The following is a 144179-nucleotide window of genomic DNA, read 5'->3' as shown; positions in this document are numbered from 1 at the left end:
CGAAACTCAGATTAGACCCTCTTAACCAGTGGAGGGGGTGGATGTAATATGGGGGAATAATATGGCAGAGACAGGTGTGGGGTGATCAAGCACCCCACAAGTAGTCTGTATGGAACCATCTGCAGCTGCTTTTGGTTGTTGTTATTCATTTTTTCCAAAGGTATTCTCATCTTGTGTTGCGATGTGGGCTTTGAGCCCGTCTTTAAACAACCAGAGCCAGCGGTTTGGCAAGTAAAAAAAATCAGATAAACCTGTTAATTTGTCATCACTCCCAGTTCCATTTGTGCATGGAGAGCTTGCAGCAGGCCAGCAGGCAGATAGAGGCCTTGCAGGTTTATTCGATCATGTCCAATTTCCAGGGCACGTCGAGGCAGTTTCAGATTATTTTCCGGAAAATCATATTCTGATGCGTAAATGGCTACCTTACAGTGATTAAGATACTGCTGGCCCTGTCTTTCAGGTTTTTGCTGCCCTAAGGGTTTAGACATTCTGTTTTGAAGACCGCACAGGCATACTGGAGTAAAGAAAACCTATGGCCAAATAATGAGGCATTTTTCTAATGATGACTTAAGAGGGATGTTGCTCTCTTTGTTAAAACAGGCCATACTTGTCAGCTAACTGGAAATCAAGTGATACCCGCAGCTCTTCTTTCTCCTTTTCAACCGGTGTGTAGGCCATTCCAACATCTGGTTGTGGACTGTGTGGGCCCTTTGTGCCCATCTAAATCAGGGACACTTTTAGCTACAGTAATAGGTCAGCATATTTGATAACTAGCTGTTTCCCCTGTAAGATCTATATATACAAAGTCTGTGATTATGGCATTGTCATAAATTCTTTCTGTGTTTTGTATTCCTATGACCATTCAGACAGACAAGGGATCTAATTTCACTTCATATGTTTGCAGAGGTGTTGAATCAGTTGAGGGCTGCTCATCCACTGATCACCCTCAAAGTCAGGGATTCTTGGAGAGGTTCCATCAATCTTTGAAGGCATTGCTCAGATTGTACTGTACAGAGCTTGAGAGACATTGGAAGGGGGGGCTCTCTTGGCTCCTCCTGGCTGAATGGGAAGACTTTTTCAGTCAGAAAAATTTTCAGTCATCAGCATACCATTTCAAGTTGAAAGTTATAATATTGGATCTGAATAAGTGAGTAAAGACTGACCGTGAACGGGATCTTGAACGTGTTCTAGAACGTGCACGAACTGTCTTCTTCTCCTCTGCCTCGAAGCTCTCCTCCTCCATTCCATCAGGGCCTTCATCAAGATCCATGTCCTAAAGAAATTGAAAAACACACAAAACCTTTAGACACAGCCCAAATTACACCCTCTTATGTTGGAAGTTATAAAAGCACATAAATACAATACAGACTGATGGCTTGGCATACTTGCTGCTGGTTGTCTATTGAATCATCCAACTTGTTCTCTGGCTCAGGCAGCTGTGGCTGAATGCTATTCTGAGCAGTTGCAACTGAGTTTTCTTGTCCAAAGATCGGGTCCTGTCCTTCAATGTTCATTGCCTAGAAAAAAGTTAAGGCGCATTTGTCGGAATTGCTTTGAATGATTATTCTGATAATTGGTTAACATTTTCTTAACTTAATTCTTGTCAAAATCTTTTTCTCGTGGCAACTGGACTTTAATTTCTTCTCCTAAAGACGTTGGACCGCTTATCTGAGAGGCTTCTTCAGTTCTCAGATGAGCAATGTAACGTCTTCAAATGAAGAAATTCAAGTCCAGTTGCCACGACAAGAAGATTTTGACACGAATTCACCACTGACTGGATGACTGAGAACCTTCACAGGTATTTTCTTAACTGGTATAGTATGCCTCCCCCCATGGTGACATTTTTCAGTTGACTCATTCTGGTAAAAACATTGGTAAAAACAAACCCAGTTAAGGGTGAAGTCCTGTCATGTAAGTGTGGATAGGCATTTGAAGCTAATTACGTCTACACATAATCACTAATAATGCATTTTTTCTTCGCTATATATGGCTGACACCACCCCACATAAACATAAAAAGCCAAAAGTACACTGCCACTTGTACAGAATTTCCAAAATTGTTGATTTTGAATTTTGAATTGACACTGAAATAATGTTTCTAATGCTAACTGTTAAATTGTTTAATGAAGAGACATTCATGGAACTTTCTATTCAGAGTATTTCACTAGTTTCTCACAACAAAATTCTAAAAATGTAAAATTCTAAAACATTAAGGTAAAGTGAACTATAGAGAATAATTACATAAAACTTAAATCCCCAGAATCTAGAAACTACTTATATACTGTAGTATTTGTATCCTCTAAGTTACAGATGAAATTGAGTCCTTAAGGACAACTTTGAGCCTAATTGATGCCAATATCCAGGTTAATTTAACTTGTCTGTAGATAGGACCGTAGAAAGGTCTATACTTCTTTGGTAATATAAGAACAGAACAAGAGAAAGTTACAGGAAATTACAGGAGGAAGATTATGTCACAATTATAAACCATCAATACCGGAAACTGTACAGTTGTGAACACACAACTGCTGTATGTGTGTTCACTAATTCTTATTTATACTACCCTGAGGTACTGACACTGTACCGACTTATACTCTGGAGCGACTTATGTGTGAAATAATTGAGCTCTCTTGCTCTGATGTGTGTGTGTGTGTGTGTGTGTGTGTGTGTGTGTGTGTCTGTGTCTGCGTGTGTGTCTTTAATATAACAGCTATAGTCATACACACACGCCAACCAAACAAAGTTCAGCGGGGGCAGGTCATGGCAGAAGTGCGTTGTGAAAAAAGATGCTACCTGCTACTTCTGTACCTATGAAAATTGATCATTTCAACAACTTATAAAACAACTGAGAAGGGCTGAACAAAAATGGCACCGAAAAGAAAATCATATTCTGTAGGTTACAAGCTGGAAGTAGTGAAATATGCAGCCGAAAATGGCGATCGAGCAGCAGAGAGAAAGTTTGAAGTTAATGAGAAACTTGTAAGGGACTGGCGAAAAGCGGAAGTTACTCTTACTGAAATGAAGAAAACTAAAAAAGCTAATCGCAGGCTAAAAGCTAGCTGGCCACGGCTAGAGGAACGAGTTCACACATGGGTGCATGAACAACGTACTGCCGGGAGAGGCTTGTCAACAGGACAGTTGTCTGCCAAGGAGATGAATATAAATGACTTTGCGGGAGGACCTTCCTCGTGTTACCACATCATGCAACGCAAGCGCCTCTCTATCAGAGCAAGGACGCCATCCTTTCGGGATCAGAAAGGCTGGAATAATTGGAACTGCAAGTGACGATGACTCTGACGTAAGCGATGTACCGGTAGATGAGGAAGCGGCACATTGTCTACCATCGGAGTTGGCTGAGTTGTTCAGAAGTGACACCGAAGATGAAGATTTCATTGGATTTAGTGATTAAGAGTGACACAGATTGTTTGGTTGTAGCATGTGCTATATGCTATCGTTACTTGAATGACTCTTACTGTAATATGTTACGTTAACATAGCCTACCAGGCAGATTCTCAGTTCGTTGTTTATGCGTCATATAGGCTATACTTGTTCAGCCTGTTGTTCTCTATTCTATTTTCATTTTAAATTGCCTTTCAAGATGAAATGTCTATTCTTGGTGTTGGATTTTGTTAAATAACCCCCCCCCCAAAAAATGCTACATATACTGAAATGTGACTTATATATGTTTTTTTTGTTCTTTATTATGCATTTTTGGCTGGTGCGACTTGTACTCCGGAGCGACGTATAGTCTGGCAAATACGGTACTAAAATATATAAGCTTCAACTCCTTAACAATCCACTGCCTCAGTCACCATCAACAAAGTCCACAGAGAAGCAAAACAAAGCAGAATTTAAGACACACACACACAACTCATGCTTCATGGGGTGCTCAAACGGTCCCTTGCAACCATGTCAATATGGAACAATAAATGCCCACATCATCTGCCTTTGGAAAGTGTGAGATCTGTGTTGAGCTTTACCTTCTGCTGGTGCTCCAACAGTTGTTTTTGAAACTGCTCCAGATTCTGCTGTTGTAACTGCTCAGCTAGTTGGTGGAACAGTGAGCTGTTTATGGGTTCTGTTACTACTGATCTGGAAAAGGTAAATAATTTCATTATATTGATTTTGCTGTCACTCTTCATTTTGATTAATAAGGATTTATAAGAAAATGTGATCTTACAACTGTGATGAATTATCCTTTTTACATTCCTCACTGCGGTCAGAATCATTCCCAAAGTCAAAAGGACCCAAAAGTTTCTGTAAAAAGACACAAAATTGTCATATTTTGAGACAATGAATAGAAAGAAAAGAGAAATTTAGCCCTGAGAGGTCCTTGTTACCTTATTAAAAGAAGTGACCCTCTGCTCCAGTGGGTTGAGGCTGTTAGCAGTAGCTGCGGCAGTGAGTTGAGCAGTCAGAGCTTGTAACTGCACAACTAGACCAGCATCTAAGGCCTGTAGCAAGGATGGCTGGGGCTTCTGCTGTTGCATTTGCAGACTTTGTACTAGTTGTTGAAGCTGTGACCAGTAACAGTTCGAAACACTTAACATTTGTCACACTTTTATGAGAGAGAGGCTAGACGATGTATGTATTTCAATTTAAATTCACCCACGTTAATTTAACGGGAGTAATACATCTTTAGTTGTATGTTAGTTGTAGCTAACCTGTTGTCCCTGAGGACTTTGTAGGATTTGTGCCACAGCAGCCACAGTGTCTGTGTTGGTAATTTGTGAAGTCCAGTCAGGCAGACCCTGAACTATATTGGCTGGGGTTGCCGGGGTAGCAGGAGTGCCTGGAAACAGAAAGACAAGCTTATTAAAACTTGTGGCCACCAGGAAACCTGGTGTTGGAATATCATTACAATGTAAGTGCATTCCGACTGACTAGTGTGTTGACCAACTGACCAGGTGTAGTGTTATTGACTGGTGCAGCACTGCTTGGCATGATGGGTGTGATGGTTGGAGGAGGAATCCCTGCTGCCATATCGAGTAGGGGCTGTATGATGTCACTCTTGAAGACAGCATTCTTTTGCCACAGATTCAAGACCCGAACTATCTTACTCTGGAAATTCAATTACAAATGATAAAAGCAAAAGTGATGTACCACTAAATAGTTTCTTAATACAAGGTGCAAAAAAATACTTTCAGGATAGGTGATGGCTAAAAAAAAATAAGAGAAATAAATCAGTAAGACTGGAGCACAAAATAATGACAGCAGCAGAAGTTACATAACATTAAAATGAAAAAATAGTGGGTGCTAAAGACACATTTCAGGTCAGGCTGAAAAGGATGATAATAAACCCACTGAGTTTTAAAACAGAACAATAGAAAAATGCAGACAACCAGTAACTCAGCAACTCCAGCCTGATTTATTAATGCATTTGTTTTTTTTTCTAAAACTGATCAAATAATGTCAAAACAAAAAAATTGAGAAAAACACCAAATCAGACCTTATCATCTGAAGGGCAGCGGTACAGGTGCTGGAATGTTGCAACGATATTTTTGCTGAAGCGTGGGGCAAAAACATCCTTCTCTGTGCCAAACTGATGACGGGATTGTCTGACAATTGAGTCGATGACATATAGCCCTGGGACCTTGTATTCTGGTTTGCACTGTGAATAAATCAACAGATTACTTGCGTAAGTGCCAAAAGGAAGTGTGTTAATTTAGGTCAACTAAAATTAACTTGCAAATGAAAAGTGCATTGAATGTTTGAATTCAACCACTAAATACAGATTACAATATGATGCTGTGTAGCTCTTTAATTCTTTGTGACCCGAACAATCATTTTGAAAAACAATTCACCTTTTGTATGAACTTCTCCACACTCTGGACAACATGCTTGTAGAACTGAAAGAGAGGAAAAGACAGCATTTTCCTATGTTTTGCTATAACATTACCAAATCAGACCCACACTGAGAAAATGGTGTAAGTGCAAGATGAAATTAAATCAAGAGTAGCTATTGTAAAATATCACAACAGAAATAAAATTGAATTTGATCCTTTAGGAAATTCCATTTATGAAGATAGTCCAGGGTTTCCATGCCACTAGAAACATTTGGGCATGCATGAAAGTTGCTGCTCTGAGCAATTCACCTCTTGAAAAGCATTGCATTACGTAATATGTCGAACATTATGCTTTATCAAGATATGCAGCAATGGGTGTCAGCAAAGTTCGAGCTTTTTGGTAGTTTTATACTGCATTTTTCAATTTGTGAAAAATGAAAAAATCTTTTGATTTTGCAGCTGCTTCAATTCTTGCAGATCATAATGGGTTTGCTTCTGTCTTAGACTTGGGTTTACCGCCAAATTAGTAGCGGCATTTACTAAATATGGAGCAATCAAACAAATGTTGATCAGGAACTTTCGTTTTATATGTTGTTTTAGGGTTAGCCATACATCTATCGATCTATTATATAATAATAATAAAAATAATAATATGATAACAATAATCTACTGCTTATCCTGCACTAAGGTTCATGGGGATGCTGTCATTGGGCGAAAGGCAAGGTACACCCTGGTGTCTATTACAGGCCTACATAGTTCCAATTAACCTTATGCATGTTTTTGGACGCTTGGAGGAAAACCCACACAGACAAGGGGAGAATATGCAAATATACAGAAACGCCCCCTGTGGGTATCGAACCAGAATCCTTCGAGCTGTGAGGCAGAAGCACAACCAAAGTTCCACCAGCCATACAGCTTGCTATGCTCTGTTATAAATATTTTTTGCCACTACATTGATTTTCTTGTGGGATAGTCTGCCTTCTGTCTGTCATACAGGAATAACAATGGTGAAAAGCAAGATACTCTGCTGAACCTGTTCCTCAATGAATGACAGAAAGGTGAAATTCTTTAGAGGGCACATTTAGGACAGAGGTTTTTGTTGTTGTTTTTGTTTCCAAACAGATTCAACAGGTCTATTGCAGCTCTAAAAAGCAACTATTTTTCCCCATTTGGTCGATTCTTATCCTTGCTGTTGTTCACTCTACTGTCTATTTGTGGATGTCTTTTGCTATTGTTTAATTGTCTCTTTTACCGGTATTTATATTTATACTCATTGATTCTGTCATTGTTGCACTACTGTGACAAAATAATTTCACCTATGGGGATCAATAAAGTATATCTAATCTTAACTTCCTGCAGTTTAATGATCACTGTCAGTAGCTGCATTGTTTTTAGTCTATTGCTTGTTTACAAACAGAATGACATATAACTATTGAGTCTAGTGATCTATAATGAAGACAGTGTTATACTATTATTGCAAAGTGTCTGTTTTTGTTTCTTCATAGTTCTACTAATATTTGCAGAAAAATACCTTAAGTATATTAGTGTGTGTGTGTGTGTGTGTGTGTGTGTGTGTGTGTGTGTGTGTGTGTGTGTGTGTTTGTAAAAAATTCATTTTCCTAAACATTTGTTAAGATGGATATGCACCCTTCAAGTTTCTTTTTAGCAAAACAAATGCACTACACACACACTAAACAAGAAAAACTTCTTAGATTTTATTAGGGTTTTCTGGAATAGAGGTAAGAAAAAAAAAACCTATAAAATAGTTTCTGCAAGATTCTGTAGTCCTTCGTGAAGCTTGCTTAATAAGGTTCAGTGTCAATTTGAAGAGTTTAGAGAAAAGCCTTCCTAAATCTAAAAATGTTTCCCATTATTTTCATTACATAATTTTAGAATATTTATTTAACACACTAACAAGAAAGTCTGTCACAAATATAAAAACACAAAATACAAAAACAGTATATTTTATATATTTTATATATTTCATATTTTTACTGCGTATTATGCCAGCAATTTGCTACCTTGTCATGGCTTGCTGGCTGCCGGATCTGGTTTTTAAAACAAAAAAAAACAAAAACTAAATTTTATATTTTTATGAATGAGCACGCCCTTTAATATCCTTAAGGTGGTGGATCAAAGGAGAGAAATATCTGTTTTTAAGTGAGGCTTAAGAAAGCCTCTTCTTCTCTTGAACAGGCATAAGGAACCTGATAAATGAAATACTCGCCATTTGTTAGAAAAAAAATGGAGACACCTATTTCTATAGGATCAATCTCTTTAGTGTTCCCCAAACACTGCACCGTGGCACATTACTGTGCCATGAAAGATCATCATGTGTGCCATGGAAAAATGCCCACTTTCACCTGATTGGTCTAAAAATTATTTATTCAACACAAATAATGTGTCTTTGTACATCCATCTATGCAGATAGCATACAGTGACTGGCAGAACAATTAAATGCTCTTCCACTAGATGGCAACAGGTAATAAATTAACCTGTGTACTTGCCTGCTGCTGTTCAAACAGTTGCAGGTAGATACACATGTCGGACTGTTGCTAAGGAGTTCGCCCTTCTGGTAAGCAGAGATATTTCGGCTTTGCTCCCTTTCTCCACAACATACCTATGTGAGCTGGGTTTTTCGAGCATGACTGTAACAAAGACTAAAAATAGAGAGACTGCAAGCTGGGTTGATGACATCTACAGGCTGCTCATGTTAACTTCGTCTTTCCACTAGTGCTAACTTTTTGCCCAATATTGGTTGAGTATATACAGTAATAATGCCGCATTGTGCTGCTTTGGGGTGTGGTTTTAAGTCCAGGGGAAACAAAGGGACTTATGTTAGTCTGCACAGCTTTCCAAGGGACAAGAAGAGAACAAAGGAGTGGGAAGTCGCTCATAGACCTACACAACTTCCCAAGGATCCACAATTAGATGAGCTAGCCTGCTGAAAGAGCTCACAGGCGCTCCTAGTTTTAAACAGACACTAAGCCCAAACGCTGTGCCTACTGTTTTCTTTCACAAGCATACAAAAGGTTCTTGGGAAATGAGTTAAGCTCACTCAAAAAAAGGCCACAGGCAGGAGATGCTAAATGTTCTCCTGTGAGGATGTCAAGAACCTGCGACTGTTGAAGTAGCATTTGATGACAAACGACCAGGCACAGCACAACCACAGAGGAAGTTGATGAGATTCATCCGGCCAGTCAACACAGCACTCTGTGTGTCTGCAGACTTTGGCCGACTCATACTTCTTTGTTGGTCTTCACTTTGAAGCTTATTTTGACTTCTGTCTTTCACTTCATCCAAAATTTTCCTCTTTTGGTCTTCCTAAAAGCCTGAACAGTTTGTCTTTTTATGATTTTTAGTACTGCTATTCATTAAAAATGGATAAATACATTGTCAGCTATTTAATCATAATATTTCAAATTAAGACACGCATTCGGATTCTTCAATATTAAAACAATTATAATCATATTTAAGATTTCAACACACCTAAAAAGGACAAACGTACATTTTAATGTATATACATACATACATAAGTATGTATTGTAACTGCTTATTCTTTGTAGAGCCCAGAGACCCAACAGAGAAAGCTCACTTCAGCTCATTCAAGCTCATTCCCTTGGATCATCGATCTTGCTCTTTCAGTCCCACAGCTCATGCCCATAGGTGAGGGTAGGGACATGTATCGACCAGTAAATTGAGAGCTTTGCTTTTTGGCTCAGCTCCTTCTTCACCAGGACAGACTGGTGCAAAGTTTGCATCATTGCTGATGCTACACTGACCTGCCTGTTGAATTCCTGTTCCATCCTTTCGTCACTCGTGAAAGACCTGAGATACCTGAACTTCTCTACTTTGGGCAGGACCACCTCCTTGACGGAGGAGCACCCAACCCGACTCTGCCCGAGAATCATGGTCTCAGATTTGGAGGTGCTGACCCTCATCCGACTGCTTCACATTCGGCTGTGAACCACTCCAAGCGAGAGCCAGAGATCATGGTCCTATGAAGCTAACAGAACTACATCATTCACATAACCAATCCTGGGGTCACCAAAAGGATCCCCTCAACACCCTGGCAACACCCTGGTTCATAGAAGTTATGAACAGAATCAGTGACAAAGAACAGCCTTGGCATAGTCCAACACGCAAGGGAAATGAGCCCGACTTACAACTAGCAATGTGGACCATGCTCTGGCATCGATCATACAATTATACACCGTTCATACAAGGGCCAAATACCATGTATCCAGATTGAATTTCTTTGTAGGAACTACCTTCCCCCTGGGTAACCGCTTAGCTTTGCATTTGCTCAGGGAGTGAGGGACAACAGAGAACAGTGTGACAGAAGTGTTGGTGATGTGTACATTACGCACCACACTCAAAACAAACCACCACGAAGAACAAGATGACAAAATGAACAATGTGGAGAACAAAGATGGCATGGGATTTATGTTCTGCATGGTAGGACTAATAATCATGGACTATCAAATGGGTTTAAGTGCTTTAATTTTCTGCCTGCACTGCTTTGCATTGTGAAAAAACTCCACCATTAGCCTACTCCAAGCTTATTTATAAATGAAACTCAGCAGTCTGCAAGAGATATTTGGTAATGGCAGTGACTTAGTAGTTTCACACTCGCCAAATACCTAAAACATATGAGTTCCTATGTAACCTTAAGACCCTGCCTCAGAATAGGAGCTTAAATTGTTCGAGGAACTTGGCCATGGCTCCTTGTTCCTGTGCTGTCCAAACATACAAAAAGTGGCCTTGTTCCTGAAAAAGTTCTAGGAAGTGCCAAAAGTTCCTTGTGAGGCTATGAGGTAGTCAATCAGAAGACATGGGCAAAAGTTCAGTGTGTAGCCTCAGTCATGCAATGTCTAATGTCTTCACACTGCTCCTCAGTAGGTGCAAAGATGACCAAGACAAAGAAAAGCACAGTCTGGTGCCATTTGTCACCCAATGCCAAAGGCGATAAAATAAAGTGGTGCCACAGAGCAGCGACAACACTCCCTTAAACTTTAAGAGGCTACACATTGCCATGAGGACACAGATACAGGTGAGCTAGTATTATAAGTGACTAAAAACTAAATTAACCATTGTTTTAATAAAGTAACCCAAATACTCAACTGAGCTATGTGAATCTTAGATGAAGCCATGTTCCCCACTCTTCCATTTAGCTGAGAAGTGTAAAGGTTCATATGTTTGAAATGTATCAGAGAATAGTGACAAATTTTGTATAAATCAGGTTATAAATTATCATTTTAGGTGAAATGAAGAGATGTGTATTAACTGCTTAAATTGTAATTCTTGTTATAATGTAAAAACATACATTTTCATCTTTTATTCAATAAACTTACTGATCTCTAGTTTTGTCATTTTATAAGCATTTCTCAGAAGTATTTATGTTCATAACTTTGATTCTTACTATCCTTGCAATACAATTACTATTGGATAGTGTGCAACCATGTGTTCCTTTATGGGTCAAACGGTACTGGAATAAGTATCGATGAAAAAGTACCATAAACTAATTGTACTCTAACAAAAGGAAAAATATTGGAATTACCCGTACAAGGTGACCAGGTATTCCCAATGCATAGCTCCTCTAATTGAAAATAAAAAGGGAAAGCGGGATTGTCAAAATTAGAACTGTCTCTATTACACTTGTAAAAGCCTGAAATACAGAACAGAAAGTATGTGTGCTTGAGTCTGTGTTCCAGTAAGACACATCATAATGAATTTACAATGAAAGATCAGGAAATGTCACAGTTCTGTCTGCTCAGCTCACAGCTGGTGCTCATCACCGGACTCACAGCTGCAGCTCATTGCAAGCAATTATTGCGGGCTTAAAGACCTGGGCGTGAGTTACACTGGTTGCCAGGTCCTTTTACCCTTTTGCTCTCTCCCTCCCGTTCTGGTGACAGGTTTCATCGAGTCTCCTGATGGAGATTCTGAATGACAGCGTCCGTCTTCCAGGTGCCGACCAAACCCGCCCTGTACTCTTCTGCTGGACCTGTCTAACTCCAGCGTTGTCTGCCTTTCCTCTCAGCTTCGCCCATGCTTGCCTTCCACTTCCCCGCTTCATCTGCTTTCTGCTGCCACTAACCGTTTACCTGCAACTGGAACCACTGTAACCTTGTTCTTTAATGACCCCATCGGTACAGAGTCTTGGCGTTGCATTTAGGTCCATACCCCCTAAATTCGCAGGACCATTGTATTAAAGAAAAACATTTCTCATGACTAATCTAAAGAATCATATTTTAATCAGGTATGTCACCTTAACATACAAAGTGTTTGCAGAAGCAAAAGACACGGGTGCCTAACACACTGACCGTGCTCTACTAATCCAACATAAAGGCAACAGGGGTTGATTGAGGAGCCCTGCTTCTGAAAATAAACTCTACACTCAGGACACTGCGCACTGTAAAAACAAGCGAACCGCGAGCTACAGAAAATAGTGTGGATTGATCACGTCATAAAGAAAAGTTAACCTGTATTTCATCCCCATTTGATTCACATACAATATAGCCAGTATGAGATCTCAATCTTAATATCAAATATATGACAGATGGTGATTTGGAAGTCTGTCTGAGGCGGGCTACCAGCAACTACTGTACAGACTATGTAAAACCTGGCTGACTCCATTTTGTGTAAGACGTGAGGAAGGTCATGGCCACAAATGCACAGAATTGAATTGTTCCATATATATTCATACTGTTATGCAAGGTAAACAATATATATTTTAAAATACAATGTATACTCGGCATATACATATGCATCCTTTTGACGTGGTCATTTGAAAAGTAGCCAAAAAGGTTTGGCAATCCTCTGTAATAGTGTTATCTTAAAGTGCGCAGAGAGGACAACAATTAATCTATCAGGGAATAACCAGTGACAGCTGTCTTTAGTATGGTTGCCATCTATTCCTCTGTTAAGCTTGAAAAAGACTATGGATAAACTGCTGTTTGTTGCTGTGTACTGGCATCTAGTTTAGAAATGCTGGTTTTCATTATGGTATTTATTATTATTGTGGACTTGAATGGTAAGAATAAATGGCCAAGGAACACTTAAAAAAATCTGAGGTTGAATCAAAAAATATGCAGAGATGATAAATGTAGTAAATATGATGGCAATAAATGTTCTTACTCATACAAAGAAAGACAAAAGAATATCAATTATATGTGCAGGATTCGTTTTACTGGATTAAATCATTGGTTCAACAAAAAAAATGATGTAATAATGTATTCAATTCAATTACTGTATTTAAAGTTGCCCCAAAAGGCCAGGCAAAATAAATTTACAGTAGTTTGCTTGTAAAAATGCCAAGCCAAAAAAGTCTTCTCTCTTATCAGTTGAAATCTGATTTAAAAATCAATTTATATAACATTTTGTCCCTTCAAATTTCCCTCTACCTAGTTAAATATACATGCGCGTATTAATTCTGATGGACAGAGCAACATGTAAGAGGGGAGCTTATGCAATGCAAGTAACCATTTGAGTGCTTGAAATTAATTTTATTATAAGTATTGCGGTGTGCGACAGATAAAGAAAGCACGAGTTGGTACACAAACCTTGAGAGCTTTGCAGTCGGTTCACAGGACTTAAATTTTGTATCGGACTATTCGGTTGTGAAATAAAAACTAAATTTTACGAATCACTTGACAGCCAAACACTTCCGCTAATAACAAGATGGTAGATAATTATTAAAAATCTAGACGACATGATGAAATGAAAAATGTAACATCTACATTCTGACTTTTCTTGTATTGACTGATAACTCTCGTTGACAACAGACTTCTCCAGTTTCCAAGAAGTTTTTTTTACAGAGGCAAAACATTTTCAAGAAATTATGCAAGAATTTTTGTAATCTTGAAGCAGTGTTATTGACTACTTGCACCTTAAAGTCTTTACCATCCTTTGCAAAGCATTCCTTGAAATGCCAAAGCACAATAGCTAGACGTTTTACAAGAATCATAACAAAGTACACGCTGTCCCCAGCACAAATTTTGAAAAAAATGTTTCAAAATTCCAGTATTTCATCAACACTTTGCTGATAATTGAACATACTGCAAAAGACGTGGACTGATCTTACTTCTTTCATTTTTGTTTTTTTATGTCTGTGTTTTTTTTTTTTTTAATAGCTTTTCCAGAAAACCTTGGGATGGTTTCAAATGCTGAGAGGTTGCTGCCTGAGTTCCTGTGTGTATGGTTCAGCTTTGTTTTAAAGTATGTCTTTTCATTGCATTTTATTTATTTTTCATGTCCATATTGCTTCTGAAATATTTGAATTCTGTCCTCGGCTTGATACAAAGCAAAAAGTAACCTATGCATAAAATCATATTATTACATTGCAAACCTTTACTTCATAAAGATAATTAAATTTGTTTGATCATGTACCCAGTAATTCTTGTGAAATTAAATGTACTTTCTATTTTAAAGCTATCATAACATTAATAATCTTGCCATTTCCACTGTAAAGCAAGAATGAAAACAGCTGAGTAAAACTAACCAAACCACAACCAGGAGCATTATTTACAAACACAAAGCTTTGAGCCAATCTCAAGTATTCAACTTATGGTCTCTACTGTGATTAATTCATCTTAAAGGTGTATTTCAAAATCTTTGTATACGGGATCTGTACTTTTATAAAAATCTGAATTATAGGACTGTCTCAGAAAATTAGAATATTATGATAAAGTGCTTTATCTTCTGTAATGCAATTACAAAAACAAAAATGTCATACATTATGGATTCATTACAAATCAAATTAAATATTGCAAAACCTTTTATTATTTTAATATTGCTGATTATGGCTTACATCTTCAGAAAACTCTAAAATCCTATCTCAAAATATTAGAATATCATAAAAAAGTATTTTTTGTTATTTTAATTGCATAACAGAAGATAAAAAAAACTTAATCAAAATATTCTAATTTTCTGAAACAGTCCTGTATATCCAAGACATTATACACAATCATTGTAACATGTCTCTTCTGTTCCCTTTGGCTGCACCCTTCAGGGGTCGCCAATGCCAGTCAACCTCCTCAATCCTATTCCCTTCATCCGCTTCTCTAACACCGACTAACTTCATGTTCTCCTTCACTACAACCATAAGTCTTCTCTTTGGTCTCCCTCTAGGCCTCCTGGCTGGCAGTTCCAACCTCAGCATCCTTCTACCAATACATTCACTATTATCGTAGTAAGCCTGAATCCTGAAAATTCAAACAGGTCCATGCAGTATCAGAAGATTTCGAGGAAATCAAAGAAACTTACCAAGTGCTCTAAGAATATTAGTAAGGCTGAAAATCCAGCCCAATTAAAAATACTTGACTGCATCGTATGAAACCAGACTAGTAGTAAATGGAAAAAAAAGTGTTCACTTCTTAAGGTCATCTAAAATTCCAATTCCTGCCCCACTGGCATGAAAATTTCCTACTTTCCTGGAAAATAAAAAGTTCAGTTGATTTTAGTCGTATTCAAACAAACATAATTCAAATGTTAGGGTGACAGCCATCACCATGAACAAGCCACAACTATATCTGTAAACATTTCCTAACCTCTTAAATCTTAGAGATCTGAATACTACTTAGCACACTGAGATATTTGCATTTTGGAGATCTGTGTACTACTCAGTACACTGAGACATTTGCATGCAAATATTATTTATAATAGTGTTTTTAAGTGACAATGAATGGTTGACTTGAGGTTTCTGAATTATGTTACTGATGTGCACCTTGTATTTACACTTACAGATGCCTGGGCTGGCTAACTACGGGTAATATCCAAATTGAACACTGTCTCAGTGTACTACTCAGTACACTGAGACATTTGCATGCAAATATTATTTATAATAGTGTTTTTAAGTGACAATGAATGGTTGACTTGAGGTTTCTGAATTATGTTACTGATGTGCACCTTGTATTTACACTTACAGATGCCTGGGCTGGCTAACTACGGGTAATATCCAAATTGAACACCTACAATCACCTGAAATTGCCTCATTAAATCGGAGAGTGAAAATAACTTAATAAATTATACTTTTCTGGTACAGAGGACCCCTGGAGCCCCGCTGCTCACAGCCACACCACTTACTATGACTTCATGCACCGAGCGCACCTTTCAGTTCTTTAAAACATACCCTTAAAAAACTGAACTGTTTGAAAAGTGCCTTTTAAGGTTCCATAAAAAGTCTCTTCAGACAGTAACACTAACACTCAAGGGAGCATTCTTATTAAGACACTGACTAAGCCAAAATCTTCAAGGACTAACGATCAAGATCATTAAGGCGTGTCATTTCAAAAACATTCAACTAAGATCAGTGCACTCTCTAGGTGTATACAGTACACCCTTGATTAAATAGTGAAACCTTGACTTATGAGTGCACCAACTTACGAGTTTTCGAGATACAAGCCGTCACTGTTAAATTTTTTGCTATGTGAAAAGAACTAAGATCTGAGTTGTGAGGGATACGGGTTTTACATCAACATGGTCACAGCTGCCTGTGAAGTACCATTTAAAAATAGATGAGTGCCGCCTGCCACTAGGTAGCCCAGTGATAACCATGAAAAAGCATGAGTAAGTTGTGCATTTTGGGGACTTGACCATTAAGATATGGAGAAGTCGGTGGGATACCGTGAAGCCACAACACGCCAGCATCAGATGAGTCGTTCAAAGACAGTCAGGGATGGTCTAATCGTTTTAAAGGAGGACCGGCATTCACTCCATTACTAAATGACTTTAGCGATAAAGTGTAGCATAGTGTGCAAGTTAAATTTAACAATCCATTGTCACAAAATGGAAAACTCCCTCCACCTTCTCACCAAAGGCATTGTTGTCCAACCTTCAAGGTAATTACAATCAATAGAATGAGTTTATTTCTTCATATTCTCTTCTGTATTGTTCTTTGATACATTTTTAAAAAGTATAAACTACTTTTTTCTTAAACGAACAGCATAAATTGTGTGGTTTTTGGGGGCAAATTGAGCAAATTGAGTTACGAGCTTGGTTATGGAACAACTCTAACTCTTATGTCAAGGTTCCACGGTAAGTATAATTTTCAGTAAACAATGTGGCTACCCCAAAATGATTAAACAACTCTGCTATGTGCACAGTGCAGGAACTCTGAAATTACAAACTAACAATCAAGGGAAGTCAACTGCATTATGTGGTCAAAAATAGTCTGGTAAGAAAGGAAGAAAACTTCACAAGATAGCCAACAATTAACAATATCACACTTAATTCCAACATAAGTGAGAGTTCAAATCATGACTGACCACAATGACTGACTATTGCTTTAAAATCAAATGCATGACCCACAGTGGCAAAAGCAAAAAAAAAGCTGCTTTTCTTAGTGTGTGGGAACAAATGAAATGTTAACGATTTTCTCTTCTTCCAGCTTCCTTGTGAAACAACCCATACTCCTACCTAAGCTGGTTAGGGATTCTCTTATCTCTTTGTAACTCTCTCCACCCCATCCTCCTGCTTCACTTTCAGTGCTTTGGGGGAGCTGGGAGAGCTGCTGAGGGAAGGGGAAAGAGGTATTATTCACAAGCAACATAAGGCAAAGCAAAACCATCAGAATAATTACTCTTAGAACAAGAGGTAAAAAACTGATAAAATATTCACAATTAGAGGCTGGTGTCCTGGACATGAGGGGTATGAGCCATCAGCTCTTCTTTCCCCCATTTGTAAAACAATACTATTATACTGCTACTAACAAGTGGTAAAACGATATTGAATATTTATTCCTCAAGGATCGCAGGAAACCAGCCATTAGTGTAAAGTGACAGTGACAACACACAACTTCAAGGTCTTGCTGTCAAAATAGATATGCAAACTTGCAAAACACTATGGCCTAGAAAAAAAATGTATGCACTTAACTGAGAAGTAGTTTAATATGTACAAGACAACTGAATGGTGATAAACTTAGAAGTCTTTAGGTTTGCCTTTAAGACAGATTTAAAAAAAACAACACTTCTTTTAGTTGAATAAATATTATTATTATTATTACTATTATTATTATTATTACTGTTAATACAGAAAGTAAATCCCAATTGACTTAAACAAATAGCATGACATGAAAAATCTTGCCAAACGACCTGGTATTAGCAATAAGGTAGGAATTAATTTCTCCTCCCTTATCCTTTTTTGTTCTGTAACTAACTGATCAGGAACCAAAACATTCCCTGTGAATATACCTGTGAAATTATTGGCAATTTGCCTATAAATACTAGTTCCTTCATTACCAAGGGGTATTAGTAGAGTCCAATGTACTATGGTGCCCATCACCATAAAGGGGTTTTCAGGAGCGGCACCCTCCGTGCTAAGCAACATGTGCCAATTGTTTGTCTTGTGTGAACAACCATCAAACGATTATATCTTGCATTTCAGTAAAAAGTCAGCATCTCTAGATTTGTAGGCAGTTGTGTGCAGGAGTCACACACTTGCCATTAAGTCTGCAAGATCACAGGCCACTTGGGAAAATTACACAACCTGTCATTTACATCCAGTCTGATCCACATATCACATGTACAAGCAAAAGAGGTGGGGTGGTCAGTAAAGTAACTATTAGCAGTGCTTCATTGCATCCATACTGAATACAATAAGCTATTCACAAGCCGAGACAGGAGCATCCTTGGACCCGGTTTGCGCAAGTCAAATACCGGTATTTTTTTGACAAGTTTCGTAGCACATTAATTCATTTTGAAATACCTACTGCACCAGTTTTTCGCCCTGCCCGTGTACGATGATTTATCAGAATACACATACTTAAATATACTTCAAAGCAGTTGTTTTTAATGTAAGAGACAACCCCCCACCCAAAAAAATTGATACTGAAGCACGTGTGTATCGATTACTCTCTCTCTAACCAGCGTTACATCACCACTGTTTGATAAACCAGTGATTTTCATACACAATAACTTGAAACACTTGTGTGCAGCATCATGAATAAAGGTCTGCACACCATTCATACTGAAGGATGGCATCCACCCTGAATGTCAGATGAATGAATTCCTGCACATGCTTGTTCATGTACACCTTTCCTTGATATATCCCACTGGACTAGGAATTACATGCAGCTGCTTTATTTACCACTTGGGCTGTCTTGAGCCCTTCCTTTAAAAAAATATAAAAATGAGTATAAATATGTGGCATGCTTTCACCTTTTTTTAAAATGACAAAAGCACACACCACAGAAACAACAAAAGAAAAAAAGAATGTCACACAATGATAGGTTGATGTACTTGTTTTGGAGGTGGCAGAAAGACAACATATTTAATTTGTTGTTTTTTTCCCTTTGGTATAACTAGCACAAGAAAATGTATTGAGTGGGAGTGTGTGACTGACGCTGTAAATGCAGCAGGACTGGAACATCACACTGCAGCAAAAATAAAGATAAAATGGCTCAACATTCTAGTTTGTGTAAAAAGAAGTTACTTCACATTGGTATATATTGAGGGGGTGACCAATAGATGCCTGACCTATCAGCAAGCTGCAGCTGTCAGACTCTTGTTGCTGTGAACCTGATCATGATGAGGACAAGTGCTGGCACTGGCAAGGAACAATTTCTCTCAGTCGCCCTTTTGTATTGCTGGGGCCAGTTCAGCACAGAGATCAAGAGGCATCGCTATTCGTAACCTAAATTGTCAGATAAGTTAGTCGTCCTCCTGGCCAGGGGATCAGCGTTGTCCCTGAAGACAAACTCGTCAATTCGCTATGTCTTCTAGTAGTGCCAAAGCTGCCCTATTACATGTAACTTCAGACCATCATTTATAGAGAAGGTATGTAAAAGTCTAAACATAGTCAATTTCAGAATTTATCTCAACTGAGTTCTTCTTGATCAATTCGATCACCCTACACTGTTTTTTTTTCTCAACAACAAGAGTGCATTTCACTTCGTGTGTGGGATGGTTGTCTCTGTGTCTCACAACTGAGCAGCAGCCACTGATGCGTATTAACATCTTTATGTGACATGAACAGAGAAAACCCGTAGGTTTACCTTAGATTTAGCTTGAAGGCATCATTTTGAGGCAAAATATATGTGGGGGAAATTAGGTTGCATGTGCTCTTGTTTCATCATTTAGGTGTAAATTACAAGTGCCCAAACACCTGAAGAAATATTGTTTTCAAATCCCTCTTGACTTCATAAATTAGGCGGAATATATTTTGGCATATAAAGGTTTGTTTCACTACTTTGTAGTTTGCACTGTCAAATTACGGAGCTTATGTGGTGGTAGGCACATTCACATAGCAAGTCAAAAATTTGCATCACAAATATCCACGCAAAGTTAATTTTTGCGCATCCAAACATGTCCTGAGAGCATTACACACACAACATTTCTATGTATATGTGCTGTTCGTACTAGGGGCCCAATGTGTGCCACGGGATGTTGTCCGATTTCACTTCACTGGTCCATAAAATGATTACTCAGTGAATGCAAATAATTTGTTCATTGTTATGTCTGTACCTACATTCGGCAACAGGCAGGAAAATAAAACAGTCTGCAACTCTACTAGGTGGCGGATGCATGAAGTTACAGTGTAAATTTGAAACAGTTTTGTTCAGGGGCGTCCCGCAGGATTTTTTTTTTCTACAAAAAATGTGCCATACCTCAAAAAAGGTTGAAAAAAAAAAACTGTGGTAGACCATAAAACAAACAAACAGCTGTCGGTAGTGAGTGGGCAGATCTGCCAATTGAAATGTAATCGACAAATTTGTCAGGCAGGCAGAATGTATGCCTAATTTCCTGAGGTTGGTTTTTAACTAATGTGCCCATATAATGTGCTTGTATGATACTACAGAACTTGTCGTGTTCATTGTCAATATGTTTGGAAGAGAGTGTAGAAGTTACTGATCAATTCACTATCTTTGATCTGATAATGGAATGGAAGCCAAAACTGATGTTGAATCAGGCCACAATAAATCCTCACACAAGTTTCTGTTCAAATGCAGACTAAAGGATACACAGAACTTTCAGTATGATCAGTTAAAAACTAAATTTAATTATATTTTTGTGTCTTTTATTTGGGGATTTTAAATATCTACCTAAGAGTGTAGCCAGTTCACATGAATATTCACTAATAAATACCGTACACCAGTGTGTCCAAAACCTTTCACACAAAGTACACCCTTTTTCTCTCCATGTAGAAATATTACGACCAAATAATATTAAAGTCAAAATTAAGTTCAAATAAGCATTCACTGCAAAGCAATGAACCGTAACAGCAAAACTGTATCCCAAATAAGTTAATGTACCAACTTTTGTCTGACAGAGCTATGCTGTACTTAAAGGAAAAAAATCATCCACCCACTTCTGCTGCCATCAGAGTGTTGCAGGGCAGCCAGTCCCTGTTGAAAGTTATTTGCCACAAACCTTAACAATGTGTTGGAGGAAAAACCTTCCTGGAGTGGTTGACGGAACGACAAGCTGGTTGGTACCACTATATTTCTGAGGTGAACAATTAGCCTAAACACCAGGTGCTCCATCACACTACATGGAATACTAAAGTCAATGTTATTCTCCACTGGATTCTATTGCCTATATTTAATTGTTCAGTAATATTCGCTTTAGAGGATTTGAATTTTTCCATTTAAAATAAATGGATACATTGACAACATTGCACCAATTTTTCCTTGTCCGTCACTTAATCAGCGGGCCTGGAGTCCAGTGAATCACTGGTCTGAAGTGTCTTTTTTTTCAGACCATGTATTTGTACAAGTGGAGTGTAATTGACAGTAATGCAATTCCATTGCTTCACTGTCTATTCACAGCCTGACTGTTTCACTTGCTCTAGTGGCTCGTCCCCTTGATTATGACGACCACAATAGCATACAATTTCAGCTAATGTGATGTAATTGCGAGTACTATCGCCACTGGCAACAGGAAGTCAACATAATTTGCAAAGAATTGTTTTTCAGTCAACATCTTCACTTTCCAAAGCCAAGAAATATGATAATAATAATGCTGCTCAGCTTTAAAACTAAACTGAATTTTTTGACACGATGTAGTGTAGTGTAGAAAAATTATGTTCACATACGGGGAGACTCAGTCTAAATTTAAATTCACAACCAAAAATGTTATGTCCACAAATGTTGATGCTAGTTTTTAAGAGGTTAAGCTACATTTCTTTTAGTATCTATCCCTCAGGAAAAACTCTATAAGTCCGCCATGTCACTATTTAGAACAGTAATAAGTGCATCTGTCATGCATCCAACAATAACAAATTTTGTTCTAAAGGAAATTAAGACTTGCCTACTTGATGACTCAATGTACTACACACAAGAATCCACAGCAGTAATGTACATGTTTAAAGGCAGTTTCTAATAGCAGTGTTGCACTGAAAATACACCTGGAATATCTGTGATACAATAGGACTGTAACTGGGTAATGCTATTGTTTTGTCATGACCTGTTTAACAGGCAACTAATAGAAAGAACTAGTTGTTCTCGCATTTTACCAATGGGGGTCAATAAAGTCTTATTTTCAGTCCAATAAATCATTTAAAGCTACATACAGATTTGAGTACATATGCATCACTGTTGGCCTCAAAATCAAGAGACAATGTACTACATTAGCCCACTGAGAGAATTCCTGCAATATCTTAAGAATCACTGGTCGACTCTACATAGTACTTTTAAAAAATAATGGTGACTATGAGTGTCAGTTCAAGATGTGCATCACAACCTACTTACAGAGCAAATTAAAGGATGATAAAACAGTCACCACCCCTAATTCTCAAGTCAGTATAGCATCAAAACTGTATTTCAACTGTGATATTAAGCTCACAATTTTGTACTATTTCTTCAACATTTCCCAATTTTTGTTAATCTCATTTTCATAAAAAGTCTCTAAAGCATAAATTTGGGAATGTTGGACAAAAGCATCAAATGAAAGTACACAAGGTCTGGTCAAGCTGCAAAAGTTGAATCAATATGCTGATTAGACTGACATTGCTTCTGTCACTATCGGTTGCTTTGACTGAAGCATCCATGAACGTCAGAATAAACTGCTTCATAGCTCTTAAATTGTCAAAGATGGACATACTTAAAGATAGTGGAAGTCTTAACAACAGTTTTGGTATCATGCGGATAGTACGACTAATACAGGACAGAGTATAATTTGCACATTTTTTCAAGTAAAACTTAAGTGCTCTAGCCAGCTATCATAGAATACCACAGAATATGCCTTCAAAGATCCCGCAGTGGGGAAATTTCAACAATCTATATAAGAATAAGAACAACTTTATTTATCCCGAAGGAAATTGTTGTGCCAGAGTAAAACATAACAATAATAGATAGTAGTAGGAAGGAGGGAGATTAAGAAATAGGGGAAATAAATATATATATATATATATATATATATATATACATATTGCTTTTAAAGCAATACAATTTGTTATTTCATATAGAATATTCCTTCAATGATCCCACAGTGGGGAAATTTCAATCATCTATATTGCTTTTAAAGCAATACAATTTGTTATTTCATATAAATAAATCAATGCATCACTTATCAAAGTCCCACAAAATTCCAATCCAGTGTTCTAGCTCAAGCCTTTAGCACATCTTGAAAAAATTGATTAAACTTTCTGCAACATCCCTATTCTATCGAACATCACTTGGTTTGAATAAGCACAACAGAACTAAAAATGACAACAAAGCTTGTCATTCCTTTGAGTGAGGAAAATGAGAAATTACTGCTTTCTCAATGTTCATGGTCTCTATGACTAACAGGTGGTACGAAAGGGTATTTGAAAAGCAACAAATGCTTTGACTGTAATCTGGGAACTAGATGGTTAGTTATCTGACTTTTACTTTGGATAATGCAGGAATTGGACATTCAATTATTATTAAGTTAAATGAGAATGTTCTTTCGTCAAAAATGTTTTAGAAAAGGGTATATTCATATTCTTCAGTGTCCATTTATAGAACAGACTCCCAAAGTGTACTCCTAAAATTGCTATTTAGACAAAACTATTTGTTGATGTGCCTGTCTGCTGTCTAATGTTACAATCTTAAAAGAGCCTAACCTCATATCCCTCTGTACTGGTTATAGGCACCTTATCTCACTTGCTGCTTATCTTGATTTATCTATTCCCACATATCACATGCAATGCAATGGCAATAAATAGACCACAAGAGTTGATAAAACACAGCAACTTTATCCATTGAAATGTATGTTTAGCAGATCCAAATAGCTCTAAATAAGTTGATTGCTATAGAACTTTAAGATTTGCCCCTGAATTTTATATTAAACCCATACTATGTGGATGATAACAAGAGTTATTATCTGGACTGGAACAAAAGCAGATATAGACATATTTTTTGGTTTAGATCCAGAGGTAAAAACACATAGGAAAAAAAATCTATACCAGATTGTCTGTGTAAAAATCATATCGTAGACATTATTATGTCTACTTTGAAAAATTATATGCTTATTTGTTCTCATGTGGTGTGTATCATATTAATACAAGTAGTTTTTTTTTTAAGTTTCTTTTTAATGTTACCTGCATTATGATTTACCACTTGGTACTTACTTTAATAGCCTTGATTCCAGATTTGGTGATCTGGGTCATCTTTGCCTTGGAGATGGGCGGCTTGTAATCATTCAATGAGTACAGCTAGAGAATTGAACAAGAAAATGGAAAATATCCTGTGTCATACAATGTGGCAACTGCAACACTATTATCGGTAATATGTTTATATGGATCAACTGCCCTCCTTCTTGCAAGCTTTGTTTACCGTTTACAACCTCTTGAGACCTATTGTAAATAAAAAATGGCCCACAACTTCATGGGGTGATGTAACTGTAACCGTTAGTTGTGGGGTTCCTCAAATCTAAAGGGACTTATATAGATATAACATGATGCTTAGTACCTGGAATGTAAGCAGCTTTAGGATCTGCTTGGAGGTTGCTACTGACTGTGGGTGGCGTTCGGGATTCGCATAAACATTGAGGAGCGGACATTGTAATATCTCAAGTGTATTAGGGCGACGCAGCTACCGTTAGCTTTGAGCTCTGCGATGCTTAAATCGCTTGTTTTTCAAAACGGGTCCATAGGACAACTAAACCTGAAAGGAATTCAATATAAAGTTAATAACACAGATGATAGCGAGAATAATGAAGATATCGCTTTTACAGTGACTCAATGTTAGAAGTGCTAGCAGGTAGCTCCTCAAGTTATAGCGCAACTGAGGTCGGTCGTGCTAGCTTGTGGCTACTTAACCAGGTATCGCTCGCACCAGACTGGAAAATATTTACTGTCGGACTGGTAGCTAATGGTGGCTCTCAATATCGCCTGCATCCAAATCGTAGCCATAATTGGGTGACTATGTTGTATGAAATAGACACGCAAAACATAACCCTTCTCAGAACAGAAAAGCGGCCTTGCGTGAGACGGCCCTGGTTTTCCGCTAGTTTATGCTAGCGTCAGCTAATAAGCGAAGGCTACCGCGAGCATGAAAGAAACCCACGTTTTAATACCACTATGCTCAAACTTTGCAAGTTTCAGACAAACCTCATTGTTGAAGACTTTTACGGCCTCCATCATGATATGATTCAGCTCACGAATGACTAGCTCCTCAATAACAGATTAGAGACATGCATGCTCGACGTTTGGTGCGATGGAGGAGACTGCCAATATGGCGTATAACCTTAACGTGAGATTGGAAGAGGCCTGCGCCCCCAAGTGTTTGCTTTGGGACATTGCGACCTCGGCTGCTGTTACACAAAAGCCCTATTCACTCTTCCCCTTTACCTTACTGCTGCTGCCCCCCTTCAGAGGTTGCCACAGCGGATCATTTGCCCAGTTCAATCTCGTTGACGGGGTGAAAAAATATTCTGACAAATATCCAGTATTATAGCAGTTTATTAACCTGTAAAAAAAGAAAAACAATGTCTTTCAAGCCAAGTATAAAAGAACAAAATAACTCTGAAGGAGATAAATGCCAGTGGCTGTTTTCTGTCAACATGCATGGTGAATAAAACAATCAAAGAGCAAAAGAAAAATCTAATTACATGCGTATTTGTGGTTGGAAATTAGTTGGAGCTCAGAGGTGTCTGATTCACCCTAAGCTATGGAAGTCTATATTTCTCTGAGGCAGTGTACAGTCATATACATCTTGTTTCTGTACATTTCTGGAAAATCTGAAGTACAACTAGAGTCACGTCTGCCAGATGTTACTGATATACTCAGCTGTTACAGCTTGATGAAGAGGGATTTGTTTGTTTTTACCTACCTAAAAATTTTGTCAATATCTTGTCTTTGTGCCAGGGAACTTTACATACCATCATCAACTGTTTGATTAAAATAGACTAAAAGTAGGTATGACTAAAATTTAATACATCTTCAAGTTTTTGATTTTTATATGCTGTTATGAGTTGGTTTAAGAGAATATCTATAGCCATGAAAAGCATTGTGTGCTATTCAGTTACTCTATAAATGTGGACTATAGAGATCGGTCTTGAGCTTGAAACTAATTTTCAGAGCAAAAAAGCATTGTCAGCAGTTTATGTTAAACAAGTAACAAGCAATTACGGTGCACAGCACCAATAAGACAGCAGACACCATTAACAAATTCATATTTGCTACAGAATATATTAAAAAAAAAAACATACTATAAACGGTTTCTATCCAGAGAACAATTGATCTGTTATTTCAATATACCGTCATTGTGAGATAGGCATGGGTTCACAGAGTTACATCATAGAAAAAAAAAAATCACAATAAAAAGTAATTACAAGATACATTTCACATTGTAGCCTGACCTGTGAACTGTTGAGATAATATGGATCCCATTTCGAATTAGAAAATAATGCTCTTCATTGATGAATTTCCATGTTTACCAGCATTTACTGTCTATTAACATGGCTGTTATAGCAGTGTCCCCAAAGTATGATAATGTGATGCGGTCTTGGTCTAGACACAGGAACAACACTCAAGAGGGCATTTATAGGCTGGTCTCAACCACTGAAGCAACAGGAACTGATGCTGCTGCTTGGATAGCCTCTGCTGTCAACTGCTGTTCATTTTTGACACAGATCTCCTGCACTAAGGGTGCATTGGCCTCCTTCCATTCTCTGAATTTGACTGAGGTAAGTGTCTGATCAGACAGCACCTGCTCTATTGCCTGGAGGTCTGTCTCTTTTGACTGAGAAAATCAAGAGAGCAGAGAAAACATGACAAGTTAAATCACAAGAGGAAAACATGTTGCCTAAAATAAGTGTTTTGTTAAAAACAACACATACCTTTAATGTGCTATTCAGTGTTCTAACAAGATGAAGTTTATCATTGACTGTCTGGTTTTTGCAGCGTTTTACAAAGGAGGCCCTAAACTCCCTTTTTGTGGATGGTTTGCGGTCACCTATTGGTGAGAGGCTGGCCTCTTTAAGATGAATATATAGCTTCTCCATTTCATCTGAGACATTGTTCTCTGTTAAAAGAGAAGATACTGAGTCATCACACAAACAGGTTTCTGAAATGTTTTCTCAAAACTGTACATTGTAAACCACACTTGTAAATTTGAACAACTCTGTACTGATAAAATCATGTTGATAAAGCATCTCCTTAGAGTCTAACATTGCATATTTTTATCTACTATCAACAGAATTAAACTTCCTTCACAATCATTTGTCTTTCTCTAAATCCTAAAATGTGACATTACAGCAAAATCATTCCGGATTACAATACCTATTTTCAAGCCCCCTATTTGGGGAGCCAACAATTCAATAATTTGCCAATTTCAGCCCAATAATTCTGGATTTGGGTTTTTTGCTTCTTCCACTGAGTTTTTTTTTCATACCAACAGCTGGTTTGTCTGCTTATTGCCAAGATTATGCAAAACATATCCTCAGAAATTTGTTGATGGACAGCAGCATGAGCCTGCTTCGCTGGGTGGCTCAGCTAATCAGTCACACATGTTTGGAATTTTTTCAACCATGCAAATTGCTTAAAATCAAGTCTTACCTTCATCTTCAACACCAAAGGAAGCCCTCTGTCCTTCTCCACCCAAAGTAGAGCCTCCCTCATTCATCCCCGACTTGAGAGGTTTCATGGGAGCTGATCTCTCCAACACAGGGGAGTCATTCTTTCCTTCAGCCTCCTCTGGTGGCGGATGATGTGCGTGTACTTGGACTGAGCACACTACTGCAGTTTCCCTAGTGGAAGGAAACGCATGGGAGACCAGATCCAACCAGGACTGGCGGTTCTTGGTGAGTGAAGAGGAAGAATCCTGTGATGTTGTCGTGCCAACAAGTGAAGAAAGAGAACCATTGGCTTCACTGGGGACTGTGGAAGAATAAGGTGGAGGAAGGGTGCCCTAAAATGCATATAAACCACAATCAAAATGTAATAGAGGTTACATATTTCATCAAAATATCAGTGATTATGAACAGTCAGAGTTCCAACTTCCAAGAGAGTTGTGAGTGACAGTAATCATCTACTTGCAGGGACACAACTAACCTGATGGGTGCTACCTGGTGGCCCTGATACATCTTTGGAGTCCCTCAGGGTCTGTTCGTAGTATGGTGGCGGTGGAACCTCTGTGTTTTCTTCTTCATGGTCACTAGCTTCACTATAACATTCTGAGCACATATTAAATTTCAGATGTAATAGTCAGTCAGGAGGAATTCATGCTTTTGTAAACTACGTTAAAAAAAAAACTGCTCTTGAGCCATATCTTGTATATGGAATTCATTCTTTGAAAAGTTAAGGTGTAGTGAAAAGAAAAAGAAATGTCTTATGGGCTTACCAACTGCAGTATTCTGCTCTGTTTGTTCATACCGTATGGAGGCAAGCCCAAGTTTATTCAACCACCTGAGGAAAAACGTAAATATTCAACTCACTAGCATTTTAACCATATAATTCAAAGCAATTAAATGTTCTATGTACATCATTATATCACTTTTACTTACAAGTTCATTTCTTCGTGGTTCTCGGCAGCAAAGTAAAACATCATGACATGCGGATGACAGGCTTTGAATGCACTGGAAAAAATAACAAACGGAGTGTAATTAAGGCAATCAAGGAAAAAGACATTAAAGCAATATATTGTCTATATTGTCTTAAAAGATCTAGAGTTGCCATCTAGTAATTGTGGGGGTGACCGGTTTGATCCTCACTGGCTGAAGTGTCTGAGCAAAAAACATGAACCCATTATTGCTCATGATGCTGCACTTTCAAATGTGTGCCAATGGTTCTTCGGTGGGAGCATTGTATAGCCCCTTTTCCCAAAAATGTAGGACTGCGTGTGAATGAATGAATGCCTTGTGAAAGCATGCTGTAGAGAAAAATGCAAAAACTCAAAATTTAGCATTTTCATTCCTTTCAGACCATTTGTATGTTTCTTCCAGTGTCTTCCTTCTTATAACCTGTAACATATGATCAAGTATAAAAATGTAAAGTTAAATAACTTAGTTCTAAATCTTTTAATGGAGACGAGTAAACTTTTGAGCCAACTGGTCTCTAAAAAAGGGGGAACCTGATGAACCCTCTAAACGTCAGTGATAAATTGACTTCCTTAGAGACTCCTTGTTATATCTAAATAAAGAGCAAAAAAAAATGCCTGGGATTTATCACCTCAAGTTAAACTTCTTCTTTAAGCTTTTCCCTTCAGGGGTCTCCACAGCAAATCAACCTTCTCTATCTAACCCTATTCTCTGTATCCTCCTATCACACCAACTAACTTCATATCCTCTCTCGCTATATCTGTAAGTCTATCACCTCGAGTTAAAAATGCATTGCTATTTTGTTTGCTTGTTTGTTTAGAATTGCTGCCAAAATCTGGGAGTGTAGGTGCTTTTTATACTGAGGTGCTACAAGAGATAGTGGTTTGGTAGTTTTTCTTAATTTGAAATGGTGGTGTCAAGCAACAGATGCTGTAAAGACTGAAATACAGCAGAAAAACAGTAAATTATCACATTATGCTTACTGTTTCTTCTTGCACTCTATTGCTCGGTCAATCATGAAATTGGTGAGGTCGATGTAGCCATCCGCTTTTTCTGCCTGGAATAAAAAAATGATCATCAGCTGAGGATCAATAGACAAGTCCTGACAATGACCTCTGGTGTAACAGTGCAGTTTGTTGATTCACGAATTTTGTCCAGATGGTGACAAAAAGGAATTCTGGAGAAATTCCCTGATGGGGATCAATAAAATTTTATCTTATCTTAAACATGAGATATGGTTGAGCCATACAATGAAGCTATGGGAACGAGTACTGGAACAGAGCAGAAGTGAACATTTGTGAGCAGTACTATGGTTTCATGTTGAGAAAGAGTTCAATTGCTGTATTTGCTTTGAAAATGTTGATAGAGAACTAAAGAGGGAGCAGCACTATGCCTTTCAAGATCTGGAAAAAGTATATTGGAGGGCACCAAAAGAGGAATTATGGTACTGTATGAGGAAGTCTGGAGCGGCAGAGAATTATGGTAGACTGGTGCAGGAAATTATAACTGTAAGACAGTGGTGAGGTCTGCAATAGGTGTGACAAAAGAGTTCAAGGTCAAAGTGAGACTTCATCAGGGATCAGCTCTGAGCCCCTTCTTGTTTGCGATGGTGATGGAAAGGCTGACAGATTAGAGGTAGAACAGTGAGGCTATAATAGGGAGCAGAGTAAAACAAGGTGGGAACTCTAAACACTTATTGTCAACAGTCCAGATAAATGGAGAATTTGGGGTACAAAAAAGATGAGGAAATGTGTGCAAGCAAGTTTGAACGAGTTGAGAAAAGCGTCACGAATATTGTGCGGGTTATCCAGAATGAAAGGAAAGGTGTACGAAAAACAGTGAAGAGACCAGAGATGCTGTAAGAGAGACAGACGCATTGAAGAAAAGACAGGAAGCTGAGCTGGAGTTACCAGAGATGAAGATGTTGAGATTCTCTTTTAGAGTGACAAGGATGGATAGGATCAGATTTGAGTACATCAGAAGGCCGGAACATTGGAGATAAAGGTCAGAGGCCAGATTAAGATAATTAGAAATGTACACAGAGAGGAAATCATGAATGTATTGGTAGAAGGATGCTGAGGTTGTAACTGCCATGCAGGGGGCCTAGAGGAAGACTGAAGAGGAGCGATATAGCCATTGTGAAATAGGATATGAAGTGAGAGGTGGTATGAAAGCTGCACCAGACATTAGTCAAAGCTCCACATTTAGAGATATAAAACAATTCACTTTCTCTTTCACACAAAAGGAAATGGTCAGCCAGTTGAAGGGAATCAGAAACATTCTTGCAGTGAGGCAAGAGTGCTGAACACTGCACTGCCATGGTAGCATCCTAAAGGGACAAAACCTTCTTTTTCAGGCAGTGGCACATTTGACATCAAGAGAGTCGGTAAATACTGTAACATCAGGCTGAAATGATAATGAAACAGCTGTGGTAGATAGTAGCATGAGTCATCAGTGGGTCTTCAGCTCTGACACCTAACACTGCATGCGAGACACAGACTGCGCTGTTTTAAATGTTATAGTACTTGTGAATTTGTACGGCAACATGCCATATGCAGACAAAATTTTAAAATAAATGAAAGTTGATAATACTTAGTACTCACCAGTTGGTTTGTATACCAGTAGAGAGAAGTCTTCTTCAGAACAAACCAGTATTTCCTCCATTTGATACCAAGAAAACCTTTGCTCTCTTTCTTCCTGTACAGCCAACCCTGGTGGTCTGGTTGACCTAACTCCTTAACTGAGATTCGTCTTCTGCTCATGGTGCCATTGTCTATGCCGGAAAAAAAAAAAAAAAAAAATTTAATGTGTCTATGAAGGTTCTCTGTCATCCAGGTCATGGTTAACTGTCATCCAAGCTTGCAATGGTAATAGGATTGCGACAGAAAGCTAAACATTGAGAAGAAGAGAAAGTGCAATGGTGCACTTTGCACAAATTGATAGTCTCCGTGTTTGTGGGTGTGTTAGAGCACTAAACAAAGTGGTGCCAACTTACCTCCCTGGCTCTTCTTTTTCGACTTGTGCCGTAGGGAGACCTGCGTAGAAGAACACAGGAGGAAAAACAAAGGGTAAGCAAGTCAGAAGATAAGGCATTGGCAACCTCAAACAAGAGACTGAGAAAAAAAAGACTCTCCGGAACGTCCGGTTTCGCACAGAAATGTCACATGCATGCTCTCTCTCTCTCTCTCTCTCTCTCTCTCTCTCTCCATCTCTCTCTCTCTCTCTTACACACACACTCACAGACACACTCTCTCTCTCTCTCTCTCTCACACACACACACACACACACACACACACACACACACACACACACACACACACACACACACACACACACACCTCTTGCAACAATATTTTGCATTTTTTGTTTCATTGTGTTTTTTTAACAAAGCTAGACAACAACCATTTGTCCACCTCTTTATAAAACCAAATGCTGACCTGAAATTACTCTACTGTAACTGTACTTAATTTACATTACAAACTGCTGCTCTTCTCAACATGATTAACTGCAGTGCCTCCACCAAAATTATAATTTAAATATATTGCAAAGAAAAATGTAAACTTTGTAAGAGATGAGGGGCCAGCTCTGCCTTAGTAAATATCAGACATCAACATTTTCTTACAACTTACAGGGTTGTAGTCATCAGCAGCCATAGAGGGAGAAACAGATATTGGGAAGGCAGCCTGTTGGGGAAAGAAATTAAAATATCTTAAAGACACTCTATGTATGTGGGTTTACACTTTGAGACCCACCTCCCCGATTGTGTTATTTCTCTTCTGCTTCAGTAAGAGGAAGTGATGTCATGGACAGAAAGTAAAGACAGCCTCTTCACTCGTGCTGTCTTTCTCGTAATTGGGGGAAAACGCAAAGGAGGGTTAAATAGAGTGAAAATCCAAAAGTTTTCCCTAGAATAGAATTATTAGGCTGATATACAGACTGATCTTAGATAGAATTCTAAGATCAGTCTGAAATAATAAACAAATGAATGACTGTTATGGTTTCAGACGTCACTGGGAGCAGCTACATTAAGGAGCCGGAGGCGCAGAGCAGGTGCAGGTTGAGGTCTCCCCACGCTAATGCTGTATGGCATTAAAAAGGGGGTTTCTGGCGATGTCAGACTCAGACATTTTGGGAGAAGCGCTTTCAGAGATTTGTAACCAACCTAAATTAACACAGACATCTATTAAGTAATCCCAGTTACTGTCATTGCCCAACTTCCTCGGCGTATCTGAGTTCCCCAATTTTAAATAACAGACCCGCCTGGGATTAATACAAGACAAAAACACCATACTGAACCGTCTCACTTTTAAACTTGACAATCTATCGAGTTGTGATCACACGCAAACACCCGCTTGGATATTCCAAGCGAGACCTGAGAGTCTAAAATATTAGGGCACCTGTTCCGCAAAGTGGAACCGCAAACAGCCTTGGGGCAGAAACCAGATGTACGGTGTCCTTCAGTGTCAAGAAAGGCGCCTTCAGATGAAGGACAGTATTGTTATTATCATTATCATTATTATTACTATTATTAAGAGAGATTGAGGCTCATACCTGGAACCTCAGCCTCGGAAAACTCAGTAGTCCAAAGGGCGAATGTTTCCGACAGTGTCAGTGACGGTAGACTTTTGCGGTAACTCGTGGCGAGTTTAAATTTTACGGAACTAGTATCACAATCACCTCGTTTTCCGGGTGTCAGTTTTTTTTTTTTTTTTTTTGGGGGGGTGCGCTCAGTATCATCATTTCTAACAAGAGGTGCAGTCAAATTAAAGAAACCTTTAAACGCGTTCAAAATGATACTATGTAAACTGACAGCAACCTTTGTAGAAAAAAATAAAAATAAAAACGCGCTGCTTACATTTATGAAACGAAAAAAAGCATCTAACCAAACAACAGCAGACTGTCCCAAGGAGTCATGAGTCAATTGCCTAATATCTACCGAGGTAGCAATAAAGACGATTCTAATTAGAAACCAACAAGAGAAAATAATAACCTGACGGCAAAGAAAATAAGTTACTATACCTGCCACCATAATTTCACAGCCAACAGTTTGGCTCGGAGGCTCTGCTCAAAGTCGGACCAAACCTTAGCAAGCGTGCCGAACGCGAACATCGCTAGAAATTCAAGGCCCTGCTTTCGGGGGAGCTGGGAGTCCGTATGAGGTAAGAGGGGTTCTGGCTTCTTGCCTTGGTAAATGATAACAGGAAAGGAGAAATTTACAACTAAAGTTACAACGTTTGAATCTACTTTTTTTTACGTTTAAACCGTGTTTTCTGTCGCTGGGTGTCAGTGCAAAGATTTGTCCACTCGATGGCGCTAAATCACTTCTCCATCGTGAGCTACTGATGAAAACGTTCTATTTGGCTAAGAGATTATTGCGTGTTCGTGGCCATAACATGCCAATGGTGCTACAGGTTATTCAGAAGTTTTACAATTTAGTTACGAGTGAGGTTCTAAAGTGAGTTATTCAACTTATATAGAGGGAGATAGTGGATGTAACGTTCAGGGCAAGACCGTGATGGATATATGGTACAAATCTTTCTAGTTTTGTTTTGAGTTCAAGGAACACAGCCAAATACAAGTGTCTTTTTACACATGCCACTCATTGCTCTAGGAGGCTTTCATTGCCCTCCACAGCCTCTGTGGAATCTGGCTTCTTAGCCTAAAACCCTGCTGATTCAAGCTGTATTTGGACGGGTGCATGGATGTTCTGGCCTGGGTTTTGTCTGCTGGGACAGTGGTAAACCGGCGACTATAATAATGTAGGACACAGGAATGTGTCCTACATTATTATAGTCTCAATTTACTTTCCGTTTAAGTCAGTGCTTCTCACTTATTTTCTGTTACGCCCCACATAGGAAGAAGAAAACACCCCCCCCACACACACACTCTTCACTGCAACTATAAATGTTATCATTTGTCTATAAAATTGTTACATGTACACCTCTGCACAACACTGTATCCTTATTAACATAAAATAAAAGAAAAAAAAAGAATAAATTAACTTGCGACAACGAATGACCTTATCAACATAACCGTGCTCGCTGGTTTACTGAAGTAGCTTTTACAAAGCGGGATGATTGTTGGATATATTCAATAAGTTTTTGCTGAAATAACTAATGCGGCTTAGTAGCATAATAGGGGTGTAATGCCTCGAAGTGATGCATTCATTTCTTTGGCTTCATGCTGTCCGCTGCCAACATTTTTGGACACAGTGAAGACGCCAGTCTTTCCTCGTCTCCCACCGTAGTTACAGTGAAGCCAAGCGCCACATACTCTTCGTTACATTTCCTCGTCTTAGCTTTCGGGTGACTTTCGTTTGTCTCATTATCTCCGTCTCTCACTTTCTTTATTATCATTCTTACTAAACACTTTTCCATGGTGTCTCTTGAGGGTTTTGTTCACTGCAGATCATATCTCTTGCTTTGTGCTGTGTGTGTGGATGCTCTGTGCAAAAAACCCTACACCATAGAGCTGATACTACGCCATAAGCATGTTCCTGGGGTCACACGCACCAGCCCCACTATTTGAGAAGCAATGGTTTAAATAGACAGGGGCCTCTTTCACTCCCCCCACCCAATTATTCTTCGTGTAAATTTGAGTGACAATGAAATGACCCCTACCTTTAGGTCACTCATTCTCACTTTGTAGCTTCCAGTCGGTCTCTAACCCAGGCTCCTCTCCCATTGACCCATGTTTTACATCTATATCAAATATCATCTTTTATTTCTGATCCCACTAAAGAACATTGAAACAAATAAAACATTTCTTAATAATTTGCTTAATTATTAAAACTGAGCAATAAAGGAGATGGCCAGCACTTTACGGTGATTGAACCAAGCATCTTGCTGAAAATGAAGTGAGGTAATCTCGCCGACTCAAGTCAAAGGCCTAAAGGATTCATGGGAGTGCTGATTGGTCACACCATTGTAGCACTCTATCTTCCATCAATAGCCATGCTGAGAATTGTCACGACATTTATCTAATGTTCCCCCACATCCTCCCAAATGGAAACTGCAAATGTGTGTTTTTGTGAGGGAGACTCACAAGAGAGGGGACAAACAGAATGGCTATAATTCAACAGTGAATCGCTCACTTGATAAGTGGGGGAGGAGTGCCGGGCTGGACACGATATGAGCTATTTGCCTGACACCCACGCCAGTGGAAATGTTATTGTACACTATCCTTTAATTGCTGTGTTGAATAAAACCAAGTGATAATTTGGTTGAAAATTAAAAAGTTCTATTTGCTCAGCAAAGGTTTTAATTTGATGGAGCAACTCATGTTAACAACAATAAAATCTTCCATTCATCTTTCTTTTCCTGCATGTCTCCCATATAAATCCCATCTTTGGTGCAAATCTGAATAAAGGACAATAATAAATTTGTAAAAATGTGACATGTTTAGGTGACTGCTTGCCTAATACATGTTGCCCTTGAACTGTTGAGATGTGTAAGTGTTTTGTGGCAAAGAAACATTCTTCAGTAAGTCATGGAATGCGCTGGACGAATCTCCACAAGTGGGACTTAAAGACAGACAAATGAGTTGGTACAACTGTGTTGTCCATTCGCCAGCCTGTTGGCTCTGTGGTGGTTTGGTGTCATTTTGTCAGGTACTTAACTGCAGTAACAACAGTTACCTTCTTTATTGGGCTTTACAGTGAGGCGGGATCAGCTGGTCGCATGACACACAGAAATAACAAGATAAATTAAAAAATGTATAAATAGGCTACCTTCATAATGGTAATATGTGCCATTACCTATTTAAATCACAGCAGAAAATGTTTCAGTAAATGATCAGTGTTACACAGTCATTCTGGTTCATCTTTCAAGAGACAGGAATATCTAAATTCATTTTTTGAAAAACCTAACTAAGGTGAAAATCTTTCCACTGTAGGGCTAATGCAGTTTTAGAACAGTGTAACAAAGTAAGTAAACCTAGGGAACATAAATTCCTGCATTTGAGGCTGTTCATTCATTGGTTATTTCAATGGTTCATTTGGACTGCAGAACAGGGTGAACCTGATAACAGTAATGTTGCTTGTCTTGAAGTGAAACAGCACATTTGCGATAGCTTTTGTTTTCCACACTGGCCTGTTTGCGTATCCCTGACTGTTCAAGTGATCAGTGGTTTGTAAGTGGCGTGTCCATATAGCTGTTTTTTGTATACGATATGTAAAGTGTGTATGTGTAGTGTCTTATCTGTGTGCCCTATAATGGATCCGTGACTGAGAGTCTGTTATGCTTCTCCAGTGAAGTCACAGGCATTCTTTACATTTCACCATGTACTGTAATTTGCAAACTCATTCACTTGCACAGATGTACATTCAATATGCAGCTGCCTTCAAATGCAGCATGACTAAATACACATTTTTTCAGTCATGGGGACCAATGGTGGTCATATAAACTGTCCTCATACATGATATACTTACTGCTTGAGAGAAGGACCAGGATCTTATTTGCGGCTGATTATATCTATAAAAACAAAGAAAAGATGGGGGAGTTTACAGACCTTTTCTTCTGAGTTGATGATCAAGCAAAAGATCAGACTTAAATGCCTCACTGGAAATTTCCAATACTAATTTAGTCTAACCGATCTAATTTACATCCACTGATCATATTTATTTATATATATCGTGTGAACAGAACATATTCCATACAGTGTTTAATGTGTTGGTGTATCGGCAATCCTGATTACACATTTGGCAACCAACCACAGCAACATGGTTTAAAAAAATGTGTAATCCCCAATTCTTTTTGGTGGCCTGTCATCTATACATTTGTAGGCGTTTGTTTTCTGAATTACTAGTTTGGGTAGGAGGTACTATTTTGTGTGTATTGCCAATCCAAGAGCATCATCTCTCCTCTCCAACAAGAAGAAATTGATAGCTTTGAAAAGTGACATACAAACAAAACTGATGCATCATCACATTTTATGCTGTAAGCAGAAAAGCTTGTTTTAAGCCACAATTAAGTTAGCACTTGATTAAATATACCACCAACCACATTTTATATCCTGCTGTAATGTCAGATTTTCATAAAACTCAACCAACAGTGAATGAGTCAGCTGCTTATCTGTAAGATTTATGGTAACATGCATCTATATATACTAAGTGAGTAATGTGTTTTGATCGAGGTTTTAACAAAACCAGTAGCCATGTTCCATTTTCAGAATAGAACTGCAATGTGGGGAAGGTGTGGGCACTGTGCATGGATTTTAGTCACCAATCACAATGTTTATGTGGGCTGTAGCACTTCCTCGGGCCCCACGTACAAAACTCAGAGTGGCAGGAGGGCAAGATGTGACAAGTGGGAGAACCAGCCATGTTTTGATGTTGTTATATTTAGCAGTGATGACTTTATTTGTAGTTGGAAGTGTAGTTACGGTAACATCTCTAAGGATTCTCTGGCATATGAAGATGTCTTAGAGATAGTGCTGAAACTTGGACACGTTGGTGTGTGGAACATTTTGGAACATCTCAGATGATCAGGGTCCCACCAGCCAACAATGCTTCAATACAAAAAGATATCTTGACATCTCAACCCAACTACAAATCAAATTTAGCTTTTTTAACAGCAAAGATTCACTGAAAACTACGTTTGAATCTTTGTTTCTTGTATAAAGACATAAATGGTCTTTCTGAACAGTCTTTGTTCTGATTATTAAGCACACTCCTTTTGTGAAATTGGAACGTAATCTCTGTGATGTGATGGAAGACTGAAACATTTCTGTGGGGTCAGACGACTTTGCACCGCTCATTTCTTTTTGTCTTCTGGTGCATATTAATAAGAGTCATGAGTTTCTTGATAGGCTTCTTCATAGCTACTAAGCTTATATTCTGTCAATGCTGTATGAGTCCCCACCTTGACTGTCAATATCATAATTTCCAATGAAATCCAATATAATCCCATAAAGGCATACCTTAGACCTGCCACCCAGTGGGCTGCTTTAAAGATGCCATGGACTTCCTATAGGAAATTGACACCCACCCACCTCACATTTCCTATCAATGTAACAAATCAAATTTTGTGACTGGCCTATGAGTAGAGGACGGGCACTCACCGGTTGAGGAAGTCACTGCTAGAGTGCCAGTCAGGTCCCTGTGATACATAAAGATGTGTGTTAATATGTGTTTGAGATTATATCAATCACAAGATACCTGAGCTCCAAATCTCAGAGCACGGCTCTTGATGAGTTGTTATGTACTTTGATAAGAATTAGTCAGTAAGAACCCGACATATGGCTTTAAACAGAAATCAATAGGAATATTTACTGCACTTGAATAAATATACTTGTACGGTGACAACTTTACAGCTACTTATATGTAGTAGATGTGTTGTAAATGTGTTTGATAACAAGTAGTGTCAGATGAATTATATAATAATAGTACCCAGATGTATAAACAAATGTTGAAAACCTTCTGACATATACTTTTTGTTTGTGTTAAGAGACATTGTGATAAACCAACGAACAAATTCTATCAACAGACAAGCATATCATTCGCAAAACGATTTATGATGTGTGTGAGTAGAACATTTTAACATTTTCAAATGTGACGGAGTAAAACAGAGCACAGGTAGTATTCAGACTAACCTCAACTTTTAAGAAAGGACAAATTAGTAGGAGTCATGGGCAGCTATTACTTGGCAAGCGCTGGGCAGAGGAACGGAGTGAATGAGAGATAGAAGAAAAAAACAGCAGATTCATGCATAAGAAGAACAGCATTAGTGTAGGGAAAAGAGGTGGCATGCAGGTTCTATCTCACAGCAGCCACATCTTTGTGTGTAACTATATTCAGTTGATCCTTCCCCAACAAATACCTACGTAAACAAATATAGGGCAATGTGGCAAAAACAGTTGTAAAACTGCGTTCAAATTATTAAGATAACATGTGTTTCAAGACATGCTTTAAAAAGCAAAAAAAAAAAAAAAAAGAAGTGGGGCTCAGCGAGGCAGGTTAGAAAGCATGTTACCTTGATATCTTGTTATGGCTTTTGGCCAAAAGGTGAAAGATAAATATTCAAATTATATCCGTAAGTGTGAGAGATTTCTGAGCATGTGAATTTGGGATTGAAAAGCATACTTGAGCAAACACAAATATAGGTAACAAAGACATTTAAACTAGATTTTTGAGCAGCACTTATATACCAAACGGCAAAATGAGGACAATACAAAAGATCACTGAAATGAACGCCAAATCTTTAATAAAATGCTAGTCAAACTTACAAAATTCAAAAGGGGCAACACTTCTTGTTTTTTTAATTTCTTTTTGATAAACAATACTTTCTTTCTGTCTCTTCTTGTGAACTGTTTTCTTTCCATAGCATGAGCTGGTTGGAAGAACAAGAAATTGTGTGTGTGTGTGTGTGTGTGTGTGTGTGTGTGTGTGTGTGTGTGTGTGTGTGTGTGTGCGTGTTTGTATAGGCCCTTTCAGTGGGAAATAGTAGTGGAAACTTTAACACAGGATACAAAACACTGTATTGAAGGGAGTGCATAGCTTTAAAACCAGCACAAGATTTGCTGACAAGGTAAAAATGATCCTTTCATCAACCAATGCAGCAATGTAAAGTGATCATTTGAGTAGGTATATATAAATGCATAGCTTACAAGAGGCAACATTTGGCAGAGAATATTACATCTAACTGATCAAAAACATGTTATTTGAAAGAGAGAAAAACATTTATAAGAACTGTGACATTGACAAAGTATGCTAATTGTTTCGACATTTTTGTCTGCAATTTATTAAGCATGTAAAATCAAAATAAGCACATAACCAAGAAAATACCAGGCAATTTTTCTGAGAATGTCAAAGTTTCGACTATTAAATAATGGTAACAGTGAGCATCAAAACTGATTCGTGACATAACTCATTATGTACAGAGGAGTCCACAGGCATCACACAAGGTTTAAAATGTCCTAAACCAGTACACACCCTGACTGGACTTGTATTCAGAGATGAGGAAGGTCATGGGCAGTGTTAAAGGGATGATGATATAATGCAGTAAGTACCACAGAAGCAGGTTTTGGTGGTAGAGGAGTAGTTGGTAGTAGTGGTAACACCAGGGAAATATGGAGGTTGGCGAGAGATAGTGTGAGAAAGCCAGAGGCTGCCAAAATAACAGCTGGACGTCAAAATAAACCAAAGGCACTGAAGAGGGACACAAGACAGGAACAGGAAGCCCCTAACAGGTTGCGCATCATCAGTGAGTCAATAGCTTAAGCCGCATGATCCAACTGACCAGAAGCGATCTTTCAGCCGATGTGCGCTTGGGGATGGGGGCTATAGGGGCCTTTTTCAAGTCCTCCTGGTATGGGATGGTGTTGCTGTTGTGGAGATCTGAATTTGAGTAGTAGTAGCTGCCCCTGAAACGATCCACTCTGACCAGATGTCGTTCCCCTGTGGGCCTGTACGGTGGATACGCTGAGGGGACCTCCTCAGCTATTGTTGGAATTCGCTCATTGCTTAGATATCTGTACAGGAGGTCCTCACCTGAGCAATAGAAAACATAGGGTCAGTCTATCTAACAAAAAGAAACCCTATGCAGCTTATACTCGACGCATTTTTCACTTAAAGAAATCAATAATTATTGATATTACACAAACACATTAAATCCCTCATAAAAACCAAATGAGTCACCAGAAAGAAAATGTATATGTATGTACAGTATATTAATGCAGTAAAATTAGTTACTGATAATCATGAAATTTTAAACTCTTAAAGAGGGTTCTGCTATACCTAAAATGACTAAAAATGTTTATCTTTCAATGTGATTGATATGTACACCAATGTTGATGTTGATTTTAGATCTCAAGAGCTGGAAAGCATACCTTTTCTGCCCTGCTTGGCGTAGGGGTCTACTAATCCAACGCAGGTATCCGCTGGCATTGAGAGTGGTCGTGGCTTTCCTAGAATTTAGGTTTTCAATCATGGTTACTCTTATTATTTCATGAACAGTACAGATTTAATACAGACCATGGGGACATTTAGAACATTCCTCAAAAGGTACTGACCACATGAAGGCTTGTGCTCCCTCATTTTGGGCTGTATCACATTGGCTTCAATGGGAAAGCCAGTGCTTGGATGGTCATAATATGTGCTGGTGCAGCGTCTCCTTCTCTCCTGGTCCAAAAATGAGTTGGGGGACTCTGAGCCCTTTGGTTTTTTACTAAAGCTAGATAAAGAGTCAGTTCTCACCTCTCTGTAAGGACAAACACAATTGTTAATTTATGTTTAACACATACAGATAAAGCATGATTGGGATTAAGCAAAGGTGCAAACTTTCTTTCAAAATTCAGTCCCATGACCATTTAAAGGAATACAGGCATATTGTTCCATCCCTTCAGCGTTAGATGATGAGTAGGCATTGCATCAGGATGGAGGTGGGAGTTGTGTGAGTCGGTTGGATTGGAAATAAGCAGTGTAGTAGGAGGGGATAGAGAGTAATATGCCAGGCAAACAGCAAGTCATCAGATGGCCAGAATCAAAAGCCAGCATGACAATGCGTTAGGGAAGAGATGGAGGTATCCACACATTTGGTGTAGACATGTAGTTAGTATAGAGCATTTTTGCCAGTTTTCCATCTCTTTTTATGGATTTTTTCAATAACCTCAAACTCCAGTAACCTTCAACTCAGCAGATGGAATGAGATCCCTCACCGTGGTGTGTATGGCACTGGAGGAGGAGGGGGGATATAAAAATCCAGGATTGCTGGTTTTTCCTTTTTGGTTGATCCATTAGCTGAGCTGCAAGGGGACTGTGCTCTGATCAAAGAGGAATTGTTCTGGGAAATAAAGCAGAATACATTTATACCTCCAACATCACATTCATGAATGATTCTATAATTATCACTTTTATCATCACATAAATTATCAAATTTAAGGATTTTTATTGTCATTCCACTCTGGCAGAATACAGCAAAATTAGTTTCCTGAGGCCCAGTAGACAGCTAGTAGCAGTGATACAGATATAATGCGATTAGATGAGTGTGAGAGAGGCCCAATAGACAGATAATGAAATAAAAAACAATAAAATAATCAAAATAAAATAAGAATGAAACAAAAAGCTCTATGAACAATATACAGGAAATAATGTAAAACTAGTCAAATTGAGTAAATGTTGTAGATACTACCCACCAATTTTTACTAAATATTGTTGGTCGATAGGAGAAGTTAACCATAGGTGGGGTGAGACATTTTAAGTACAGTACGTGCTTGTGTGTCTCCCCAAGTACAAACCTTCAACTTTGAGGTATGGAAAAATTCTAAGTTCATTCCAAAATAGCATGTGAGACATGTACTTAAAACTCTACTCATTTACCACAGTTATGTTTCTCAATGCTCATCAGGCCCTGAACTAAATGTAGAACTTGCATTCACTGCATTTCTCATCAGACCTAATTGATATGTTTGATAACAAAGTGATGCATTCATGTAATTGTGAGATATAGAATCTCATGGATGTTTTCTTCTTTCCTTTATAAAATCACTACCATGTGAAAAAATTATATCATATTACAGAGCCAGCGTTAATAACTCCTGGATCCAGATGGAACATTTAACTCTCTTTTGCCTCCAGGAGTCTTATTATCGCACATAAACTGAGATAGTTAACTGTGATATCTCTGACTTCTTGTTAAAACAGGATCCTGAGGGGCATGTTGATGTTGGTCACCTTTGAGTAGTGAGCTCCTTTGTTGTTTTGAGAAACACACTCTTATCTGATACCATCTCACCTTGCCCTTTTTGACTTTTAAACAGACTCTGCATGATCAGACAGGGTCAGAGCTTGATTTTTTTTGTATACTCTAAAACCAGCTCATTGTCTCAATGTCTGCACTTTCTGCTAATGATGACCAGAGCGACATATGATAATAGACATTACCTAATTATGACGATATTATTTAATAACCTCTCTAACATGTGAACTGAACTGAATTTTACATTTCATTTTCCTCTTTGAAGGGCCATATTTGGGCTGTGCCAGAATTGTCTCATATTGCTGGAGGCCTAGACTGAAAAGGACATTTTCTAATAGGGACAACGAGTGAATGAACAAAGGATGAGCATGAACGAAAACTTAAACTCTATTCAAAGTTACATGCTGTACTTTCGCACAAGCCATGTGACGCTTGTCTGAACTTGCTGTTTTGGAAACAGCTCCCTAAAAAGCTGATAATTGGTTGTCTGACTAGACATACAGGCTTTTGTGGAGGAAAGAAGATGCGTATGTGTGTGGGGCTTTTATTCGTACCTGAGGTACTGGGGGCTTCCACCGCATGTTCTTGAGGGGGGCCGGGGTAAAACCTGCTGTGCCGGTGGGTCTCTTCTTAAGGAGTAGTACCACTCCTTTAGGGTCCTCTCTTAGCTTGATTACCAAGTTTTTCAGCTGCCAGCCCACCTGGTTTTCAGGATGTAAACACACACAAATACTTTCAATCCCATTAATATCAATTTATCATTTACATCATTAACAATATTTACCATTCTTGCAACACAAAGAAACAAGAGGCTTTTTACCACTGTCTGTTGATTAACCTGGATCACTTCATCGCCAGCATGGATCTTTCGGGTCAGGTCTGCAGGAGACTGAAGAGCAAGCATAAATATTTTACTCAGAAGTCAATCACATCCCATCCATCAGTGCTGACAAGACCAACCTGGAATTGAAAAGATATTCTTACTCTATTACAAATGTTCCTACACTTAATCACCTATTACCAAACTGAATATTTAATAATAAACTAAATACTCTTCGATCATTTTACAAAACAAAGGTTACCAGTTCTGTTGAGGCTCAGGTTCAATGACGCTTTTTTTTTCTAATATGGAATTATTCATTTTGCTATACTTACATGTTCTGTGGTTCCAGTGATGACATGTAACCCATCATACGTAGACTTGATGTACATCCCCTGGGGCACAAAAAAACAAGCAAAAAACTTGAAATAGGAACCTGCACTTTGGGGTTAGCTGCAAGTACAATGATCCCAGAAGGAGAATGTTTGACAAAACTAACAAGGACAATTTGGCACAAATTGTAAACCCAAGAGACAATTTGAACGATTTTAAAGTTGTGAAACCGGGAATACGAACCCCCCCTAGCCCACCCCCACATTCCTTACCAGACCGTCGCCTACTTTAATGTTGGTTAGCTGGACTTCTTCCAAACACGCAGACTGGCTCATTAAGGGGTCCGAGGTCATTCTCACTGTCTGGTCACAAATATTGTTCAAAATTTTTGCCTGTAAAGACAGAACCAAATTCACTCTGAATAAAATTTAGGAAGTTAAGATCAGCTGTCCTTGTCAAAAGTGGCTTTCTCTAACAATGTTTTGTGTCAATAATAACCAGTAGAGGAATAAAAAAGGTTATACTGCTTCATTTGTGTAGGCACTTGTGTGTACATCATGTGATAACTAAATATTCACGTTAACTGAAAATCTAACTGGAAAATAAGTGTGACTTTACCTGAACGTACAAAGTCACACACATCATAGAAAGAAATTACATGCAAAAAAACAGATGTTTTTCACTGTAATTAACGGACCGGTCTGCATTTTTTTTAAGCACAATTTTCAGTCTGTATGGCGAACTTAGATGGATCTTTACAGGAAAGGGGGACATGACATACAACAAAAGCAATTGAGCAAACAGGAGGAAAAGAGGACAATGTGTTTTTTAAATCAATGTCATACTTTTCAAGCACAAGAAAAAATAAAAGCTGTTTCTATGTAATTTTACATCTGTGTTTGCCTAAACTTGGTGTCTCTATCCTTTTTAGCAGGAATGTGGAAAGGAAATTTCTAATCAATCAAAGAAAGGGTAACTTGGCTCTGAAAACCATACTCCTCTTCAGAAAGAATGGATCATATTTTTTTTTTATGAAAGGATCAGTAACTTTGCCCTGTTTTTTTTTTTTTACCTGAGCTGGTCCCAAGCCCGGATAAATGCAGAGGTTTTGTCAGGAAGGCCATCCGGCGTACAACTTTTGCCAAAACCAAACATGCAAATCAAACCTAATAATTTGATCATACCGGATTGGTCGAGGCTGGGGTTAACAACTACCGCCATTGGTACCGATGACCTACAGGTAACCAATGGTAACTGGGCTACTGTAGGTCAAAGAAGGAGAGGAGGAAGGCGTGTTTGGAAGCAGAGAGAGAAGAGGAGAGGCTTTTTGGGATTATGACAGGAAAAGCTGGAGAGTTGGTCGACATGATGCAGAGAAGGAACGTGAATATACTGTGTGTCCAAGAGACAAGGTGGAAATGCAGTAAGACTAGAAGCTTAGGAGCAGGCTTTTAGTTGTACTATCATGGTACTGACAAGAAGAGAAATGGAGTAGGAGTTATCTTGAAGGAGGAGTTAGTTAGGAATGTTCTGGAGGTGAAAAGAATGTCAGATAGACTAATGAGTCTGAAATTGGAAATTGAAGGTGAGATGCTCAATGTTGTTAGTGGCTATGCCCCACAGGTAGAATGTGAGTTTGAGGAGAAGGAGATGTTCTAGAATGAGCTAGATCAAGTGATGCAGAATATCCCTGGAGATGAGAGATTGGTAATTGGTGCACATTTCAATGGGCATGTTGCTGCAGGCAATAGAGGGGATGAAGAAGTGATGGGCAGATTTGGTATACAGGATTGGAACGCAGAGGGACAGATGGTGGTAGATTTTGCAAAAAGGAGGTAGGAGTACGCAGGTGGGCTACATCTTGTATAGACGAGGTAACCTGAAGGAGATCAGTGACTGCCATGTAGTTGTAGGTAGCCAGACAGCAAATGATAGTAGGATGTAGGATGTAGGATGACTGGTGACAAGGAAGATCAAGAGAACAAAGGCAGAGCAGACGACAAAGTGGTGGAAGCCGAAAAGGGAGGAGAGTTGTATGGTTTTCAGGGAGGAGTTGAGAAAGGCTCTGGGTGGTCAGGGAGAGTTTCCAGATGATTGGACAACTACAGCTGGTGTTATCAGGGATACAGGTAAGAGAGTACTTTGTGTGTCATCAGGAAGGAAAGTAGATAAGGAGACAGACTAGGTGGTGGAATGAGGAAGTGCAGGAGTATATACAGAGAAAGCGGTTAGCAAAGAAGAAGTGGGACACTGAGAGGCCTGAAGAGAACAGACAGGAGTACAGGGAGATACAACGTAAGGTAAAGACAGAGGTAGTAAAGGCAAAACATAGGGCGTACGATGACTTGTATGCTCGGTTGGACAGTAAAGAGGGAGAAAATGATCTATACAGGTTGGCGAAACAGATAAAGATGAAAAGGATGTACAAGAGGTCTGGGTGATTAAGGATAGAGTAGAAAATGTATTGAGAGATGCTAGAAGAGTGATGGGAAGATGGAAAGAGTGCTTTGAAGAGCTGATGAAGTTGGAAAATGAAAGAGAGGCAAGGGTAGAAGAGGTGACTATTGTAGACCACAAAGTAGAGACTAGTAAAAGTGAAGTGAGGAAGGCATTGAAGAGGATGAAGAGTGGAAAGGCAGTTGGTCCTGATGATATACCTGTGGAGGTGTGGAAGTGTCTAGGAGAGTCACTGGTAAAGTTTCTGACTAGATTATTCAACAGGATCTTAGAGAGTGAGAAGATGCCAGAAGAATGGAAACAAAGTGTGATGGTTCCCATTTTTAAGAATAAAGGGGATGTGCAAGGGGGAACGAGGGAGGAATAGAGTTGATGAGCCATACAATGATGTTATGAGAAAGAGAAGTTGAAACTAGACTGAGACCAAAAGTCAGCATTTGTGAACAGCAGTATGGTGTCATGCTTAGAAAGATTACTACAGATGCAGTATTTGCTTTGGGAATGCTAATAGACAAGTACAGAGAAGGCCAGAAGGAGCTGCATTGTGTTTTTGTAGACCTAGAAAAAAACATATGACAGGGTGAGAGTGAGTGAGAGTGACTTCGGTATTGTTTGAGGAAATCTGAAGTGGCAGAGAAATATGTTAGACTGGTGCAGGACATGTATGCTAGCTGTGAGAAAGTGATGTGGTGTGCTGTAGGGGTAACAAAGAAGTTCTAGGTCGAGGTGGGACTCCATCAGGGATAAGCTTTGAGCTCCTTCTTGTTTGTAGTGGTGATAGACAGGCTGACAGATAAGGTTAGACAGGAATCGCCATGGTCCATGATGTTTGCAGATGACATTGTGATCTGTAGTGAGAGCAGGGGACAGTTTGAGGAAAATCTAGAGAGGTGGAGGTATCTGCTGGAAATGAGAGGAATTAAGGTATATGTACATGAATGAGAAGAACCCTGGTGGAATGGTGATGCACAGGGAGTGGAGATCAAGGCGTTGGAGGAATTCAGATACTTGGGGTCAACAGTCCAGAGCAACAGAGAGTGTGTAAAAGAGGTGAAGAGATGGGCTCAAGCAGGTTGGAATGGGTGGAGAAAAGAGTCAGGGATACTATGCAAAAGAAGACTATCAGCCATAATGAAAGGAAAGGTGTACATGATAGTTGTAAGACCAGCAATGCTGTGAGGCCTAGAAACTGTTACAATAAAGAAAAGACAGGAGGCAGAGCTAAAGGTCGCAGAGATTAAGATGCTATGGTTCCCTTTGGGAGTGACCAGGATGGATAAGATCAGTAATGAGTCCATCAGAGGAACAGCACATGTTAGATGTTTTGGAGAGAAGGTCAGAGAAGCCCTACTGAGATAGTTGGGTCATGTAAAGAGGAGGGAGAGTGAATATATTGGTAGAAAGATGTTGGAATTGGAGCTGCCAGGCAGGAGGTCTTGAGGAAGACCAAGGAAAAGATTTGTGGACGTAGTGAAAGAGGATATGAATGAAGGTAGTAGGTGTGAGAGAGGAGGATATGGAGAATAGGGTTAGATGGAGAAAGTTGATTCGCTGTGGCGACCCCTAAACGGAAAAGCCGAAAGAGAAGAAAAAGATTCAATGCAGTTTGGCTATGTCTCAGTTGCATATCGATTAAATCAATGGATTAGACATTTAGTTGAGTTGATCCCATTAACAGATCGATCCAGAGAAATTGGCTGTTATTTGGTAGTCATTCAAATCCATCTGTGGTGAATCCTCAAAAAGACAAGTAGACTTAATCTATTACCCATGGTTTGTATTATGGAGGAAGAAAGGGAGGAAATACAGCCCCTATACTTACAACTTCTAAAATCTTTTCTTCCATCTCATAAACACTGCAGTCCTGTGAAGAAAAATGTTGACAGATTATACTTTTAGGTAGTAAACATCAGGGCAGAAAAAAAGCTTATCCAAAGACACAAATCATCTTGTATCCATTGAGAAAACACAGTGTAATCAGCATTTTACATTGAGTGTGGTTATAAGGGAGAACTGTCACAAATAAACAGTCTCTAATTCAATATGCCCCCTGATTAATTAAGGGTAGTCACAATTGCATTATGTACTATTCGGTTTGGTTACTAAGTTGGATCATAAACACTGAACTGACTCTGAACTCGTAACTATGTGCTGACATTGGGAGAATTAATGCAGTTAGAACTTGAAATTATGTCATTTTTTTTAATTTTTCAATCCAAACAGTAGTATGCTGCTTTCCATAGCTGTATGACTGGCTGTAGGTGGGCTTGCAGAGGTTAGGGTCTGTTGTTACTAAATCAAGGCAGGGTAGCTGTTATCCTGGTTATTTTGGAGGGGGCTCTAAATTCTGCAAAGTCAGCTGGGAGACAACACATTTGGAGGGGAAGGTGGCCGAACAAGTTGTTCATGTGATTGGGCTGGACTGGACACAGCTGAGGCAACTTTAACAGCTGTGCCACTAAGGGTGAAAGGGTCTGCAAAAAGAAACAACGCTCTTATGGGGGGAGGGGGAGCTGGCCTGTTATGGAACCAGCTCCAAGATGGGCTGCCACAAGGGAAGTCATCCATCACTACACCATACGGTACTTCTGTCGAAACAAGACTGAAGAGAGTCTCCTTTGACAACGAAAGCTCCGAGCAATTGAGACCCACAAGCCTTCATCAATACAAAATACAGAAAAATGGGTGATTAGTCCTTTTATAGTTGTAGCAACACACACAGGCATGTAGCAAGTCCAAAGCTAACCCTGTTTCCCTTTGTAAATCCATTGTGCAGACTCCGAGTAGGGATAGAGCAAGATTTTCCATATTTCTACAACTTGCACATTCCGATGCGTGAAGGAGAGACACTGATGGTAGAAGGTTCTGAGTTTTACTTTTATTTCAAGTTTATTTGAAATGATGTGATTTGATTGACTGAAAGTGATCACAAGATCAAGCTTTACATTAAACATCCTGTGCTCTGAAAACGCAGATTTTTGTTTAAATGATATTCCGTCGGTCTTTCACTGTTTGATTACTATCCCAAAAGATTAAGCTCTTTTTGGATAGTAACAAATGTGTGACTACCACTTTTCCCCAACTGAAGGAAAAAGATATAAACACCAAATGTGGAAAACACCATGATAATAGGTCTCAGCAGATGTATACGTCTCTCAAAATCATGTTTCTATACAATATGTTCTCTGTGCTCTGACAAGAATATATGCAGAATTTCAGAAAGAATTTGGCCACAGTTGCATAAACATGTAAGTGCATATTTCCTACAGAGTCTGACCCAGCTTTGGATGGCTTCACTATTGACAAAGCCAAAGGGATAAGCTATAAATACATATTTCAGCATTTACAAGTCCAAAGCAAAACAGTATCATTACATACTTCAGACCTTGCTCTGCACATCTTAAATTAAGGCTTAACATTTAAAGAGTGTTTCCCCATAAACAAAAGTCAGATGATACCATTAATGTAGGGAGAGGCCCAGGGACAATTCTCTGGCCATAGTCCCTGGCTTTAGTGACCCCTCACATGACATATCTGACCTCACAGCCAGTGAGGATCACATGACTGTCTGTCTGCAGCTCCTTTGATCTTCCACTGGAGTCGACTTGCATAGTAAGCAATGCAGTGCCCCATAGAGGAGAGCTGGCGCAAGGTGAGAAGCTCGACAGATTTAACACCAGTGGGGAGTACAGACAACAAATTGAGCAGTTCAGACCGGACCCTCTGACATCCTGTTGTATGTATGGCATCAACACACACTGGATGTGTTTTAATTGCGTTGACTGACGTTCGCATACCAGCCTTGTACCTCATAGAAGTAATAACAGTCCCTGTTTAACCAATTTAATTTATAAGTGGCTCATATGTTTGCCAACATCTGTCTCCTCAGGGTAAGTATAATGTCTATGTCTGTTTCACTGTGTAGTTGATAGCTATTGTTCTCTACAGACACTCATTCAATCGAGATCACACTTTGTGGTTGTACTGCTGGGAAAGCATGGCAGAACCAGTGAAGGCAGCTCTGGTATGAGTCAAATCAAGTTCATAACAATCCCACTGAATTTGAGGTCTAGCAAAACATAATAATGTCTAAAAATATTTCTTCTCTAAAATTCCAGTCCTTTGCAGTTATTAACCGTGTCCCCTAGGGCTTTCCTTGGGTCCATTTCTATTTATCTTAGAACCATACATTCAACCATACAATCAGACAATACATTCATAGAATTTGTTCAACTACTATGTGGATCACACCCTAAACATCTGCTGGAAATTACACCATGGCTCCATGGTTATCTAAAACCCAAAAGTGAAAAAATTGTAGTGCTCCTTGTGCTCACTAACTTTAGTCCGGTCAGCCTGGAATTTACTCGACACCTAGTAGGCATTACCTTGGTCTTCATATGTACAACAAAACAATATCAAATGTATGCAACTGCAGCTTGCATTTTACGCCACTGTCTTGCTTGGGTGATATCTTATATTTACTGTTACTTTTATCAGGAGAATCCACCTGAAACTTCAGCTGATACAATAATCAGCTGTGTCTTTTATGACCAGAATCCCTGAGGCTGCTGTCCTTCTGCAAATGCACAGGTTACCTGCTCCTTTCAAGATGGCACTGGTTACTTTCAAGACTTTATAATCTAGCTCCTTCATACCCCTTTGATCCCTGCACACCTTCCTGCACTCTTAGATCCTCCACATCAGCCACTTTCACTCTGACTGCAGGATTTTCAGTTTTCAGCCATACTGCCCCTTGCTCCAGAAATTCTCTCCTGCAAGACATCTGTAATACTTCAATTCTGTCTCAAAGCACAAACCTTCAAACTTGTATTATTTTCAGTTTGCCCCTTAAACTGGGACTCATTGTTGACAACTTAAATTAATTCTACTGTCTGTTATTTTCACCGGTGTAACTCACTTGCAACAAAGTCTTGTTACACCTATTTGACTATTTAGCCGTATGCATGATTATGGCCAGCCATACATAATATGTCTGGCTTTCTCCTTATTGTCACAAGATTTCACAGCTAGCACGATGTTATTCAGTAAATAACTCAGAACCCTCTCATGTTTCTTCTTCTTCTTCTCTTTATCATCATCATTATTATGCATTGTTGTGTTGACAAGGATAATACATTATTAATGATTATTATCTAATCAATGAATTATTATTTACCATTATTGATTAATTGAGGTATTGAATTATTATGAAAAAAATCCTGATCAGATTGATATATTAATCACATGAATGAGGAAAATGTAGGAATTATTTGTTGAACAAATACACCCTCCAGTCAATCGCAAGGCCACATATACAGACAGACAACATTTACTCTCTCATTGAGGGTCAATTTTTCCAATCAACCTGCTGCATGTTTTTGGACTGCGGGAGAAAACCGGAGAACCAAGAGGAAACCCACACAAACAGGGGGATAACATGCAAAACTCCACACAGAAAAGTCCCCTGTCAGAATTGAACCAGGGTGCTTCATTTTGTGAGGCCCAATGGCTAACCACTGCGTCATTGTGCTGCCCCTCTCTCAACAACAAAGTGTTAGAAACGGTTATATAAAACATTGTTAGTGAGTTGTTTTTGTTGTGTGTGTTTGTCTTTGTAAATTAATTCATAATTCACCATAGCCTATGTTAAGTGAGAGGATATTTGCTGACTCAAAAAAAAAAAAATAGCAAGAATTAGGGTGAGTCATTGTACTGACACTGCATTAATCTCAGTAAATGCAAAGGAAATGTGAAATTTGTATACATTGCTGGAAACCCAAATGTATCTGTTCTTTGGTACTTAAAATAAAAGGCTCCAGTATGACAAAACCCCTCTGAGCTTCTATCAATAGTTTATCCTCTGCCATAACCTCTGTAATTTGTCTGGCATCTGGGAAATGTAGGTCTCACTCCTTCTAGATGACCATGACCGAGACACCCACTGTAAATCACCAGAGTGCTGAAATCCCAGACACAAGTGACAAAAAACGAACACTGGGAACGGAATTAATTTTGACATAATAACCTTCTAAAAATAACAAATTGATCTAAGCAGTCATTTTCACAGGAAATGTAAAATCAGTCACTTCATCAACTATGCTATACATAAAACATATAAGGAGATTAAAAGTAAAGGTGTTTTGTTTAAGATGCACCCAGAGTCTAATCACTACTGTCAGTATGGCACTGACAAAAGTATACCTCCAACATCATAATGCTGTTCTATAGCAATTCCCTGCCAAAAGTTGAAATTTTGTTTTACTAAGATTTACAAAACTGGACACACAACAACATTCCAGTGTCCTCGTACTGAGGGTCCTCATTAGCAATGGGGGGGAGGACAATGTTGAGGAAAATATCAGCGTTTGCACTACTGTGTTTAGACTACTGGCTTGAACTTTGTTTCATGGCTGCCAGACCACATCTCCCATAACCCAGTCCTCCAATGCTTGAGCATGCATATCTGGATCCCAGACACGGTATGTGCATGGTATAAAGAAAAAAATGTATAGTGAGTGTGACTGTTTCCCAGGAGCTATAGCCCCACATGTGGTGATGAACTAACTGGTGTGCGAACCTGCTGAACTGTGGTGGTGAGCTCTAGGCACAGCTGAATGATCTTGTTCTTGGTTGCTGTGAAGTCACTGATCCCGGTAAGAGGCGTCCTGCCATCACACACACACACACAAAACAGAGAGAGGGTGAAAAAAGTTGTGATTGACTACAAAGTAGAGTTTAATTTGATTAGAAGCAAAATAAAAAAAACCCTGTTATTATGTGGCTGCAAACTACAAATGCTGAATATTAGGAGGAAACTATTTAATTGTTTAGTATTTATGTCCATACTGGGACTGAAGGAAAATGACATGGGAGTGGGCTCAAATGAGATTTAAAATAGTTCTGGTGTCCATTTGTGCCGAGTGTTGGAGTGACAAGTACAGACTTGGTTCTTGGTCAAAAATTTCTCTGTTATAAATGTAGTCTACTGTTGGTCTCAGACTCATCTTAGCAGCAAACATCAGCCCTAAACCCTAGTACAGGCCCTGAAATATATTAGTCTGGCAGTGGATCAAAATTTCAAACACTTTTTAATTAGGACAAAATAAATAAACCAGATTTAAAATAAAAATAATAATAAAATAGCAACAGCAATAGCAGTGTACGTGCCATGAATTAATCGGCCATTCAGTCACAAACATATATATTGAAATACTGAATAAAATCCAGAATGTTCAGTTAAATTCAATTTGGGCTGTTTGGGAGACATTTTTAGACTGCCTCATGGCAGTATCACTAGTAGCCAACCTAAGTGAGAGTATACAGGAAATTGATGGTATTAAAATGTATTACCTGTCAAGCCAAGCCAGGAGGCTCTTTGCAGCTCCGATTAGTTCTACCACAGAAGTAAGGAAGTCATTGGGGGGCTTGCGGGAGGTACTGCCATCATTCGCTGGACTCTTCCTGCGATCAGATGTGGCCATGTGTAGACTGGTGGTTGCAGCTCTCATTCGAAACACCAGATTCTTCAGGTTGTCTGTTTCCACCCCATAATTCTGAAAGGATGAACATGTTCACAATTTAACTGTAGTTTCATACTATCAATATCATTTAGTAAGGTTTCTTTATTCTTCAACTGCTAAGAAAATAGAACACATAATGAACATCTTTAAAATGCATACAAAAGAAAAGTAATATGGCAAACCGCACTGCTGAAAGGGGAGATTCTCTTGAAGTCGAAGCAAGAATGTTCCTCCCTTAGTCAATCATGTCTTTGACAGTAATGGATTCATCTAGCCTGCCTGTAAGGATAACTCAGCCATTAATTTTCCTCTCTAGCCTCCTGGTTTGTTATAGGTCTTGGGAGGGTGCACATCTACCATCACCTGATTCCAATCAGGCAAGGAAAATTGGCATTCTGGAGCCTGGGGTCACTTCCTGTTGTCACATTCCTGTAATTCATAACTGATTCACAAGAGCTGAAGAGCTGTGTGCATGTTTCCATGGATCACTGAATACCTTTCAGGCTTGATGTTGGGACACACACACATATATTTTCCCAAAGGAAAAGTTTCTCACAGTATTTTTTTTGTATTTTACTGAATTAGTATGTTTGCAGTTAGCATTTTAAAAGTAAACATATAGTTTGCTAAGCATAGCCTTTCTCTCTCCTTGGTAAATATCATCTTACATGGTGTTGCATCACTGCCAGTAGCGTTGCCTTAATGTGTAATGTGTCAGATTCTAAATATGCTTTGCAATAAGTAAAGTAGCACATGTTTGGCAAAGCAGGGAGGGCGATCTGCAAGTGGTTACTGTCTACTTTTATTGCACTGCAGAAAACACATATTGTTCCACTCAGTTTGCTCCCAGAGGAATCATTGCAATAGGTCTGCTAATCAAACAGTAACAGTAGCTTGCTCATGGTATACAGTACCTGACATGAGATGGAGTAGAACTTTGGACATAAAGCAACTATTTTGCTAACTCGTGGTTCCAACTGATAGTAAGGATAACAATGGTCCAGCTCACCTATGAAGTACCAAAATCGTATGTTCAAAGTTCCTCATTTGTAACAATTTCTGCCCTCTTGTCATATCCGGTGCAAATTATTATTAATATTTTACTTAAATTCAGGACACCATGGCCTCTTTGTATTGTATCCAAAATGGGACTTTAATATGTCTTTCCTCAGTTTTATATTCTAAGCAATTAGTTGTGATAAGACAGCTCAAACTTTTTAAGAGCAAAAAGAGAACAAAATACAGTGCTGCATCCCAAAAAAAAAACTCATCAAGCATTGTAAAAATGATCTAGATGTGAACCGAAAATCGCCTTATGGATTGGTTTATGATATATCCATTTAATCAAGTGGAACATACCTGCAGTGGCAGTGCAGGTTTTCCGGATCGAATGTATCTGCTGCCTTTTTATTAGCCAGCAGCTTGCAAAGCAGCCCAAACTCTAACAGCTATTAACCATGTTTGAGAACAAACTGTGATTTCAATCAAATCAAATAATAGCTTGTCTAAATAATATTCGGACCCAATAATATCAAAGGCCCAGAAATTTCTTTCTGGGCCTTTGATTGGCTAACACAACACAGGACTTCTTGTCTTAGTGTAGACTATATAAGACAGACCTGATTTCATCCATCCATTATCTACCGCTTACACTAATGGTCATGGGGGATGCCAGGTCCTATTCTCCCTGTCATTGGGAGGCTGAGTATACCCTGGACTGGTCACCTGTCAATTGCAAGGACACATATAGAGACAACCAACCATTCACTGTCATTAACACATAAGAACAATTTTTCCCAATTAACCTGCATAGTTTTGGACTGTGGGAGGAAACCAGAGTATCCAGAAGGAGAGAGGAAATCAACAGAGACATGGGGAGATCATGCCACACAGACAGGCTCTACGTAGAATTTGAACGAGGGTCCTTTGCGCTGAGGCACGAGCTGTGCCACTGGGCCACCATACCACCCCAAACCTGACTTGAATGTTAAAAAAATGCTGTCAGGTGAAGAAAATGTATGTTCTGCATACTTAAACCACAATGTATCATCTGAGGAGAAGTGAAACATTTTGGCAGTTTGCCCTAAAGTTGCTCTTGGCGACTTTAAAATACATTTATGACACTGAGGTTACTCATGATACTTGCATTTTTTCAGCAACCATTTATGTTGACTTTACCATTGGAGAGCAGTGTGTGTGTGTGTGTGTGTGTGTGTGTGTGTGTGTGTGTGTGTGTGTGTGTGTGTGTGTGCTTGCAACTGAGTGATATCATGGTATTTGAAATTCTATGTTGTTGTTGTAGGTGATTTTGTTGTGTTTTTTGCCAATGTGACAGGCTGGTAAAGACATTTGTACAGTATGTGAAAGACTTGAGTGTTCCTTCATGGACTGTAGGGCCATATTTTAGGCCATCTGTCAGTGTGTTAGCTATCAGTTAATGCTTTGTCTATTTAAAGATACTATGATAACATTGTTAGTGAATACACATAGACACCTAAAAGACCACCAACAGACCTTGGAAAAGAATGTGGGGAAAAGACCAGTGTAACAGGAACATTTTGCCATAAGAGCCAACAAAAATTGGTATAAGGAAGCATCAAGTAAGTGAAGTTTGAGAGGTGATGCCATGGGTGCTAGTGACCTTACATCAGTTAAAGATAATGAATCAGAGGCTTCTTTTCTTCCAACAAGGGTTCAAGAAGGCTGAGTCTTCATTTGTGATAGAGAAACTACAAACGAACCGGATAGCTTTAACTGTACATGTTTCGTAGAGAAGTTGCCAATATACGCTACCAATACAAGTTGTCATATAATTAAGTTTGAGAGTAGGAGTACAAAATGGATATATACTGTGTTCTCAATTGTTGATTCACAAATACATATTAAGAACAAATGCTTTTCTCAAATACATGCGTGGTAATACACAGCAGGGGAATATGTGAGTGTGATTGTAAAGGGTCAAAGTTTGGAGAATAACCAAAACCATAATGTCTTTTTTGTAATGAAACTTATGCAAAGCCTAGTTCGAAAGTGATCATCCAGGTGGCCTGAAAATGCAAGAAAAGTAAATCATTATGAGAAAGAATTATGAAGAGGCTTGAAGTTATTGATGACATTTGCTTTCGTGTGCCATGTTCCAACGTGGTACCATAAGGTTAAGGCTTACCATGATTTCAGAACCTGACTTAAACTGCACAAATAAAACTACAAATGGATTCCACTTGCTGGAAAACCTACCTCTCCTTCATCAGGAGCAGTGACTTCAAATTCCCTTCTAGGATCTGTAATGACGTACATAGGATGAGCTGGTTCTTGACCAGCGTGACCAGTAAGAGCCAATTAGTGGTCTGTTATCAAACTGAGGGGGCTCGGGTGAATACGATGCAGTGTGACAGTTTTGTCAGTTTGAAAGAACCTAAAATAAACAGGTGACGTACACATTAGATTAGGTTAGTCAGTGACACATTGGGGGGAAAGGGCAGAGAAAGCTACTCAGCATGTCAAAATCTCTGCAAATCTTGAAACTGTCAAATCAAGCACAAAGCTTCTATGGAACAATCTCTCCTGCATTTTAAAGTGCCACTGCTGTGCGTGAATACCCTCAAGCTCCTTTATGTCTTATGGTGCATCTACATCCTGCTGAGTAATGATCATAGTTTCATTACTGGTCCTTTTTTGGCAGCCAGACCAGAAGGTAAAACCAAAGTTTTAGGAGAAACAGAGCCCAAGAGAAAGGAAAGGCAGGAAAGTTGATGTCTAGGAGGCTCATGCTTTATGTAACATGAACAAATTATCCATAAGTTAAAATGTGGGTCCTAAAAACACCTCATGCTTTTGTCCTAATTTCTGAACTGATACTTCTTTACACTCAAACTACAACATTTACTGACCAGAGCACAGAGCAGATCAACAGCCTCTAGCACCAGTTCTTGGTGTCCGATTCTGGCCACTCCAAGCTCTTCCAGGTCTTGATGTGTGATCTTCAGAAGCTGCTCTCCACAGATTTTCTCCCGCTCAAGGTTGCACACATATTGCTGCAAGTTGTCATCCAAACCTGAAAACATTAGGGAAGATAGTGGAACTTATTACAAAGCTTCCCATTCAAACTGAACTACGTTATCTGTTAGTTGTGTGTGTGTGTGTGTGTGTGTGTGTGTGTGTGTGTGTGTGTGTGTGTGTGTGTGTGTGTGTGTGTGTGTGTGTGTGTGTGTGTGTGTGTGTGTGTCAGGCCAGATAAGGAACAGGTGGAAAAGCTATCTTCACACTTTAAACATAATGACAGTTGAAACCACTGTTGAGTTTGTTGGAGATGTTTGACAATGGGCGGTTGTGTTCGTGTGTGTGTATATGTGTGTGTATCTGGGTGTTGCTTTTGCATAGGTGTGCTTTTTCTTCCTTTAAGAATTGACGGGACAGTTACACTACTATCAATTCGTATAGCAAAAAGTCATAGCATGAATAAAACAATTTTGATGTATCCATTCACTTAAAGCATGAGACACTACCATAGCTAAGAGTATTGAATTGAGCTTTATCCAATATATAACAATAAACAGACTCACAAACATGCCTAAGCATAGCCAATGCAGTGTGTTCCTTACTGGCCCTTTAGTGGGTGCGTGTCTAGCTGTGGGTGTAGAAGTAAACGCTATCTTTCTTGCCATCAAAGGGCATACAGAGAGAGAGCAGCTGCAGATACATGGCCCTTTGCCATGTTTTTTCTGAAAAGACCTGTCAGCTGCAAGACACCCTAACTCACTCCAGCTATACCACACACACACAAAACTCACACACAAATAATTGTTCAGTGTGAGCCAATATTCAGCTCTTGTTTTTCAGAATGATATTCATATAACATTTTTTAAGAACATGTATCTCAACAGCTACTGACAGTATTCTTATACAACATGGGCCCAACATTTATAAACTATAAGTGTTCTGACTATCACTAAGCTGTTTTATGAATGACCCTCAGTATCAATGCCTCAGTGATTCTTGCAGTTTTGCAAGTAACCTTGAGCGGGTTGGTTTAGACATTTGAGACTCAACCACTTATTTCACAAATAGGCAGATGTTGGTTACTACCACCTAAAGCCATCCTTGTCTTAAATAAACATGAGATAATTCAACTCCTTTTTGGTGGATCACCCAGAATTATTAAACAGAATTAATATATATATATATATTACCTTTAAGTTGAAGAGAAAAAAAAAGTATGATTCAAGTTTCATTTTTTTTAAAGATATTAAAATGGCAAGTGCATGATGCCCCCCCTTTTTTTTTTATATCAGAAACAATTATACATTTAGGAACTCCATTAGGGTGCCCAAAGACTTGTTTAGGAGGGCATTAAAATTCCATGGGGCACCAAAGTTCACCAATGACTGCATGTTCAATTTTGAGAAAAGTGTGCAAAAGCTTGAGTCATCTTCAGGGCATCAAAGGAGGAAAAAAAAATCCATCACAACTTTTTAACTATTAGTTTTCACAGTATTCAAATCAATTTTGGCTGCTTGACTTCAGAGGAGTTTAGGTTTTTCCCCTGAATGACTAGGTTTCAAGAAAATATACTTCATGTTTTGGGATTAAGAGGGACTGAGTAGATGAATGAGTTGAACACAAGTTCAATATGAAGACTTTGCTAGTCAACTTCAACCATATGAAGACTTGGTAATTAGCAGCGTAGTATTTTCCATCAAACCGTTTCGAAAAGACCACTTGATTTTTTGAAATGACAAGTGTTTAAACAGGGATAAAAATTATAGTACAGATAACGTCAGCATTCATCCATTTTGCATCATTTCCACCTTTCAGTATGACCCATAGTCACACAGAAGATGTAGAAGATGTAAAAATTTAGAACGGTTTGGAGTGAAATGATTCAAGGATAAAATGATTGACTGAATATGCCAAAAAAAGTGATGAATGAAAGCCCGATCATCTCTTCCTGGCATTAATCCACAGGCGAGACTTTGTCCACACATTGTCCTCCTGGCCCAGAATTGGCGGTTCAGTATCCTTTGAGTTGAAAAATTCCAGGTCACGGATCCAAACTGATCTGCTTCAGTTTTGGTTTCAGACAATTCTAAATTTGGTTACGTGAATTAGGGAGAAAAGAAGGGACCCATTGGAACGTGAGCTGGAGTGACAATTCTTTCCCTCATGGCGAGAATTCAAGGGTCACTTGGTAGACTATATTATGGTAGTATTCCTACTTGAATCCTTTATGATAGAGTGCATGACTAAAAGTGGGGTTGTCTGAGTAAAACATTAATTTGGAGTTGATGAATGTCTGTCAGGGTGCATTGATGGATAATACATTTTTATCAGGAGTACAGGTATCAATAGAGGAGATGGAATGTCACATCACTGTGTATCAACTGCAGGGGAGGAAAACTGCAGATTCTTCTCACAGAATGAAATGTTCATACTTTCATGGTCCTCGTGAAAGGTGTGGCAAATCAAATCGAAGCAAGGGAATTTAACTCACACAATCATTGTTTCACAGTTGCAATGTCATACAACTGTACAAATAATTACAGCAACCGTTTTTTTAATTTGATTCATTTTTTCTCTTGAGACGATTAAAGACCATGTGATAATGGCATGACTAAGGTAATAGTTACTCCTGAGAGATTGTAATTACTTTCTTAAAATACTCTTTGAGTTTTTTTTAATGTATGAATTTGAAGAGAAACGTCTATCAGAATTAAAAAAAAACGCAAATGTCTTATTTTTTGCATAAATGTGTTTGAAGAGAAACAAATTTAAAGAGAAACGTCTATCAGAATAAAAAAAAAAACGTGAATGTCTTATTTTTTGCATAAATGTGTTAGTGTTTGAATTCAATGCTATATGAAATTTGTTGATGACTACTCAAGAATGGTGTTTTTTTCATAAAGTGCTGTGCATTTATGTGATTCATTTAGAGAATAAGCAGAGAGTGGAGGGGGTGAGTGACAAGTGCCATGTGTTTGAGTAATGGCAAATGCTGCTCCTGGTGGAGTCTCTCTTATCACTCACTGTCTTTGTTCAGTAAACGGTGAACATGTGTACAACAGGTTACAAATATAACTGCATATCTATTCAATTGTTAGGTATATACATTCTGTACACTCTGAAGAGCACAAGTGGAACTGGTGAATGATCCTCTTGCAAACCTCTTCCCTTCAAAATGGCTGACCTCTTCTTTTCATGATCAAATACCAGCGGATTGGGCTTAAACAGACTAACAGCAAAGGACTGCTGTGGTCATAAACACATGTGCGAGAAAAAAAAATCAAGAACAATTTTACAGGATTTTCACCCAACATTCAAAGTTAATTGCTCTGTCCTAAAAGCCTATTAATTCTGACCAACAGAGCTTTCAAAACAGCTTCTGGGTACCAAGATTTTGTTCTAATGGGTCAAATGAAATGTTAAAAACAACAAAAAAAAAAGATGTATTTGGTTTCCTACAAATAAAATGAAACAATATCCCTCCCCCTCAACTCTACTATCTCCCATCTTCGAAGTCCTTCCTTTGCTCCCACTGTAGTCATAGTTATACACATGCAAACAAACAAGTTCATACAAACAAAAACCAATAATCCCACTGGGAATCCTAGTGGGAAAGCTGCTGGGTGTAGGATGGCAAAGCCACTGTAACTCTGCTGTTTTTATTTGTCAGCCTAGCCTCTGAACCTGTAAGGAACAGTCAGGAATTTGATTCATTGTTCTCCAGTGAGCAGCTCCACTGTGGGAATTCACAGCACTCTGGCACAATGGTCTCTGGCTGGACCAGGCTGTGCTGTAATTAGAAAGAAAAGGCTTGTCTCTGCAAATGCAAAGCTATCATCTAATGCATGACTTCACAGGGCAACAACAAAGCCTTTAGACACACTGAGCTGGCCCTTCCAATGGTAACCGGGGAATAGAGATACACGGGCCCTACTTCTCTCTATTATGTCTTGTGTTGTATACTGATGAATTTTGTCAGAATTTATCTAAATACATCTCTCTTGAAAAATTACAGTGATTAGAGTGAGTTTGTGAAGTATCAAAGTAAATAATTGCGGCTTTATATTTCATCTAAAAATGAAAAAAAAAAAAAAAAAAATGCAGGAAGCTGTTAAGACTGTCGAACTAAATATTTGCAGTGCTCTAGACACAACTAAATATAAGTACTCATTGACTACCTCTGCTAACACTCTTCCGAGAGGCTTCTTCAGTTCAGAACAGAAGGAGCCTCTCGGATAAAAGGTGAAATGTCCTCAAGAGGAGGAAAAAAAATCAAGATGCCACAAGAAGATTTTGACAAGAATGCTCTCTCTGACTAACAAGTACTATTGCACATCATATACTTGAATGGTTTTCTCACCGAGGAGAAAAAAAAGAAATTGAGGCAAATCCACAGGTCAATTTTAGCAACTTTGTCCCTTTACAGCACATGTGTGAAACTCAAGGCCCGTGGGCCACATGTGGCCCGCCGCGTCATTTTCTGTGGCCCGCTAGAACGTCTTAAAAGGTCTGATTTTGTCTTACAATAAATAAATCAAACGCATGCATTTATCATAAACTCCATTTTCCACTATTCGTGCCGATCACATTACCCGCGAAGTGATGGCATCCCGCCATTAGACTGCAGTCTATTCGCAACAATGCCATCTTCAACAAGTGAAATTGAGAAATATAAATGATCCCTAAATGTCCAGAGAAAAGTTGATACAGATGGATACAGAAGGCTGTTTCAAACAAGATGGGAAGGCCAATACATGGTTATCCCTCAAACAGTATGTCTTAGGTTGTCAAAGAGTACAAGCTACATTTTGAGACCATATACAGAGCTACAACAAGTATGCTAAAGTTAGCCATCGAGAAAAACAACAAATTGTCCAAGAATTAAAAGCCAAACTATGACAGCAGCAGAATGCGTTCACAAATACACTGTAGCAGTGAAAGCTAGCTTTGTACTCTTACAAAGCCAACCAGAAACAATATGTTTTCACATCTATGCAAATGCATATGAAACAGTTTGAATTTGAATGAGTCATAAATTCAGAGTTATTTAACATTGAGGAGTAGTTACATTTACTTTACATTACATTTGATTCCATTCACTTATTACTTAAGACACTTTATAGTTTATTTCTATTTCTTATTCTCCCTTTTTCTCTTATTTTTTAATGTTTATACAAGTTTTCTACTATTGTTTATTGTTATATTTTCCTTGTAACTCTGGCACAACAATTTCCTTCAGGATAAATAAAGTTGTTCTTATTCTTATGTATACTGCTACCGTTCCATGTGGCCCTTTGGAGGGCAACCATGATGCTGATGTGGCCCTTGGTGAAAATGAGTTTGACACCCCTGCTTTACAGGTAATGAATGGATGATGATGATAGGAGCGGGGGGGTTAAGATTCAGGGTCTTGTTGTGTTCAAAGCAAGTCAGTAAGTACACAGGTCCTCAGGGTAGCCACCTTCAGCAGTACTAAGGCTACCAGGTACAGGAGATTATTCGGAAAGATTTTCAGTTACCCTGGAGGCAGTAAAGGTCAGAGCTGAGGGATGTAGGGAAGTTGTGAGAGGCATTTTGGCTGTTAGTGGTTAAGTTTATAGAAAAGCAAACCAACAAAAGAAACTGATGGTTAAATTAGGTTCTTCATACTTAACTTTTCTTTGCAACACCTATGCCTACTGCATTACCTGGCATCCCTTCGAACACCTATTTGATTATGGCTACCGAGCATGCATGCACATCAACAGGAAACACTTGCATTATACTTTTTAGCATTAAATCGGATTTTTTATTTTGTGGTTCTTTCAAAGGCCCCCATTCCTAACATGAAGTCAAAGTGAGGAAATCCCATGTGTATGACTGTATGACAGTTCTGTGCAATTTAGGGGATGAATGAACCCAAAGATTTTCAAGGAAAACATATTGCAGTTTTTTTGTACGGCTGATAAGTCACATTTGTGGTGTGGCTGTGATTTATCTATGCTCATAACTGGAAGGTAAGGCAAACCGATCTGTTCAAAGTTGGCTATAAACAGTCAATGTTTTCTACAAAAGCCATGATCCCTAATCTCTCATCTTTCTGTCTCTTTGACATTTGTACTGTCATTTTTGTAAGAAACTCAAAAGCATTCCATAACAGCTAATGATGGTATGTTGCATAACAGAGAGCACATAGAGAGAATTGTAAAAACTTAATGTAATGTGCAAGGCACTTTGTTACAATAAAACTATAATTTCAAGACTTTTAGAATTATAAGGGTTTGGATGAGAGACAGAGAGAAAGAGGTAAAAAATATTGAGCAAATGAAGTCAGAAATAGAAAAAGACAATAAATCATTTTTGTAGTTTCATTCCTTCACGTATGACACATGCAAAAGGATCAGGGTGGCCTAGCACATGATTACAGACCGATTTACCAACGCCATAATGGTTGCCACAACCACAACGTAAGCCACAATAAAGACGAAGAAGGTCTGAGGAGTACATGTTCCCCACTCATTTAGTTTACTATGGGAACAGTGTAGGCATTTATATAGACACCACATGAGGGCACATTCCGCAAGAGCTAAACTTAGGAAACAGGCTTTTGTGACAGATAGAAACAAGTCTTTATTTAAGATAACAGTATGATTTCTGGTGCTTGGACTGTTAATTATTTAAAACTATGTATCTGATGTGGCTCATACTGAAGGTAAACCTACACTAAGATAAATGAAGCAGAGGATTCTCCTGACCAAAAGTGAAAGTCGATTTATGTCTGAACACTTTTGTAAGTCGCTTTGGATAAAAGCATCTGCTAAATGACTGTAATGTGATGTAATGTAATGTAATGAACCCTAGAGATAGGAGGTCTCTTCTTAATCCTGGTTTGTCCCACTGTGTGCTCGCTCCGTTACTTTTGCTCTGGCTAAATCCACCAGAAGTACCTTGCTGTGACATTGTGACATACTTTGGGTACTCCTATCTCAGCCAACAAAGAGCTTTAGGCACTGACCGGAGCTGTAAATAAATTGTAAATAAATTGTAAACATAGTGAAAAGGGAACGGGGAGAAGTTTGGAGACATGGGGAAATGGGGTTTCAGACAAATCAAGGAGGCTAAAGTTGAACAGTGTGGTGTTTGGATGAATAAGGCCCTATTCAGGCGGACAATTACAACAAAGTTCCCTGCGATGTGATAAGTGTATACCTCAAAGTACAAGTATGATCCAAAGATATGTATCTGTTGGAAGAAACATTCCTGTTTGTTAGATAAGAGACCAGAGGCTAGAGAAAGGTTCGAAATGATTTTACTTGCAAGGAGTCATAAAGAGCACCAAAACAGAATGTAAGACTGGCTTCACAGAACCAGTTGACCAGTTTTATGCAATAAGTGAATGCCTTTCTGTGCTAGTGTTTTTCCTCTTTGGTGTGCTTCTGTCTTTGAAACATAACAAACCATTTTGACTATGTTTGCCTGAGTATGGTGGGACCCAAGTAGTGTAAATACAAATGTTGTTCACAGTAGAGGCTGTTTAATTGACTGTAGCTACCATCAAAATAGAAGAAATCAAGTTTTTAAAACCCATGGAGATATACTATGAGTAGGTTGGCGCAATATTAGCCTTTGGAAAAAAATGTCTCAAATATATCAAGCTATAAGCTACATCATGTTGAATGAAGGATTAGTTTTTGCTTTCTGAACATCTAACTTGGGCTTAGACCTTAGGTATAATCGTATTTAGACATAAACTGCTCAGGTTAAGTCCTATTGACAGATTGGTGTTTGAGTTTATATCATCCCATTCTGCAGCTTTACTTTGAATTAACTCATAGTAAGCATTAGAAATTTGGTTACTATTTGTGTAAGGGGGACAATTCGGCATTTAAAGCCATATTTTAGCTGAGTAAACTGACATGAGCATTATTAAATTGGTTATTTACCAGGCCACAGGCTGATTGTGAGGTGACTGATGCATGCACAGTAGAGAGGTTTGGTGTCACCACTTGTAAACACATTGTACTTAAAGATACAGTATATTTTTACAGTATTTTACAGTTTTTTTTCGTAAGTTGCTTTATATAAAAGCGTCTGTTAAATGACTGTAATGTAAAATATAATGTAATCACAGCACCTAAGATACTTGATGGATCCCATCCTAAAGCTGTATGAGTGGTTTGCTTTGTGATAAGGGTAGAACACAGGAATCAAGGAATCAAAATGTTGGAAAGCATCAATAGTCCTACTACTTCCTGAACTTTCTGAATGGCCTCCTCCTCTCACTGAGCCTGGTTAAACAAGTATGAGGAAGACATGAATGAATTATGCAGAGAGAGGCATGATAGCCTGCAGGCTATGGACTGCTAATCCTGCTCTTCCCACTGTTAGGGGTACAGATGGGGGAGAGTGAGTCATCTTCAATAAAGGGAGGCAGTTAGTGACAGTGTCACACACAGGCCAAGACAGAGCAATATGACTCATATTTGGACTGTAGTCTTACCCAAAATTCTGTTGCATATTCATTTGATGTTGCACTCTCATGACATAGCTGACACACTTTCTGGTTTGGTTATACAAAGGGTTTTGCTGTAATATTCCAACACAATGACTGACACTGTCAGATGACGAAAGACATTAAGCCACAGGTGCAAATATTCTAATCGCATTTGAAAACACAACACCCATTTCAGGAGAGCCTAAGTTACTCAACCCAGCCTGGTTTACTCCTCAGCCATACAAGAGCAAAACAGGAACAGTCATATAGATGATGAATATGCTGTTTACTGATAGCTGAACGGGCGCGACAACTGAACAGGACTGACGGGCAGGTGAGCGGCTTCTCTCAAAGGAGTCTGACACAAGTTAAACAAAAGAGGAGATAAATGGAGTCTGTCATATCACCGAGACACATCAAAATCTCTCATGAAGGAGACCCTGTATTTTGATAAGAAACTCTAAAACTCTTATGACTTCAATCATCGTAAAAATGTTTAAGAATAATTGAGATGAGACGAGTTACAAGAACTTCATTGTATCAATCCCAATGCTTTTCAACATTACGTCACAATAAAATGCGATAACATATTTGTTGTGCTCCAGGGAGAAAAGCTAATTCTGTGTTACTAAGTTTCTCAGTAAATTCGAGTACAGAAAATACTGTACATGGGTGAAGCTGAAAAGTCGGACCTGCATTACAGTCACAATTGGGCAGAATAGATAGATTGGGGAAAATGTGGAACAAAGTGAGACGAAAAGGCACACCAAGTTAATAATCATCCACTGAGGTGCATTTCTGCTTGTGAAGAATTTTCAGGACTCACAAAGTAGTTTTCCATCAAAATTGAATAGAAATGATAGCTGGGCTCAATTACCATTTCTACTTTTTATAAATAGTTATAGTTCAACTTCTCATTCAATAGGCTTTTAAAGGAGGAGCACAGATGCAACATGAAGCACCCACAATGTAGTTTTTAGTTTCCTGGTTAAAAGCCATTATTTCATAATAATATTAACTATATTAATCAATAAATAAATGAATTAATAATATTAAATAATAATAATCATTTATCCTTTATTAACCCCTGTGAAGAAATTCGTTCTCTGCAATTAACCGATCATGAAGAAACCAGTGCCAGGGGAGCAGTTAGAGGTTCAGTGTCTTGCTCAACAACACCTTGACATACTAGGAGGAGCCGGGAATCGAACAAGGAATGTTCGGTTCCAAAGACGATCGCTCTATTTGACACATAGACCAATGCTGAAGGTAGGCAATGCTGTTCAAAACAAGAAGCCAAGGGTTAAAGAGTAGGAAGACTCAATGACGCACAGCAGAGAAGTGAAAAACGAGATGTAAAAACAATAGAACAGGCCTAAAGTACCGCTTTCATCTTGAAGTGTAATTATGATAATATAAAAATAATGGATTTTAAAAAAATTCTCTGTGTTTACAGGAAGTTTGAATGAACAGCAGGTTTGCTCAGTCTCTGAAAAGTACTATGAAAATATGGACTAGTCTCGACATGTTTTAAACAAGCCTTGATCAGGCATATGCCCAAATACCCAGCTAAACTAAAACTGTTCATAAAACTACAGATCACCTTAGAATTATGATGACATTATACTGTAAGCTGGTGACAGGGTGAAAGAGCTTTGTATGCATTGGGTAAGCAAGGGGACAATCAACCTGAATGGGTTTAGCATTTTAAATCCGTTAAAAGCAACTGGTGGCCCCAAAGGCAACACAGGACATGTGCGACCTGTTTTGATTGCTCTTTCACAGAACTGCCAGTTTGGTTTTGTTTTTTAAAAAATATTTGGCTGACTGCATTCCTTACATGCTCTGTGGTCATTTGAGCATTACTGCATTAACATTGCTTTGATAGTAACACCAACACAGGCATACACTTCTCTTTTCAACCCCCGCATGGGTGAAAGTGTCCATCCAAGCACAAAAGCAGTAGCTCTTTGAGATTCGAACATATTGGAGGCCTTTATCATCACCTGATTTTCATTGTGAGCCTTTGAACATAATCGTGACCTGAAAAATAGAAAATTAGTGAGTGTGCAGGCACCTAACAGCTGTACACGAGAGGTCACTCAGCATTATACCCGTATTTGCACTTGCACCCGCTGTGCTACCTACAGCCCTAGCTTTTATTCCCAAGGCTTAAGCGCACCACTTCACAGTCCAATGCTCTTAGGTTAGAGCAGAGCCAAATAGCTTGCAGGTCTCACTAAGCAGAGATCATCTGGGAGATTTGCAGTACACATTTTAGATCTGAATAAGCAAACTGATCTCACTTAGGTTTTCAAGGATGCAGGACAATATTTCTGGAACTATTAGAAGAAAACATGCATTCAAATGCAAAATGAATTTTCTTCCGTGATGTAAAAAATGAACCCTAATATCATGAAAATTGCAAAGCAAGGACTGCTGCAGTTTGTATGCATTCAGTCACAAAAGTCAAGCAGGGATTGACTCTGACACACAGCCCAAGTGTGGCAACTTCCATTAATCTGCAAAGATGATAATTTTGAAAGAGGAACCAAACACATACAGTACATAATGACTGTCCTTACCTTTGAAAGATTAGATTAGAACAGCATCAAGTATTGATAATGTCCAACCAATATGGTGAAGCTCCTGAGGCTGCTAGGCCGAAACACCGGGTCATGTGAGAAACGGGCCATGGAGGGGCCCTCTCGGGTAAAACAAAACCAGTTTCACTCCCCTCTCCCCAGGGGGAATCTTATGACAGAATTTCACCTGAACTAAAGGCATCTTTCTGTGGAAATGTAACATGCTTATCCGCCTATCGATAGGACACAATAGGTCAATAATGAAAGCAGAATGCCTGTGGGACTGTAAACTGGTTAACTACAGCTACAAAGGTTTCAACTAACAGGGATTTCAAAAAGAAAAGGAATTCAAACTTAATACATTTTACCTTGTTACTTCCTTGTTCAATCAAGGCCATGAACAGTCACTAGGGATACCAGCTGACGGATGACAGTCTGATGACAGTCTGGACACATATTCAGTTTCAGAATAACTGTTTCAAAATTGATTAATGATTCCTGAGGTTGCTAGCTAAATGTAGGATTCCTCTTGCATCACTGAGGCAATATGAAACGGAGGTACTAGATGTCTTACGAGGTGTGATGTGTCTGCATAGTATCTGTTATCAAACTGACTTAGGATGTCTGTTTAGCTGGATAAAGATGATGTGGAATCAATGTGCACACACTTTACTATTTAGTTTAAGGAGAAAGCAGCTGAGGGTACCCATTGGTGAGATCATGCAGCAAGCGAAAATGAACTTATGTTTCCAGGCACACATTTCATCAAAGACAGAAGTTCATTTAACAGATTTGCGCCTCTCTAGGAAGTCAATATAATGGTAACTTGGCGCTGTTTCAGACCCAGGATACGGACTCGCACATATAATGTTCATACACAGGGCACACATTTGCAGCTTCATACGCATAGCTGACAAGCTAATTGAGTCAAGCCATGTGTAGATGGCTGGGTGTTTGGTCAAAAAGAGATGCGAGACTAAAGTAAGGCCATCAGATAAGCCAAGCTAATTGTGACTTCCTCATAATAAGCCCATCACAAACATTATCATGCCTAATCCAGCTCCTGACATGGAGCCTTGACATTTGATTAGTCATTATTGAAGTAGAAAATTATGGAGGACACTCAGTGTCTGTGGATTAGCTCAATTTCCCACACCGTGAACTCATTCAATCACTGGATAAACGGCTCTCCAATTGACAGTGGCGGTGCAACTGAGCACATTTGAGATGCCTCGTAAAAACTTTGCAGTCCTGCTCTAAGTAATGAGGAGGTTCAAAAGTAGAAAGGCAAAAAAGAAAAGAAAAACATGTGTGAGAGAAACTTTTCAGCTGTGTTTGAGCAAAACATTTTTTGTGTACTGTCAGCCCTTCTCAGCTGAAGCTTAGCCCATGAGGATTTAGTGCTATATTTGGAAAATGAGAGACATGAAAATGACTAGCAGCATATGACACAGACTTTTAACTCTGTCAGTGGAGTTATGTGTCAGCGGATACAGACCACTGTATTGAGGAGGTATTGTACAAAAAAATAGTTCAAAAAACAATATGTGATTTCCGTCTATGTTGTCATAATAAATGTGCACATCATAAATGGAGGGGTTGCACCATATGTGACAAATGATAGCAAAGTCATGTGACACTGCAGCACAACCTGGAAGATCAGGGATGGTTGTGAAGGAACTCCACCTCAGGGCAAAGTTCCCAAAACAAAAGACAACAGTGTTGTGACCCAGAGAATCAATTGTCCTTTCACTAGTAATGCACATCTAGTGACCACCGTTTGATCTCCTGGAACAATGCCTCTCATTAACACCTGCTTCAGTGGACAAAGACTGTCCCTGTACTGCAATAGGAAAAAGTGGGAGAAACTAAGTACAAAGACACAAAGTTTCTAGGAGTTTGATGTTAACTTGACGTGTGCTTGAATCACCTTTCTTTTCTGATTTTTTTAGGTTGGAACTCATCTTATCACCCAGACAAGCTTAATCAAGATTTGCTGACAAGCATCTGGGGTTTAGTCTTATAAAATGAATATACATTTGTAGGAGAGTGTGAATATTTTTGTCAAGTTACGAGGTATTGAAAGCTGAAGTCAAATGTTTCTCAAACAAGGGCTCTTGTCTCATTTGTGATACTTCTATTTTTTGCCTTAGTAAAAGCTACCTTAGCTTTTACCTTAGAGGATTAGTCATATGGAAAACTGATTGTAACAGGGGGCAATTTTATTGGAAAAATCATCATGTGGAACAATGAGGCTTTGTTGTAAATTGTGCGGCTAAGCCAAACAGTATCTAACATCATATTATAAGTTATCTCAAATAATCTGAATATCTGTGTACAATCCTCCCTTGAAGCATCATTCAATTCATCTCTGTCAGTTCAAGCCCAAACCTAGGTCTTGGAAACATTAATGAAGATTTGTGTGAGTTTGGCTGGATTTCAAACAAGTCAGTTATCCATAGGGGCGGTTTGTGCATGTTGACACATGCACCATTTGTATTTTTTTCTTGTGATAGATCTTTATTTGCTCTGCTGCAATGCGTGCTTCATGGTAGATCAAATTGCTTGCATAGACATCAGAGTAAATACCTACACTACATCTGAACCGGGGATATGCCCTGCAGCACCAGGATGCACCATTCCTGTTTTAAAACTAGTATTTTGTCTATTTATAGCGAATTGAAGGTACATTTCACATATTGGCCCTGTGATGAATATCCCCTCAAGAACTGAGTCTGGATTTCATGGGATACCTAAATGCTGCAATGGATGATTGGCTGTCATTGCAGTTTGTACACTGTGTTTTTCATTTTGGTGAGGTCTGCAAATCCAAAAGATTCAGACCAACAGCGATTTGGACAGTGGAGGCAGCTAATCCTCCACCCATGCATGTCCTGGCTATGCTCTTTTCACTGGACACACTGAAACTAACCCCTCCACAATCCCTTTTAGATCCCAACTATAGAAGAGCAGGGGCAGGCATGCTTCAATCAGCAGTTATTGCTTTACAACATTGTTATCGTCCATAAAGGGCTTGCCCTGAGAAATCTACTATAAGTTAAATGTGAGCTACTAATTAGGGTGTTTAAGACATATATTCTCAGCTTATTAACGCCCTATTATTGTCCTAAAACTACCAGTCAGCCCTTTTCCTGTTTGACTCACATACACATTTCACTGGCAGTTTGAAATGGTAGCCGGGAGAATATTTCCACCCATACCTTGCATTCCATTTGGTGTTCTTCACTTGACAAAACTATGCTGTGACTAAGCCAGGTTCAAAGAGTTCTGAAGTCACTGACCCTCGGTTGCATTCCCTATTTCAGAGGCGTGTTATGTTGGGAGTTACAAATCCTTAATCTAAAAGCGTTAAGGCTGAATAGAATGATCTGTTGCATTTGGGCTCGACTGTAAGACCTCGGGAGAGTAAAACTAGAATAAGGTGGGTTAAATTAAAAAGTTTAGGGCACAAACTTGTTTTATTCAGTACGTTCAAGTTTAAACTTGGATTCTTGTGCAAAGCTTTAGTTATATTTGATGACTTCGATTGTTCTAACAAGAATCCCTTTCATACAAGCGTCCCGTGTGTGTGTGTGTGTGAGTGAATGAGTGAGGAGTTTATCAAGAAGCGACATAAAAACATCCGCTTGTGAAAGAGTGTAAAAATGAAAAAAATAAAAATAAAATTAACATCTGGACTTGCCTGCAAAATGGGGTCAGGCAATCGCATGTCACGACCAAGAAGCCAAAAACCGATTCAATAATGTTCGGAAAATGCAGTCGTGAGCGCGACATTTAGTCACGAATAACGGCAGCAAAACGCGATGTAACTTGAACGGCTAAAGTAACGCAGAGCTCCGAAGGGAAAAGTAGCCGACTCGTTGGAGAGCGGTGCGTTGTCAACCTCAAATAATTGATTCCGAAACTAGTTGACCGGTAAATCCGGTAGGAAACCGACAGATTGGGAAGGAACGGAGCAAGTGTGAAACGCCGCGAATACGACATTTAGGGGCGCTTTTAAAACAGATGAGTAACCAAAGACATCGTAAAAATGTACCTTTCATCCAGTCCACAACTTGCTTTGGCGTCCACTTCGTTATCGGCTCCATAGCTTCGTCCACACTATATCAAATACGGCAATCCGCTGAGGTTCGAGGGAGAAATTGTAAAAAGAAAACGTGTTCTTATTTAATATCACATTCTTTCAATTAGCTCATTTTAGTCTGTTCTCCTTAGCTCTATCACTAAACTACTCTTTATTTTTCCGGAGCAGCTGTGGCGGTATCCCCCTTCGACAACTCCGGTCCGAGCCGACCGGTGTGATACGTGCTGCCTTCACTTCCAACTGGGAACATTTGAAACTGACAAAACCGCTGCGACGTACGCCCAGAGAAGAAGCGCTAGCTGTTTATTCGTCTGTGTGGTTTCCGGCCATTTTGCTGGTTTCTTTAGCTATTCGAGCATTATTCAGGCAATAATAAATGTGGTTTGGGTTTAAGCTTCCTGTAATCACATCGTGCGCCTTTTCTAACGACGTATTCTTGTTTACGAGGTGCAGCGAATGCACCATATGATACAGGCTGTTTCGGTGTTCACCGCCCTCATTTGAAACCGGAGGCGTGTATATTTCAACGTTTGCTCTTCAAATGAGGTTATAGTAAGATAACAATGCCTTGATAATTAAAGCGACGGTCTGCTGTTAATTTACGTGACAATGTATTTGGATATGTGAGCAAACGAATGTAATAGATATGTATATGGTACTGCTACATTGCATGTTATTCATTCGCGTGACGTTACCTCAGTTATAGTCATATACGCTGCAATGTAAATCAAAAAGTCAGCTCCACCAAATAACGATGGTCAGCACTGTCTTCCTTTGTTCGTATGATTCATCGCAGTGGACGCACTCCACGAAAACCCTCTCTTTTTAATGCCACAAAATTGGGTCTGGGGGACCTAAATCGATCGCCCACCGGTTTCGGACAAGATCGTCAAAAATACAAATACAAATACAACTAAAAAGAATGTAATTTATTTTTCTATGTTTATGTGGTCCGGACATGAATCAGATTATTATTACCATTATTATCACTGCTCTTATAACAACAATAATAATCATCATCATCATAACAATCCTCATTATTAGGATTTCAGGTACTTAGGGTCAACAGTTCAGAGAAACGGAGAGTGTGGAAAAGAGGTGAAGAGACGGGTACAAGCAGGTTGGAATGGGTGGAGAAAAGTGTCAGGGGTACTATGTGGTAGAAGACTTTCAACCAGAATAAAAAGAAAGGTGTACAAGACAGTGGTGAGACCAGCGATGATGTATGGACTAGAAACTGTTACAATGACCAAAAGACAGCAGGCAGCACTAGAGGTCGCAGAGATGAAGATGTTGAGGTTCTCTTTGGGTGTGACCAGGATGGATAGGATCAGGAATGAGTCTATCAGGGGAACGGCACATGTTCGATGTTTTGGAGAGAAGGTCAGAGAAGCCAGACTGAGATGGTTGGGTCATGTACAGAGGAGGGATAGAGAATATATTGGTAGACGGATGCTGGAATTGGAGCTGCCAGGCAAGAGGTCTCGAGGAAGACCAAAGATAAGATTTATGGACGTAGTGAGAGAGGATATGAAGGTAGTTGGTGTGAGAGAGGAAGATACAGAGAATAGGGTTAGATGGAGAAAGTTGACTCGCTGTGGCGACCCCTGACAGGAAAAGCCGAAAGAAGAAGAAGAAGAAGAAGAATCATAACAATCCTCATTATGATGATGATGATGATGGTTGTTGTTGTTGTTGTACAATGATGGATAGGATCAGGAATGAGTGTCAGAGGAACAGCACATGTTAGATGTTTTGGAGAGAAGGTCAGAAAAGCCAGACTGAGATGGTTGGGTCATGTACAGAGGAGGGATAGTGAAGATATTGGTAGACGGATGCTGGAATTGAAGCTGTCGGGCAGAAAGTCTCGAGAAAGACCAAAGAGAAGATTTATAGATGTAGTGAGAGAGAATATGAAAGTAGTTGGTGTGAGAGAGGAGGATGCAGAGAATAAGGTTAGATGGAGATGTTTTATTCACTGTGGCGACCCCTTAAGGGAAATCTGAAAGAAGAAGAAGCTTATTATTATTATCGTGCACCTTGTCCATAATTTTTCCTTGATAAATCACAGTCCACGCTCTCAGAACTGACTTACGTCATGAGATCAAGTCTCTCCATGCGCACAATAAACTACTGAGGGTCATCTGGAAAAACGAAAACAGAAATGAATGTCATCGAATGTATTGATGACGACTGGGATAAAAGAGAAACCCAAACATGTATGTATTTATTTGCAGTTATTTTAAACCTTTTTACATTATAATAATGCTAATCTTCAGTTACCTGACATACCTGTTCAACGGGAGTGCAATAGCCATTCACATTCACATCAGTTACATCACAAATCTCCAGTGGACGTTTGAGTGAGGTCAACAGACGTGAACATGAACGTATAAATACCGGTAGGGATTGCCATTAAAACATGAGTATTATTAAATTGAACATTTTCCATTGCTATTTGACGACAATAATCTTAGTTCATAGTCATCCTGGGATTTCCGAGGGTTGACCTGTGGTAATTTGTAATACTTCCCGTGGAGGGAGCCAGTGTGTTGCTATTGACTGGCCTTTACACGCCTTGAAGGTTCTGACATTCGGAGCAATATGTCTTACTGTGAATGACCTGGAGTGCAACAGTTAGCTGCATTAAATAATCAAATGATAATCAAAGAACACTTTCATAATCCATCAATTTAGTGTCAGGTAAAATGAATACAGGAATCACAGAACATCATTTCACATAAACTGATTTTTTTTCTTGCTCAGGGTAACAGGCACATTTACATTTTAAACCTGGCCTAGCCAAGATATCCAAATATGTCTTGATCATAATGTGATATTTTCCTTCACTGTCTCAGAGGATAATGACTGACTGAATTTCTGAATAAATGCTTTTACAGATCATCCCTCAAGTTAACAACTCCAAACAGAAGGATAATGGTTAAGCACTTTATTCTAAGGTACATAATGACCCACACTGCACTTACTGTTTGTTCTCTTTATCTCATAGACGAGATTCAGTATTAACAATGAGGGAAGGCTTGGCACTGGTGCTCATGGGGTTCTCATGCTCTGTGCTGGATTTAAGGAGATTTGAACCTGGAGGAATTTGGGGGAGGTCCACCCTGACCGGATTAAATTAATCATGGGATTGTTTCTCAGGTCAGATATGCTGTCTGTTGAGAACGACAGGCCACAAGCATTCATCCAAAAAGCCCAGTGCATCAGATGCAAACCTCAAATACTAACACTGAGGGCAAATGATGTCTAGCATAAAAGTTACAGTTTTTCTTACAAGTCCTTTATTTCTATAGAGGGTTTACAATTATACCTGAGCAACAGAGGACAGCAATCCATGATTCAGCAAATGTACAGGTAGGTGAGAGTTCCTGCTGAGCATTTCTGCTTGTCGCACCTCCACCGGTGCCAATGGGTCAGCCGTAGGGACTCCCACTGCAGGATTGTTAGCCAGGAATCACCATTCGTCAACGTTTTTCCCCTTTATGCCTGGAATGTGGCGGGGCAGCAATGAGGAAGTCTCCCTGTCGCTCCCATGCACTTGACTGGTGTTACCCTCTGCGGCTGTTGTAGCACCTGACCTTCCTTCTCAGCCAGAGCCAAAAGCTGACTTTCTCTGCCTCCTCTGCCAGCTCTTTGACAAGACACCTACCCCTGGTCACTCCGGCATCCTGCAAGAGGCACATGGTTGACAGCCCAACAAAGCCTCAACAAAGTAGATGGTGGTCTTCCAGACAGGTTCTCGACACTCAACAACCAAGTCAGTATATTTGGCCTTTTTGTACTCGAAGGTAGCCTCCATCCCTTACTTACGTGGGATTGTAAATTCAATTATGTAAGCTGACCTTGCATTGTTGGACCATACAAAAATGTCAGGGTGAAGAGATGTGGTGGTTATCTCTGAGGGGAACTGAGGCTGCCTGTCCAGGTCAACCCTCATTTCCCACTCCATATCAGGGGAAAAGGGTCGAGCTGCTTCCTTTTGCCTGGGGTGCCTATGTTCTCTGCCTTGTGAAACAAAACTGGTGCTGCTCTCTGCTGGTGGTGACTTTTTGTTATCTTGTCGGCACCTCTGCAGCATCTCAGCTAACTTCCTCAGGACCTGGTCGTGGCGCCATCTGTAGTGCCCCTGGGAGAGTGAGATCTTGCAGCCTGACAGGATGTGCTGGAGGGTTGCATTGAGGGCATTGCAGAGGTAGCAGCATTCCTCACTCCCAAACGGGGGCTACAGGGGGTTACGGGGGAAGGGAGGTGTGTTGTATGTTTTGCAAATGAGAAAGCTAATTCTTACCTGTGGCATCTTCCACAAGTCGGACCAACTGATGTTACGGGCGGCAACTTCTTCCCAACTTTTCCAGCTACCCTGCCGGCCCTGCAACACGGCCATGATCTTGACATGGTCTTCCTCCATCCTCACCACCTCGGCGACCATCTCCTTCCTCTCTTTGCAGTTGGCGCTGGACCAGATCCAAGGCGCCTCCCTCCATCCTATTCCTGCTCTGCCTACCTGGACTCTGCCGACGACCTCCTAACGACTATACTACTACTTTTATACAATTAATACTAAAGTTAAAACCAAAATTTAAGTACAAAAGATGAGGAAACACTTCTTGAACTCAATTTCATTTTCACATTTATTTCACTCAAAATACAGGAAGTCCAGATTCCCATTGTATATTATGCTATGATCTATATTCAAGGCAGGCTGTTAATGCCATATAAATAAAGGCAAGCTTATGAAATAGACAAGCACAAGAAGTCATCCACTTCACTATCTAAGACAAACAGAAAAGAAGGGTTCATTAAAAAATAATCCACTTCCATCCCCTGGGCAGGTTTTCTCTGTAAACACAGAATAGATTTTCTGAAGAAAAGGAAATGTCACAGATCCTGTACCTGATACACAACATGACCCCATTCCATGTTGTGTCTCACAGGTTTGCCAGCATCTATTAGAGTGGCCACTACACTAAATGAAACATCAAAAGACAGGGATTCTAAATGCTCTACAAGATAACAAGTATTTTGGAATTCAATTGCTAAAAAAAAATATCATAACACTGAATCCATACCTTTAAATCACACAGTTTCAATGATTTGAATAACCTAAAACAATTGTTCTTTACTTTTTAAGGCAAGTGGAAAAGATACTTAATATTGACAGTTTAAATTATGAGGCGTCCTCATATTCAATTGATGAGATGAGAACAACTTTATTAATCCCGAAGGAAATTGTTGTGCCAGAGTTTCAAATAAAAAAACAAAAAAAACAAAAAAACATAACAGTAATAGATAATAGTAGAAAGGAGGAAGAATAAGAAATATAATGAAATATGAATTGTCTTAACTGTTAGCAGTAACTACAAAGATTGAAGATTCCCTGCGGCTGAGGGAAGATTGAAGATACATTGAAGTACAATTGCTGTACGCTTATAAAAAGAAAGGTCAAAATATCAGAGAATCCTAAGGAGTGACCATATTAGTAGGAATTATTGCTAAAGGGCTGCAGAATGTCTTAAGTGGCTTACTTGATTAAAAAAAAAAAGCTTTTCACATATACTCACATACAATATATAGACTTTGCATCTAACATTCTTATTAAGAACTGTGTCTTTCCCTGTTGTTAAGAGATTCATTTGAAACTTATCCCAGTTCCTCAGTAAAAAAAAAACATTTTGGTGATATTTAACGGAGAAAGATTCATCCAGGAAAATACAAGGAAGCTTTAAGGGGCATTCTGTGGGTTTGATGAGTTGCCAGGTCTGCCCTTGAGGTATTCCAGGACAAAGATCTGTAGGATCTTGTTGAGGTTCTGAATGGTAGAGCGATCCAAGTTCTGCTCATTGTCTTCAAATGTGTGCCACACAAATGGGAAGGGGGTAGGGATGAGGTGGAGGACACGGACACCTGAAAAGAAGCAAAGTCTGAACACCATCCAAATGGGGTATATCATGATGTTATATTACATTTGATACTGCAATGCTGAGTTTGTGCACCTCGTCTCAGAAAGGGTACATGATCATCTTGTATCGGGCCAACAAGTCGATCTGGCCAGAAATATTCAATATCATCAGGATGATCTACAAGCTCGTCCATGTCGTGCAGACGCTTTTCTGAGGGAAAACGAAAACATGCAACTTTAGATATTCTCCTTAAATTACCAACAAGAAACCTGATTTAATGAATGTAAAGATGAAGCGCCATTCAGCTACAGACTATGATTCCCCACAACACAACATGACTAAATGCACATATGAAATATTGATGTTTTTATTTCATGCTTTATTAGTCTTATTTCTTGTCAATTGTAAAGCACTTTGATGGAAAGTGCTCAATATATTTCTTACAGGCAACAGGGGTGATGAAAAAGTGCTGGGCAGGTAGGAACACAGTGTGAGATGGTGGTAGACTTTATGTTGTGAATACTTTATTTCAGAAGAGGTAGGAACATAAGGTAACTTTTAAGAGCCAAAATATAAGCACAGGGGTGGACAGCATCTTTCGATAGATGTGATAATGATGAATAAAAACACAGATGTTTATAGAGCTCTTTCCATCAAAGCGCTGTATATATGAGAAAAGATAAGAGTATGATGCAAATGAAATTAAAAAAAAAAAAAAAACACATTCATTCACTTATTCGTGAGGTTGGAACTGCCAGGCAGGAGGCCAAGAGGAAGACCAAAGAGGAGGTTTATGGATGAAGTGAAAGTGTTGATATGAGATGAGAGGATTTAGGGAATAGGGTTAGATGGAGGAAGCTGATTATCTGCTATTGTGGAACCCGAAGTAGCAGATACTAGTAAAGGGGAAGTGAGGAGGGCATTGAAAACTGGAAAGGCAGTTGGTCCTGATGATATACCTTTGGAGGTTTTCAACTTTCACCAGGAGAGTGATAGGATGCCTGGGGAATGGAGTGTTGGTAGCAATTTTTAAGGACAAGAGAGATGTCTCCAGTTACGGTAAGCACAGAAATAAAGTGTTACAATGCAGTGAAGTTATAGGCAAGAGTAATGGAAGCTAGACTGAGCGCAATTTAGAGCAGCACTATAGTTTCATCAAAAGCAAGTACTACAGATGCAATATTTGCTTCGAGAATGTCAAAAGAGAAAAACGGAGAAGGTCTGAGGGAGCTGCATTGTGTCTTAGATGTAAAAAAGGGATAGGACAGGATGCTGAGAGAGCAACGGTCGTACTGTGTGGGGAAGTCTGAAATGGCAGTAAGTTACAATCCTGCAGGACATGTATGTAAGGCAGTGTTGAGGTGTGCTGTACTGTAGGTGTGACAGAGGAGTTCAAGGGGGAGGTGGGACTGTATTAGGGATCAGCTCTGAGCCCCGTCTTGTTTGCACTGCTCAAGGACAGGCTAACAGATGAGGTTGGATAGAAATCACTATAAATCATCATGGACTATGATGTTTGCGGACAGCATTGTGATCTGGAGTGAGAGCACGGAGCAGGTTGAGGTAGATTTAAGAAGTTGGATGTCTCCCCTCAAAAGGACAAGAATAAAGGTTAGCCGCAGCGAGACAAAATATGCATGTGTGAATGAGAGAGACACAAGGGAAATTGTGAGGTTATATTGAACAGAGATGAAGAAGGTTGAGCATTTTAAGTACATAGGGTCAACAATTCAGAGCAATGGAGAGTGTTGAAAAGAGGTGAAGAAAAGCATGGAAGCAGGTTGGAAAGAGGCAAGAAAAGTAACACGAAGGGTAACCCGTGATTAAAGAATTAAAAGAAAAGTGTAAAAAACAGAGGCGAGACCAGGGATGCTGCATGGTTTAGAGGCAGTGGCATTGGAGAAAAGACAGGAAGCTGAGCTGTAGGTAGCAGAGATGAAGATGTTGAGATTCTCTTTTGGAGTGACGGGAATGGATAAGATCAAGAATGAGTTCATCAGAGTGACAGCGCTTCTGAGATGTTTTTGAGATAAAGTTAGAGGCCAGACTGCAACATTTTGTATGAGGTTTGTATGTTTTGTTTTGTATGAGGTGGGATAATGAATATGTGGGTAGATAGTAGATAGATGCTGAGGTTGGAACTGCAATCTTCACCATGGAAAACAAGGCCTAAAAATAGCTTAAACACTGTAACTTTGTGATATACCAATACTCTGCAGCTGGTACAGCCAATTCGATGTGCTTGTGAATTGGCAACCAAAGCGTGGACTCTGGGCCCCAATCAGGTCCAAAAGCACAAATAGATCCTAGAGAAGAGACACAGAGATGTTAACAATTCCGACAAGTCTGCACTTTGTCTGAAACCTAAGATATATCCCTGATTTAAAATTGGTTTCTATGATGAAAATAACCCTTTTTTAGACTAATTTATTCATGATCTACCACATATTGTGCATATATCCTGTTGCAGGGTTAGGGCAAAAGGAGGGGTACAGCCTTGATTGTCATATAGAGAAAAAAAAAACTCTTACATCTGGGCAATTTTCCATTTTTTCTAATTATCCATCTGCATGGTTTTGGACTGTGGGACACTGGAGAAGCTGAAGGAAACCAACGCTGACACACGGGCAACATGCAAATTTCACACAGAAAGGCCTCCTGTGGGAATCGAACCAGGGTTCTTCTTGCTGTGAGGCAGGAGCACTCATCACTATAGTAAAAATAAGGGCTCGGAACAGACTGCTGTTTGTCTCTCAATGTGGAGCGTACAGTTAATCATCCAACATTATTATGCTTAATTTTCAGCTACTGGACTCAAAGTTGTTGAATCTTATAATATCTCCAATCTGACAATTTTGATGTCTTTGATTCATTTAAATGGTAGCTCTTCTATAAATACCATTTGTTCACTAGGGGATGTTTCTATTTAATTCTAATTGCACAATAAAATCATCAGCACACAGACTCAATCTGTGTCTCCATTGAACACAGCTCTACGGAGCTGGTTATTCAAAGACTTTTTGATGTATAGTCTGATTTACTATAACATTTGCTTTCACAAACACACAAACTAATTGGAAAAGTCTATTTAACCCCCCATTTTCAACACATATTTGAAAGCTGCTAAGTCTTGAGGGGCTGTGGAGACATTATTTATCTCCCAAAATACTGAAATCAGGTGCATGCTGGACTCACCAAACATTGTCATCTGCCTTTAAACAGGCCTACTGGGCATCTAAAACACTCATCTGTACCTTTAAATGCTTCGGGTGGTTTACCTCTGTGGCTTTCAAGAAAATGTGTCAATTTGTTTTTATCAAAACCATCATGATTGTGAAAAAAGTCAATTTTCATCAAAATACACGATTCAGAACTACCCATTAGTTATTAGGAGGGGTTCAGGGCTAAGCATATGAAGAAAAGAGTATATTGTCATACAGCACATTCACATACAAATTTGACAACCTTCCACACACTTCTGAGAAAATTTTACATCTTTAAACAAAACACTCACACAGCTGCAAACTCCTATGTCACTTCCCTAATTGAAAGCTATACTGAAATGTATATTAAACTCAGACTACCTTAATATTTGTCTACATGCTATTAAAATGTAGACATTTTGTACAGCTGGAATATTTCTCCCATATACAGTAAATATTCAGATATTTTACTCAGGAACTTACCTCACATGGATACAATATCGAATACTTTTATATAAAGAGCTATAAAGCTCAGATAAAATAATACAAATGCTTTTACCTAAACTTGAAAAAAATCTGTTCATATATAAGTGAAATATTAATGAATAATAATAATAAAAAAATGTTTTTACTGGTGTTTTATTTGATGGGTGAAAGGCCTTTAATTGCATGTTGACTTGTACTTGTACGTTTTGGCCATTTCAGGTCATAGTATTTCAAACTTTGTGAAAAATTCATGTGCCGAACTCTGGGGGAATTGGGGAATCTGGCATAACCATAAACAGAAACAGAACAGCATGGCTACAATGGCAGAAAGTGAAATAGTCATGTTTGTCATTGTTTCACGGTGATCAGTATTCGCATTACGCTGCCGCAACAAGGTCTACAATGCTGGGATTGATTTTCTCTCGCTGAGGTCACAACTCTACTTACTTTGTTTGGCCCTTGCAACTTTGTTGCAAAGGTTTTCGCCATCCGATGCAAGAGACATTTTCCTCTGCGCACAATTTTTGGGCTACCTCTTTCTAGGAATTACTAGTCATTTGTGTGACTTTATATGCCTTACTAGATGTGTTACTACTAGGTTTTGATACTTCTCCCTTTCATACTTTTGCCTCTGAGATATCAATCACTGCACGATCTTTCGTGCCAGAGGAAATGTGGGAACAACAACAAACAATCCTGTTTTCCTGCATTAACTATGCCCACTTCAAATTTCTGAAACATGTCCTGCCCAGATCAAGAACAAGCTGCAAGAACGTCCAAACCGAGGATGAAGTACACATATCTTGCTTCTCTCAGAGTATGTACAGGCCTTAAGTTAGTTTACTAAAGGCTACCACCTGGCTTACATTGCTCAATACATTATTAGCACAAAGCATGCTAAAAACACTTAACACACAAAATAAAATGGAAAAAATAAATCAGTGGTGATTAAAAAATTGTGTGTTTAGATATCAATTTTTTCTTTCACCTTTTTATCTGAACAGTTAGGTTTTATGGAAGTATGTCAGTTCTGTTGGTCAGCTAGGTGAGATAGTTTGAATAAACTTTCCCTCCATTACAGCTTGTGAAGTTTAACAATTTTAAAAAGTTTAACACCCTCTCACACCAATTGTAACCTTGTTAATATTGATGTCCATCACTGAATGTGTCTATCTTTTTGTCTTAAAAATCCCAAGTAAAACTTAGGTAAAACATAATATCTCTATTACAACATACAGCTACATGAAGAGGATGAGAGTTGTCAATGTCTCTGAATGCAGTAGTTTTTGCATCTTGTCATCTAAAGTTTTGTTCAACACATAGGGCTTTTAGTTCTGCCATGTTTTATCTCAAGCAGCTAGCCCAACTATCTTCCAGCTGGCTAGCACACAAGGTAAACCTTAGAAGTTGCAACAATAGGGAGATTTTTGTTTCAACTGAGGCATTATAGTACAAATCAGTGCCCACCACATAAATATTATGATCATATATTATGTTTGGTAATTCTAGTAATCAGTCGGTAATTTGCAATTATCCTGCCATCTTGCAGTATTGATCCTTGAGGAGATGCTTGGGTAGAATACAAGATACATTAATTTTGGGGTTTGTACATTTGTTTTGCTTTGTTTCAACTATTAGAAGCAAGACATAATCGTGTTGATAATCAGTCAATCACGGGGGACATTAGCCTATCAGCAAATCCTTTACAAAACTGGTGTTAGCTGTGCTAAGCCTGTCCTTGCTGTGTTTGAAGTATATTAGGTGAATTCTTTCATTTTGTTCTACGGGAATGATGATAAGATATTTTTTTGTTTTTTCTTTAAGTCTTACAGCTAGTTATTCAGAAGGTTTTCAGATTTATTTGTAGAGTCTTTGTCTGCTTTGTGACTGAATGTGGTTTCATATGTATGTATGGTTGGCTATTTTAAATAATGTCTTGCTTAGCCAGTCATAGCTTGGGAAGTTCTTTACAGAAACAACAGAATAGGCCTTTGGTTTACTATGCCATGTAGTAGATTGGTATCTGTGGCTCCAGCAGGGTGTGGGGTGGTCGCCATCTTCTGGGCTAGGTGTCGAGACCCATACAGGGAGTCCATAGCAGTCCACTGAACAAGTGCTTCTTCTCCATCAAAGAAAAGTAGTTGCAGTGTAAGGTTGGGAAATGAGCTCTAAAGGAGACACAATAGTGATGGTTAAAAGGGGGTCTTCACATTGATATAAAGTAGTATTTTGTATTTTATTTTTGGACCAATCTTGTGGCTTTTAGATAAAAGCAATACAAAAAACAGTCAGAAGGGTTTTGTGTGAAATTTAATTTTCGTTATTAACTTTCAATTCAAAATAGTGCATTCCAACATCACCTTGATAAATATTATTACCACCACATGACAGCTAATGTATTTGAATACTAAGTGAAATCCTTTTCCCAAGACGACCTTTATGAGAGACAGCTGAGTGGGATAAACGTGTCCCTCGACTGATCTCTCCCTGTCACTGAACCTGTCACAGCTCACCCAAAGGACATAGGTTGGAGCTCAGTTGTGAAACAGGAAAAGGGCAAAAAAGCAGCCCTCATGAATGCTAAGTGTGTTTTTTATGAATCCCATCTGCCAAATAGTTCAACAGTGTGAGTGGGATGTGAATGCTAATTCTGTATGAATAGATGGAGGGGCTTATGAATATCTAATCTTGGGTTTCAAAAAGGATGGAGGATTTACCGAGATCTACAGAGCAAATCGTCCTTACTGTCAAAACAGTCACAGAACTTTTTATACCATCAAGGAATCAGCCCTCATAAACTACTCCGTGTAAAAAAAAAACCCTGGTTTATATTATTGTTTTTTATCATAAGTTGTTTTCATAAGCAAAGGAAGCACAATGAGAGAACCATATAATGTACAGAGTGGTGTGTTCGGCATAACATAAATCTCTTTTTCAAAAGACTTGGACAGTCTTTTCTACTGTCCCTGTGACATTTTTTTCTTTGAGTAGAACACAACTGCGAATCTATTCAGTTATTATAAAATATAATGGATGTAGACAGAAAGATTTACTGACCTTTTGACTGGTCAGCTCTGAATCGAGGGCACGTGCCAGCTCTAGCATCATGGCACAGGGTACAGCAGAATCGGTGGCGCCCTGAAACTCCCTGCCGTGCCATTGTTGTGGGTAGTACTTGGAGTCATAGTGACAGGCCAGGACAAGGCGACGATTGGCGGAAGGTTTCAGTGTGGCAATGATGTTGGTGAAAGGGAGTAGGCCATAGGGTGTCTGCGACATAAATCTATCCTCTGTCACTTCCCAGCCAGCTCCCAGGGAACCAAGGACTGCTTTAATATGCTGAAGTAATTACATACACAAAGACATGGATTATACATTGGTGAATACTTGGTATGTACATCAGTAACCTTGTACATAACCTTAATTAACAGAACTAAGTTAGTGAAAATCAAACTTTTAAAGGACAGGTGTCTGACCAAGACTTGTTTTAATAGGATGGAAAAATCATACTTTCTTGCACCCTATTAAGATAAATTATAGAAACAGAAAATGAATGCAAAACTTTGTGAAATTGGTATGTGATTTGTGCCTTCACTCAAGATGATGTTGCCAACACAATGCTGTATTCACATTTTATAAACATCTTCTTACAATGTAATATCATACACCTGTATATCACAACTGCAAGGGATGGGGTGAAACTAGTTGTGATAAGTTGGCATGCAAGCTCACCTCCTGTACAGCCTGACTACCAGCAGAGCCTGGGTACCTGGTAACAAGCAGTGGCCTCAGGTCTCGCTGCCAAAACTGTTCAAGGTCAGTGTGTGCCAATGCTGACACGATCTCCTCTGAGGTAAGAGTAGCAGCTTGGTGCCGGAGCTGTGGATGATCAGACAAAACAAAACAATTTAGTCTTAGGTAAGATATAGACGAATCTTTTCTGAAAATTCTGAAAAACTATTGAGCGATTAGCCTCTGAAAGAAACACAACTTGCAGGAAAGTGTTTGACATAGCTCCATAGATGTACTGAGTGGTTAGGCTCCTTACTGAATTTATGTAACTTTTCATATTTTAAAGTCTAAGGTTTGGCAGACCTGATGTTTTACATGTAGTCTAAAACATTTCCTGGCTCCCTCTATGGGCAAAGTTTCCCTGGATTGCAATTAAGCATTTGTCCCTTGCATATGAATGACACGTACCATTTTTTTACACAACTGCATTAGCCAATCTGTGTATAGTCTAAGATTGAATTGTACAGTAAAGGCTTGAAAATGAGGATGGATTGATAAATTGATAAATTAAAGATTTCCTTTAAAAAGATTTCTTGCATTTGTTTCATATTAATTCTGTTTCATTGGCTTCTCAGCATCCTCTGAAATTCTCTTAAAACTTTCTGTGTTCGTATTCAGATGCTTTTGTAAAGAATTGATGTGTTCATTTTGGAGATCACATTTACAAATCTGGATGGTGTTCAAAAACATCCAAATTTGTTACCCCCACTTAGGTATCTCAGAGTAAGTTCTTTGGGTTGGGTATGTTGCTTGGCCTTCTGAGCATCCAAAATTTGTTTCTTGGATATTTTTTCCCATACTGTTGTCTCATCCATTTGATGTCTTCATCATAATAAGCTTGCTGATGGGCAGCTAAGAAGGAATTAATACCTCTTTCATCTCAAGCCTTTTGTTTTATTCTTTCAAGTGATACATATAATACATATAATAATTATAGTTTTTTTAATAAGACTTCATGGACAATGTTATTGCAAATATTGAAACTGTGGTTGTTCGAGGGATTTAAAAAAGTTAGTTTAATATGTCTTGAAAATAGTTTAGCTGTTCATGCGACCCTCCTGGTTTGTCTCTCTTGTTAGGTTTTAGCCAGAGCCATGTGGGAATTTTCTGCACTGTAAGTGTAGCTATCATTCGCATGCCCTCAAAATAGTGTGTGTGTGTGTGTTTGTGTGTGTGTGTGTGTGTGTGTGTGTGTGTGTGTGTGTGTATGTGAAATACATGGGTCCCAATTGCTGAAAAAATGGGGGGACAGTTTGGAACACCAATGCACATGCACACCAAACATTTTCACTAGGTCTGGGCAGAGGGGAAAAAAAGACTCCCAATTTCTTCTCTGTCTTCTTTTCGGTTTTTCCCTTCAGGGGTCACCACAGCGAATCAACCTTCTCAATCTAACCCTATGCTCTGTATCCTCCTTTCACACACCAACTACCTTCATATCCTCTCTCACTACATCCATCTTCCTCGAGACCTCCTGCCTGGATTCTCCAATTCCAGCATCCATCTACCAATATATTCACTATCCCTCCCCTGTACACGACTGAACCATCTCAGTGTGGCTTCTCTGACCTTCTCTCCATAAGACTCCCAGCTAATCAGTTCATTTTTCAATTTAGTAGCACAATAGTGTTGGATGTACATGATGTACAAAGATCCTCAGTAGAAGCAGCAGCAAACTGCTTTACCATCGGTATCAAAGTTCAGATGGGGGAGAACTATGGTTGTCTGGGAAACAGCAGAGCAGCGGAAAAAGAGTGGATGGCAAATATCTGAGTAATCAAATGCAGCAGCTGGTACCTGCCTCACACAGGTCTCCGGTAAATGGTTATCCAAGTCGTCATGGATTGATAATTAGGCCCCCTTAATACATTTTGTGGTTATCAAGGCTACGTATATATTTTTTTCTGTGAGAAAATCGTAATATAGTCACATTTAAGATTCCACAACCTGGCTGATGCATGAATATCCATTTTGCTATTTATCACACCAGAAATATACATTTTAAGTTTGTTTCAATTCCCAATTTGTTTTTTATCATCTAAATCAGCACAATCCTATCCATCATCTGAAAGGCTACTGTTCCCAGTCCAGTTTGGACTCATGCATTAGTCCTATAATGACAGTGTTACATGTGGTGCAATGTACAATACATTTTTGATAACATATTGAGAATAGTCGTGCAAAGACTCATGGAATACATAAAGGGTTAAATGGGGGTCCACTTAAAATCTATAAATACCAAGACCTGCAATTGGAGGATGGAGGATGATGACCATGCTGCCATAGCAACTAGACAAAAAGGAGAAGATGAACACATGGAGCATGAACGCTAACTGGTGCTTCTTTGGAAAATCATACCACAGGGCTGTATTAAAGCTCTTATTTTTCGAAACAATTATTTTTTTCAAACAAATCAATGAACCAGCCATGAGTTCCATCCATTCCAGTGTGCTATAATCAATTCTCTCTTTAAGATGATTACAACATTCCACATTAATCTCACTGATTCAGGTAAAGGTAATTTGTGTCAAAAAAAATCACATATAAAAATTGAAGGTTCTCCATAACAGAAACACATGTAAAAAAAACTGCTAGGTGCATGAGAAACCAAATGTTCTATATTGAGTAAGCTATGTAATGAAGTGAAAGCAGTATTCAAGTAGGAAAACAACCCTGGGTTACATAATTGCTTTGAAATTGCAAGTTTTTTTTTTGTTTACCACCATCTTTCAAATCAACATTTAATTTATTTACCTTCTCTTGTGTCCAGGGAATTCCATTGGTGCGGTGGATTAGTGTCCCCAAGAAGCTGGCTGTGTAAAATAAACACTTTAAGAAGGAACTGGGGCCTCTCTTGGTCATCATTAGGGTAGATCTTGTCCAAATTCTTGTCTTCCCTCCGCGAAAGCCTCTGATCATATGAAAAGCAGGAGGGAGGTCCTGAGACTAAAACCACACAACTGCAGACTTTGTGTGCGTGTACGTGTGTGTGTGTGTGTGTGTGTGTGTGTGTGTGTGTGTGTGTGTGTGCGCGCGCGCGCGCTCTCGTGGGAGTACGTGCACGCCCACTGGCCACCAAGGAGGTGGGCAAAACGTTACTATACGATTTTTACAACTGCTTATTTTCACAAAGAGATGGATAGATTGACATATACGAAACATCACGATGGTGCTTCTGTAATCCACAAATTTCTAAATCATACACAATAGCTTTTTCTATTAAAGTTTCGTGAGGAAAATAAATAAAGAGTGTTCTTTAATGTGTTACTTCTACTAAAGACAAAAACAAAATCAAAAAAACACAAAAGACTACGAAATGGACACGAGAAGAAATTATCTTTTGGCAAACGCGTAAACGTCACTTACCATGTGATCGTAAACGTGGCTTAACCGGAAGTTGCGCACGTCCAAAGTCTTCACGTTGCGGAGAAACTGAAACAGTAGTCTCCAAACACCGTTAGTGTCTAATTTTTTGTCTTTTTTCTTGTCAGCAGCGATGGAGGTTGAGGTGTGTGGCTTGAAGGCACAGCTACTAGAAAAAGATAGAGAGATAGCCGTCCTCAAGAATAAACTTGCCCTATTGGAAAAGGTACGTGTTAGTTACATTCAAGCTAACTTATAACCTACTGGGAGTACATACCAACAAAGGTTGCATTTACGGTAATAGACAAGGGTTACACTATACACTCATTGTTGTGAGCGTGATTTAGCTTGTCGATGGCTGGAATGCAAACCCTCCTATCTGCAAATTTTTCCATTTTGGATTTTTGCATTGAATGGTGAGAAATGGGACGGCTCCAGATTTTCAGTCTATCTGCTAGATAAACCCGCCCTTTCTTTTGACATAAGTGTCACATGACAAAACTCCAATGTGCACAATTAAGCAGAAAAAATGAGGAAAAAACACTTATCTGCATTGTCAGTGGTAAAAATACATGCTACGTATTTTTAAGTTATAGCACAGAAATATAGTCTGTGAACAATAGAATATTCTTGAATATCCTCAACAAAGACCATACCATAATCAAATGAAACGTTTTTTTTCATTTCCTGAAAAAAGTGTTTTTTTCAGATAGGAAGTTTTGCATTCTAGCCATCGTTGTGTTTAACCTAAGCTAGGCTACATAACGCTAAATGCTTAACATGTAAATTAAGATGATTGAATGTACACTCGACGCATATCCTACTGTGCATTACAAAAGATACTGTACCGGTATATACACACATACTTGAAATAAAATATGAAGAGAAATATCCTCCTGTGTTAAAGAGCTTACTCGTTTACCTCTTATTTTACATGCATCAGGATTTTCAGGAGCATTAAAGCACATTTAACTCGTCATGTAATGAATTTTCATGGAAAATTAAACATCCTCCTTAAACTCTGAAATCCCTGCTTTTGTAAGCTTTCTTTTGGTTTCTTTAAAAAGCCTACTTTCTGTCAGTGTATGCTTTCATAATTCAATGTAGTGCTGCATGGCACAAAAGTCCTGAAATAGATGTAGTATTCTACCATTCAGTTTCATATGTCCTTGATGTGAGATCAGAATCGCAATCCAGCGCGACAGATGTATGACAGAGTGACACTCCTGAAGCCTCTGGAAGCGAAAACAGCATTATGCAATGAAGACATTATGCGGTACAGCAGACAGCTCCTTCTGCCAGAGCTGGGTGTCAAAGGTATAGATTAGTCTGATACACAATTTGTATTCTGCCAGGTAAGATAACCAAAGATAATCTTCTGACTCTTCGCTGCCCATAGGTCAGCTGAACTTGTCGAAGACTTCCGTGCTTGTTGTGGGCTGTGGAGGACTAGGCTGCCCTCTTGCACAGTATCTTGCAGCAGCAGGCATTGGTAGGTACTATTGGTAATGAATGCTGAAAGTTTTCTCTGAACTCAAAACCTTGAAATAAGTTTAGAGCCGAGTTTAATTTAAAGAAGTTACTTCTATTTAGGGTAAAGACATGCTTTGATTTGAAAATGAGCATATAATACCCTTTTTATTTTCGTTTGCTTTCATTCAACTTCTTTTCCTTTCGGCTTGTCCCTTCAGGAATTGCCGCAGCAAATCATCTAGCTCCATGTAACCATTTTCTCTGCATTCTCTTCTCTCACGCCAACTAACTTCATGTCCTCTTTTTCTCTATCTATAAATTTCCTTTTAGGACTTTATCTAGGCCTCCCGCTTGGCAGTTCCAACCTCAGCATTCTTCTACCAATATGTTCTCTATCTCTTCTCTGTACCTGTTCTAAATATCTCAGTCTGGCCCTGTTTGACTTTATGGACAAAACACCTATCAAGTGCTGTTCCTCTAATTTCCTGATTCCTGATTCCAACCACTCAACTAAATTATGCCTTTACTAACCAAAGACTTTTGAAATGAGAGAAAGGCATTTAAAAGTGAGTTAATAGCAGCAGAAATCTCTAGCAATCTACTAAAGGGCAGAGTAAATTAGGCAATAACACTACCGTCATACAATTAGGTTTTATAAATTAACAGAGGACTAACTTTCTTCTTAGGTTTTACACCATAAATGTAATGGTGCAACATTTTCAAAAATAGTACTTTGATAATTACACAAACCTTGTATGTTTGTTTATTGCTAGGACGCCTGGGTTTGCTAGATTATGATGAAGTGGAGCTGAGTAACCTGCATAGACAGATCCTGCATGTGGAGGAGAACCGGGGACAGGCCAAGGCTCTGTCTGCAGCTGAGGCAGTCAGAAGGTCCTGCACACACAGATTGAAACACAACCTTAATAGAGTTACACATTCCAGCTGACTGCTGCATTTACAGGTCAAAGACACCTGTGTATTGGCTTTACCTAGTCTAGTATATGTGTTAAAATAGGCACCAAAAAGCAGTTCAGAGGTCAATCTAGGTAAAGTAGGACAATTAGATCTCAGATAGAGAGGTATGCATTTTTTTAATGATCGTATTTGTATTTGAATGCATGTTGTGACTATTTGATTGCACTGTAATATATACTGGTGCATTCCAGTCTCACCACATGCTTTATTTGCAGACTGTGCATGTATTTTAACCCAGTCTGCATATTGTGTAAACACATTATTTGAGACACAGGTTTTATGCAACTTTTCTATACCCCTTCTGTGGTTTACAGGTTTGCACAATTCCTAAAAAGGCCGCATGGTGGCACCATTTCCTTGATTTGCATGGACCATCTATGCGTTGCGAAGCTGCAAACTGCAATTCTTGCCCTTTTTTCTCCAGAATGTTCATCAAATTAATACAACTTTGCATTTTTGAGTTTCATGCACAACGTCAAAGAATATAAGTGGTTGAATTTGTTAAATAAAATGAAAGACAGCAAAGAATAACAACAATGTAAAGAGTTAGTTCATCCATTTGCTTCTGTATAAACATTACTTAATTACTTTTACTCTGCTATATCTTTAAGACATTCTGTGTGGAAAAAGAGTAGAGGTGATTTATACAACTGAGGGTCAGACTTCTAAATTAATTTTGTTTTTTGTCACTTTATATCTGCAGGTTGAACTCAACTGTGGAGTGTATTCCTTACCACCTGCAGCTCTCAACAGAGAATGCTGTGCAACTTATTCAACAGTATCAAATGCCCTCATCTGTTACACAGACTTGCTACTTTCTTTTTCTTTGTCATAACTCAATTTTATTGCTCTTTTACTCGAATGCATTGTGAACTGTTATAATCCAAATTTAGCTAAGAAATGTTTTTTTGTAGAAATATCGTCCTTAACTTAACTGACCCCATGTATGACATTGTTGCCGACTGTTCTGATAATATTCCCACTCGTTACCTGGTGAATGACGCTTGTGTGCTCAGTGGCAAGCCCCTTGTATCAGCAAGCGCTCTGCGACTGGAAGGACAGGTAAAGTATGACTTATCTTGCCATCAAGAAGGACCCATTCCCAGGTAGTGGATCCTCATTGGTCTGTAATGCACCCAAACATCTCAGCTTGTGAAAAAGCCATCTAATTCTATGTCTATAAAAATGTATAGTTGACAGTGTATAACTATCATGGAGGCCCTTGCTACAGATGTCTGTACCCAGTCCCCCCAGCCCCAGAGACCGTGACCAATTGTTCAGACGGAGGGGTATTAGGAATGGGTAAGCCTTTTTACTTCTTGTCACTTCACATTTAATGACGCTTCTTAAGAATGTTCTGTTTATCTGTAAGTTCCAGGGATAATGGGCTGCTTTCAGGCACTAGAAGTCCTCAAGATTGCTTCTGGACAAGGCTGTATCCTTTGGTTGTTTAGGACCTCTCTCTGTAGAACTTTAATTTTAATGACATAAACAATTCAATGAGAGCTTCCATATGATTGTACAACAACAGCTAGTGTTATCAGGGAGACAGGTAGAAGAGTACTTGGTATGTCATCTGGAAGGAAAGTAGATAAGGAGACTTAGTGGTGAAATGAGGAAGTACAGGAGTGCAGACAGAGAAAGCGGTTAGCAAAGAAGAAGTGGGATACTGAGAGGACTGAAGAGAACAGACAAGAGTACAGGGAGATACAACATAAGGTAAAGATAGAGGTAGCGAAGGCAAAACAAAGGGCGTACGATGACCTGTATGCTCGGCTGGGCAGTAAGGAGGGTGAGAATGATCTATACAGTTTGGCGAACAGAGAGATAATGATGGAAAGGATGTACATCAGGACTGGGTGATTAAGGATCGAGATGGAAATTTATTGACAGATTCTAGAAGGGTGATGGGAAGATGGAAAGAGTACTTTGAAGAACTGATGAATGTGGGAAAGGAAAAAGAGGCAAGGGTAGAGGAGGTGGCTATTGTAAGCCACAAAGTAGCACAAATTAGTAAAAGTGAAGTGAGGAAGGAATTGAAGAGGATGAAGAGTGGAAAAGTAGTTGGTTCTGATGATATACCTGTGGAGGTGTGGAAGTGTCTAGGAGAGGCAGCGGTAGAGTTTCTGACTCGATTATTCAACAGGATCTGAGAAAGTGAGAAGATGCCTGAAGAATGGAGACGAAGTGTGATGGTGCCTATTTTTAAGAACAAGGGGGATGTGCAGAACTGTGGCGACTATAGAGGGATAAAGTTGATGAGCCATACAATAAAGTTATGGGAAAGAGTAGTGGAAGCTTGACTGAGAGCGGAAGTCAGCATTTGTGAACAGTGGTATGGCTTCATGCCTAGAAAGAGTACTACAGATGCAGTATTTGCTTTGAGAATGCTAATAGAGAAGTACAGAGAAGGCCGGAGGGAGCTGAATTGTATTTTTGTAGACCTAGAAAGAACATGACAGGGTGCCAAGAGAAGAGTTCTGTTACTGTATGAGGAACTCTGGAGTGGCAGAGAAGACTGGTGTAGGACATGTATGCTAGCTGTGAGACAGTGGCACGGTGTGCTGTAGGGGTAACAGAGAAGTTCAAGGTGGCGGTAGTACTCCATCAGGGATCAGCTCTGAGCCCCTTCTTGTTCGCAGTGGTGATAGACATGGTGACAGATGAGGTTAGACAGGAATCTCCATGGACCATGATGTTTGCAGATGACATTGTGATCTGTAGTGAGAGCAGAAAACAGGTAGAGAAAATCTCGTGGAGGTATGCTCTGGAAAGGAGAGGAATGAAAGTTAGTCGCAGCAAGACAGAGTATATGTGTGTGAATGAGAGGAACTCGGGTGGAACGCTGAGGCTACAGGGAGTGGAGATCAAGAAGTTGGAGGATTTCAGGCACTTGGGGTCAACAGTCCAGAGCAACGGAGGGTGTGGAAAAGAGGTGAACAGACGGGTTCAAGCAGGTTGAAATGTGTGGAAAAAAGTGTCACGGGTACTATGTGATAGAAGCCTATCGGCCAGAATGAAAGGGAAGGTGTACAAGACAGTGGTGAGACCAGCAATGCTGTATGGCCTAGTTACAATGATGAAAAGACAGGAGGCAGAACTAGAAGTTGCAGAGATGAAGATGTTAGGTTCTCTTTGGGAGTGAACAGGATGGATAGGATCAGGATTGAGTCTATCAGAGGAACAGCAGATGTTAGATGTTTTGGAGAGAAGGTCAGAGAACCCAGACTGAGATGGTTTGGTCATGTACAAAGGAGGGATAGTGAGTATATTGGTAGATCAATGCTGGAATTGGAGCTGCCAGGCAAGAGGTTACGAGGAAGACCAAAGAGAAGATTTATGGACGTAGTGAGCGAGGATATGAAAGTAGTTGGTGTGAGAGAGGAGGATACAGAGAATAGGGTTAGATGGAGTAAGTTGATTCTCTGTGGCGACCCCTGAAGGGAAAAGCCAAAAGAAGAAGAAGAAGCAATACAACGAATAATCACTCAAAAATTTTAATTGTACCATTGTTAGGTATGGGGTTGTGTAGGAATGTGTTAAAAATCAATAATGGCAAGAAAATCTCTTTCCACTTACTTTTTAATCATTATTTGGAGTGGTCTTAAGTTGCATTACACAGCTCACAGCTTAATCACTTTTATTAGCGTGCAGCAATTGCAAATCTGAGAATGGACTGGAGCCATTTGCCTGTCTTACATTGCCATTCCCTTACCAGAGAAGCAGCCAGAGAAATTTTGGACCTTTTTAGAAAAAGATCTTTGGCTTAGATTGTCTACCTGGTGAAGTTATATCTGTCTTAGCCTGTGATTGCACTGTTTATCAACAAGTGGTTTTCCTTGACCAAATGCATTAGCTTCATGTGGCCAGAAACTGGTCATCTTTGATGCTTATGATGCCAGATTTAGGTCCATCAAGTTACGGCCAAAGCAGAACAACTGTGCAGTGTGCGGAGAGAAGCCCAGTGTAACCAAGCTAGTCGACTATGAGGCCTTCTGTAATTCAGCAGCAACAGATAAGGTAGGTCACGTGACAACAAGCCTGCTATTACACATAATCTTATGGATATGGTTTTTTAGATACGCCGTACAAGTACCACATGCAACTGAAAGCCATCAGTCAATAGAGAATCCCATTCATGCCTTGTTTTCCTTGTGTTGCAGTGCCGCAGACTCAACCTCCTGCGCAGTGATCAGAGAATCACAGTGAAGGTGGGGTATTTGTACTTGCTATAAAGAACAGTTAGCCATTGCATGACACCCTGCATTTAGTACTATTTATTGTATGATTACTTGAAATTTTGTTCTCGCATTCATAAACTGATTATATCTCAGTGCTGACCCAACCCCAAATGGGAAATTACTTAAAATGTGCCTGTAGATCCCGGGAGGAGTGGAATTGGATTGCATCAGTTTACATTTCTGCAGAATTGGTGCTTTCAAACGCGCTGAGTCATTTAGAACAGAGATGGGGATCATGATTGATGGGCTGTGTTCAAGATTGCACGAGTGGCTTCAATTATAAACAGTGCTCTTTCCTGTGATTTGAGGAAGGTTGTTAGAATAATCACATTACACCAAAGAATACTTCTCTCTACATTAGCCGTGAGACATTTATGTTTCCTTATTTAACTCTTGAGATATAAATTTGTTTTCTATTCCAAAAGATAAAGATACACCTCTCAATTATAAAGTATTTCTTCATTAAGGAATTTTCAAACACATCTCCAGGATTACAAATCCATATTGGACAATGCAGAACCCCATCTCCTCTTGGATGTGCGCCCTCTTGTGGAAGTGGACATATGTCACCTATCCATCTCTCTCAGTATCCTTCAGATAATGGAATCAGCAAAATTAGTGACATCATTGTTGGCACCCAGATCATGGTTGCATGTTCTGTATTTCTTTGTGATTATTCAACTTATATTATATTGTCACTAGACATCCCGCTGTCAAGTTTAGAGAACAGGAAGAACGAACATATGCTCTTACTCCAGGAGAGAATCAACCAGGTCAAACAGCAGATGGCAGGTGACTGCCGGCCCCCAGGTAACATGTCAAAACACCATTTAGGCCCGTACCTGTTATTTGAAATGAAAAAGTACATCAATTCACTTGTGAATATATTCACAGTGCACTGTATTGTCTGATCCTGCCAGGCTGGCAGCTTATTTTGGACAGCTCCTAACAGGTTGTAGTGGGGTTGCTAGGTGACCCCTTTTCCAATACAAGTATGGGCAACCTGAGCAGCTGGCCTGCTTCAGTGGAATTAATATTGAAAATCTCATTTTAGGGTTGTCCTGTATAGTCACTGTAATAAGATTCCATATCAAAGCTTAATTAAGCCTTTCGAGGCAAATGGTTTCTTCAGCTTAGGTGGTAATAGTTTAAAAATGTGGTAGTGTTATACCCTGTGACACATTTTTATTCTTTGATCCTTTTTGTGCAGTCATTCAAAACTTCTTGTTCTTTTTAAAGGAACAGTGTGTAAAATATTCAGCAGTCAGTTCACAGACTACAACCCCTAACCATTTTTGAGAGAACAGTTTCACTGTTTTATTTCGAACTTCCCATAACAGATATTGTCAGCATGGACACGCTCTTCTGCTAACTTACTCCGCACATGGAAATTATTTTTCTTATGTATTAATCATTCATTAAAATTCAGTAGGAAAAGGGGTGATAGACTAGGAACTGCATATCTCCAGCTGGAGACACAGTGACTTTTTTTATTTGTAGAGTTTTGGAAAACATTCATTGGAAAGCCAAACACCATCATGTGTGCATCTTGAACACCATTATGTGAACTATGGCGCAATCTAAAGGAATAATCTCTGGATAAATGCTGCTTCCAACTTAGCTTTAGCTAAGATATAATAGCAATGAAGAATCAGAGTAATGTTGAAACAAGTGCTTTCTGGTGGCAATGTGTACAAAGAATAAATTCATGCTTGTTCAGGTCTCTACAGTTTTATGCATCCATCAGTTCTTCTATTGCCCTCTTATAGCGCCCATAATATATGAAGGACGGAGGTCCTGAAGTCTTTCCCATTGTCACTGTAGTTATTCTCTGTCTCCTCTTTGTTCTGAGAAGTCCTGATATCCTTTGCCATGAGTGTTAAAAGCTAGTAAAATGTAGAAATATGTGACAGCAGCAACCAGGATATGTGCAGGAACATACTCAAACAAAAAGGGACTGATTTGTAAGTTCTAGATTTCTGTAGATGCAACATTACAGGCTGTGGTGAAGATAAATTGCTCCCTTTGCTGACACAAAATTTATTTTACGTAACAAAAGCAATTGTTCATAGTTAATGACAATCTTGTTCTGATTATTACAGGTTAGTGTAATCAAATGAACCCTCTAAATTTCCTACACACTGCTCTTTTAAACCTGTGTAAAGTGCTGCATGACTGCATAAAAGTTTTTTTTGTAAATTCATAAAGATATATTTTACAAAAGTTTGCCACCAAAAGTGCCACTCATTATTTTTGCTCTATGGTTTTGTCTAGTCTATGTGATATGCAAGGTGGGTAATGACTCGCAGAAGGCTGTGCAGATCCTGGAGAAGATGAGTGGATCTGAAGTGGACAATATCACAGTGAAGGACATCTGTGGGGGCCTGATAGCATGGGGAGAGAGGATAGACCCCACATTTCCCCAGTATTAGCACTGTATTTTTATGTGGATTTCAAAGAATAAAATGTGTTTTTTAAAAAAAGATTGTAATTTGGAGTGTCTTAAGTGTCCCAACTGAATGACAATATTGCAATTATCGGCTTCTTATTAGACTTGTACAACATATTTGTGCTATATTCCTTGTACTGTTGCCAGTCCTTTCCACAATGAGATCCCGATTCCTGTTTTGCTTCATTTCTCTGTTGAATCAGATGAATGAAAAGAAATTGCCAGTGTAATAAATTAAAACTACTTTATCCAATGGTCACAACTTTAGGCTACAATATCAAACTTTTAAACCCTTTTCTGGTGAAGTAATTTGACTATTTCACTTGGTGTACCGTAAAAGCTCAAGGACTTCTACATTCCAGTTTGGAAACGCGTGTCACACACGCAGCCTGTGTAAAACGGAGCTCCGCGATGCACAGTGAGGTAGAAATAACGGGAAGGGCTTGCGCATGCGCAGTATGTGACGTTCCATCGGAGGCGCCATTGCTTCAGTGGACGGTAGTTCCGTTTTCCTTCCTCCGTATGGAAAGTCATTTAGTCGGAGCTGATAGAAAGACTCCAACTCCCATACCCACTCGCTGCTCTTTTTCTCGTCAAACCGGGGGGAGTAGTCACGGCTCAAAGTATAATAAGATGCGCATGAATTTACAAATCTGAAATAAGATAAGAAAGAAAAATACAAATGGACGGTTTGGTTAGATTCTGCACGCTCGCGTGTGCAATTCATGAAGGAAAGTTTTATATTTAGGCTTCAGTTTTTTTGTTTCGCGACTTTCAGAGGAGTGCACTGCGCTTTCAAACTGAGATTCCGCTCAGCTCAGTTGATGGAGTTACAAAGTTTCTTCGGTCTTCCCCATAATGGAAAGAAATGCGCCCCTCGCTAACTTTTAAGGTAAAGTACAATTTCATTAGCTCGCCAGAGTGTCGCCTGGTTTGAACGCGTCTCAAGCGAGAAGTGAATTCCTCCACAACAACGTTTAATTTAGATGGCGCTAATTGAGGGCTTGTATAACACGCTTCGCTGGGAGCTTCGAGTTTCGACCCGAGTCGTCTTCTGCCAGCAAGCCAATCGAAAGTGGGAGGGGTGCAGATGTCCGGAAACCTCTGCACCAGATGTTTGTAGACTCTGAATTCTTGTAAACTTCGAATAGATATAATTTTGTGAACTTTTTACGCGCGTTTAAGTGCGTGGAATAGTGTGTTGTAGTGTTGCAGCGACAAAAGAGGAGAAACGAATCATCTAACATTAGCGGAACATTCGATGTTAAGGTCGAAATTAATTCAATTTAACGGAGATATTTTTGTCGGTCGGACGGTTCATTTAAAGCAACGCAAATTAAAAGTAGGGAAAAGCAACATCAGTGAAGGCATCGTGAAAACAATTGAATACAATTCGAGACTTAAGGAACGATTTTTGCACAGGCAGATGCTAGTTAGGAGCATTACTTTCATTTCTATAATAATGACTCAGTTTTGGGATGTTATAGGTAGTGAAATACATTTTTTCTCGGTCTTTTAATTGACTAATGTGAGCTGTTACAGTTTGAGGATTTCTTCCCCAGGACGACAGAACGAGATCTACCTATTAATATGCTTATACACTTATACATTTTTAACATATTTAGATAGACTCGGTTGTCGTATGCTAATTTTAAATGCATCAACGTGTGTGTGTTTTGTATGGTAACAGGCCTCCTGTGGTCAGAGTGGATCACTGACTTCTGTCAGTACAAGAAGCACCACTTCAAGATATGAAGTTTGTTACAGAGTTGTTACTGCAGAGACCTGCGGATTTTTCAGAGACTATTTCTGTAACACCTGGCCACCCAGTGAGTGAGGGTGTGCTGGACGATCGCAGGTGGGCTGACTGGCTGTTACACTCTTAGCTTGTGAAAGATAATGCCGGACAGATAAAGATCCCGCTGAAAGGATTTGCCACGACTGATGAGGACCAGAGAAATCCGGCACTAAAAATCTGTCTGGACACAATATTGAACCCCCCCTCCATTCACGCTTTTCACAGTGCCACAGGAAGAAACCCCAATGTCTGCCTCTTCTCCCCCATCCTTACCTCGAGCCTTCCCAAACTCTCTCAATGCACACCACTCGGCCTTGCAATCTGCCCTGTCCCCACCAACTGGACTGCTCTACACACGTTTGTCCAATGGTAGTCATAGAGCCTCGAGCCCTACAAATTCCCGTAGCTCTTTCCATGGGGTGTCCTTCCTGCTGCAGATTGGACTGACAAGAGAGACTGTTAACTTAGAGGCCAGCGACCTGTCGCTGTCCGCTGTGAAAGACCTGGTTTGCTCCATAATTGATCAGAAGGTAAGGAGATCATCAGTTCTATAACATGTCTCATAATAAGGTGCATTAACCCCATCACAATTTTTTGCCTCTAAACTCAAAGTGATAGTTCATATGAAAACTTTTACAGGGACAATACTGGTTGAACAATGGTCATCTTATTATCTATGGTATTATGAGGGATGGGGAACTGAAGTTACCATTTACATTTATTTATTTTCTATTAGAGATGTGTTGCTAAAAACCAGTGTATCACATAGGTCATGAAATATTAAAATAGTTTATACTGTTTGCAACTGTTGTCGATGCTCTATATACTCCTGTAGCTAAAGTGGTTACACATCAGCTAGGGACCCCAAAAACTGTAAAAGCTACATACTCTTTAATAATATTAATGATACTGACTGATGAAATCACTGTGCATTAGTGGTAAAGAAAAATACATGTAATTAAATACAGTGATTAGTGCTGTATGATGACTAAACCATTTAGTTGCACTAAAGAAATACACAATAAATTAAATATAAGTCTCATTGTATGCTTTGCAGTTTTCAGATTGCATTAAGCAACACCAGTACAGGGTGCTGGTTGAAATTGTCTGTTGCAATCAGCATGCATGTATAAATAGTCCTTGCATCAAGGTTTTGTAAAACATGTGTCTGTCCTCTTAATCTTTTACTTTCAGTCTCTGTCCTCTTCACTACCTGTCTGGGATTAATGGGTTGCAGATACTGCTGGCATAATGAAATGGCATCAACATAATCATGTGTTTTTTTAACATCCTTTTAATATCAATGATTGCTTCGATTTGATTGCTTGAGTCCGTAATTAAGTATGTGGGGATTTAACAAAGCACTTTCATCTGCCATTAGGACCCAGACACTTGGATCGCCAGGGCCGTATTGGGTGTTCAAATAGCGATGGCGTTGTCTTATAAATGTAAGGAAAAGTAAATAAGGGAAAAACCTTGTGATGAGCACAGTGGAAGATATTGAAGGAGCTCTCTGTATTGAGTCTGTGTCCTTTGGTTCCATGCTGTCCAAGTTGACATTCCAGAGGAGCAGGGTAATGTTGTTGTTCTTTACGAGGTCTGCTGATTCTCACTAGCTAGTTATGAACAGTTCTGGTCTGCAAGGCAGAAAATCTCATCACTGCATATATTTACATGGATCTTGTAACATATTGGCAATTGCCAAAATCCGTTGAAGGAAAGGGAGCAGAAAGGTGATTCTTAGAACATTGTTAGAACTAAGAACTAAGTTATGTATAATCTGCAAGAATAAGGTTCAGGGTTATCTGTTGCTTTTATGCAGCTTTATTTTTTCTGTTATACCAATATCATTGCCGTAAGGTTTATTCAGATATGCCAGGATATGTCATTAATAAACAATCAATAAAATTCTGAACATACTGTATATGCTTCATATCCTAATTTACCTTCAAATTGCTACATAACCAGCTGATTTAGCCATATTATTGTGGTTTTTTTTTCTGATGAACATTGCCAAATGCAGTGTACTACCTCAGCTATTTTATGAAAAGCAGCCATATGGCTTTGATATCAATGGAAAATATGACTGTTGGCCCTTTGCACTCCAGTCCATCCCTGTCTCACTCCTTGCTCTGAAAAGTACATGACAACTGTGAGCCTTTCACAAAGTCCTCCTGTCTGTACCAAGATTTAGAGCTCAGGATCTCGACAGTTGTCCCAGGATCTCAATGGTCAGCGGAACCTCAGGTTTCTGTCAGTCGTGGGAGGTTCAGAATATACATTGCAGTATCTGCATGGTGATATTTTGAATAAGATTGCAATGTTCTATCTCTGCCAGTGTGCTGCTGCCTCCTTTGCTGAATGTTGGCCTGCCTCAATAAATGACTCACCATTCAGTCATGCAACAAACACGGATTGTTATCTTAACTTAAACCTGTCTATTCAATGATACATTTTCTGCTGTGTCATTCATTTTGCAAATTTCGCAGCAGGATCATTTCTTTCTTTTCTTTTTGCTTTTTTTTTGTCAATAAAAATTGACTTTCTCTTTAGATATTTTGAACCACTGATTTTTTTTTTTACCATTACCTTTATCTAGTTAGTCTTTAGTCTTGTATAAATGTGGGTACACAGGTTTCGGTTCTATCTTTGACTATGAACCTGCACCCAGATCAATTGACCTTTTCTCAGCAGGTCTCAGTCATGTCTTTATAAACGGATGGTCTGAGGGTTGGTAAAAATGGAAACCTCCTGTGTGTTTTGTCATTTTCTTGGAAAATTTATTTAGAGTATAAGTTATAATACGCAGGATTTAGTGCATATTCTGAAAAACTGTGTATTTGTGTGTGATGTATCAGTAATGGCAGGGATCTTTGTTCTCTGAGCACTCATTTTCGTGACTGAGTATGTAATATTCATAATGGTGGAGTGACACATAGAAAACTGTTTATCCCATTTACTTCTGCTGTGTCATTCTTTCAATATCTTCTCAAAGTTGTGATCACAGCTGAGAGGCAGCTGGATGTCTTTTTTTCCCTTGTACTAGATATTTAATTTTGTTTTTGTATGGGTCAGTTCTGAGCAAATGAAAATATTTTCAGAACTTTGTAGATATGACAGCAGCCATTTTGCAGTATCTTTTGTGTATGAAACACTTTTTACTTGTAGAAAAAAATTGTTAATGAACCTGTGTGCTATAGCAGATGTATGAAGGATGCAGTTGACAGCTGTGAAGTTTCCAGATGTTTTTCATGCTGTCATTTACAATGTATTACGTATGTATGTCATGGCTACAATGTTGACATTTTATATTTTTAAAGATTTTGTCTCATTGTGACTTCACAATTTCATTTGGATAGTGCATGCTTGAATGACATTTACTTAAGTGAACAAGGGCAGTGTTAGTCAGGGGGCAGTGATAGGTTTGGGGTTTTCGGAAGGGACTCTTGGTGTTACTGTTGATGCACTACTGTAAATGTTTAATCACTATTTTATGGCACTCTTCCACTTCACCATTCCAACACGACTCAACTTGATTCGGCTAGGTTGTTTTTGTGTTTTTGTTAGGGATAGTACTTGGTACCTATGCTTTTATAGTACCTGCTCTTGTGTGGTTCCAAGTGAGCCAAGTGAATACTAATATGTGTCGTTAACAGACTGCAGGCTACTTCTGCCAGAGAATTTCATCTGTGGGTGTGACGCCCTACACAAGAATCAAACTTGCCATTTAAAAAAACAGGAACTTACAAGAGTGTGACATGTTAGCCTGGCTGCTACATCTTGCTGCCTCTTGCCCTCGCTGGCTCTCTTCTCATTCTTTGTGTGTGATAAGATGTTACAGCTCAAGCAGTAAGTACACGTTGTGTTGTGTCCACAATTATTTATGTGTTTTGTGTCGCATAAAAAATGACTTCAAGGCAGTTTTGGGCCATTGTGCTGTAATGATGTGGTCACCATGGAGAAGGTACTGTGAAGAAATGGAAAACTACCTAAATTGACTGGAGTCGAGCTGGAACTGTTGTGAAAAAGAGCATTTGATGGTGCTGCTTCCCTCTAGAGCCCAACTGATAACAGTCTTGACCAGAGATCATTATTCTAAAATGACCAATTTTACACATGACTATTGTTGATTCAACAATCAGAAACTATATTTTATATTACTATTTTTTTTTTTTTTTTATAACTATATTTTCTTCTTAATAATGTAAAGAGCACTGGCAGTGATAAAAACAAGGGAATAATGAAACAATGCGCTGTATCCATCAGTGGAACAGTGTGGACTTGTGCTTTTGACAATTATTTAGAGTGTGGGGATATTGTGTGGTAGCAAACAAGAGCAAATGTTACATGGGCAATATTGTGAACAGAATGAAAACATGGAAAATAACACAGGAATAGGCGGACCATGTAACTGGGTGGATTTAGTTGGAAGCAATGTGTTCAGGCTAGTCGAATAGAAGCAATACTTGCTCCATCATTTGGCCTAAAATATATACGTTATTCATGAGCACCAACCTTGAACTAAGATACATAGTCTGCAATGTTCTACCTGAGAAGCAAGTAAAGCGTGATGGAGGGACTTTTATGTTTGGTGGTAGCAGTGCAGTCACAACAAATAATCACACACACACACACACAGACACACACACACACTTAGGGTGCAGTAAACAGCCCCTGTTTGAGCTGGATTCAAAACCTTGGAAAACATATTAAGAGATGTTTGAACCTTGATCAGACTGAAATAATTTTTGGATGTTTTTTATGGAAATGAACTGATGGAACATGTGTTCAACTGATCATTCAGTGATTGTGGTCAAATAATACTCATTAGTGTAAACCTTTCTCTGGTGCATGACAGTGATGAGGTATTTGCCACCAAATTTTCAAAAGGCTGATGGACCCAAACAATCAGTATTTAAGTTATAAGATAGGAGAAGACAGCGGCACAGTTTTCAGCTTTTTACAAGTTTTAATTAACTCAGAGCCATTTTTTTTTCATACATTGTCCCAAGGAATGCCCTAAAGGTTTTTTTTTTCTTTCACTAGACTCTGGGGCTGAAATGATTCGTTGAATAATTCGAGTAACTTGATTACTAAAATTACTCAAAGCAAATTATCTGCCTCGAGGAATCTAAATAAAGTATAATATTTCACGGATCCAGGCAGTGTTCCGCCCCAATGGCTATTTCTGCTGCCAGCATAACTGAAGCTTGGAAGGCTGGCTGACATACAAAAGCAGCAAGGCACAAAAGGAAGATACACTACAAAAAAACCTCAAAAACTACACTACAAGCTAAACTGAAATAAACACAGTATAGTGTGTTTATTGAAAAATGGAATTTGTGATCCACAACATGTCCTCGATGTTGCAACATCTCAACAGGAAGCATATCTAAACTGCAAAATGTCCCAATTTTTTCATATGATTACTTGATTAATCAGAATAATCGATAGATTACTCGATTACTAATATAATTTATATCTGCAGCCCTCATAGACTCCTCATGAGTGCCTTTTAACATTAACTGTCTCAGTGGCAAAACCAGAGTGCCCATAAAAATTACACTTTGCTTTATTCACTGTCTCACATACAGTGAGTCCCAATAACCTGGAGCACTGTCAAGCACCTCACCCTTAGACTCGACCTAGTGAGGCAGGGGAAGTGGAAAGGTTACAATGTCTCTATCAGGCCTCTGTGAGATATTTACACGGGTAAATCAGACAAAGGCAAGACAGAGATTCTGATTTTGAATTAATCAACCTGCAGGTTGTCAGAGTTTTGGCAAAATATCATTCTGTTTCATCTGGCTCCAAATAAACTAGCGACTCAGGCGCCACAAACACTGCTGAAGCAATGTCTGCTCCAAAAGTGCACTTACAAAATCATGACTCTGAATACTACAAAAATCCAGGACACTAAATCCGGAAAAGAATGACTTAGGTTTCAAAGAATTTTCAAGAGGTAAAACCCTCCCAGTAAATCAAAAGCCTATTCATCAGAAGCCAAACTTATTAGGGAAAGAATAAAAACAATTTTCTATTCAACTCACCAAGAGCTGACTGCTCTCACAATGTTTTGCAATTGGTAGTTGGTTTTACCAAAGGTCTAAAAATTCCTTGGAGAAAAAAACAAACAAAAAAAAATGGACCTTTACCATGCATCAATATGAAGTACAGTGAAAATTCTGCCTAATGCACATGCCAAACAAGTACAGGAAAAAAAGGAGTATAATTGTGTGCTGAAGTCTTTGACTGTCTAAACATAAACTACCTACCAGAGCGTAACACTAGTCTTTATGCAGTTACTGGCAGCAGGTATGTATGCACTGAATTTGGTGGCAAGGGAAACCAACCAGAAAATGGCGACTTGCTGAAACAGAAACATGCTCTACAGCCAGATGCTTTACCCACATTCCTCAGAGTAATGCAAATGACAAACAGGACAGCTATCATGGAACCACCTCTAAGGTCTACATTTGAACACCTGAATCCCAAAACTGTCAAGAAAAAAAAAAGGAAAAAAAAAAAGATCTCAGGAAGACACCTGTCAGATGTTAACATCAAGAAGAACCATCTACCAACTTGTGCAAAATGTTTTAGTCTGCTAAAACCAGCGAGTTCACTATCAGCTTCCTGGTCCGACAAAATAAAAACTGGACGTATTCGAGGGAATCCTCAGGGGAAAATGGCTAACTAGAGCTGCCCACAACCATGACTTCATTTGCAATTTTGATACAGACCTAACTGTTCTAGAAACAGCAACATTTCAAATCAAGTAATGATAGAAACATTAATAGCAATCATGTTAAAGACAGTTTATTAAGTGTATGACTAGGATAAAACCAGATTGCCACCTCGACGGTTGTCAAAATGCCTCTAAAACAACAACAAAACGAGGGCGACACAGGCATAGTCTTGATTTGTATTTCACAGGTGCATGCACGATAGCTGCACAAACAAACAACAAAATATATCATTGGCAGGACAGGTAATCAATTCAGCACAACCACTACCATATGTGGGCTGAAAATGATACCCATCCGGCCTAAATCTACGACTGATCCAGTGATAACCTCTCCAACTCCTTCATTTTCTCCTTGTCTGGGACAGTCTTGCTTCACTAGTCAGGTTCCGTCTCCCCGCTCTCATTTTGGGGCTTGATGAATGGGGTGAAATAAACATCCATGGCTTCCACTTGTTGAATACATCCTGTTTGGTGTCGCCCAAGTCCCGTTGCACAGCCAGAAAGGGAGCAGTGAAGGGACAAAAGTTCATGACTCCATGAGAATGAGTCCCAGCTCCCCAGCTGGTCAGCATGGACAGCCAACCGACTACAGAACATTCCTCTTCACCCAGGCATTTTTTGTGGATGATGTGATACTGCTCGGGGCTGGTGGGATTTGACTGTTGGAAATATTTGTAGCTCAATACTTGCTTTGGTACCACAATTTCAATATTAACGAATGAGAAAACTATAATTTGCTTTATGAATGCCTATTGTTTTTAGAGCTAGACTGTGTTTAACATCATACAAAGGGGCAATATTAATTTTCAAAGCAGATACTTTCTGGTAAATATTTGCAGCAGGCATGTCCAAAATATATATAAAAGAATATAAGATTTGCCTGTTTAAAAGTTTATTGTGATCTAAAATAATGAGAAGCTTATCAGGAGGAAGAAAATGAAATGCTATTTTTGCAAAAATAAGGCCAAGAACAAAATTAATCCGTACCCAGTTAATCTTAATGAATACTTTAATTTTTGTGTCTCTTGCAGGGACTCCTTTTTTTCTCCCTAACTGGAAATGCTGTGAAAGGCAGCTGCCTCAGCCACAGGTTTCCCCATGGGTTTTTTAGGTTCATAACTCCCAGTTTCTGGTTGAATTCTGTGCGACTGCCTCTGTAATTAACTACACAAAAGCCTATTTTGAGTCAGAAGGGGGCTAAATTTGACAATCTTTCAACAAAATAGCAGTGTAGCGTTAAAACACTGGGATTTGGATTGTTACAAGCTGTTGAGTAATGTTGATTCACAGAGGAACTTGTCTGCTCACCATTTTATATATGTAGCCATAGTTGCAGAAAGCTAGCAGGTTTTGTGATAATATTTACGTGTTGTATAATTCATTTATTAGAGGCATAGAACACAATACAAAATTTTATCCATCCATCCATCCATCCATCCATCCATCCATCCATCCATCCATCCATCCATCCATCCATCCATCCATCCATCCATCCATCCGTCTATCTTTCCCTGTTTATCCGGAGTCGGGTCGCGGGGCAGCAGCTTGAGCAGTGAGGCCCAGACCCCCCTCTCCCACACCACATGGTCCAGGTCCTCTGGAGGGACCCCTAGGTGCTCTCAGGTCATCCAAGAGACATAGTCTCTCCAGTGTGTGTCCTGTGTCTTCCCCGTGCCCTTCTTATGGATGAACATGCCCTGACCAGATACCCGAGCCACCTCATCTGATGCCTCTGTGCGGAGGTGCAGAGATTCTACTCCGAGCTCCTCCCGGATGACTGAACTTCTCACGCTATCTCTAAGGGGGACGCCAGCTACCCTGTAGAGAAAAATTATTTCAGCTGCTTGTATGAGCGATCTTGTTCAGTCACCACCCACAGCTCCTGACCATAGGTGAGTGTGGGATTGACCGGTAAATTGAGAGCTTCACCTTCTGGCTCAGCTCCCTCTTCACCACGACAGACCGGTACGGAGTCCGCATCCCGCAGATGCTGCACCGATCCGCCTGTCGATCTCCCGCTCCATCCTTCCCTCACCCGTGAACAAGACTCCGAAATACTTGAACTCCTCAGCTTGGGGCAGGAACTCTTCACCGATCAGGAGTGGGCACTCCACTCATTTTCAGTTGGGCACCATAGTCTCGGATTTGCGGGTGGTGATCCTCATCCCAGCCGTTTCACACTCAGCTGCAAACCGTTCCAGTGTGAGCTGGAAATCATGGATTCATGAAGCCAACAGAACCACATAATCTGCAAGTAGCAGAGACTTGATCCTGTGTCCACCAAGCCAGATCCCCTCGATGCCCTGGCTGCGCCTGGAAATTCTGTCCATAAAAGTTTTGAACAGAATCTACGACAAAGGGCAGCCCTGGCGAAGTCCAACTCCCAAGGGAAACGGGTCCGACTTACAACAGGCAATGCGGACCAAGCTCCGACTCTGGTCATACAGGGACCAAACAGCCCATATAACGAGGTCTGGTACCCCATATTCCCAGAGCACCCCCCTTAAGGGTTGCCCACGGGACACGGTCGAATGCCTTCTCCAGATCCACAAAATACATGGAGAGACTGGTTGGGCAAACTCCCATGCCCCCTCGAGGACCCTGCTGAGGGTACAGAACTAGGCAGACCCTCTTCTCCAGCACCGCTTAATATACCTTACCAGAGAGGCTGATCCCCCTGTAGTTGGAGCACACCCTCCAAGCCCCCTTTTTAAAAATGGGGATCACCACTCCGATCACCCAGTCCAGCGGCACTGTCCCCGACATCCATGCATTGCTGAAGAGCTGTGTCAGCCATGGCAGCCAACAGCATCCAGGGCCCAGGGTGGACCTCACTTCTGAAGAGCTTTTTGACTGCTTCAGCAACTTAAGCCCCGGAAATAGGTGTGTCCACCCTAGAGTTCCACAGCCCTGCTTCCTCATTGGTAGGCGTTTTGACAGGATTTAGGAGGTCTCGGAAGTATCCCTACCACCAATCTACAACGTCTCGAGTTGAGGTCAGCAGCACCTCTCTCCCACTGTACACAGTGTTGACGGCAACCACCGAAGCCACTTGGCCTGCTGGTACCTGTCAGCTGCCTCTAAAGCCCCACAGGCCAGAAAAGCTCAATAGGACTCCTTCTTTAATTTGATGGCATCCATCACCACTGGGGTCCACCAGCGGATTTGAGAGTTGCCACCACGACAAGCGCCAACCGCCTTATAGCTGCAGCTCCATTCTGTTGCCTCAACAGTGTTGAACCTGACCCCCTTGGCCCTTCCTGAGTGTGGTGACCCCAGGGGAAGAGGGATCCATGTCAATCCTTCAGGCTGTGCCCGGCCTAGCGCCATGGGTGCAGGCCTGGCAACCAGGCGCTCGCCATCAAGACCTGCCCCCAGGCCTGGCTCCAAGTATGGCCCCCAGTGACCCGTGTCTGGGCAGGATCCAAACTTTTTTCTCTTCATGGGTGGTCTTCTGAGCTTTGACTGGTCCCTCACCTGGACCTGTTTGCCTTGGGTGGCCCTTCCAGGTGCGTAAAGCCCCAACAACATCGCTCCCAGCATCACTGGGACACGCAAACTCCTTCACCAGAGTAAGGTGGTAGCTCAAAGATGGGTAATACAAAATAGCAAGCAAGATTAATACATGCATATGGAAAATAGAGGCTGCAGCTGACATTGGTGACCCACACTGGAAATACCCCCCTGTGTGCGTGCGCGTGCACACACACACACACACACACACACACACACACACACACACACACACACACACACACACACACACACGCACACACACACACACACTCTCCCCCCCTTCACCAGTCTTGAGTCCACACCACATCTGCATGTTGCTATAGAACTGCCTGCCATATTTCACCCCTGAGGACATTCCAACAGCACAGGGCTTTATGTGTGTTATACATGGAGCCAGACATTTCCTGGAAAGCACATTCATCTCATCAGGAAAAAAAACAGGTCATCTTCAACTCAAAATGTGCTGGTGTTGGTGATGAATTGTAAGGGTTTTTCCAGTTCTAATGGTTTTCAGTGTTTTCAGACATACTGATGTTTCCTAAATCGGACAAAGGAGTTGACAAAAATTATTTCACAGTCCAGACTGCTGGAAAAACCTTCCATGTACTACTGAAAGGCCTATATACACAAGGAATCTATCAATTTCCCCGGTCTTGGAGTAATTTGTGGAAAAGTGGAGAAAATGTGTTTGAAGTTAAGTGAGCCAAGTAATTTTTGCCATCTGCATTCCACATTTCTTCTTTGAATGTAAAGTGGCATGATTTAGCACGGGTCTTAACCAGAATCAGGCAATGACATTGTGGTCCTCCCTAGGGGAAGAGGGCATAAGAGGCAGGGACAGTGCTGTTGGCAGACCTCACTGGGCACACAGAGGAGGCAGTGGCCATTGAAGAGTTGATGTCCTGCCATTTGTTCAGTAACAACCCATCGCTAGAAGGTCGCATTTAGCATGAACTGCATCCTCACTTTAGATTTTTATCCAACCAGCCCCCCAAATGCCCCTCACTGACTTCAACCACTGATCGGAGATTATCTCATCAATTCAATCTCCATTAATAATGGCTGAATGGGCCATGTTTGTGATTATATTAAATCGGTTGGTTGCAATAATGTAGCAGCTGAGGACAAAGGCTGTGTGACTTTGTCCTTGTGAAGCAAAATTCACATTTTGTATTTGCAGTACTCATACAAAGGCTGTGCTAACTTCCATTTGTAAATTTGTAATCAAAGCATGGTTTACCAACAGAGGATCTCTTAGTTCCCTATAACGCTTATTAACATCCTTACTCTGGACTTCTGCAATTACTGCAGCAAATCTAGCACAGCATACTTGTAGGACTTCAAACATGACAAATACTCATCAAGGATTGGGAATAAGGGGGCTTTGTAACATATTAGCCCTTGCTAGTTCCATATGTATAAACAATGAAGAACTACTCTTATGATATGACCAAGTAACACATGACTAGCGAGTAATATTTGAAGTGTCCTACGCTGAAATGATGTGCTCTTGGTGTTGACTAAATGCAGTAATATCAGTGGCATCATCGATCCTTGGTGCTCCTGTAGGTTGTTTTCGCAGCACTGTTTGGCCTTCCTGCCTTTCACCAAAGTGAGTGATTTGTCAAACTGATAGGAGGGTGGCTAGGGAAGTGCAATTACACGTTGTAACAACAAGAGGCTGAGTGTATTATAAAGATTGAAGGGCCCAAGAAATCCTTCTGTGTTGCTCATTTAATGAGCAGCACTTGTTCTGATAAAAAGCTCCACATGTCTAACACAAAGGAACAGACTTATGGAACAATTTCACATTTGTTTGATTAGTTAACCTGCATTTTTAACCCAAGGGACACCATTCAAGACTCAGCATGACTGCTTTTGTCACTGTCTTTTTCTTCATTTGTGCTTGTACAGCTAGTTCCTTTCTGAGCCACTCCCTATTTCCATAGTCTCTCTGCTCCTGGACTCCAATCCGCTGTGGTTGGTGGAGCAGCTCAGCCTGTACAGTCTGTGCCTATGTTCAGATAGCTTTTTCTCTGCACTGCATTCGTATTATTCATCTCTGTGTTTCATTGTAAAGAAAAGGCTGCTTTTTGCTGTCAAGGTCTCATACTTGTAAGTTTCAATCAGGACTGAGTGTCTTGTTTCTTCTCGTTTGTAAGTATATGATTTACTGGAAATAAGTAAATCTGATGCGGAGTACATTTTACAGTAAATATATACTATGTATCATGACGTTTGACAAACACAGAATCTACAGCAATCATTAGTGTTTTGGTGAACAACTGTGGTATTTTCCTCCATCCTGCTATGATCCCAGAACTTGTAACCCTCTCCCCTAGCCAAGCAAGAAAAGGCTCTGAAACTTTGAAACCTTGTTCAAATTCTCCCAGGTTCACCTTCTCGTGTATTGGGGCGAGGATATGGAATGTGAAGAGTTGTTCATCTCTTGAACATGGGAATGTAGTGGGGTTATACCTCTTCTGGAGAGTACAGTGGTCTAGCCAAGCTTGTCTTCGATCACACTTCTCTCTCCCTTAGACCCTGTGGATCATCCTTCCTCTTCTCTGGCTGGTTTTTGGACACTGCAACATTTTAAATTCCCCCAAACCACACAAGCATGCACACACTCACAATCACAAATGTAAAAAGTGGCATTCTATCACACTCTGCAGTCTATATTGCCTATTGCCTTTTAGGCTCTAACATTTGGTCTTCATTTGGGATCCAGGGATTTGTATCCGGTTATCCACCTATAAGTTTTTCCACTCCATTTCAGCACTGGAGACCAAATGAACAATTTATTGTTGGTTCAAATACTCAAGGGACCTTTGATAAAACTGTACTTTTTTTTTCTTCAAAGAGCATCAGGACAACATTTTTAAGCTGTTAAGCAATTTGGCAGTCAACCATCAATATTTTGTATCAGATGTAAACTGGTTTTGCAGTATGGCCATGTTAGAATCCCGCTGATAATTAAACAAAGTCTAGGATGACAGGTGCAGAGTGTCCTGCTACACCAAACATACATACTCTGTGGTCTGGATGAGGCCCATCACCAAAAGTCAGTGGTTAGAGCTGTGATTCCTTGTTGTCTACCTCAGAAATGTAGATATATGCACATCCTTTCAATACACACATCCAGTTTTTTGACTGCAGCAAGAAGGGAACCATTTTTATCAATTGCATATGAACCCTTGGCACAACTCCCATCCTGTGTTTCTCATTTTGCAAGTCAGCTATGATTCATTCAGGCTATGTTACTCAGACGTGTCTGAAAAACTGAAAAAAAAAGAAAGAAGAGCTGAAATTTTGCATGTTTAAAGTGCATTGCCCGACTGGCCAGAGTGGCATAGACTGATCAATTAGTGGTCAATTTAACTTTATTATTGAGCATGTATTTATCAATCTGCGTTATGTATGAGCAAAAGATTTATTCCTGCTCATCAGAAGTGACTATTTTCTGTTGTCTTTGCTTTTTGGTTTCATGTCTTTGGTTGTTAATGTTCAAGGATGCAGTCTCAAGCCTAAAAAGCAGGTATCAACTAGTATTTTTTGTTGTTGTTGCTTTATGATACCATTTAATGTAATGAATATCATCCTTATACAGTGAGTAATCAAAACTAACACATCATGGATGAAAATAATCAGTGCAGCTGCAATGCTGTCATGCATATAGAGTGACGATGGAACAATATATTGCTCGTCAAGCCTGTCCCCCAGAGGTGTCATTCTGACCGTATTTGTTGTTTTGAAAATCACATCCTTTTTAATTCTGTAGAAAAAAGCTACAGTAAAACTCATGACTGAACCATGAGTCATGCTTTGCCACATGGCAGGAAACATATTTGGCAGCCTGCACAGTAAGAAAGTCACAGCTTCTATTTCACCTCTTTCACCACATTTGATTAGCTTTTTGCTTCATGTGACTGTTGGTTATCCAAAATGGAGTTTCTATTCTCCTTTTTTAGTGGAATAATGCCCGATTGGATTGCTGGAAGAGGACATACAGTCGTGTGGGAATGTGTGTGGGCATGGGGGAGGGATGGGATGAGTTTAGTTAATCCTACACTTGTACAAGAAGCCTGCTTGGATATGAACCATATGAGGCTACTGCATTGACCACTAGCTACATGTAGCACATCGTTTCCTCTCTTGACATCCAGCTGTAGCATGTTTTTCTTGGCGTTGCCAAGAAAATGCCTTTCCGTGCAAGCTGTGGAGCATGAGCAGTGTTCCTCATATTTAGTTGACTCACTTCGGTTTGTGATTGGTATATCTACACTATCTTTCAGCATTTGTAATATAGCTAATTCTTTCAGGTAACATGCCAAAGTAGTAAAGCAGGGGAAAGACTGTTTAACACAGTATATAAACCCATCAAAATGATCTTATATTTAAAAAGAATTTTAACTTTAGCATTTAGAATATATTTATGTGTTGGGTTTTTCTTAGCAGTGTTTTAAAGTTAAGTTAAGACTCAAAGCCAGAGAAAATTGTATATACCAGTGCCCTTTTTCATTTAAATTTTGGGCTGGTTGTATTTTTAAAATTTCTGTCAGTTGAAGAACTTACAAGTCTGAGGTAACCAGAAATCACAATGCCAAAAGACTTTGGTTGAAAATAGTTCAGAGTTGCCATCACACAAATGTAGCATACACCACAAGATAGTTCAGGTCAGCCTTGAAAAAACCCTCACTGACCCAAAATGTTCCAATCACAAGCTCATAATTTTGGCATGAACACCAAAACTCTTGTTGTCTCTTGTAGCTTTCTGATATTTTTTTGACCAACCCTTAGCAAGAGAACCAAGTCCTCGCCTCAGATTGATCTCTGATCTCTCTTTTGTCTTGTTTACCTTGTAGCATTTGTATTCTATGGCTTTTTGTCAGTCTTTTTTAAGGAAACATCTTTAGTGTTCAAAAAGAGATTTAAGGCTGAAGATTTATTCCCAGTCAGTGAAATTGAGTTATAAAACAATTTTATAAGTATTACAAATTAGCCAAAACACCTTTCGCTCAGCTTGTTTGTCTATTATATGCATCCCATATACTTCACTACAGTGGCTGGTCCAGTCACTGAGTTATTTCTGCTTTAAAAAATACTGATTTTAGGTTGACCACTTCCTTGGACAGGGAGCAAGATGGCTGTATTTCATCAACCTCCTTTGATAAAACTGATCCTATGGAGCTGCTAACGTTTATGTAGAAGGTTTTTGGATAAGGCTTGTGAAATATTGTCTCAGAACTATGTACATTTCATGGATATTTCTGAGACTAGGGTTAGGGCACACCTGGTGCATATGCAGGCCTCACTGGACAATAATCTGTCTCCTAATTTGTCCCATGAATACATAAACCATTGAAGAAAAGTCAGTAACTTGCAATACTCTCTCCGCCTTCAATAGACTTCCTTGGTAATCGTCGAAAAGGCTAAGAAATCTCAAGTATGGCCATCCATGTTTAATTTATGCAATTTTTTTAATGTGCCTGATTCCCTAAGACATTTTCTCACAGGTTGAGCCTGTCAAGTGATTCTTATAGTTTTCAAAAGATGCCTTTTCAATATTACTGTAATTACATTTACACTTTAACATAGTAATATGAACCATCCATTCCTGATCCCTGCCTTCGGTGCAACAAAGACTTAAATCATGTGGTGAAATTTGGAAATGTTTTAGTCCAGAAAACATGATCTTCATGTTGAAAAAAGCCTCTTGTGAGGCTTCACTCCCAGAGACAAATTACATACTTGGCAGCAGTTAGCATCTACTGTAATTATAACAGTCATTTTAAAAATCTGCTGCACATTTGCTTCTTGTTTACATGCTTTGGGGAAAAGCCTTTGTCACTATTAGAATAATACTATGTAATGAAAATAAACGTTTTTCAGTGTTCCACTATTTTGTGTGACTTGGACAAAGTCAGCAGTACAGCCCTCCCTCAAAGTTGGTGTGAGTACCTAATTGCATTTCCAGTCTGCTTCTCTGATCAGAAATTAAAGTATAAACTAAGACCTCGAAGATTTAATTCAGCCCCCATTTATGCATGAAACAGATTAAATTTTTTGTGTTCTAACATGTTCTTTTCCTTGTTCTATAAACTTAGTTTCAGTAAAAAAATTAAATAAAATATTTTACTTTGCTTCAAATATTTTACAGTTTTTCCACTTACTTATTAGTAAGCTTAAGGGTGGTGTGGCGCAGGAGGTAGAGCAATTGTCTTTGGAACCGAACATTCCTACTTCAATTCCAGTCTCCTCCTAGTGTGTTGAAGTGCTGTTGAGCAAGACACTGATGGATTGCAGCCTACTGAATCCCCATGAGGGATTAATAAAGGATAAATTGTTATTACCTTTAATTCAGTGCTTCAACAGTAAGTCAGTCAAACAAGACTGGAAACCGGCTGCAACCTCTTGCCTTCTTAGAGGGGTTTATATTGGGTCACAATTAAATTTACTTGTTGACTTACGTAATTATGACCAATATTCACTTCCACATGATACATACTGTTACACTTATTTAATATTTTACATTGTACACCTTCTGAAATTTGTTTTTGGTATTCAGTTAATCATTTATTTGTCTCATATTTTTTGTTATAGTTTTATTTAGCAAATGTTTTTTTTGAAAGTGATGTAAGTGTCAGGGTCATACAACTTGAACAATGCTTCAATACTATGCAGTTTGGATTTTTTTTTTTACTTTTTAATTATTTTTCAAAAGTAAAACATCGAGTAAATTAAAACCAGCCTTAGTTTTATTTTGTATTTGTACTGCTGAAACCTTTGGTGCAATCATTTTAACATTCATTAGAGCTGACTATCACCTTCTTTGACTCATGAATAATTATATCATATCAGCCCTGCAGAAACAACACAGCAGCAGCAAAAAAAAAACAAAAATCCAAACTAACACGCCAGTTGGACCTTAGCTCTTTGAGGTTTGCTGCAATTGCATCACCAAGAAAAAAAGAACATCTTGTGCTTCCTGGTAAAGGGTCTCTGGGGCATGGTCTTTTAAAATGCAGTGCACTGTCAGTCAATGGACTTATTTATCCGGTGAATAAAAGCACCTTGTATATTACTGATCTTATGACATTCTTTATCCTGCAACCTCAAGCTAAAAGAAAACATACCTCCCTCCTGACTCCAGTTAAGTGGTTCACCAGAACCAATCACAACAATTTTAATATTCTAATTCTAATATTCTTTTTTTTTTTGCTCAGGTAATTTTCAGCAAGTTTCATAACTTTGGTGCAAAAAAAAATCCCAAAAGCATAATACTTTCGCTGATCATGAGCTTCCTTACATATATTGCCATCACGAGACAATTATTGTTCAGATATTTGTTGGGTACCCAAATCTTTTAGATTAGCCATGTAAATGATAAAAAAACGAGTAAAATAAATAAAAATGAGAATAAGCAATAAAGTCCTAAGAAACACTGAATGTAGGTTTTTTTATTAGCCATACATATATTACTGTATGTTTGTCCCCCATCATTTTCTACATTTATTTTGAGTTAGTCATGTGTAGTTTTACATGTGAACAGTTGCCTTGTTGTGGCAGATTATTGATTTTTTAAGAAAGATTGTCACACTATGCCGCGATAGCAATCCGAAACGAATGTTAATCTTTACTCTCGTGAACCAAGTGTCTACAACAGTGTACTCCATGAGCTAGAACAGTGGTCCCCAACCTTTTTATCACCACGGACCTCTCAACGCTTGACAATTTTATCGCAGACCGGGGGCGTGACAAAATGTAGATTGTTTATATAGAGACTATAATAATAAACGTGAATCCACTGTGTGAAGTGTGGATCCACCTTTTCCCCCTCGAAAAGAAACTTTCTGTCTGACGTCTGTTTTTTACTCATTTTGCTACCTTGTGGGTTACATTTTTGGCGCTCAAGTGACCGAGATGTAACCGAGGAATTCCGGCCATTTTTCAAAATAAAAGATTTTTCAAAATAAGGATTGTTCAGATTCGGAAAATAAATCCAACGGAAAGAATTGATTATTTCTTGTGTGGCCTGATACCCATTGATCCACGGGCCAGTACAGGTCTCCGGCCCGGGGGTTGGGAACCACTGAGGAAGGAGACCTGAAGAGGACCAAAGTCAACAACAAAGATGGGAGGGGTGAAATGACAGTCAATTCAGGATTTGAGGTTCTGGTTCAACATCAAGATACAGTGGGGAGAACAAGTATTTGATACACTGCTGATTTTTCAGCTTTTCCCACTTAGAAAGCATTTTCTATCATAAGTACTCTTCAACTGTGAGTGACGGAATCTGAAACATAATCCCAGAAAATTGCATTGTAGGATTTTTAGATAATTAATTTGCTTTTTATTGCATGACATAAGTATTTAATCACCTACCAACCAGTAAGAATTGCGGCTCTCACAGACCTATTAGTTCTTCTTTAAGAAGCCCTCCTGTTCTCCACTCATTACCTGTATTGTTAACTGCACCAGTTTGAACTTGGAATCTGTATACAAGACACCTCTCCACACACTCAATCAAAAATCTCCAACCTCTCCACAATAGCCAAGACCAGAGAGCTGTGTAAGGATATCAGGGATAAAATTGTAGACCTGCACAACGCTGTGATGGGCTATAGGACAATAGGCATGCAGCATGGTGAGAAGGGAACAACTGTTGGCACAATTATTAGAAAATGGAAGAAGTTTTGCGGCTCCATGCAAGATCTCGCCTCGCGGGGCATCAATGATCATGAGGAAGGTGAGGGATCAGCCCAGAACTACATGACTGGACCTGGTCAATGACCTGAAGAGAGCTGGGACCAAAGTCTCAAAGAAAACCATTAGTAACACTCTATGCCGTCATGGATTAAAATCCTACACCGCACGGCAGGTCCCCCTGTTCAAGCCAGCACATGTCCAGGCCTGTCTGAAGTTTGGCAATGACCATCTGGATGATCCAGAGGAGGAATGGAAGAAGGGCATGTGGTCTGATGACACAAAAATAGAGCTTTTTGGTCTAAACTCCACTCGCCGGGTTTGGAGGAAGAAGAAAGATGAGAACACCATCCCAACCGTGTAGCATGGAGGTGGAAACATTATTCTTTAGGGAGACTTTTCTGCAGAGGGGACAGGACGACTGCATCATATTGACGGTAGGATGGATTGGGCCATTTATCGCAAGATCTTGGTCGACAACCTCCTTCCCACAGCAAGAGTCTTGAAGATGGTTTGTGGCTAGGTCTTACAGCTTAACAACAACCTGAAACACACAGTCAGGGCAACTAAGGAGTGGCACCGTAAGAGGAATCTCAAGGTCCTTGTGTGATGTAGCCAGTTTCCATATCCGAACACATTAGAAAATCTTTGGAGGGAGCTGAGAGTCCATATTGCCCAGCGACTGCCCTGAAACCTGAAGGATCTGGAGAAGATCTGTATGGAGGAGTGGGTCAAAATCCCTTCTGGAGTGTGTGCAAACCTGGTCAAGAACTACTGGTTTGATCTCTGTAATTGCCAACAAAGGTTTCTGTACCAAATATTAAGTTCTGTTTTTGTGATGTATCAAATACTTATGATAAAAATTTCACACCTCTACATGCTTTGCAAGTGGGAAAGGCTGAAATATAAGCAGTATCGAATACTTGTTCTCCCATCTGTATGTTGAATTAAGAAAGAATGAAAACAAACTAAGATTATAGTCGCTTTTCTTACATTTTATTTGTTCCTTATAATGCGAGTAATAATTTGAGAACCACTTCTTTGTGCCTTACAGTTTCTTTTTCCCATCACTGTAAATTAAATTTTTATGCAAAATTGAATAAAAAACTTTTTTACTGCAGAAGATACTTTAAGTTACATGCTTTTAGGAATTCAGAACTTCAGCAATCCATTAGCTTAACAATGCATATTCCAACAGGTTTTTAAACAGAGCATTCATGACGGTGCAGTGCTGTTAATTGTATACTCTGAGCAAAATCAGGACATATCACTGGAAATGGTCTGCATATACGCCTGGATTTTTGCCAGACTAATAAAGGTATGAGGCAGCCAGAGGTCAAGCAGCATACTTTTCCTTACTGTAATCACATGGCCATCTATCAAAACCTTCTCGCTGCTCTGAACGCTGCTTCCCTTTTGCCACCCATCTCCACTGCACATCAGACACACATCAGGCAGGCAGATTCACGCAATTCCCCAAAACATTACTTTGTGCCAACTATATAGAATGTCCTTGTCCTCTGTGATTCAGCTTCCAAACTCAGTTTTTTTGTCTGTGTAATGGCAACAATCATCCACCAAAAAAAAGAGGATTTAACGCAGCTTTTCTCCAACCATTGGTGTGTACAGTTAGGTTTGGATTTAGTCATTTCTGTCATTTATCATTTTAAGGATGATAATAGAAGCTCTGCAAGAGACAGTATTGTAATACATTTTCGTACCATTGGTTATTTAAACCAGATTATTACTTCATTGCTGTCTTGAAGTAATTTGTTTTTGACGCCCAAAAGATCATAAACAAGAGCCCCTACCCTCCACCTCAACCCCAATCCCCCAACGACACACACATGCATGTGCCAACACACACACATGCAAACACATTTTCCTCTTCTCGCCTGTCTCTCACTCTCTTCCCTCATAACAGGATTTAGCATATCAATAGAAGATTAGTTCATTCGACAAAAGCTTACTACTGCAAAGCCCCTTTCCACTTGTGTTTCCAGGCTGACTTGTGGACCTCACACACAGCACCTCTGCTCTTGGGTCTTTGGTGTGCGTGTGTGGTCGCGGATGCTTGGTTGAATGGATTTGCATTTGAAGATGACAAAAGACATGCTTAGTCACTATGGACTCCAAAGACATAAGCAGTAGCATGTGTGGGCAATAGTGTGTGATAGTACTTATGTACAGGAGTGTATTCGAGGTGACTTATTTTTACATTAATGTATGCCCGGAAGAGAAATTATGCAAATACAGGAGTTGGTGCTTTACATCTTGAAGTACACAGGTCAGCCATGAAACTAATGCAGGTGGTACAACATGCTGTTCATATATGTCCTAAACCTGAAAATCTATTGTAGTTGCATTCCAGGCTTCCTCCTGGTTTAATGAGCCATGGAAAAAAGCAGTGTCCTCTGCCCCATAGCCATTATATACTGGCCTGCAAATGGTCCTGCTATGGAATGGGACCCATTCTGAACAGTCAAAAGCGTTCAATTAGGTGCCTTGGGGGGGCAACTCCAGCTGGTTAGATTTGGGGACTGACCACAGCTTTTAGGAGAGTGTGTGTGTGTGTGTGTGTGTGTGTGTGTGTGTGTGTGTGTGTGTGTGTGTGTGTGTGTGTGTGTGTGTGTGTGTGTGTGTGAGCATGCGCATTTATGCTAGTATGGAAGCAAATTTGTTGGGCGAGTAAAAACTGTGCCCGGTCAGGAAGGACACCACCAGTTCACAATTCACCTGAGGTGATCTGCATGTGAGCGATATAAAATGAATCACTCAAAGTACAAGGAGGTTAAGGATGTTCTGTGTGAGAAAGGAGTAGTTTGTTGATGTATTGTTACTTAAGTCAGTTCCTTGTGTTCCACTCGAAATATTTCATCACTGAAACTTGAAGTTTTTAAGGACCACAAAGAAGGTGGTCAAAATTCTATTGAGTAACAGGCTGTTGTGGCTAAGCGGGTAGAAAAGCAAAAACAAACCTTGTACTGTTAAGCTATCATGCAAGCTCAAGTTCCTGGACGGGCAGGAAAATTGTGGGTGGTAGCTATAAATGAGAAGGGCTTTCCGCGGATGAGCCACACAGCTGATAGAGTGAGAGTCCCTTCCTTTTCAGTGTCTCCCATGAGACCCAAATTCCCACAAAGTATGAATGATACTCCATGGTAATAGAATTATTTTTTCTGATCCTGTATAAGTTTTTCCACAGATTACACTTGTGATGGTTGTTTTGCACTTCATAAAAATCAAGACAGTCACAGTTTATCAGAAATTGTAACCTATTAATTACTTTTTGTGAAACAGCTTCACTAACTACATAATTGTGTACTTAACTTTGTAATAATCTTCTCACATAAAAAGCATGGCAGTAACTCACACATTGTAACACATTCTTCCAAAGCAAAGGGAAAAGTGGCATTATCATAATCATCCTATGATTACATACCCGGAAGCATGTCATTAGCTTTGGTGTCTGTTGGCCATCTTTACTATTACTTGGATAGGTTTGGTGATAGAAATGTGACTACGTTGGGTGTATATTCTTTCAAGGTATTTTCTTCACAGTGCTGTCTATAAGCTGTATAATGATAACTTGGGACTTTTACAGGTAGGAAAAATATTGTTATATATGAAATTTACAAATATATGTGTGATTCATAGTAAATTTCATTAATTTCTTATCTATTCCAATTGTCTTGGTTAGAGGGGGCCGTCAAGCTATCATTGGGCAAGAAGCCGGATTTGCATTGGACTTGTCAACTGTCAATCACAGTTCCCCGTTCAAGATATAGAAATGTTTATTGTCTCATTCTCACTCCTACAAAGTCGTCTGGTTACCCACCTCATGTTTTTTGGACATATGTAAGGAACCGGAGAACCTGTAGAGAACCCAAACAGGGAGGGCATGTAAACCCAAAACAGAGAAGCCCAAGTTGTTAGTGGGACTTAAACTGGGATGGGACATCTTGCTGGGAGGGAAAAGGTCTAATCACAGCATCACAATGCCACACTCAGAGCATTTAGATACATTCAAAAGATAATAGTTGACTATTGACTACTGCGATCAAGTTTTTCAACTCGAGGTTTACAATGAGGGGAGGGTCGTTGGGCCTCTTGCCCAACTTTTCCCAGGACCAGCTCCAGTAGGCCCTGGAATTGGATCCTGATGAATTGAGTTTTACCTCAGGGAAGAAGCAATATAATGATCATATTGCTAATGCAATATCAATAAAAGTGTATGTTGGATTTTTATGTCTTCGTGAAGACACACAATAGTCTATCCATCCAATTGGCAGTTAATATTTTTTGTTTTAAGAGTTTGGACATTTCATCTGTTTCAGAAAACCTGGAGAATTCTTATGCGTCTTGGGAAAATGTCCGTCCATCCCAATTTCCATCCACCCATTATTAACATTGGGCTAGAAGCAGGGTACACCCTGGACTGGTCGCCAGGGCTACATATACAGACAGACAACCATTCATGCTGTTATTTTCCCAATTTTTCCAATTAAACTGCAGCATGTTTTTGGACTGTGGGAGGAAATCTACCGCAGACACTTGGAGAACATGCAAGCTCCACACACAAAGGAGGCAGAAGTGCTTACCACTGTACCACCATGCAGCCCATGTCCCAATTTCCTTAATGCATAATTTAAGATATACCTTGAGAAAATGTATTCAGTTTGGTTGATGTTTAAGTATGAAATGGTAAGATTTGAGTGGTAAAATGCCAAAGGCATTGTGACGATTCAAAAAGTTCTTTCTTTATTATATAAGAATATAAGTATTATGAAAGCCTGTAATGTCAACTGTATGAAATAACTACGTTTTTTTCCAACATGTCAATTTTATCTTCAGAGTGACACCATAATGTTTTACAAAAGCTTTTTTTCTTACTTTTTTCAGTGTCATCTCAATTACACTTTGATATTCTGTTTTGTTGAAGAATGTATGTCAACATTATAATTAATTTGAATTGAGGCCATTCTGCAAGGGGTGGATTTTATGACTCCAAGCTAACATAGAATGTTTTAAGGAATTGTTCGCATGTTGTGAAGTCTCTGGTCACCAATTAACCCATTCTGTTGCCTTCAGTAAGTGCCAAAGGTTGTTGTCTTTTTCTGTGTGGAATGTGAAATTCTTATGGTGTTATTTTATTACACTTTAAAGGCAGCAGGTGTCTTCTGTGTCACATGCCCAAAAAAGGTGTTGTCCCTCGTGCATTTCAACCACAGAAGTATGGATGTTTGTTGACCATTGTGTTTGACCCTGGCTAAAGAGGAAACAGCTGGTGGATCCTCTTGCGCCAGTCAGCCTGGCACAGAGACAAAGCTCATGGTCAAATGACAGGGCTCCAAATTCACACTAGAATATTAGCAAGGGACGACAGCGGCAAACATCCATCTTGTCTCGATTTGTTTCTTCCTCCCTGTCAGATTCGCAAAAGTGATGATATGCTCCCCAGGAACAGAGAAACATCTTTCTTTTGTACTTCAGACAAGAATTTTTAGATCTTTTAACATAATCTGAAGAACTTTATATTCCATATGACTCACATAGAAAAGCAATTTTTAGAAATTTTTATTCCCCTTTCTTAGCAATTGTGCTGTGTTAAACAGACAAGGTTTATCTGAATGTAATTCCCTTACTGTCTTTTTCTGAATCTAATTCTTCTTCAGAGATCAACATTCAAAGGCAGCCCAGCAGAGTGTATGCAAATTGGACAAGCCTATAACATTTAAAAAAATCAAGGAACAGTCCCATTCCGTGCTCTTTAATTTCTTGCTCTTCTAACTAAACACAGGAGAAAGGTTTGCCTTGTAATGGGGGGGGCACAGCTGACTTTTATACAGATAAATAAACTGGTTAAACACCAAAGTCTTTTTTTTCTTGTTGCAAAACAAAAAACAAAAAGCATAGTTTGGGGAAAATGGAATTCATAACAGGGAAGTGAGATTCAATTACAGATAGCCTCTCAAGATAGCTGTAGCAGGAGATGATCACAAAAGCCCTTAACACTGGTATCCTAACCTCTCTCACCTTACAGCTTAACTTGTCTCTCATACCTCTCCACAGTTCCCAGAGTGCGGCTTCTTTGGCATGTACGACAAAATCTTGCTGTTCCGTCATGACTTAAGAGATGAGAACATCCTGCAGAGGCTGACCTCAGCAGAAGACATCCATGAAGGAGACCTCATTGAGGTAGTGCTTTCAGGTAGGTAATCCAGCATACAAACTGCCGTTTGAGTTACATCACAGTGTTACATTACACAGCATAAACAAGCATCCCCCAAGCCAAGCAGTCATTCCATGATGTTCAACTGAAGGAATCACCACTTTTTATTTTTTGTGCTTCGATATCATTGTTGCACCTGCCGGTTTATGAAAACATAATGTGCTGTTGTTATGCTCACGTGGACATTTAGTGATTGAGCTTCTTATTTAATGAAATATCCAGTCAGTGAATCTCTTTCACTTCTCTAAGTTATAGGTTTTCATTTAACTATTCACATCAGTTTCCATAATGGTTCATCTTTGTAGCAGTCTCACTGCTCACAGTGTTTGGTTTTTCAATGTCAGTTCCTGCAATGTATGAATCCAATCCTTATGCTGCACTTACATCAACAAATGTCTGAGAATTTCATTCATGCTTTTTTCCTGCTCCATATGTCTCCACTGGGAAGCACCTGACACCACCTGTGCTGAATATCCTCCACTCTTTCTCGAGCAGAGAGTATTGTTTTCAGGGCTTTAGATGGGGGATGATTGTATGGATTCAGGATCTGAGGATACTTACGGCATCACTGCTGAAGAATGTTGACTTAAGACTGGAGAACTTCCTTCTTTTTGTTTCTCACTGTCTGTGTTTGTCTTGTATTCTCTTTTGTGTCCTTGTTACTCCCTGGCTTTTCCCCTGCCTGCATGCTTTCTCTCCTTGTAATCCCTCCTACCTCATCAAATCCATTAGCAGGTGTAACCTAAACAATTTAAAGCCTAGGAAAAGAATAACTATCACACCAGAGCCTGATATCAGATTTTGTTTTTTTTTATCACATAACAATCAATAGATTTAGTTCTTTTCCTTGGGGACTTTATGTATTAGGTACTTAGTAGAAATCCACATTCCCAGAATTTTGGTTTGAGTCTGAGAAAAATATTAACCGTATTCAGTCCCACAATTAGTATCCTGTCAACATTCTTATCAGTTGTTTTCAACCAGTGTTTGGATTGTGCGCCTATGGGAGAGACACTATGATTACATCTCTTGCTGCGAGGAGGCAGAAGTGTTTTTTTTTTTTTGGCTCCACACTCAAATAAGAAAACTTGTTTTCTTGTAAAAATCTTCTTGTCCTGGCAACTGTACTTGAATTTCTTCACTGGAAGACGTTTCACCCCTCATCTGAGAGGCTTCTTCGGTTCTAATGACTTATGGGGAGTTTCTGAATATACCTGCCAGTGATCGGCAGAAACTAGGTGTAAGGGATGGGTGTTATGCTAATAGGGGTGTCGTCTGTGGAGCAAAAGAGCAACTTAGCAACTTATTGGGATTACCTGGATTGGAATAAGAAATGCTATAGCTAAACAAAGGAGTAAAACCTGTTGGATCACATGAATCGAAAGAATGGCCGTCCTCCTTCAGACGTAGGTGGACCCCGGAGTCCTGTCTTGAATCGATGGCTCTCCTGTGTTGGGCGATCCATTTGTGCAGAGGTTGTTGCTCAAAGCTAACAGATATTGCATTCATCAGTGTCACTGTGTTCGCAAGAAGTGTTGTGAATTTTTTTTTTTTATTTATCCTTGCATTTTTTTGATGTTCATTTAAATGACAACCATTACATAATGATTACAAAGAACTAGCCAGTTGTTTTGCATAAGGGTGTGAAAAAGCCCATGAATGCTGCCTTTCATTAGCCTGCGCCTGTGAGCTGTGTTCGCCACATTACATGTGACCCACCAAGTATTTTCTTCTCCTTTAAATCAAACCGAAACTGAGCAACACACGCTCGCAATTATATTTTTGTGAACGAGAGAAATACAGTATGTGGTGGGATTTGCCTCAGATGACTTGTTTTTCATTGGGTGCTGTGCCATAATGTCTTAAAGTGATTATGATTTCAGCATTGCTGAGCAGTTACTTTGAACCCCAAAAAACAAGATTGGAATTTGTCTTTTTTCCAACTGTAAACCAGTGTCTCATAGGCTCATCCCAAGTCATTTCAGTTTTCCTCAAAATCTGCAGTTCTTTTCCATTCACTCTTCCAAAGTTAAATAACATTTTTGTTTTAAGGTGATTTTCTTGTATTTTTGCATGATGCAAGTTTTTTTTTTTTTTTTTGCAAAATATGATTCTTATTGTTCAGGTCTGTGGCTCATAATGTCAACAATAGCAGGCAATGCTCTTTATTCATGCAAGAGAAGATTTAGTTGCTTGAATCAACTCAAAGGAAATTAACCATGCACTGACACACACAATGATCACCTTTGCTCTTGCAAATGGCTCTTTGCTTAACCCGAGTGTAGGTGATTAACTTCTCGTCCCTGGTCCATGTGGCTGCTTAAATGATAGCTGTGAAGCAGACAGATACATTATGACTTTTCAAATGCAGGCTTTGAGACGAAAGGAACTTTCAATGTACATCCAGTCATCTCTTACCGTCATTTATCTTCTGATCTTCAATGATTCACTGCCATGATGAATCCACTCTTGCATCCAGAAAGTTCAATGTCTTTTTGAGGTAAAGAATCAGTCTGTTTTTTACAAAAGTGGAGAAAAAGAAAGCCAAGTGTCAGCAGCTCCCTTGTATTATAAATGATAATAGCGATGTGCTTTGTCATTTGACATGACCATACTGTATATCTCTTTGCCCTGTTGCCACGGATGCAGGACTGATGACAACCAAGCAATTGACTCACATATGATGACCTCTTCTGTATTAGTATGGCCAGAGCAGTAATACACTCTATGGCCAAAAGTATTTGCTCACCTGCCTTGACTTGCATATGAACTGAAGTGACATCCCATTTCTAATCCATAGGGTTCAATATCACATTAGTCCAGTCTTTGCAGCTATAATAGCTTCAATTCTTCTGGGAAGGCCATCCACAAGGCTCAGGAGTGTGTTTATGGGAATTTTTACAATTCTTCCAGAAGCAAATTTGTGAGATTACACACTGATGTTAGACGAGAAGGGATGGCTCTCCCGTCTCTGCTTTAACTCATCCCTAACGTGTTCTATCAGGTTGAAGTCAGGACACTGTGCAGGCCAGTCAAGTTCATCCACACCAGAGTGTCATCCATGTCTTTATGGACCATACTTTGTGCACTGGTGCACAGTCATGTTGGAAAAGGAAGGGGCCAGCTCCATACTGTCCCCACAAAGATGGGAGCGTAGAATTGTCCAAAATGTCTTGGTATGTTGAAGCGCTCAGAGCTCTTTTCGCTGGGGCCAAGCCCAGCTCCTGAAAAACGACCCCACACCATAAGCTACCAAACTTCACATTTGGCACAGTGCAGTCAGACTAGTACCGTTCTCTTGGAAACTGCCAAACCCAGAACCAGGCCACATGAAGTTAGGAGGTCTGTAGCAAATGACTCTGCAGAAAGTTGGCGACCTCTTTGCACAATGCACCTCTGCATCCGCCAACCCCACTCCATCGGTGTACGTGGCCTACCACTTCGTGGCTGAGCTGTTGCCATTCCTAAACACTTCCATGTTCTCATAATACAGCTGAAAGTTGACTGTGGAATATTGAAGTGCAAGCAAATTTCACGACTGGATTTTTTGCACAGGTGCATCCTATCACAGTTACATGCTGGAATTCACTGAGCTCCTGAGAGCAACCCATTCTTTTACAAATGTTTGTAAAAACAGTCTGAATGGCCAGGTGCTTGATTTTATACACCTGTGGCCATGGAAGTGTTTCGAACTCCTGATTTCGATTATTTGGATGGATGAGCGAATACTTTTGGCCATACAGCGTATGAAGTTAAACATTTCTTTTCTGTTCTTTTTTTTGTTTGTTGTTATGATCACACCAATATGTAGTCATGTGAATATGATAGGACAAAAATATCGTACTGCCTTTTATAGTGTTGTGAAAAGACTCTTTGAAACCGTTGTCGTATACATGAGGTAAATGGGTGTTCTGCTTTTTTTTGGTCCGATTATTACCTCATTTGTGTTGTTCCTTTGAATCTTGTTTTTTCATTAATTCTTCAGAGTATTAGTTTAATAATTTGTCTACTGTTTTTTTTTAGCTCAAGCCACAGTAGAAGATTTCCAGATTCGACCCCATGCCCTTTATGTTCACTCTTACAAGGCCCCCACCTTCTGCGACTACTGTGGGGAGATGCTGTGGGGTCTCGTTCGTCAGGGGCTCAAATGTGAAGGTCAGACACACATTAAAACAAACACATGCACATACTCAAAGTTGAATCACACACAAACCGCCTGTAGCATTGCCAGGCTTTTTATTTAGCCGACTGTCTCAAAGTCTGGTCACTGCATCTCCAGATTAATTTTCACAAATACCTCAACACACTCTCACGCAAACACACAGCATTGCTAACCTCAAAAATGTGTTAGGGAGATGTATAGGCCAGCAAGAAAATTTGGTCTGATCACTGCAGCCAGTGAAATGTTTTACATTTATATCCCTGTGGAATTGTGGCAGCCTTTCTTGTCTTTGATTACATCTGTCATTGTTGGATCAGACTTTTCAATGGAAGTTCTCTCTGGGAACGACTTACAGCTAAGCAGTTAAATTTTCTGCCAGTGAAACATTCAGTCATGAATAATATTCAAACTCTCTCCTTAGTGAGGCCATCTTGTGGCTGATTGTAAAAATAAAGACTGCTACATCTAATCACATTTTTGAAACTTTGTGACTTTTGATTTGTCAAAAGGGTGTGGGCTGAACTACCACAAGCGGTGTGCCTTTAAGATCCCAAATAACTGTACCGGTGTAAGGAAGAGGCGTTTGTCAAATGTCTCACTGCCCGGACCATCTCTCCCAAATTCCCGACCAACACCGGTGGAGAATGCTGCGGTCATCCTGGACGAGGTGGGACAGAAACACAACTCCATCTCAGATGCCTTTGACCCAGGGGTGGGAAGATCAAAATTTGTGTCAGGAGCTTTTTCCTTTGCATACTTGGCCATTTTTTTGTTTCAATACACAAACTTAAACTCAACACACATTGTAGCTGTACTTGTATCATGTTACAATAGTGTCAGTCAGGATATTTATCACTTAAAGCTCTGTAAAGAAAATAATAATGATTGGGAATCAACAATTATGATTTACCATTTTAGTAAAAATCACCAATGTGTTGTAGAATTGATTTGTTTCCACCCCTAAAGGAAAGGGTCATGATATGCATTATCAAACATAAATTATCCAGAGGGAAATTTTGTATCTGCTAATTGTGAAAGAAGAAGCAGACATACTTGCCAATAAAATGAACTGGCTGCAGTTTTCATCTCATTCTAAATGAGTCTAACTAATACAGCAGGGAATGTGAAGTTGTTGTTATGGGTGCTTCCTGCTGGCTTTTCCTCAGTAGTTTAATGTCTCTAAACTTATATAATCAGGCTCATATCCATGTTTAAAACTCGTTGGCCCGGTTGTATAATACCAGCAATGCATAAGATCTAATTGAGCCACATGTAGATGTGTCGCCTGATCCAGCGGCATCTTCCGAATCAGTTTTACAGAAGTCTTTCTAGAGTATTCTTGTCTGTTTGTCCAGGAAAGATGAAACATAATTATACTAATAACATAGGTCATTGAAGTCTAAGTTTGTGTATCCTGTCACTTGTTGGCAGTGAACATTAATGATTCCGTCCGATTTCTGTCAGGAGCTACAGGTATTAGACTGCTCAGTTTAGCCATATAAGTCCAGAAATAAATACTCATATGTGGTAAAACATGACAAATCTAATAAATATTTATGAACCGGATCATATTAACACTCATATAATTTTAACTCATTATGGCAAATTCCCTGTTTCTATTTTTCATGGATTCCTTTTGCCTCTTGTACAGCCATGTCATTATTCATGTCCTGTTCTGTCAAATCGTCTTTGTGATGCAGTATTCATATGCTTCACAACACCTAGCCTTCTTTTTGTTGATGTCATTTTTTTTTTTCTAATCTGATTGTCCCCCATTTTCCCATACTCTTCGGCGCACATCAATCTACCTCAGCAGCAGAGGTCCCATCAGGAGGCAGGGAAGCGGATCCTGTCCTGGAGCGGCAGGCCTATCTGGATGGAGAAGATGGTGTTGGGGCGGGTTAAGGTGCCACACACATTTGCCATACACACCTACACTCGTCCCACTATCTGCCAGTATTGTAAGCGTCTGATCAAGGGTCTCTTTCGCCAGGGCATGCAGTGTAAAGGTAAGGCTCCATAAGAATACTCAATATCATGTGTCGTGTTTCATAGAAAATATTATTCTTCCTTTTCATAATTACTCCCTCATTGGATTTGATTTTTTTTTCTTTTTTTACAAATCATGTCAAACAGATTGCAGATTCAACTGCCATAAGCGGTGTGCTTCAAAGGTACCAAGAGACTGTTTGGGAGAGGTGGACTTCAATGGAGGTAAGTTCTACATCATGGTCATGAACTGTGTTATTTTAGTCCCAGTAGTGTGTTTACCATTTGCAAACATACTGCTGCTGTGCTGTCAAAGAGCCAGCCAGCCCTGGCCCAGACTCTGACACCACCATGGATATTATGGAGGTGGACAGTGGGGACATAGATGGCAGCAGAGGCCTGGATGACCCAGAGGAACCCTCCACACCAGATGAGAGGATGTTTGAAATGGACTCTCCCTTCATGGACAGAGAAAAAGATGAAGAGCCCATCAAGGCTATTAGGTGTGAAGATTTTTTTTTACCTTCCAACTTCAATTTTTATTTGACTATCCAGCAAAAAGATGTGATGTGTGTCTACCACAGGGGCCAGAAGCGCAAACATTTTAAAGGTGTGATTGTATCTGATTCAACTTTTCAGATTTCTGTAATTTTTTCTTATTTACAAACAGCTCCACTGACAAGATTTCTAGACAGATGAAAACCATAAACATCTGCAACTTTTCATAAATAACAAAACTCATTCAAATAATATATAACTGTCATACGTTTTGATTTTTTTTAGTTAATAAATATGTTTTTGTTTCAGTTTTTTTAAGTTTTAGACATGCCAAATTCAAACCATAAATGTTATGAAAAAGGTGTAACTGGTCATTCTAATGGTTATTCAACACTAAAAAGCACCAATTCCTCTTCTCTCTTGTGCTGTTTCATCTGTGAGAACAAAAATCTGAGTTACAGTGTCTCAAAAAATACGATGAGAAAGGTTTTAATTAATTAGCAAAAGATAAATTCAAGTGCAATTAGTTAGTGTGTCATGCCTGTAAAATTCCACTTGTGCGCATGCCTTCGTTTAGCCCCTCCACGAGCAGTAATATCCCACTGATGCGGGTGGTCCAGTCCATCAAACACACCAAGAGGAGGAGCTCCACTGTTGTGAAAGAAGGCTGGATGGTTCATTATACAAGCAAGGACAACCTGGTAAGACTGATAACCCCAGATTCCAACAGAGGAAGCCAGTCTGAAATGACCTGAGCCTATGTGCTGGGGATAATATGTTGAATTCAGCCCTGAAGGTATCTTCCTCCTGCAACAAAATACAAAAAAAAAAAAATCATATCAGCAGGGGATGCACTCAGTTATTTGTACTAAATTGTGTTTCTCTGTCTCATTTTCGCAGAGGAAGAGACATTACTGGAAGCTGGACAGCAAAAGTTTGAGTCTGTTCCAGAATGACACAGGTGCAAAGTTCTATAAAGTAAGCACAGAACGCTCTCATCCCTGGAAAATCATAGCGCTTCCTCCATTCTAGACCTTAATTACAACAGGACAGGTTAATGAACTCAAATCATTATTGTGTTCCTGGCAGCTTGTTTTTATTTCATTTTGGCAGCCTTGCACAACCCGTGACAATTCAAAGGTATAAGATCTTTAGTCATAATTATATCCATATTTGAATAATATCTGTCCTGCCACATGCATGAGATGAAATTATATTAAACATCTTATGCTAATAATTTTGTGACAAAACATTAAGACTGTTTCTGGTGCAACTGGCTGAGGTCGTTCTGACTCATTAAAGTTTATTTCTTTCATAGCTGCGGCTTGATACCTTCCAAGATTTAGTAGCACTTCATAGTACCGTGTAAGGCTTTCATTTTCCAGTTTTACAAAGAAGATAGTACACAAAAAACATAGTACTCATATAACACAGTTTGGCTGCTACACTGTTCAACCCACTTTAATGGTAGCTGAGAGTGAAACACTGCAATTTCTTGCAAAAAATAAAGAATAACATAAAATAAAAGTAGTTGTGGACAATGTGTGACACATTCCGCTAACTGTCATCAGCATAGGCAGTCATTACATTACCCCAGGGCTTTAAGAGCAAAGTAATTACACACATAGAACTAAAGGAGGTAGCTGCAGGCTTGACGGAAAACACTTCCATATGTGTTTTGGCAGTTATGTGTTGGGCAGAGGATGTAATTGTTTTATTGTTCATGTCATTTGGTGTGTTCTGAGACTTTACCACCTTTCATACTGTGGTTAGAGCTGTGATACAATCAGATGGTGTGTTGGATGCAGGGCAGTTTCCAGCAGGTGTGTGCCTGACAGGTGATTGACTGAAACAGAATGGTTTTGTTCAAAGCCAACTATGAGACAATCCTGAAAGACGTTCCCATACTCGTGTGTCTCCCCTCAGAACTCGCTTCCCCAGCCACAAAGTATCGGAGTGGGAAACCGCGGCAGGGAAAGGCTGCTCAGGGTGTGTTTATTCAGAGCTTTATGTGGCTCTTTATTATCAAGACCTTCAGGAGTTTAATTGATGGTTCACTGCGAATGAGCTTTTATTCCTCTCCTAAGTTTGAACTCTGTCCCCTGGGTTTTTGCCTTTGCAGTACCTGGACGGCATTATCCATAAAATATAATGTGAGATTCGCCCTGTATGTACCGAAGAAAAGAAGTCTGCCAAGAATTTCTTTTTGTGGACCACATTATCTGTTTCTCCAGATGGCATAGTCCGGGAAACCTTCTGTCTTAAGCGTTTTCCTCTAATTTCTATGAAGTTTGTAGCCTGTTGCTCATCAATTTGTGGCCACTATCCTCTGCTTTACCCTTTTTTATTTATACCTCCAATCTGATTAGTGGTGGTCGCATGTTGGCTTACTCACCAGGCATGGCAGCCATTTTCTCCATTTGGAAACCATAAGAGCTCTGCTTTTGAAGATGAGACCCCTGTACTTGTGGCTTTCTTTTGAGGGGTGAAGGGGGCCTCTCTTTGTCTCTGCCAGATTGATCCCTGTCACAAATGAGCACCCACATAAGCACACATACTCACCCACCCGCACACTCACCCCCCTGTGTAACAGTAGTAATTCGGCTCAATGGCCAGTTGCAGCAGCAAGCCAGCGCCAGCGGCTCGTGCTCATAAGGGGCCTCTGGCTGGTCTTGCCTTGTAATCAGGAAAGCAGACCGCTTAATCCACCGCAGGGCCAGCTCACGTGACCCGGACCCAGTAACCACAAGCACTTCATCTGATACTCTGTGGTGAGCCACGCGGTAGGGGACAGTGTGCGCCTCTCTGAGCTCAGATTGGCTCAAACCTCTATATGTGTTTTTATTTTTTGCCCCTCCCTCCTCTCTTTGATTTGACAGTGAATTTTCAAGGGGAAGGGGACACTTTTAAAGTGAGGTACATCTGTCCTTTGTGAGTGTGCTCATAAGACAGAGAAGAGCAAAGGACATAGAACTGGGACAAAATTATCAACCTTGTGATTACAGCGGGCAAAAGAGTATGAAGCTACCTCTGTGATTGTGTGAGTGTTACCACTAATATTTTTGTATTGTTCCATTAAAGAGGTGTCTATTCTTTCGGTAGTATTTGAGTAGGTGGGGAATTAACAACCTTTTAAGTCTTTTTGTGCCTCAGCTGGATTTACTTTGTTTTGTTGTTTTTTATCGTTGTTTTCTGTTGGAAATTGGGTTTCATTGAGGAAATGACTTCTGAAAATGTACAGAACACCTTTCTTCAATGAAACATACTGATTTCAGAAGACATACGGGTTTCTGTGTGAAAGGCTGCCTTATACTTTTGATTAATACTCTTTTGAAAAGTCTGTTCATTAATTTTAACTACACAGGCTTTTACATAATAAACATTACAGCTATGCATCATTCTTTAGTGTTTATTATCTCTATATCTTGGCATTTGAGATATAGTCTTATTGCAGTGGGGGACTTGATCCCTAACCTTTGCCACAAAAAACACTGTGTGAGATATGAGTGTGTGTCCTCTTCCTGATTGGATACATCAAAATATATATATACAGTGTGTGTGTGTGTGTGTGTGTGTGTGTGTGTGTGTGTGTGTGTGTGTGTGTGTGTGTGTGTGTGTGTGTGTATAAATACAAATATATATATATGTATACACAATCATTGTTTGTGCAACAATGCCCCTCGAACAAAAAAAAAATGGTCCTGTTTACAGTTGAATTTTTCATCTCAATCCCTCCAGGAAATCCCTCTGTCTGAGATCCTTCAGGTAGAGCAGTCCAAAGACTACAGTAATCTCGCACAAGGCAGCAACCTTCACTGCTTTGAGATCATCACCGCCACCATGGTATACTACGTTGGGGAGAATAACGGCAGTCACTTCCACAATCCTGCGCTAGCTGCTTCGGGAGTCGGCATGGAGGTGGCCCAGGGTTGGGAAAAGGCCATCAGACAGGCCCTGATGCCTGTCACCCCTCAGCCCAGTGTGACCAGCGCTTCAGGCCAGGGCAAAGATCATAGTAAGTACAACCACAGCGAAGGTTGCAGATCTCTTCTGCTGAAAGATTTCATATACAGCAGCTGTCCGGCTAACTGCTCTTTCCATTAAATCCTTTCTTTTTTCTGTATTTTTTTCTGTATTTGAAAATTGTAGGATTTTTACTGCTGACATTTGAGAATTGCTTACTCAGTAGAAATTTCCAATCAAAAGTCATTAAAGTCATCCAGTAATAGTCTTAAGTAATGGGGCAAATCCATGTACCCAACAAATCCCCCGAATGGTAAGTTTATATGCCTTCAATAACAATATTCAAATATATAAAAATGCTCCTAATTTTGTTTGTAAGACTATTCCAGACAGCAGTTTGTGGCCATGTGAAGGCAGTTACAGCAGATGTGACTAATAATGTGTTGTTGGATTATTTACAAAAGCTGAAACTTATTAGGGCTCTAACAAATGTCAGAAAAGTTGCGAGATGCTTCACATGATTTGAAGGTATAACTTTGAAGAAAAAAAGCATTTTAGAAATCAAGACACGTATTAAGACTTGAGCGTTGTTTTTATGCTACATAAACACTTAGAAATTTGGGCATATTTTTCAATGTTCAGGGTGAAACTCTGTCTTGGTGTCTATCGGCAACTAAATTGATATAAGCAAGGCGGTATCTGGAGATAAGACCTTTGACAAATGAGGTGTATAGAGCTTCTTTCCTTACAGACAATTTCAATGGTATATTGGAGGTTCATATGATAGCTTCAGTTATTTACAGGAAAGTGCTCCGCTGTCAGTGAGATATGAGCGTCATACCAGAAACTCAGGAAACAGTGACGCATAGTCAGAACACACCCACTACCTATTCACTCTAAAGAAATCACTAGAGGTTTCCGAGCGCTCTGTGAATCTGTCATCACTTATGATATTTAGGGAAATTTGAAATAAACATAGAATCAGCAAGAATCAGTATGAACTAACGTCTCATCTGTTATTAAAGAAAAAAGGGCTGGAACAGCCTCAACATCAGCATATCCTGTTCAAACCATTCTATCTCCAGTCCTCATTTAATTCTCTACAATATGCCTGAATTGACCCCGGCAGCTGTCTTCATCCCACTTATGAATCCTATTGCATAGTTGTACCATTCAGTCACATTATTTTTTGCCAGTTTATTGAGTAATAAAACGGGTCATGATCTGGAGCTGTGACCTATTTCAGTCATGTGCGATAAACTTGAAGGTTGTTGGAAAATAACAGCTGATATGCAAGCAGTGTACCGCTGTCTATGATTGCCCAATGATCACTGGTTAAAGTCAGTTCTTTTCCCCTCTAGAAGAGCTGTCCATCAGTATATCGGTATCCAATTGCCAGATCCAGGAGAATGTGGTGAGCTAAGTTTCTTTTCATTTTTTTTTTTCTGACACACTGTTATACAATATCTCAATTTTACCAGCACAAGAATGAATTCACAAACTGTTGAAAATATGTTCCGTGGTAGCACCATATATTTCCCAAAACCATCAGGGTAAGCTGAGGTCTTGCTTTTTTCTATCTAGGGCCTATTTCTAGCTGGAGGATTGCTTTCAATTCACTATTTAGTGACAGCTCTGTATTTGGTTATACCAGCAAGGGAATATGGCTTATACCAAGTGATGTTGTCCACGTTTACAAATGACCGCTACCTGCTGTAATATACAGAATACTCTCCCCGTGCAGGATATTGCCTCTGTGTATCAGATATTTTCGGATGAAGTACTGGGATCAGGCCAGTTCGGCATTGTGTATGGAGGTACGTTTTTCTATGGATCAACATAAAATACAGACATTTCAAACGTTATATCTCAGAGATATTTTATGATGTTGTGTGCCACCTGATGTTAAGGTAAACACAGGAAAAGTGGCCGAGATGTGGCCATCAAGGTCATTGACAAAATGAGATTCCCTACCAAGCAAGAAAGTCAGCTAAGGAATGAGGTGGCCATATTACAGGTGAGAAGCATACACATCTGACTGTAAAATATGGACAGGAAGTAGTGATATAGGATACCATGACTGGAGCATGTCCCCACAATACTGATTCTTTCAGTGCTTTCAAAGCAAAGATTTAAAATTAATTTCTTCGCTAGGACTTCTGCATTACTGGCATTGTATTCACAAGTCAGCATCTAATGTCTGTGTCTGGCCATTACAGAATCTGCATCACCCTGGGATTGTCAACTTGGAGTGCATGTTCGAGACACCGGAAAGGGTATTTGTTGTCATGGAAAAGCTTCATGGTGACATGCTTGAAATGATTCTGTCCAGTGAGAGGAGCAAGCTCCCTGAACGCATCACCAAGTTTCTGGTCACCCAGGTGTGTGCGCTTCAGAGGTTTTTCTTTGCCTGTTTTTAAAACCAGCTCTTTTTCTCTGTGTCTTTAAAAGACCCTCCACGTGTACCAACTTTACTTAGACTGGCCAGTTTCTCTACATTAAGAGGAAAGTTGCATAATTTCATGTTTTCTTTCTTTAAATTCCATCCTCCGTCACCACTTGCAAGCACATGTGCATGGTCTTTATTTGTCTATAATGCTTTTCTTTCCCTCTGACTGTGTATTCTCCCCTATGTTTATGGGGTGTGTAAGCCCACTGTGTTCTAGCTCTAGGACTGTTAGTTAGTGTGGTGACCTCGTTGTGGGGAATTGTTTACTGGATCAGTCTGCTCAGAATCATGGCCTCCTCCCTTACTCAGGATTACAGCCTGCAATGTGCCGGTGGCTTTGTGGCCTAATTAGAGGAACAGTGGACCTCTGGGCCTCTATGAATCCTGGATCCCAAACAGGAGCGGGGCCATTAACAACAGCCCCATTAGCTGTGGCAACCCTGGCTCTGATGTGGCCTGGAGGACCACTGTTGAAACTAGGGTCAGAATAGGAAAGCCAGGCAAACTGCGGTTTTGGTACAAGGCCACTGGCAAATGTGCGTGTAGCACTAGCTAGTGGCTGCCCATGGAATATAGATGGAATGATGAGATGAGATTATATGTTTTTATGCAAAGGTATTGGTCAAGATGGAAGTATTTGAGGGCATTAGTATGCTTATACTGCAGTCATTTTTCCATCTGGCAGTACCAGAAATTGTACAAACATTTGCCTGTTTGTACCATATGGTATTTAGTGTTCTTTAAAACATTTAAACAGTAGAGTATATAGTTTTATGTTGGACTCTGACCTAAATCTGTGCTTTTCGACTTGGGTTTGTGGCAGATACTTGTGGCTCTCAGACATCTGCACTTCAAAAACATTGTTCATTGTGACTTGAAGCCTGAGAATGTACTGCTGGCATCCGCAGAACCGTATCCACAGGTAAAAGAGCAAGGATTCTTGCACATGACCAAATGCACTGATATGCGTGAATTGGCTAATTTTTCTGACGTATTCAAGGTAAAGTTGTGCGACTTTGGCTTCGCCCGCATCATTGGCGAGAAATCTTTCCGGCGGTCAGTGGTGGGTACCCCAGCTTACCTGGCCCCTGAGGTGCTGCGAAGCAAAGGCTACAATCGTTCCTTGGACATGTGGTCAGTGGGTGTCATTGTGTACGTCAGCTTGAGTGGCACATTCCCTTTCAACGAGGATGAGGATATCAACGATCAGATTCAGAACGCCGCCTTCATGTATCCCCCTACGCCATGGAAAGACATCTCTACAGAGGGTAAGGAGATGTTTTAGTTTGTTCCCTTATCAGGTTGCACTTATGATTCAATGTCAGAGAGATGCTCAGACAACTTAGCCACAGAGCTATCGTACCCACCTACACATCTAAACTGTCTGAACTCTGCGCTAGTTATGAATCACTGCTCAATGTACCTTCTCCCACACACACAACTTTAAAAATATGAAAAGGTAAACCAAATGATTTTGGTGTTTATGCACATGTTTAGTGAGATGAGTGTCTCTGTTGTGCTGCACTTGTTATAATCAACTTCTTATGTGTGGGCCGTGTCATTTTGCTGGTTAGACATATTGTGTATTACCTCTGTATATTTAGCAAGGTATTTATATAATCTGAAATGATGTTTTTTTTTTTTTTTCCTTACAGCAACAGATTTGATCAACAATCTTCTCCAAGTCAAGATGAGGAAGAGGTACAGCGTTGATAAGTGTCTCAGCCATCCCTGGTTACAGGTAATTTTTTTTATGTTTGTTAGCCATTATGGGAAAGTAAGGGTCACTCTAAACTCCACTGTAAGGATATTCCATAGAATAAATGATTACCTTTTTTTAGGATTATCAGACATGGTTGGACCTCAGGGAGTTTGAGACAAGACGAGGCGAACGCTACATCACCCACGAGAGCGATGATGCACGCTGGGAGGAGTACGCGGACGAGCACAGTCTTGATTACCCCAAACACTTTATCATGGCGCCCAACATTGAGGACATGGAGGAGGACCCCTAGTGGCACCAGGAGCTTATCACGTCACACAATATTGAGGAGTAAGGTTGTCAGTGGGACTTTTTGCATAAAGCCGTGGGAGTGGTGGATTTTCCCTTCAGTACTGTTTGTTGTGGAAACACAGGGAGGCCAGTCAAGTGGAGGTTGACTCTCCAGAGGCTACAACAGCGGGAACCCCCACCAGAATGTGGAGTGTGATGCACTGCCACTGGCAATGAGCAAACGGGGATGCAAGCCACAGGAGAGCACTCGGAAACTTGTCAGGAGAGAAGAATGTTTGCGTTCTCTTTGCACGATACCAGAACATTCCTTGGACTTATAGAAACATTGAAAAGGCAAAGAATATGCAATAAACCTGACAGTAAAGTCACTGTTTATGCCATTGTGCTTCAGTTTGAGTAATACTATGGCTCTGCTTTTGACAGTAAGAAAGAGAGGAGGAACAAAGAGAGCTCAACCCGGGAGTAAAGGGCACTTTTCACAAGGGATTTAGTGTCTTGAGAATTTAACTTCTTTTTTTTCTTGTTTCCAAACTGTTTAAGAGACTTTTGCCATGAAACTGGAACTATCATGTATTTTTATGTTTTTTAAATGTATTTAGTAAATGTGGTGGGACTTTTGCATTTACCACTGAACATAACAATTGGGTAAAAAGTCTATGCTGCTAGAGATAGCTCCTGCTGTCAGGTTGCACAGTGTGATAAATTGTAGACAGCTGCAATGGCTCCAGCAGTATCAGCGGCTTTGTCCCTTTCATTCAGACTTAGCTGTATCATCTGTTAGTCCCAGATAAAGACTTATCTTTATATGACCTGGGAAAGAGAGATCATGATGTAATTGTTACGAAATCTATCAATTTTAATGTTTCTTGTCTGTTTGTTTTTGTTTTCTTTTGTTGTTTTTGTGTGGATACCCCATAAAGCTGAACTGTCAATGCTATAATGGAGCCAATTCTTCTGCTCAGTATTACGCTAAACTTCATGTTGAAGCACCATGTCTCAATGTACTCTTTCTGTACTACAACTCTGGAACATGTGATATCTGATGCATCACATCTCCACAGGTGGCTACTCCAGGTTTTCCCTAGAACATAATATTGTTATCCCTTCTTCTGGAATCCATTTGTGTCTACTACATTGTCTGGACTGTTTCAGCTGCCAGGTTGCCTAAAAAGCAGTGGTTATTTGAGTTAAATTTGGTTCATATGGGAGTAAAGTATACTACATTGTTGTAGTGAATGTTGGGAGTACAGTCATGTTTCCTGTTGTCTTTGTTGCTGTTGGATTGGTTTTGTATAATTCAGCACAGACTGATGGAATAAAGACCCACATTATGGAAATGGGAAATTTTCTTACCTTTTGGTGTATCTGTACCTCATTGGACCTACCAGTCCTTTTTATGATATTTGTGTTCCCCTGGCTTGCACACTCACATAAGCCGTCCTGGCTTTTAGATTTATGTGTTGCATTGCAGCAACTGGGTTCTGTGTGCAGTGGTTTCACGTGCCATGTGTTTCAGAGCAGCTGGATGTGATTGTCGTACCACATGAGCAGTTTGGTGGGCCAGTCGCTCGCCACAAGGGAATAATGGCACGTTTAAAGAGGGTAGTGGTGATGTGGGGGACTTTGAAACCACTCATGATAAATGCTATCATGAGAGCCCTCCAAGTATCAAACCTGTGTTTGGCTCCAGCAGAATGAATAAAACGTATTATTTTTGGAACTGAATCTTTGAAAAGCCCTATTGTTTAAAGAGAGAGTTCATCGCAGTTTGCAGTGAATAGCCAGCTGTCATTGATTTACCTAAATGCTTTCACATTTATTGCACTGAGATACTGACTGACCACTGCAAGATTTTAATAGCCCTTGCTGACAATTTTTGAAAAAAATCGAATGAAAAGATATCCAAAACAACAGAGTTAATATACTCCAGCCTTTCAGCAACATAGTAAACAAAAACATCGCTTGAAAAAAATATTAGGGAACTTGTAGCTTCTGTTGGATGAATTTACTGAGACAATCTAGGAAAGTGGATTTGCAGTAGTATAGAAAATATATGGGGAGAAAATGGGGTTAATAAAAGAAGAAATAAAGTGCAACATCTCCCTCCTCTGGCAGGTTAGAGATTTAAGGATTTTGTCAACACGCTCTTTAAATTACACGAATAGAAACTGATTTTACGCTGACTAGTTATTGCACTTAAATAGGAAATACTCCACCGAAACAAGAGGTTTAGAAAGTTGAAATTAGACATTACTATTTCTAACATCCTTCTTCTGAATGTTCCCCCGAGCTTTGCCTTGGTCCTGATTTGAGCTTTGGACAATCCACGGCCTAAACCCTTTATCTAAACACTGAACATGGATTTGCTGTGAAGAAGATAATGTTCTTATGTCCAGTAGCTCTGAAATATTCACATTTCTCATTAGAAAGATTTTTCAATGTCTCTGAATGTATGGAAGTGTAAACTAACGAGGACAGACACGTCTCACAG

General features: G+C 39.5%; 5 protein-coding genes across 14 annotated transcripts in view; 2 read left to right on the top strand and 3 right to left on the bottom strand.

The window, feature by feature from the left end:
• The window catches only part of scaf8 (SR-related CTD-associated factor 8), a 34951-nt gene extending 9527 nt beyond the window's left edge, over nucleotides 1-25424 (bottom strand). For both annotated transcript variants that reach the window (XM_086147720.1, XM_086147728.1), the window contains exons 1-11: nucleotides 25295-25424; nucleotides 24314-24397; nucleotides 5801-5845; nucleotides 5446-5607; nucleotides 4901-5057; nucleotides 4661-4788; nucleotides 4337-4513; nucleotides 4177-4253; nucleotides 3977-4088; nucleotides 1386-1517; nucleotides 1164-1273 (exon numbers count right to left, since the gene is read on the bottom strand). In XM_086147720.1, the coding sequence (XP_086003846.1) occupies nucleotides 1164-1273; nucleotides 1386-1517; nucleotides 3977-4088; nucleotides 4177-4253; nucleotides 4337-4513; nucleotides 4661-4788; nucleotides 4901-5057; nucleotides 5446-5607; nucleotides 5801-5845; nucleotides 24314-24397; nucleotides 25295-25327 (1217 nt within the window). In that variant the 5' untranslated portion in view covers nucleotides 25328-25424. The remainder of the gene's footprint in view (nucleotides 1-1163; nucleotides 1274-1385; nucleotides 1518-3976; nucleotides 4089-4176; nucleotides 4254-4336; nucleotides 4514-4660; nucleotides 4789-4900; nucleotides 5058-5445; nucleotides 5608-5800; nucleotides 5846-24313; nucleotides 24398-25294) is intronic.
• Nucleotides 25425-25631: 207 nt separating this feature from the next.
• LOC147237353 (connector enhancer of kinase suppressor of ras 3-like) lies at nucleotides 25632-73921 on the bottom strand. 3 transcript variants are annotated; one of them, XM_086147681.1, is made up of 25 exons: nucleotides 73663-73921; nucleotides 58439-58602; nucleotides 54379-54581; nucleotides 53606-53693; nucleotides 48848-48889; nucleotides 44841-44960; nucleotides 44571-44630; nucleotides 44236-44304; nucleotides 43970-44116; nucleotides 42376-42500; nucleotides 41731-41918; nucleotides 41548-41625; nucleotides 40959-41209; nucleotides 38782-38819; nucleotides 37151-37193; nucleotides 32352-32405; nucleotides 31718-31757; nucleotides 31326-31495; nucleotides 29706-29779; nucleotides 28690-28761; nucleotides 28527-28591; nucleotides 28238-28359; nucleotides 27743-28094; nucleotides 27025-27209; nucleotides 25632-26927 (listed from the first exon to the last, which is right to left on the bottom strand). In XM_086147681.1, exons 1-25 carry the CDS (start codon nucleotides 73712-73714, stop codon nucleotides 26727-26729), a joined length of 3003 nt encoding a protein of 1000 aa, XP_086003807.1. In that variant the 5' UTR covers nucleotides 73715-73921; the 3' UTR covers nucleotides 25632-26726. The 3 variants fall into 3 exon arrangements, with proteins under 3 accessions (XP_086003807.1, XP_086003823.1, XP_086003815.1); XM_086147689.1 differs by lacking the exons at nucleotides 25632-26927; nucleotides 27025-27209 and having other exon boundaries at nucleotides 27790-28063; XM_086147697.1 differs by lacking the exons at nucleotides 37151-37193; nucleotides 38782-38819; nucleotides 40959-41209; ... (10 more) ...; nucleotides 58439-58602; nucleotides 73663-73921 and adding an exon at nucleotides 33742-33955.
• A 4442-nt stretch (nucleotides 73922-78363) lies between these two features.
• Nucleotides 78364-90605, bottom strand: qpct (glutaminyl-peptide cyclotransferase). 2 transcript variants are annotated; one of them, XM_086147666.1, is made up of 8 exons: nucleotides 90479-90605; nucleotides 89867-90023; nucleotides 87053-87199; nucleotides 86378-86659; nucleotides 85321-85488; nucleotides 81838-81937; nucleotides 79725-79841; nucleotides 78364-79635 (listed from the first exon to the last, which is right to left on the bottom strand). In XM_086147666.1, exons 2-8 carry the CDS (start codon nucleotides 89975-89977, stop codon nucleotides 79454-79456), a joined length of 1107 nt encoding a protein of 368 aa, XP_086003792.1. In that variant the 5' UTR covers nucleotides 89978-90023; nucleotides 90479-90605; the 3' UTR covers nucleotides 78364-79453. The 2 variants fall into 2 exon arrangements, with proteins under 2 accessions (XP_086003792.1, XP_086003784.1); XM_086147658.1 differs by lacking the exon at nucleotides 90479-90605 and having other exon boundaries at nucleotides 89867-90135.
• Nucleotides 90497-99652, top strand: mocs3 (molybdenum cofactor synthesis 3). Its single transcript, XM_086147645.1, has 13 exons — nucleotides 90497-90701; nucleotides 91660-91792; nucleotides 91875-91967; nucleotides 92722-92842; nucleotides 93630-93708; nucleotides 93875-93988; nucleotides 94120-94228; nucleotides 94299-94361; nucleotides 96783-96946; nucleotides 97090-97137; nucleotides 97657-97753; nucleotides 97870-97977; nucleotides 99442-99652. Exons 1-13 carry the CDS (start codon nucleotides 90609-90611, stop codon nucleotides 99597-99599), a joined length of 1380 nt encoding a protein of 459 aa, XP_086003771.1. The 5' UTR covers nucleotides 90497-90608; the 3' UTR covers nucleotides 99600-99652.
• A 582-nt stretch (nucleotides 99653-100234) lies between these two features.
• Nucleotides 100235-143053, top strand: prkd3 (protein kinase D3). 6 transcript variants are annotated; one of them, XM_086147631.1, is made up of 19 exons: nucleotides 100235-100508; nucleotides 101307-101944; nucleotides 126454-126592; nucleotides 130637-130768; nucleotides 131285-131442; nucleotides 132592-132784; nucleotides 132912-132989; nucleotides 133081-133267; nucleotides 133840-133963; nucleotides 134163-134240; nucleotides 137001-137277; nucleotides 138590-138639; nucleotides 138970-139042; nucleotides 139136-139242; nucleotides 139445-139606; nucleotides 140498-140596; nucleotides 140675-140942; nucleotides 141330-141415; nucleotides 141516-143052. In XM_086147631.1, exons 2-19 carry the CDS (start codon nucleotides 101660-101662, stop codon nucleotides 141687-141689), a joined length of 2670 nt encoding a protein of 889 aa, XP_086003757.1. In that variant the 5' UTR covers nucleotides 100235-100508; nucleotides 101307-101659; the 3' UTR covers nucleotides 141690-143052. The 6 variants fall into 6 exon arrangements, with proteins under 6 accessions (XP_086003757.1, XP_086003738.1, XP_086003747.1 ...); XM_086147612.1 differs by having other exon boundaries at nucleotides 138587-138639; XM_086147621.1 differs by having other exon boundaries at nucleotides 132589-132784.
• The last annotated feature ends 1126 nt before the right edge of the window (nucleotides 143054-144179 follow it).

Source organism: Fistularia commersonii, chromosome 1, assembly GCF_037954325.1.
Source record: "Fistularia commersonii isolate RoL2024-O1a breed Wild chromosome 1, RoL_Fcom_v1.0, whole genome shotgun sequence".
Classification (NCBI taxonomy): Eukaryota; Metazoa; Chordata; class Actinopteri; order Syngnathiformes; family Fistulariidae; genus Fistularia; species Fistularia commersonii.
This window is presented reverse-complemented; position numbering and strand designations above follow the sequence as displayed.

Bases quoted from the DNA above. Each gene is read 5' to 3' on its own strand.
- LOC147237353 (XM_086147681.1), bottom strand. From the start codon at position 73,714: ATGGAGCCGATAACGAAGTGGACGCCAAAGCAAGTTGTGGACTGGATG. The intron at 44,961-48,847 runs GTAAGTATAGGG...CTGTCTTTACAG, and splicing joins AAGAAAAGATTTTAGAAGTT to GCAAAAATTTTGAACAATAT. The intron at 41,626-41,730 runs GTCAGTACCTTT...CCTAAATTCTAG, and splicing joins GGAGCACAAGCCTTCATGTG to GAAAGCCACGACCACTCTCA.
- qpct (XM_086147658.1), bottom strand. From the start codon at position 90,031: ATGATCAGAGGCTTTCGCGGAGGGAAGACAAGAATTTGGACAAGATCT. The intron at 87,200-89,866 runs GTAAATAAATTA...GATCATCCACAG, and splicing joins TTCCCTGGACACAAGAGAAG to CTCCGGCACCAAGCTGCTAC. The intron at 86,660-87,052 runs GTGAGCTTGCAT...TAATTACTTCAG, and splicing joins GTAGTCAGGCTGTACAGGAG to CATATTAAAGCAGTCCTTGG.
- mocs3 (XM_086147645.1), top strand. From the start codon at position 90,609: ATGGAGGTTGAGGTGTGTGGCTTGAAGGCACAGCTACTAGAAAAAGAT. The intron at 96,947-97,089 runs GTAGGTCACGTG...CTTGTGTTGCAG, and splicing joins ATTCAGCAGCAACAGATAAG to TGCCGCAGACTCAACCTCCT. The intron at 97,978-99,441 runs GTAACATGTCAA...GGTTTTGTCTAG, and splicing joins AGGTGACTGCCGGCCCCCAG to TCTATGTGATATGCAAGGTG.
- prkd3 (XM_086147583.1), top strand. From the start codon at position 101,660: ATGTCTGCCTCTTCTCCCCCATCCTTACCTCGAGCCTTCCCAAACTCT. The intron at 139,043-139,135 runs GTACGTTTTTCT...CCTGATGTTAAG, and splicing joins GTTCGGCATTGTGTATGGAG to GTAAACACAGGAAAAGTGGC. The intron at 139,243-139,444 runs GTGAGAAGCATA...TGGCCATTACAG, and splicing joins ATGAGGTGGCCATATTACAG to AATCTGCATCACCCTGGGAT.